Source organism: Jaculus jaculus, chromosome 9 (genome assembly GCF_020740685.1).
Source record: "Jaculus jaculus isolate mJacJac1 chromosome 9, mJacJac1.mat.Y.cur, whole genome shotgun sequence".
NCBI lineage: Eukaryota > Metazoa > Chordata > Mammalia > Rodentia > Dipodidae > Jaculus > Jaculus jaculus.
In genome coordinates, this window is record NC_059110.1 from 32,904,126 (window position 1) to 33,025,653 (window position 121,528).

Sequence of the window (121,528 nt, forward strand, 5' to 3'; positions counted from 1 at the left end):
CTCTCTCCTACGTATTTTAAAGAACAATTATATTTATTTGTTCTTCAAACTATAAATTTTCCTGTTCCAGTCACTCAGATTCTGCCTGAAATACCTTGTTTCAGGTAATTTGTGTCTGCAGTCTTGGTTCCTGCTGTGTGTATGAAGCAAAGCGATGACTGACTACATTTGGTTGCGAAATGTTTATTTTGAGTTACTATTGATTTTGACATAATAAAAAGGTAGTACATTTCCTGGAACTGGGGGTTGGGAGGCTACAGGGGAATTCCCATATTGTTTCCTTCCAGTTTTGTGCAGAAAACCATATGAAGCCAGCACACATTGGAATTTCAACAGGAAATTTAAAATTGGTTTTCTTCTTGTCTTGATCAACCCATCTGTGTTATACACTTTTCCTCTTGCCTTTAGATGCTTTTTCTGTAATGACCTTTTGGCTGACGGCTGTCATTTCAGCGCATAAAGACATGGGGGCTCTGGGGAGAGACATACTCAGATAGTGGAAAAGTTTATTGGAACCAAGGGGCTTTGAATTATAGAATCAAACCATAGGGGAAAAAAGAGACAGATTTCTAAAGTGTATAAATTTCCCTAGACCAGATGAAGATTTGAAAGACTCTCAAAGGCAAGAAATATTATCAATGATGTTATCATCATATCTAAACATTAAAATAAGTTATTTTCATCTTAACCTTATATTCAAACCAGGGATTCAATCTTACAACCAGGCCAAAAAAATGAGTTTATCAAAGCAGAACACATTTCTAGAGCTTAGCATGTCATAAATTCCATATGAGCAGAAGAACTGTAAGGTGGTCTCTTGTCATAATTAACTTGTAAAGATAATACAGCTGTAAATAATAAAATTTTCCAGGTATAGTGGTACAATCCAAGCCCTGGGGAGGTAGAGGCAGGAGGATCTCAAGTTCAAGATCATCCAGGATGGCCTGTTCTGCATGAAACCCTGACTCAACAATAAGCAAACAAAACAAAATACAGAATATAGACATAATGTCAAACTCTTTGTGTTGTACAGAGTCTGTTATATAGAAGTAAGATGGAAGTTGCTTGGGTGTTTTGTTTGTTTTTTAAATTTTTGTTTATTTTTGTTTATTTATTTGAGAGTGACAGACAGACAGTAAAAGAGGCAGAGAGAACGAGAGAGAAACAGAATGGGTGCACCAGGGCCTCCAGCCACTGCAAATGAACTCGAGATGTATGCATCACCTTGTGCATCTGGCTTACATGGGTCCTGGGGAATCAAGTGTTGAACCAGGCTCTTTAGGCTTCACAGGCAAGTGCTTAACTAAGTCATTTCTCTAGCCATCGTTTGTTGTTTGAGGTAGAGTCTTGCTCTGGCCCAGGATGACCTGGAATTGACTATGTAGTCTCAGGCTTGTCCTGAACTTACAGCAATCCTCCTACCTCTGCCTGCTGAGTGCTGGGATTAAAGGTGTGCACTACCATACCTGGATGTTTTTTGTTTTTGTCTCCACAACCCAAGTACTGAGATTACAAGTATATGTAATGAAGTTTTTTGTTGTTGTTGTTGTTTGTTTTTTTCGAGGTATGGTCTTACTCTTGTCCAGGATGACCTGGAATTCACTATGGAGTCTCAGGGTGGCCTCGAACTCACGGCACTCCTCCTACCTCTGCCTCCCGAGGACTGGGATTAAAGGCATGTGCCACCATGCCTGGCTGGTTTTTGTTTTTTAAAACTGTGAAGATACACAAAATAAATTGCATTTAGACACAAGAATGTTCTTAAATATGCATCCCAAGTACTGAGATTACAAGTGTATATAATGAAGTTTTTTTTAAAAAAAACTGTGAAGATACACAAGACAAATTGCATTTAGACACAAGAAAGCGTGTTCTTAAATGTGTAATGTTCAAGCATGGGACCCACTGTTGGGTGGGGCAGTCAGAGGACACCTTCGTCATTCATTCACACCCTGAGCTCATGCCACCTGCCTCTCCATGGTAGGGAGATGACTTGAACTACGAGCAGGGTGCTTCACTGAACCCTCCAGGGATCACGTGCCTGCAATACATGCTCTCTAAATTGTTACTGACAGGGATATTATGGAAGGAAATAGGAGATTTCTTTTCTTTTTTGGTTTTTCAAGGTAGGGTTTCACTCTATTCAGGCTGACCTGGCATTCACTATGTAGCCTCAGGGTGGCCTTGAATTGATGATAATCCTCCTACCTCTGCCTCCCGAGTACTGGGATTAAAAGCGTGCACCGCCACGCCTGGCTGGATGAATAATCTAACACCATGGTTACACCAAACCTCCCATTCTGTCTCTACTGGCACCCCAAACTGGATCATCCTTCAAATTTACTATGCAGAAGCTGAAGGTGCTGGCAATAAGTAACTAAGTCAGGCTCAGCCCTATCTGGACATGGATAGCACCCCTCCAAGGCTGATGGCACATGGCAGGAAAGGTGCTGGAAAGAAGGTCAGAGCATGAAGATGGGGAAGAGGGCTATGGAATACTGTCTTCTGGACACACAGGACATCATTACACTCATGAGCTCACAGCAGCTGTGGTTTCCTGCACAAGACTGAGCCATGAACATGCCGTCATAGATGGGAGTTGGGGGCGGCTCAGGAGACACTGCTCCTTTCAAGGGAGCTATGGCCAGTCTGTGGGGGAGGGGAGCTAACTTCTCCAGTGGTGTGGAGTTGTCAGCAAGTCATCCCTGACCTGTTCTCATGCAAGCAACCCTAATTTACCGCAGTGAGTCTCTCTGTTACACACACACACACACACACACACACACACAACATAAAAGCAGAAAATGGGTTTAGCTGGGAAGAACAGGGGGATGAGTGGAAGTGGGGGAGGAATAAGAGAGGGTGAGGGGTGAATATGATCAAAACACATTATGTACATGCATGAAATTGTCAAAAAGAAAATGAAAGAAAAATACATGCAACATGTGACTGGCATATTTGGCCGGGGGTGGACTCATGTGGTTTGTTCGTCAGCCCCACCCGTGGAGATGAGGTGGCTTCTGAGCCGTGTCAACAGCGGCATGTCACGCTTGAATCAATGCGGCTGCATTTGCTGGCTTTCCGTCTTCTTGCACAAGCTCCTCTCTCAACGCTCTGTTGCATAACGCAGTCATGGAAAAACAAAAGTAGCTGCCTACTGGCAGGGGTTCAGCCTGAATGTCTTCCCCTTGACATAAAAACACAAGAACCCTGGTTAGCTTGTCAGAGAGCACTACGTTTTTGTCATGGTTCCATTACATTTTCCAAAATGTGTGGTGGTTTTTGCCCTCTTTGCCCAGACGATGGCTGTGCTGGACTCGTTCACCGCCGCGGTGTATGAGCACGCTGTCCTCTTACCCAACGCCACCGAGAGCCCTGCTTCCAGGGAAGAGGCCTTGCTCCTGATGAACAGGAACCTGGACGTTTTGGAGAAGGCAACCAAGCTGGCAGCCAGGCAGGTATTGGCTGGGATGGTGGAAAGATTTGCATCTTAACAAGCATGTGAGTGTTTTAAATTTATGAGAAACCTTTTTGCCCCCACTTGTTTTGAGCAGGGTGCTCAAATCATTGTGACCCCAGAAGATGGAATCTATGGTTGGGTCTTCACCAGGGAGAGCATTTACCCTTATCTGGAGGATATACCAGCCCCTGAAGTGAACTGGATTCCATGTAGAGATCCTCAGAGGTAAGATTATATCATTAAACTTAATCCCCTGCAAATGAACTCTAGATGCATGAGACCCTTTCTGACTTATGTGGGTCCTGGGGAATTGAACTAACTGGTGTCCTTAGGCTTCACAGGCAAACACTTTAACTGCTAAGCCATTTCACCAGCCCTTTTACTTTTTGTTTTAAATATTTTACATTGTCGTATTATTATTATTATTATTATTATTATTATTATTATTATTTTGAGGTAGGGTCTCACTCTAGACCAGGCTGACCTGGAATTCAGTATGTAGTCTCAGGGTGGCCTTGAACTCACAGCAATTCTCCTACCTCTGCCTCCCAACATTGACGTACTTTTAACAGAAGAAACAGAGTTTGAGTTTCTTTGAACTATTGTCCTTAAAGAGATTTTGCTAATTATCATGTTTGGATGTGGTGTGTGTTGTGTAATATGTATGATATTAGTGTATGGTGGTGTATGCATGTGTGTGTGTGTGTGTTCACACATGCATACAGGTGTGTGTGCACAGATGCATGTGAACTGTGAGCATGTGCAGTTGGGTCAGAGGAGGATGTTAGGCATGCTCCTCTATTACTTTTCCATCTTACGTCCCTGAGACAGGGACTCACATTGAACCTGGAGCTTCTGTGTTTTTTCTTTTTGTTTGTTTTTGTATTTTTGTTTTTGTTTGACTTACTGACCAACAAGCCCCAGCATTTCTGCTGTCTCTGCCCTGCTCAGCCTTGGATTACAGACACATACGGCTACACTTGGCTTTCTGTGTCAGTGCTAGGGACCAAACTCAGGCCTTCATGCTTGCATAGCAAGCACTCTTAGCCACTGAGCCATCTTGCCAGGCCAATTTTTAGTAATTATCAATAGCTGTGGTCTTGGCATAATTTTTCAAAAGAAATATGAAATACATTAGTTTGGGTATACTTACTTTTAAAAATGGCTCATATGTAATTTCATTCAGTGGACAGAAATTTTATATTTGCATGCATCTGTTTAGAATCATATCTCTTGCTCTTCCAAAGGAGCTTCTCTCATAATGCTGAGTGCATGAAATCAATGAGACAGCCTAGTCCAGTGCGACAGTATGTGAGTACTGCTGTGCGAGTCAGGCTTCTCCCTGAGATTTCTGCCTTTGGAAAAATATTCTCTGCATGCTACATGTCTTCTTTATATAAGCCATGGAACTAACGCTCCATGTTTACTTGCTTAGGACAATTTTCCAAGAGCAGAAAGCAATCATTATTTGTTGTAATTCAAGAGACACTTACTAGAATATACTTTATTTGATTGGGCTATTAAAGATGACTTTGCTAGGGGAAAGATGCTGGTAGTCTGATAATTATCCTCAAGGCAGATGGCTCATGAAAATTTAACATTATTGATATTGTAGACACTAAATGGTAGACATTATACTCTGTGATCCAGAAAAAAAGAGAGAAATCAGGCTTGGAGTGGGGCTCAGCACCATGATCCTAGCACTCAGGAGGCTCAGACTGGGGGAGTTTAGTGAGCTTGAAGTCAGTCGGGACTACAAAGTAAGCTCTATTAAAAAAAAAAAAAAAAGGCTGGGGAGATTGCTCAGTGGTTAAAAATGCTTGCTACGTAAGCCTGCTGACCAGAGTTCAGATCTCCAGAGCCCATGTAAAGCTGTGTATAAGTAGCTCACACACACATGCGTGCACACACACACACACACACACACACACACACATACACACACACACACATCTGTAATGCCTATTCTCCCACAAAGCCAGAAGAACCCTGAAGCTTATTGGCCAATAATACCCTGGTGTATGCAGCAGTGAACAAGAGAGACCCTGTCTCAAAAACAAGGTGGAAATATAATAATAATAATAATAATAATAATAATAATAATAGGGCTGGAGAGATGGCTCAGTGACCAAGGCATTTGCCCGCAAAGCTAAATTCTCTAGGACCCACATAAGGCAGAAGCACAAGGTGGCATATGTGTCTGGAGTTCATTTGCAGTGGCTGGAGGCCCTGGCGTGCCCATTCTCTCTCTGACTCTCTTGAATTAAAAAAAAAAAAAAAAAAGGTGGAAGGCAAGGACTGACACCCTGAGGTTGTCCTTTGACTTCCACATACGTACTGTGAAATGTGTGTACCCATACACTTATACACACACACACACACACACACACACACACACACACACACAAATTTTAAAAAGGAATCACTGTTTTACTTTCCTTTTCATAATTACAGACATCCATAATAGCTGTGAATAAATAAATATTCATTGAGCACTTGCTTGATCTGAGTAACTATATGTGGTGTGCTGTGAATATTCAAAGCATCACTAGTGACTACATGTTATCAATATTTACTTATTAACTGAGAAACAGGGACTCAGAGGTGGGCAGTTAGTAAACTACATTAACTGGAACTAAGATGCTAACTCTGTGTTGTAAGTGAATCCGTTTATTCACGAAGAGCTGTCTTCCTCCATGGCTTCCTTCTGTCTCTGTTCTTCCTTGACATTTATCCTTCATTCATATTCATCTCTCAGGTGAGACAGCATCACCTGTTTGACACCATCTGTCACCTCACTACACTCCCTTATTTATAGGATAAATAATCCCATTGGCAGATGAAGTTGGAATTACTGTAAAGCAGTTCCATGACTTGTATTTTTCTCAGGATTTCCCATGAGATGTCTGTAAGACAGCAAGGAAGCTGAAGGCTATTCTTGAAGGGTGAGGAAACTGAGCCAACACTGTGAAGTGCTTGTTTATATTCACACCACACACTGCTGCACTCATTCTCTTCTCAAGATGAACTCTTTCCTGCCCACTTGGTGCTCGTGTTTGTGAGCACAACTTGCATTAGCGAAGTTGTAAGATCAGGGCTTGGAATATAGATGGTGTCTTTCTTACCGAGTAGTCTGCTAAATTTCAAGCTCTCCACTGACCTTCCTGGTGCACTTTATTTTTCTTAGTACCATTTACTGAAAAGATACATATACTATATAATGTAAAGATAAGTATTTTGTAACATATTAAATGCACATATGTAATATTTATTTCAATCTGTTTATATTAATAGGCATATTACTTTCTCTCTATATATACATACATACACACACACACACATATATATATATACATACATACATACATATATGAGCACACACACAAATACTTGTATCCTGAGTGTCTTAATATATTTTTCTATTGAGGTGGATACAGATATAAAAATACATATTTAGATTTCAATTCAGCTATGAAGATGTAGAATGTAACAATATAGGTTTAAATGGATTTGTCTAAGGATTTAAAATCAAGTAAAATCATTTCTCTGTCATAAAATCTTCAGAGATATCAAAGGAAGATGACCTTATGCTACTGAATCTGGAAGACTTAAATACCTAAATGTATTTATAAGATGTGATCTCATACTTAACAATTTTGCATCCTTATACCCTTGGAATAAACCAAAAAGAACCATGGTTATAGAAATAATCACAAAGTCCTATGCCACAGAGTTGATATGAAATCAAATGAAAGAACATGCTACTAGCATATTTTAAACATTTAGGCACAAGATCATATTGTTACTGTTCTCATAATACACAAAATCCAGCCCCTTGTGTCTGTTCTGGCTTAAGTGTAGCCAATCAAGTCAGGTTTCGTTCATTGTATCTTGGTCCATAAGGATGGCAAGTGCAAGGACCTATACATGTCCATATTGAAATCAGGTCATGCCCAGGTGGCTGGAACCCAAGAGCCTTAGCCTGTGACCCTGCTTCAGGCTTGTGCTCTGGCATGCTTCCTATGAAAGGTCCTCTCTCATCCTGTGTCTGAGGCATGGGGCTTTATTGGGTTAGAATATATATGGTCACAGAAACCATATGTCTTAGGATTTCCCAGAATGCTCCTGACTCAAAACTTGATAAGACAGGCAGAGGCCACCTCAATCCATCACAGGCAGTTTAGGTGTGAGAGCCCAAGTAGTTTCCTGGGAGCACTGTATAAGAGACGGTGGTTTCTCGTCTTCCTTCTCTTCTCTTGTCCATGCTTTAGTCTTGGACAACCTTCTGAGTCCTGCAGGCAGAAGTTACCTGTCATGAAGGTGAACACTATGTTGCATGCAAGCTTTTTAATCTTTGTGCTGATTCTTCTCCCCCCCACCTCCCGAGGTAGAGTCTTGTTCTAGCTTAGGCTGACCTAGAATTCACTATGTAGTCTCAGGGTGGCCTTGAACTCTCAGTGATCCCCCTACCTCCTCCTCCCAAGTGCTGGGATTAAAGGCATGTGCCACCACGCCTGCCCTGATTCCTTTTTAAAAAGGAACTTTTGCTTTATTTTGAGAGAGACGGCACCAAGGTCTTCTGCCACTGCAAACAAACTCCAGACACATGTGCCACTTTGTGCATCTGGCTTTACATGGGTACTGAGGAATTGAACCCGGGCCATCAGGCTTTGAAAGCAAGTACCTTTTAAACTATTGAACCCTCTTCCTGTGGATTCTTTATTTAGAGCTGATCCATCATTGTAGGGATGGGGAAATAAGGGATCACTTTGGTAATGTGGAAATCACTGTGACATCATCAGCTTGAGACAGCTTCTGTTGAATTAGGTTTGGCTACACGCCAGTGCAGGAGAGGCTCAGCTGCCTGGCCAAGGACAATTCTATCTATGTCGTGGCAAATATTGGAGACAAGAAGCCATGCAACTCTAGTGACCCTCTGTGTTCCCCTGATGGCCGTTACCAATATAACACTGATGTGGTATTTGATTCTGAGGGTAGGCTGGTGGCTCGTTACCATAAGGTAAGAATTACTTGTCCTATCACAAAACTTGAGTTAACCTGCTTGTGATGTGCATGTGCTTGTTGTGTGTGTGTGTGTGTGTTGGTTGAATGCTGGGAGCAGCTGTTACACATATGTCTTATAGTACCGTTTCATTTCAAGTTAAGAAAGTGCTTTTTTTTTTTGGTCTTTTGAGGCAGGGTCTCCCTGTGGCCAAGGCTGACCTGGAATTAACTTTGTAGTCTCAGGGTGGCCTTGAACTCATGGTGATCCTCCTACTCTGCGATTATTTTATTTTGAGGTAGAGTCTCACTCTAGCCCAGGCTGACCTGAAATTCACTGTTTCGTCTCAGGCTGGTCTGGAACTCACAGTGATCCTCCTATCTCTGCCTCTCAAGTACTGGAATTAAAGGCATGAGCTACCATGCCTGGCTCTTACTTATATTTTTACTGACAACTCCATAATTATAGACTATAAGCCATGGTAATTTCCTACCCGCCTCCACTTCCCCCTTGCAACTTCACTCTCCAACATACGCCCTCCCCCTTCTCAATCAGTCTCTCTTTTCTTTTGATGTGTGATTTACTTTTTGTTTCCCAAATAAGGATTCTGAGTTTGAATTAGTTATAAAGTAGAATGTGGCAGAACTTTATACCATATATAATAATGGCCTCACAAAGAATGTTAAATTCTATGGAAAGGAAGGATACTGTCCCCTTGAAGGCCATTGCCAACATAACATTTGCAGCTATAATACAGATGAAAAGATAAAATTACTAATTAATGACTTAATAATTGCATAATCTAAACTAATTTTGAACCTACTTCACTTGATTTGTATAAAGTTAGCAGTAGAGAGACATAACAGAGTTTATTTTACTAAGGTGTGCTAGACCTCACACAGGGAATGTTACTGAGTATTATTTTAGAGAATACAGTAGATACAGTGTGAAAATTATATCTCAACAGGGTTGGAGGATTTTTTTTTTAAATTTATTTATTTGAGAGAGACAGACACAGAGAGAAAGACAGATAGAGGGAGAGAGAGAGAATGGGCGCGCCAGGGCTTCCAGCCTCTGCAAACGAACTCCAGACGTGTGCGCCCCCTTGTGCATCTGGCTAACGTGGGACCTGGGGAACCGAGCCTTGAACTGGGGTCCTTAGGCTTCACAGGCAAGCGCTTAACCGCTAAGCCATCTCTCCAGCCCTGGAGGATTTTTTTTTTGAGGCAAACCCAACATAATGGCCTTTTTCTTTTATGCAAGAGTTAAAGAGAGAGAGAGAGAGAGAGAGAGAATTGTCATGCCAGGGCCTCCACAAACTGCTACTTAATTCTAGATGTGTGATCATGTGCGAACTTGCGCCACTGTGCATCTGGCTTACATGGGACCTAGAGAGTCAAACATGAGTCTTTAGGCTTCACAGGCAAGCACCTTAACTGCTAAGCCATCTCTTCAGCCTGGGGTTGGAGTTTTTCTTTTTTTTTTAATTTTTTTGTTTATTTTTATTTAGTTATTTATTTGAGAGCGACAGACAGAGAGAGAAAGAGGGAGAGAGAGAGAGAGAGAGAATGGGCCCGCCAGGGCCTCCAGCCACTGCAAACGAGCTCCAGATGCGTGCACCCCCTTGTGCATCTGGCTAACATGGGTTCTGGGGAATCGAGCCTCGAACTGGGGTCCTTAGGCTTCACAGGCAAGTGCTTAACCACTAAGCCATCTCTCCAGCCCTGGGGTTGGAGTTTTAACTCAGTGGTTAAGCACTAATTTCACAAGTGCAAGCCCTTGAGTTTGATCCCCAGCACTGAAGAAAATAATTATAAGACCCAAGATTTTAGCAGTGATTTTAAGGTAAGTTCATATCTCAGATGTCACTTATAGGCATGATTTCATTCACTGGTCCAGCAAAAGAAAATGTTTTGATTAAATAATGTTTTGACTAACATAAGAAAACTCACAGACTGTATACTGTGTGTGATTTGGGCTAAACTACATGTAAACAGCTTTAATTGTGCAAATTCACACACAAGGATATTGATCATATCTGTTGACAAATTTGCTTTTTTACTAATTTCCCTCTTCTTTGCTTTTTTCCTTTTAACAGTATAATCTTTTTGCACCAGAAATCCAATTTGATTTCCCCAAAGATTCAGAAGTTGTGACTTTTGACACTCCTTTTGGGAAGTTTGGCATCTTTACCTGCTTTGACATTTTCTCTCATGACCCGGCCGTGGTGGTGGTGCAGGACTTTGAAGTTGACAGTGTTCTCTACCCCACAGCGTGGTACAACACCCTGCCCCTCCTTTCAGCTGTCCCATTCCATTCAGCATGGGCCAGAGCCATGAGAGTCAACTTGCTTGCTGCCAATACACACAACACCAGAATGCATATGACAGGTAACTCAAGAACTCCTTATTGATTTTCAAGCCAAACTTTCCCTTAATGCTTTTATTAACTCCATGGTCATATATTAATTATAGCATGGGTTTCTCTCTAATATATTTTTCTATATTTTGCAAGGAGGAAGGGAGAGTGAGAGAGAATGAAAGAGGGAGAGAGAGAGACAGAGGGGGCATGCACATAGGCACACCAGGGTCTTTTGCAGCTGAAACAGACCTCAGGATACATGTGCACGTTGTGCTTCTGGCTTTACATGGGTACTAGGGAATTGATCCTGGTCTGGCAGGCTTTACAAGCAAGTGACTCTAATTGCTAAGCCATCTCCCCATTCCAATATGGGTTTCTGATTAAGACTTTACTCAATCAGTCAGTTTTCATTTTCCAAGGTTGAGAATTCAGTTGTTTTATTTTGGAGATAAGATCTTGCTCTGTAGCCCAAGTAATCCTTGAATTCATGATCCTTCTGTCTCATCTCTGAGTGCAGGAATTCCAGCCTTTGGCACCACACCTGGCTAGTAGCATGGATTTCTCTTTAAGGAACTTTATTCTTATGAGTAAAGGGAGCAAACATCTTTTCAGTATTTCATAAGGGGAATTGCAGTTCAAGAGAGGTCAGGTTATATAAAACAGGTCGAAGCCAGACCTAAGGAAATTTTCAACTACCCTAATAGTATTGAGATAAACCTTGTGATGGTACACTCAATTTAAACTTAATCAGGTTTTTAAGAGGTTGTTCTTATTATTTATTTATTTTGAGACAGGGTCTCAGGTAAGTCAGGCCTTGAACTCATTATATAGCTAAGGATGAACTTGACTTTTTGATCCTCCTGGTGCTGAGATTACAGGTATGTATCACTGCCACAGTTTGTGCTGTGCTGGGGATCGAGCCCAGAGCTTCATGGATGTCAGGACACCCTAGTAACTCATCTGTATTCTGAGCTGCTAGAGTCTATTCTTTTTTTAAAATATTTTTGTTAAATTTTATTTATTTGAGAGTGACAGAGAGAGAGAAAGAGGAAGAGGGAGACGGGGAGGGAGAGGGGGGAGAGAGAGAGAGAGAGAGAAAGAGAGAGAGAGAGAGAGAGAGAGAGAGAGAGAGAGAGAGAGAATATGAGCATGCCAGGGCCTCCAGCCACTGCAAACGAACTCCAGATGCATGGGCCTGTCCCTATGCATCTGGCTAATGTGGGTCCTGGGGAACTGAGCCTGGAACCAGGATCCTTAGGCTTCACAGGCAAGTGCTTAACCACTAAGCTATCTCTCCAGCCCAAGAGTCTATTCTTTATAGATCTATATTAAAAGTACTGATACAGGAACTTGGGGTGTCTTTGAGAATGACAGAGCTTTCCTCAGTTCTTGATGGACTGTAAGTCGGGAACTAGGGTGCTGGATGCTTATGGCCACACAAATCTTCCACTGCGTCATTGACCTCCAGGTTCTTATTTTAGGAATTTTAACAAATCAAATCCACAGACTTTAGCAGATGGAGTTTAGAAAGGTTTCATTATGAAATTTAAGAGAAAGAAGGAAGACAGAGCTTCTGCTGTAAGGCAGGAGGGAGGGGAGTTTCCAGAACTAGCAAAGCCCACCTGGGGACCCTGATTGTGTCTCTTATGGGAATTAACTAGAGGGAGGGTGAGCTGGTCAGTTCAGTTTCCATGTTAGGTGTCCAGATACAGCCAGGTTTCCAGGAAAGGCAGTTATCTCATTTATATTCCTAGGAAAGGGAATCATCCTTTTTGAAAGGGGTTGGTTTCCTCTTCTATGGTTTCCTCTTCTAGGCAAGAGATAGCAAAAACCACTCCCCCCCCCGCCCCCCGTCACCGCTGCTCCTTACGGATTTGGCCTCTAACAAAGTGAAGGCTACAAGACCTCCATGAGGGAAAAATATGAGGGGGGGGGGAAACAGAGTCACCTTACAGACTCTTAAGACATTCCTCACTGTTACTGCCACCCCTAAACTGCTCAGTAACGCCTGCTTCCCTCTTGCTTGCTTTTCACTTTGGCATATGATAAATTTCAAGCATAAATAAGTTAATTAGGTCAGCAAAGAGCTGAAATTCTTCTTCATGCTGGGGGGAATTGTAAAGTTTCCTATTAAGTTAGCTTTAAACACACAACTTTTAAAAGGAAATGAAGGGCTTGAGAGGCTCCACAGTTAAGGCATTTGCTGGCAAACCCTGATGACCTGGGTTGGATTCCTAATACCTACATAGAAACCAGATGCACAAAGTGCCACATGCATTTAGAGTTCATTTGCAGTGGCTAGAAGCCCTGGCATGCCCGTTCAGTCTCTCTTTCTCTCTCTCTCTGCTTGCAAATAATAAAATAAAAATATTTTTAAAAGAAATAAACTATTTCAAATGATCATCTCAGTGGGGAAAGCAGAGTCAAATTGGCATTCACACCAAAATAGTATCTATCTCCTTAACCATCTTAAAATGTGTATGTTTTAATGACGTTAAGTTTAATTCTATTAGCTTGTCACAATGAACAGTTTAGAAGCAATATGTGCCTTTTCTTATGTTGGCCACAGGGAGTGGAATCTATAGCCCAGAAGCTGTCAAGGTGTATCACTATGACATGGAAACGGAGAGCGGCCAGCTGCTTCTCTCCGAGTTGAGGTGTCGGCCCCGCAGCCAGCCCACCTACCCCGCAGCTGTTGACTGGAGTGCTTACGCCAGAAGTGTCAAGCCATTCTTATCTGAGCAGACACATTTTCCAGGCCTCATTTATTTTGATGAATTCACCTTCACCAAGCTTAAGGGAAAGACAGGAAACTACACAGTTTGCCAGAAGGACCTCTGCTGTCACCTGTCTTACAAGATGTCTGAGAAGCGAGTAGACGAGGTCTATGCTCTGGGTGCCTTTGATGGACTGCACACGGTAGAAGGCCAGTATTACTTACAGGTACAAAGTTTGGGCCTATTAGAGTGGACTTATTATTAGTTTTTCTTCTTGGTCATCATTGCTTTTCTTTCAATATATATGCTATTAGCTAGTAAAGAAGTAGATTTCTATATGGATTATTCATACACATTACATTTTGCTGAACCTTCCTGTCATACCCTCTTTCCCTCCGTCTTCTCTCTAGATCATTCCCCACCCACTGCCAGTGTCCTGTCCCTCTAGTTTCATGTTTTCTATACCCTCGCCTTACGTCCTCCTCTCTCCCGCCTCGTCTTGGCCTCTACTGCTGACTTTTATTCCAACTCACATGCAAATCTAAACATTTGAAGCTAAGATTCACATGAGAGAGGACATGCAGTGTTTGACTTTCTGGGCCTGGGTTACCTCACTTAATGTAATCTTTTCCACACCCATCCATTTCCATGCAAATTTCATTTTTCTCTACAGAATAAAATTCCATTCTATAAACATACCACATCTTCATTATCCATTCCCCAGCTGAAGGGTATCTAGTCTGGTTCTACTCCTAGCAATTTTGAATAGAACAGCAATAAACATGGATAAGCAAGTTTCTCTGTAGTAATGAGTAGAGTCCTTAGGGTAAATGCCAAGGAGTGGTATAGCTGAGTCATAGGGTAAATCCATTTTAAGCTGTCTCAGGAACCTCCACACTGATTTTCACAATGGCTGTACCAGTTTACATTCCCCCCAGCAATGGAGAAGGGTTCCTCTTTTTCCACACCCTCCCCAGCATTTATTGTCATTTGTTCTCTTAAATTTTTCAAAAATTTAATTTATGTATTTGACAGATAAAGAAAGAAAGAAAATAAGAGAGGCAAACAGAGACAATGGCATACCAGGACCTCTAGCCGTTGCAAATGAACTTAAAATGCACATGCCACTGTGCATCTGGCTTTATGTGGGTACTGTGGTATCAAACCTGAGTCCTTTGGCTTTGCTGGCAGGTCCTTAACTGCTGAGCCATTTCTACAGCCTTGTTTTTTGTTTTTAATATTTAATTAATTTATTTATTTGAGAGAGGTGGGGGTGGGGGAGAATGGGTGCACCAGGACCTCTAGCAACTGGAGGGAACAAACTTCAGATGCTTGGGCTACCTTGTGCATCTGGCTTTACATGGGTATGGGGGAATAGAACCCAGGTCCTTAGGCTTTGCAAGCAAGCACCAGAACACCTGAGCCACTTTTATAGCCCTCATTTCTTTTCTTTTTTTTTTTTTAAGCTATTTTCTTTATTTATTCATTTATTTGAGAGAAAGAAAGAGGCAGAGAGAAGGATAAAGAATGGATGCACAATGGCCTCCAGCCACTGCAAACTCCAGACACATGTACCACCTTATGCATCTGGTTTACATAGGTCCTAAGGGATTGAACCTGGGTCCTTTGGCTTTGCAGGCAAATGCCTTATCTGCTAAGCCAACTCCCCAGCCCTCATTTGTTTTCTTGTTGATAGCCTTTTAACAGGAGTGAAATGGAATCTCAAAGTAGTTTAAATTTGTGTCCCCTTGATGGCCAAGTATATAAAACATGTTTTTAGGTATACATTTGCCATTTATAGTTCTTCTTTTATGAACTCTGTATTTTAGCTCTATAGCCCTTTTTTTTTTTTTTGGTTTCACTTCTTTTTTAAAAATGTATTTTATTTTTATTTATGTATTTGAGAAAGAGGCAGAGAAAGAGAGATGGAGAGAAAGGGCATGCCAGGGCATCCAGCCACTGCAAATGAACTCCAGATGTATGCGCCCCTGTATGCATCTGGCTGGCGGGTAGGTAGTGCTGAGGAGGACCAGGCCCACTGGTTCCTCCCAAGGGGTTGAGGAGAAGGGTGGACATCGGATGACTCAGAACCTTTCCTAGTTACCGGAGAAAAACCACACTGAGTCAGGAGTCTTGTCGAAGCAGAAACTTGCTTTATTGTTACAAGCAGTTGCCTATATATCGTTGGGAACGAAGGTGGGGATTTAAGGATGGTGGGGGTTGGGGAGGGAGAGGTAAGGGCCAATAGTAAACTGTGACTATTGCAATGATAATTCCAACTCCTGCATGGAAGTAGCAGGCAAGAAGCCATTAGGTGTCTTGCTGAGTCATAGCTGGCCAGAGACAGGTCCCCAAACTTTAGCTAGGCTCAGGAAGTTCCACTAGGCCTCACTCTCAGGCCTCTCAAGCCCAACAGGTCCTGAGAATCAAACAGGGATCTTTGGCTTTGCAGGCAAATGCCTTAACTATTAAGCCATCTTTCCAGCCCTCTATAGCCCATTTTTGATTGGGTTGTTTGATTGATTTCTTATTATTTAGTTTTTTGAGTTCTTTGTAAATCCCAAATATTAATCCTCTGTCAGATGTATAGTTGGAAGAGGATTTCTCCTATTCTGTAGGCTGCCTTTTTGCTCAACAAAATTGTTTTCCTTGGCTTCAAGATTAAAAGACACATAAAGTAAATTGACTAGTTCTCAGCAGGCCAAGTTCAAGTTTAATAGGCTACAAATTCTATGCATTCTCTTGTTCCAACACATTACTTTAGAGTAATAATTTTTCAAACTATCTTCAACTTGAGGCTATCATTTTATTTATTTTTAAATTTTTATTTATTTGTTTGCAAGGTGAGAGAGACAGAGAGAGAGAGAGAGACAGAGAGAGAGAGAGAGAGAGACAATGAGTATGGGCACACCAGGGCCTCTTGCTACTGCAAATAAACTCCAAATGCATGTGTCATTTTGCTCAACTGGCTATACATGTACTGGGGGGGGGGGTCAAGCCTGAGTTTGAAAACAAGTATCTTTAACCACTGAGGCATCTCCCCAGCTAAGATGCTAGCCTTTTAATTGTGACCCAGTATAGCACATGGATTGTTAAAAAAATAAAAAAGATTTTTAAAATTTAGTTTCTTTATTTGAGAGAGGAAGACAGAGAGAGAGAGAGGAAGTGGCAGATATACAGAGAGAATAGGTGTGCCAGGACCTCTAGTACTGCAAACAAACTCTAAACACATTTACCACCTTGTGCATCTGGCTTATATGGGTACTAAGGAATCGAGCCTGGGTTCTTAGCCTTCACTAGAAAAGCCCAGGAAAAAGAGTTAATTGACTTATTAAGAAATAATCCAAATTAAAATTAAAAATATGCAATATGCATTGGCTTTTAAAATTATACTGCATTTGGCTTCCCTGAAAATATAATCTAGGGGCTGGAGAGATGGCTCAGTAGTTAAGGCGCTTGCCTGCCAAACCTAACCACCTGAGTTCAATTCCCTAGTACCCACATAAGCCAGATGCACAGAGTGGTGTATGCATCTGGAGTTCATTTGCAGTGACTGAAGGCCCTAGTGAGCCCACACTCACTCTCTCTCCCCTTCTCTTTTTATATCTGTCTGCTTACAATCATATATATATATATATATATATGTATATGTATATGTATATGTATATGTATATGTATATGTATATATATGTATATGTATATATATATAAAATCAATACACAATCATATATACATATATATATAATCTATATATAACATATATATATATATAAAATCTAGGGCCGGGCATGGTGGCACATGCCTTTAATCCTGGCACTGGGGAGGCAGCAGGTAGGAAGATCCCAGGGGCTTGTCCAGTTCTGTCTAGTAACTTGATGAACTCCAGGCCAATGAGAGACCCTGTCTCAGAAGAAGTGGGAGATAGTTCTGAAGAGCAACATCTGATATTTACTTCTGGCTTCCATATGGATCCCCCCCCCACATACACACACACACACACACACACACACACACACACACACATACACACTCACACAAAGAATGTATTAGTTACTTTCTTACTGTGGTGACCAAATGCCTGACCAGAAGCAACTTAAGGAGGGACAGGTTCATTTTGGCCTACGGCTCTCATTTTCGGAAGGCGTGATGCGGGGAGGGTGAAGCAGAGCAGTTCACACTGGGCCTACAGTCAGGAAACAGAGCAATGATGGCAGCTACTCAGCTGGCTTTCTCCTTAGGGAATGGTGGTGCTACTCTATTTAGGAGAGCCCTCTCCCCTCAATTAACCTAACCTAGAAAATCCTTCACAACTTTCCAGAGATCTGTTTCTATGGTAATTCTAAATTCCATCCATTCAACAGGACTGTCACAAAGTAGGAACTTAAATATTATCCTATACTTTGAGACTGAGTAATGTAGCTGGAATATTTCCAAGTGCTTTTTGACTGCTTTTCTTATTTTGCCCCACACAGATATGCACATTACTAAAGTGTCAAACCACTGATCTGAGAACTTGCGGAGAGCCTGTAGGCTCAGCTTTCACCACGTTTGAAGAATTCTCCCTCAGTGGCACATTTGGAACAAGTTATGTCTTCCCACAGATCATCCTAAGTGGGAGTCAGCTTGCTCCTGAAAGACACTATGAGGTAGGAGGCTTTCAACAGGAAACATTTCTTTCAGCAGGTAAAGTATGCCACTATAATGAAGAACTTTGACATAATGGAACAGCATTGAAACCCGTTCCTTCCCATTCTGTGTGAGACACTTTAAATACTGTGGGAACCATGAGACAGCATAAGCTGTGCTTGCAGGGTGGTGTTAGGCAGTGATAGAGAAGTTGGAGTTCATTTCTCTCTCTCTCTCTCTCTCTCTCTCTTTTATTTTTCCAGGTAGGGTCTCACTCTAGTCCAGGTTGACCTGGAATTTCACTATGAAGTCTCAGGCTGCCTTCAAACTCACAGTGATCCTCCTACTTCTGCCTCCCGAGGGCCAGGATTAAAAGTGTACATCACCACAGTGGCTGGAGCTCACTTTTCTATACAAATGTGATGTTGAGACCCAAGGCAAGAGTGAAATCTCAGAGAAATTAAAATACAAAAGTAACATTCTTTTCCCTTGCATGATGTAGAAAATTCAAGTTAAATAAAATTCATTAACTAATATGTCTAGCTGGACCTGGGGTTACAGGTCTATAATCCCAGCTACTCAGGAGGCTAAACTAAGAGGATCACAAATTCAAGGCCTGCCTAGGCTATATAGAGATATAAAGGCCAGTGTCAGCAACTTTGTGAAGTCTTGTTTGAAAATAAAAAATTGTAAAGGAACCAAGGTAGAGAGTGTACCTAATATATGCCAGGCCCTGGCCCCAGTACCACTGAAAAATAATGTGTATATATAATTTATTTCATCAATGTGGTTTGGTAAAGTTGTTGCTGGGACAAGATCCCTAACAAAATCAGCACAAGAAAGAGGGGTTGATTTCAGCTTGCAGCTCCGGGTTACAGCCCCTCGGAGCCGGGGAGGCGGGGCAGCAGGAGCTTGAGGCAGCTGCCCATGGTCAGTCCGCGCTGTGGAAGCAGTGGTGACTGCTGCTCAGCCAGCCCTCTCCTTTCAGACAGTCCACGGTGGGTGTTCAGCGCACGGAACAGTGCAACCATCGTTAAAGAGGGCCTTTCAACCTTAATTAACTTAACGAAGACAATCTATCACAGGCATACCCAGAGGCTAATCTAATTTAAATAATTCCTCACAGGTGTTTTTAGGGCCTGTCACAGTGGCATGATAAACCATCACAAGCAGAAAAAAAAAAATACATGTATATATATCGTGTTTCATGAGTTTAAATCATACTCTTTTGTATGTCATCTCATTTGGCCAGCTGCAAGAGAAATTATTTCCTGCATTTTCACCCCAAATCCCTCTACAATTAGACTTAAAGCGTAGCGCTGGGCCTTCTGGCATCAAATCCTATGTGGTTTTCACTACTCAGTTTTGCTTCAGGAGTGATGTTGCCATAGGAAACCTCTGGGCTGGAGACCAAGCTCTGCATTGGAATTCATTCTTTGCTTTCTTTCACCAGGTTTCAAGGGATGGACGTCTCCAGAGCCGAGGTGGAGCTCCTTTGCCTGTCTTAGTTATGACCTTATATGGAAGAGTGTTTGAGAAGGACCCTCCACGCTTAGGACAGGGACCTGGGAAGTTACAGGGACCCCCTTGACTATAGGGTATTTCAAAATTAGCCTGTTAAAAGAGTGGGCAATAAAAGAAAGAAAGAGTACCTTCTGTGTCTGATTTGAAGACATACCATAAACTGTTAAAACAGCAAATGAGACCTAAAAGGTAACGTGTGCTCTGGTCTGAGCATTGTTTGTCTCTTCTAAAACTCACAAAGTTAATTTCCTTGGGTTTAAGGGATGGCTTAGCAGTTAAGGTACTTTCCTGTAAAGTCAAAGGACCCATGTTTGATTCCCCTACAGTCACATAAAACCAGCTGCAGAAGGTAGCATATGTGCCTGGAGTTCACTTGCAGTGGCTAGAGGTCCTGGTGGGTCCATTCTTTACCCCACCCCCACCCCGCCTCTCTCTCTCACATAAATAAAATAAAACACTAAAAAACTAATTTCCTCCATGAAGTATTAAGAGGGTGGAACCAGTCTTAAGTATGGCATTTAGAAGTGGGGCTTTTGTACTAGTGGGGAAGCTACTGCCATCGGTTTGCTTAACGGAGACTGCCCATCAGACTGCCCTCTGAGTAATTACGCTTGACCTCATCGATTAGTGCTGCTTTCAGACTTGGTTAGAGAAACCACTTTTTGAGGTGGGCAGCTGTAACTGATCAAAGTGCTGAGAATAAGTGATTTTTTAAAAATTTATTTGAAAGTGACAGAGAGAGAGAGAAAAAAAGAGGCAGATAGACAGAGAGAGAGAGAGAGAGAGAATGGGCGCGCCAGGGCTTACAGCCACTGCAAACGAACTCCAGACGCGTGCGCCCCCTTGTGCATCTGGCTTACGTGGGTCCTGGGGAATTGAGCCTTGAACCGGGGTCCTTAGGCTCCACAGGCAAGCGCTTAACCGCTACACCATCTTTCCAGCCCGAATAAGTGATTTTTAAGTGCTGTGCCATCAAGGTGATATCTACAGAGGATGGAGTGGACTAAAGTGTGATTTTTGTCTTTAGAATATTACATTATCATTGCAATACTTAATCCCACAGCAGATAGATTGTTGGCACAAGACCTGCACAAGATTAGGCTTATCACCATCCTGTCACTGGGAGAACATGAGGTCCCATCCCTTCCTGAGTATCTATAGACTGTTCGAGTTCGCTGGGAGACAGTTGCGTAGCTGCTGGTAAGGAGTCTATACTCCCATAAATAATTTTTCACTTAGGAGTTTGTAATGAAACTCAACAAGTCACCAAAACAGAAATAAAAAGACATGAAAGCAGAAGGAAGGGGATCAGTGGAATGGCAGAAGGACACAAGAGGATAATGCGAGATGAATGTGATGAAACTGCATTACATACATGCATAAAAATTTCATGATGACACCCATTCTTATATATAATTAACATATGCCAATTAAGAAAAAAGAAGCAAGGTCTTTAAGAGGGGATTAGAGTTAAAAGTAGTTAGTATGATGTCCCATAATTGAATCCTGGTGGCTTTATAAGAAGAAGGAAGGAAGACCAGAATACATGTGCCTATGATGTCTATTTGTCTATTTCTTACCGTACTATGATCTACACCACTTGAGGACTTTGGTAAACAAGACCAGTTGTAGGCTCTGTCCTTGAACTAGAACTTTTCTCTCCCTCCCTTTGTTCCTTTTTTGGTTTTTCAACATAGGGTCTCTCTGTAGCCCAGGTTGGTCTGGAATTCACTATGTAGTCTCAGGGTGGCTTTGAACTCATGGTGATCCTCCTACCTCTGCCTCCTGAGTGCTGGGATTAAAGGTGTGTGCCACTACACCTGGCCTCTTCCCTTTTTTTAAAAAAATATTTTATTTATTATAAGTGAGAGAGAGAGAGAGATGCAGATGTAGAGAGAGAATGGGCGCTCTAGGGTCTCCAGCCACTGCAAATGAACTCCAGATGCATGTGTCACCTTGTGCATCTGGCTCATGTGGGTCCTGAGGAATTGAACCTGGGTCCTTAGGCTTTGCAGGCAAGCACCTTTACTATTAAGCCATCTGTCCAGCCCTAGAACTTTTCTTTATAAGTTTTAAGTATATAGCATCGTATTAGCAAAAGAAAATGGAGGGCTGGAGAGATGGCTTAGCGGTTAAGCGCTTGCCTGTGAAGCCTAAGGACCCCGGTTCGAGGCTCGGTTCCCCAGGTCCCACGTTAGCCAGATGCACAAGGGGGTGCACGCGTCTGGAGTTCGTTTGCAGAGGCTGGAAGCCCTGGCGCGCCCATTCTCTCTCTCTCCCTCTACCTGTCTTTCTCTCTGTGTCTGTCACTCTCAAACAAATAAATAAAAAATTTTAAAAAATGGACTAAGACATTTTTGGTATAATATAAATTTATTTATGGGAGCTGCCTTCATTTAGATAAATTTAAATATAGTTAGATAATGTAGAACATATATATATATATATATATATATATATATATATATATATATATATATTTTATTTGTTTGTTTGTTTTTCAAGGTAGGGTCTCACTCTAGCCCAGGCTGACCTGGAATTAACTCTGTCATCTCAGGGTGGCCTTGAACTCATGGCAGTCCTCCTACCTCTGCCTCCCGAGTGCTGGGATTAAAGGCGTGCGCCACCACGCCCGGCTCAAATATTATTTATTTATTTATTTGAGAGGGACAGACACAGAGAGAAAGACAGATAGAGGGAGAGAGAGAGAATGGGCGCGCCAGGGCTTCCAGCCTCTGCAAACGAACTCCAGACGCGTGCGCCCCCTTGTGCATCTGGCTAACGTGGGACCTGGGGAACCGAGCCTCGAAACGGGGATCCTTAGGCTTCACAGGCAAGCACTTAACCGCTAAGCCATCTCTCCAGCCCCATGGAACATATATTAAAGCAGGTAAAGGGCCTAGAAAAATCTTTTGCAATAACTGCTCTAGTGTATGAAAATACAACCTCCATCATGTAATGATTAATTTTATATGCTACTTAGACTGGGCATGGATACTCAGTTGACTAGATAATCATTATTTCTGGATATGTCACGAAGGCATTTTTGGAAGGCAGTAGCATTGGCATTATTGACTGGCTGTGCGTCAGGGAAGTCCCAAAGAGGCAGATGTGGAGAGAGTAATGGTCAGACACTGAGGGGTGAATGGGTGCAGGTAGAGGAAGCTGGCTCAGGCTGGAAAATACTTAAGGAGAAATAGCCCTTCCCTTGGTTGCTGGGAACAGATCTCATCAATTGGCAATAACTCTGGAGTTTGATGGCTCTGAGCTTGAGGCTAGCCAGTAGATTAAATTCTGAAGCCCCCATCTGATATTCGCTGCTGCAAAGCCTCAGAACTCTGAAGCTTCCATGGTATGAATGACACACACACCACCATCCCTCAATCATGGTGATGAATACTCAGAGAGCCATGAACGTATGAAGGCGGGCCCTCTGCCTGTACCAGTGGCAGTATACAAACAACCTTCCACATTTGGGATACACTCAGATGAAATGGCCACCCCAAGGGTACAATCTAGGGAACTTTTGGAGGCTGAATCTGCCCAGCCCACAGAATTCAAAATTAAATGTGGGCAAGAAGATGACCTTGGTATACAAAGAGGTAAAATAACTATTGTAGTTTAGACATCAGGCAGATATAGATTCTGTCTAATACAGACTCAGCAATACTATAAACCAAAAGAAAAGGTTTATAAGTTCAGCTGACCCTTCCTCACAAGTTCAACTGACCTTCATGCATATAACCTTCCAGTCTCCAATTTTTGCAGACCCAGAACGAAGCTGCTCCAACATTTCCACTTTGTACAACAAAGGATGGTGGGAAACTGGATTTTCATGTCTAGGAGAGTGAAAGCAGTTCCATATCTCTTACCCTGCACAAAAAAATCAGTTGAAAGTGGATCAAAGACCACAGTGAAAGCTTGAAACTCTGACACTGCTAGCGGAATAAAGGTAGAGATATAAGCATAAGAAAGCATTTTTCTGAACAAGATTCCAGTAGCACAGAAAACAATTCTAAGAACTGACCAATAGGATGACGTGAAATTAAGGAGTTCCTGTACAGCAAAGGAAACAATTACATATAGAGACCACCCACAGAAAAGAAAAAATCTTTGCTGCCTGTACCAGCAGAGAGGGAATTAACAACCAGCATATGTACAGAACTATAAAAATTAATCACAGAACACCAAAACATCCAGTTAATAAATAGGCTAATGAGATGAATAGATAGGTCTTAAAAGAAATATAAATGACCAAAGAATTTGAAAAAGTGCTCAACAGTTTTAGCAATCAGGGAAATAAAAATTAATTAAAATTCCTTTGAGATTCCATCTCACCCTTCAGAAGGGTTCCCATCAAGAAAACAAACTGGATGTGGTGGCACATACCTTTAATGCCAGTACTTGTTTTTTTTTTTTCTGTTTTGTTTTTTGGGTTTTCTTGGTAGGGTTTCATTCTAGCCCAGGTGACCTGGAATTCACTATGTAGTCTCAGGGTGGCCTCAAACTCACAACAATTCTCCCACCTCTGCCTCCTGAGTGCTGAGACTAAGCCAGGTGTGGTGGCATACACCTTTAATCCCAGCACTCAGGAGACAGAGGTAGAAGGATTGCTGTGAGTTCGAGGCCACCCTGAGACTACATAGTGAATTCCAAGTCAGCCTTAGCAAGAGTGAGACCCTACCTCAAAAAACAAGATAAGTAAATAAAACAATTGATACCACATGCTAGTGAGGATGTGGGGCAAGAGGAACTCTTATTATTGGTAGGAAGGTAAATTTGTACAAGAAATCCATATGGAGGTTTCTAAAAAGAAATTGAAAAGTTAACTACTATATGATCCAGCTGTATTGCTCTAAGTCAACACATCACAGAGACACTTGCACGTTCATGTTTATAGATGCACTATTCACAATAGCCAGGAAATGGAAGAAGCCTAAATGTACAACTAGAGAAGGGTGGATAATGGGTTGGAGAGATTGCTAAGTGGTAAAGATGCTTGTCTTCAAAGCCTAATGACTTGGGTTCAATTCCCCAGTACCCACATAAAGCCAGATGCATGAAGCAGCACATGTCTCTGGAGTCTGGTTGTAGTGACTAGAGGACCTGGCACACCCATTCTCTCTCTCTTTCTTTCCTTGCAAATAAATAAAATAAGAAAGAGAGATGAGTGTATAAGAAATATGTGGCACATGCACAATGGAATTTCATACAAACATAAGGAAAAATAAAATCATGATATATGCAGGAAAATGAATGCAGCTAGAAATCATTATGTTAAGTGAAATAAGCCAGCCTTCAAAAGATAAAGACTGGGTTGAGGAGTTCTTGCTTGCAAAGTCTGCCAGGCCGAGTTCCATTCTCCAGCATCCATATAAAGCTGGACACAAAGTGATCCATGCACCTATGACCCTAATGCTGTTAGGACAATGCAAGGCAGAGCCAGGAGAATCAAGCTTGTAGGCCAACTAGTCTGGTGTTCATTTGCCATGGCAAGAGACCCTGTCTCAGAAAAGGTGGAACACAGACATTTTGAGGTTATCCTCTGACCTCTGCTTACATGCTGTAGCATGTACACACATATACACGTGTGTATAATGAAACTAGAAAGAGATTATGAGAGGGTAGGATGGGATCTTAAGGCAAGTGGGAAATAGGGTAATGGGTTATATGCAAAAGTAAGAGCAGAAGGGAGGACTAACTGGGGAAAGAAAGGGAACTACTATGTGGTGAAGGAAGGGGAAGAGGGTGAGACGTAGGGAGGGGAATGACAGAGAACAAGGCATAATGGCATGTAGGTGTGAAGACACCATGATGAAACCCAATATTTTGTATACTAACATAAAATATTTTTAAAGCAAAAGAAAACACTGAAACAAAATAGCATGGTAGGCTGAAGCCTGGTGTAGTATGAGACTGTAACTTTAGCCCTCAGGAGATAGAGTTAATGGTTAACCTTGGCTACATAGTGGATTTATGGCTAACCATGGCCACATGAGGCCCCGTCTCAAAATAACAAGAAAGGAAAAAGAATAGATGAGCTGAGGAAAGCAAGTAGTCCTCCCATTGTGGATAGATGTGATGGTTTGGATGCGCAGTGTCCCCCACAAGCTCATGTGTTTGAACATTTGGTCCCTACCTGATAGCACTGGTGTCTTTAGAAGGTACGGAGGCAGTAGGGGGTGACCCTTGAGGGTTATAACCTGGCCCCACTTCTTCCTGATCACATGAGATATAACTAAGCGGCCTCATGCTCTGCCTCCACAGACAGGAGCTGGTCCCATCACCACGGCTTACCACCCTAATGGATAGTGCCCTCTAACTGTGAGACAAAATAAATCCTTAAGTAGCTTTTGGGCTGGACAGTGAGTAGAGTGCTTGCCTTGCAAACATGGGTACCTGAGTTCAATCCCTTTAAGTTCTGTGGTCAGGTATTTGGTCCAGCAACAAGAAAAGTAACTCATGCAGTGGACATCACTCACTTGAATGCCTGAACCGAACCAGAAACCAGAGGTAGGTTGAGTTGCTCTTTGCCTGTGTGAGCTGGGTCATAGGCCTGCTTCCCTGTACTCAGAGCTTCAGCTCTGGATTGAAGTCACCATCAGCTCTCCAGCAGCCAGGCTTTGAAACTGCACCGCTGGTGCTCCAGGTCTGCAGCTTGCAGATGGCAGTGCGTGGAACCAGCCAGCTTCCACTGTGTGAAACGTTATTTTGTAATGAATATTTTATCTATATTTCCATCTATTTGTCACTGATTTTGTCTATCTATCATCCATCTGTCTACCTATCCACGAACTATGTCATCTGTCTCCTGTCTGTTTCATTGCTCTCATTTGTAAATATGGAGCGGGCGGGTATTGGGTCTCAGTCCTTGTACAGGACATTAAACAAGGGCATGTCTTAAGGAATGATGAACAACACTGTGGTTGTGTCAAATTGTTCTATGATCTTTTTTTTTTTAAATCATAGTCTGTAAATTAGATATCTGGAATGAAAATAATAAGTGAATTATCCCCTTCCAACCACATCTTATTTTCTTCTGAATGTATTCCAGTCTGAACTCTGCTCACTTCCTGTGAGAAGCCCCTGCAGTTGTCAGTGGGTTGCTGTGGCCTACCCTGAGCCAGGAGCTTCTCTAGGGCCACCCATCGCCTTTGCCCTAGCAACCTTTAGCCCATTTTCCCTGGCTGTAGGAGGCCTTTTCCAGGTTGCTCATTAATGAACTCTGGGAAGAGTTGTGGTTTTTTTTTTTGTTTTTTTTTTTTTTTTAATCAACTGAGAGCAGGTGGGTTCTCTGAAGGCAGCTTAAGTTCACTGAGTTCAGAGACACACATGTCTGCATAAGTGTGATACTGCATTATTAGATTTTCCTAGGATTCATTTCCACCCGGTATAGTTTGCTTCAGTGTCAGGAAGCCAGAGACCATTTTGATAGCTGAATGCGTTTGATCTCCCCAGTCTCATGTTTTTTTTTTTTTTGTTTTGTTTTTGTTTTTTAAGATTCTTTCTCTAGGAGCGATGACCCTCATTTCTTCAGATGACTCCAAACTGAGGCTCCATTCCTCTGTCCATGTGGGACAAGGACATCGTTGAATCGTTGATCCTTATGGCCTCATGCTGGTAGCAGCCAGACTTCTTTCTTCTCTGGGCCCCTTGCCCATGTCCGTCTGGATTCCCATTGCATTTAGCATGACTTGCAAATGGGGAGCCCTGGTAGACCAGCTCCCATTGCTGCGTCTTCCTCACATCGATTCGCAGGAGAACAAAGCCTCTCACAGCTTCAACTAGTATTTCTAGTATTGCAGAGTACAACTCCTTGGATAGATTTTGATTTTCTTTTTGATAAGAGCCAATCAAGCTGTCCAATAAAAATCATAGGACATAATCTGTTTGGACTAAAATTATGCTCGAGGTTCTGACATCACTAAGCTAAAAATCAAAATGGAGTCACAGTGAAATCCAAGTCACCAGGCTGAAACTACACTGTTTGTCTGATTGTTCGTAGAATCTAAATTAGGGAGATGCCACCTCAAAGTCGCAGACAGGCCAGTTTCTGTTGGCATGCCAAAGAAGATAGCTCTGTTTAATGTTTACTCCGAAGAAGTAACCTGAAATAATGAGGTCAACAAAGCTGTTAATTCCTTGCTGGTCTATTTTCCTGTTTCCACCTTAGGAGGAAAGTAACTCTGGAAGGACAAATTTCCTTTCTTTGTTTCTATTTTTATCAGCCTTTCTCAGTCTATAGAAACAGCATTTGTTTTCCTCAGTTCATGGGAAGTTAATTCTGTTTTATTGGGTGAAGCCTGTTGTCCTTTGACAAGAGCACATAATGTTTAGTAGTTACCTTAAGCGGTGCAAACCTCTCTGGGATTGTAGCTCAGTAGTACAGCATTTGCTTTGTAAATGATGATCTGTGTTCCAATGTGATGAAAAGGAAAAGGAATGAGTATATATTCTTTTTAAAATATTTTAGTTATGGGGGCTGAAGGAATGACTTAACAGTTAAGGTACTTGCCAGCAAAGCCAAAGGATCCAGCTTTCCATTATCCACGTTAAAGCTGGATGTACAAGGTGGTGCATACATCTGGAGTATATTTGTGGTGGCTGGAGGCCCTGGCATGCCCATTCTCTCTCCTTCTTTATGTCAAATAAATAAAATATTAAAAATATTTTCTTTATGAGAGAGAGAGAGATAAAGGACATGCTGAAGCCTCCTCCTGCTACAGACAAACTCCAGATACACGCACCACTTTGTGTGCCTTGCTTTACATGGATACTGGGGAACTGAACCAGGCAGTCTGGCTTTTCAAGCAAGTACCCCTAATTGCTGAGCCCCACTAAAATATATATTCTTATAATGTAAGCAATTTTATCAACCACATTAAGGTTAATTAGAAAATTGTCATGAAATTATAGCCAGCATATATATACATACATACATACATACATACACACACACACACATACACATACATACACACATATATGTGTGTGTATATGTATATATATGTATATATATTTGGTTCGTAAATATTTCATTATGACCCAGCAGCCAACTTGGAATCTTTCATCACACCACTGTACACACTGTTCAGAGCACACGAGGCAGTGCTCACCTAACTCAGCCTATGTTCTCACATACTTTCCCTAGTTTGTGGTTCTATCTACTTCTGTGTGACAGGCATAGCTTTTGGGTTTAATTGGGGGCTTGCTGTCCAGTTGGTGTCATCACTGCTCTGTCAGCAAAGGCCAGATGAGTACAGGTCCCTCCCTTTCTCCCTCTACTGCTTCTACTTCCTTCCATCCATTCTGTCTTTTTTTTCTTTTCCGATTGGTTCTTTCCATATAGCCCATACAGGGTAAAACTAATGACAATGGACAAAACCCAGTTCTCACCTCAAAGGAAAGAAAAGTAGTTTATTCTGGACCCAAATATAAGTGACCATGGGCTGGGATGACAGATTAATGTTAACTTAAATTCTGTGTTCCAGTGTGTTAATAATTACATGAAGATTATTTTATCATTTAAAAAAATTTGTATTTATTTATTTGACAGAGAAAGGGTGGGGGAAGGGAGAGACTGGGCATGCCAGGGCCTCCAGCCACTGCAAACAAACTCCAGACACGTGTGCCCTCTTGCGCATCTGGCTAATGTGGATACTGGGGAATCGAACTTGGGTCCTTTGGCTTTGTAGGTAAAGGCCTTAACTACTAAGCCATCCCTTCAGGCCTCATGAAGCTTTTTAGGTACAGAACAAAAGAAGGTCGTATATCCAGGTATTTTTCACATACATTGGTGGAAACATCAAGTAGGCGGGTTACAGTAAAAGCAGGAGGATCTCTAATTCAGGCTTCAGATGCTATCTGGTGACATTCTTTGCTTTTAGGTTGGTTGCTGCTGGAACAACTACATTCCAAAAGGATTTACCTAATAGTCACCAGCTTCCAAGCCACACACAGTAATGATACATGATGGATGACCAGTAAAGGGACATGCCAACTGAAACCTCTCCTGACATTCCAATCAGCTCATCGGCCTTGTGGAATGTTCTGTAGTAGGTGCTGATGCTTTGTGGGAAATTCAGTACACACTTGTGAACCTCTTACCTGTGCCTTCCAATATACCTATTGCCAGTGTGCTGCCTCCCCAAGCCTAGCATGGAGCTTGCCTCCATTCTGGTCAATGGTATGGGACATTTCCCCTCAAGAGACAACGTGCCCCTTCCAAGCATGTTGGCCTAGAGTAGTTTGGAGGTCTCAGTTAAGGTTCTTCTCTGAATTCAGCCATGTTGAAGACACTTCCCCCCAGCTGCTCTGTGAGCAGAAGGGCTGTGTGGGGGAAACTTGGTAAGTAGCTCACCACGCATGACGCTGCAGGCATTCAGGGTCAGGAGACGCGTCTGAGGAGTGATAGTGGAGGAGACAGGAGAAAGCTAGCTTCTTTGAGGCAGTTTTAGTTGGGGACAGGAGCCCAAAGAAAGAACCAGGAGATGTCACCTGGCCTTGTCAAGAACGGAACTAGTGTTTGACTCAGTTTCATCCACAATGGCTGCAGCACCACCTTACTGCCCCACAGTCTAGCACGCTACTAAGGTGGGCTAGCCTTTGGGGTAGCACCCTGGATCTGTGAACCCGAGTCTGACAAAAACAAAATGCATCTTTAAAATTTTTATGTATTTATTTTCAAGCACACACACACACACAGAGAGAGAGGGGGGGGGGGAGGGAGGGAGAGAATAGAGAGAGAATGGGTGCTCTAGGGCCTCTAGCCACTGCAAACAAACTCCAGATGCATGTACCACCTCGTGCATCTGGCTTACATGGGTACTGGGAAATTGAACCTGGGTGCTTTGGCTTTGCAGGCAAGTGCCTTAACCACTAAGCCATCTCTCAAGCCCCAAAATGCTTTTTTTTTTTTTTTTTTTTTTTTTGAGGTAGGGTTTCATTCTAGCTCAGGCTGTTCTGGAATTAACTTGTAGTCTCAGGGGTGGCCTCGAACTCATGGTGATTCTAACTACCTCTGCCTCCAAGTGCTGGGATTAAAGGTGTGCACCACCATTCCTGGCTTACCAAAATGCATTTTTTTAAAAATCTGTTTATTGCAGAGTCTTGCTGTAGCCCAGGCTGACCTGGAATTCATGTAATATTAGGGTGGCCTCAAACTCATGGTGATCCTCCTACCTCCCGGGTGCTGGGATTAAAGGTGTGCACCACCATGCCCAGCTCAAGGTGAACTTTTAAATACTGAATTCTTGACTTAAGAATGGCACCTTCAGGGCTGAAGAGATGGCTTAGCAGTTAAGCACTTGCCTGTGAAGCCTAAGGACCCTGGTTCGAGGCTCGGTTCCCCAGGTCCCACGTTAGCCAGATGCACAAGGGGGCGCACACGTCTGGAGTTTGTTAGCAGAGGCTAGAAGCCCTGGCATGCCCATTCTCTCTCTCTCCCTCTATCTGTCTTTCTCTCTGTGTCTGTCGCTCTCAAACAAATAAAAAATTTAAAAAAAAAAGAATGGCACCTTCAAATGGGGTAATTTCCCTTTAGTCTCTGGTGACATTATTCTAGGTTATTTTCTTCTCAGGAGTCATCCCAAGGTCACTGCCAACTGAAAGGAGAAGTTTCTCTACCAAAAGTGAGAGTAGCATTAATATAAGGGTATGAATATTAAGAGAAGTGCTTAGTGGGCAGTTTGATGAGCATAGTATATACATTTATCCAGACATCAGCAGACATTACACCCCTACGGCTCATGACTACCCCCGTTTTAAGTTTTCAGTGTCAGGGTTGTATTCCCTCCCATGGAGCTGGCCTCCAGTCCAATTAGAGGGCAGTTGTTTTCTACCATGATAGACATGTCACTATTGTACCCGTTGGCTCATTTGGCCTGGCTGGCCAAATATAAGGCTTGCAGTGTCCACTGTTGAGTATCTTCACTGGTGGTATCTCTTTCTCCCATTGAACTGCATGTATAATGGCTTCTTCCAGCTTTCTTTTAGCTGGTCTACATGGAGGAGGTTATCAGCTCAGTTCCAGCAGGATTTTTCAGTGGCCTTCTTCCGCCATTATGGACCTTCTCTTCTATCTGTAAGTTTCAATAACTCCCTTCATCCATAACCATGCCTGCTTTGGAAATTCGTCCCAGCAACCTGAAGTTGCCTGCTACACCTGGGCATAGGGAAAGTCTTCCCTAGTTTTATGAGCCACATCACAACTGCCCCTTCATGAGATTAAAAATACCATTTGAAAGGGAGGAAGGTGGAAGTGTCAGGGCTTTGTTGAGACTCATTAAGGAAAAAAAAAAAAACAAAACTGCCTTCTTCTGGACAGAGGAACAAATTCTGTGTTTTACCTCTGGCCTTGGCCTTGGCCTTAGCTAGAGACATGACAGAAACATGCTATTGTCCTTCCTTAAAAGTTAATCCAAACTGGACAGCTATCACCCCTAAGGAAAGCTGTGAGAAATCAAGTCAAGGCATGCTAAGGAGATAGGAGGAATAATTATCCTCTTAATGAGATAATGTACTTATCTTCCTAGGCCTAGCTAGATAGATTTTTGGCTCCTTTCTTGGCTTCTGGGAGATCTTATTTTCGTTTTGTAAATGTTTGCTTTCCTCACTCCGGGTCCCTGTGCTTAGTTCCTGGAGATAAGGACCTAGAGGTAAGAAAATTTGTAATGGTATCGTTCCTTCTTTCACTACTCCACCACTGAAAGATGTAGGGATATTTTTGTTTGTTTGTTGAGGTAGGGTTTCACTGTAACCCAGGCTGACCTGGAATTTGCTATGTAGTCTCAGGCTAGCCTTGAACTCACAGCAGTCCTCCTACCTTGGCCTCCTAAGTGCTGGGATTAAAGGAGTGCACCACCATGCTCAGCCTCTGTAGGGGATTTTTAATTTGACTTTTGTTTATTTGTCCCTGAGAACCTGGTAGGGATCTTGGAGGGAAAGAGAAGTCTGAGGAGTCATCTCACCCATCCAGGGTTTTCACTCACGCTTGTGCCCGCCTCATGCCTCATTCCCACCACTCAGCAAATACAGGTCACATTGCCACCAGAGTGCTGGCTCCAGCACCAGGCTGTGCTCTCTCAGACTTTGTTCTCCTTTGTCTTTCTCCAGTTTTGAGAGCTACAGCTTGTGCTGTGACCTGATTCTCCAAGATTTTAAGAAAAGTGTTTTGACTTTCTGTGTTGAGTTTTGTCCCCCTCTTTGTGACAAGGTGACTGCCAACAGTTTTATAAGTTCGATAGAAAAATCCATGAGAGATTGCTATTAAATACCTTTAACCCTGGAAAGTTTGCCAAGTAACTCTTTTACCTCTTGGTCATTCATTCTAGTTTGAACTTTCACATCAGAGACTTCACTTATAAACTGTTATGTCACAACTATTTACAATGTCTGTGCAGCATTTTTTTTTCTTCTGTCTCTTAAAAGCCAGCTTTCTGGACACTTGTAGCTGTGAGCATGCAGTGATAGTAGTCTAATGTCACTGTCACCAGTTTCTCCCACAGAGGCATTGACATTCGTGAATCAGAATCTGGGTGTCTTGGACGGAGTGGTCATAGCAGCAGCAAGGCGGCGCTTCCTCTCCCATCTCTCCTTGCATTGTGGAGTTTCCTACCCAGCTGGCCAAGGACACACCACACAGGGGCAATAGCAGACCGAGGGAGCTGAGGCTCACTGGGTCATCTCAAACAGTCACATGGGGACAGTTATAAGACACGACTTCAAAATTGTAATGCTGTTCTTCCAATTACAAAGACTGTTAGGTGTTGAAATTAAAAAGCTTGTTAAGTTTTTTAAAAGTTATGTTGAAAATCAGTATCTCTGACTGTGACCTTATTTGTAAATGGGGTTGTTTAATATGTAATTAGTTAAGATGAGGTCATACTGGGTTGGGGTGGGTACTACATGTAATGCCTGGTGTCCTTACCAAAAGAGAAAATTTGGACACAGCATGCATGGCAGCTTGATACTCAGGAAGAAGACAGCCATCCTCCAGCCAAGGAAGGAAGCCTAGAACACCCTCGCAGCCCTGAGAAGAAACCACTGCTGCCGCCAGAATACAATGCGTCTGCATTAGTCACACTACCCGCCTTGTAGCATTTTGCTAGGCAGCCGCCCAGAGAAACCAACACTGCCTGTTTCCTGACTTGCTGTTCCTGTGCTGTGTCAGTGAGAACACAAGGTCTTTGTGCCCTGAAGACTGTATGAAGGCACAGAGTTCTCTTAAAACCAGTCTGAAAAGTTTAGTTTTCAGATAGTAAGTTCTCGGGACCACGTGACCCATGCTTGCTTTCTATAAAAAGCTAGCCGGGCGGCAGTCTTTGGACTCCAGCATGCTTGCCTCTCGGTGGCTGCTCTGTGTGGTCTCCTCTGCCGTCTGTGTCTTAGAAGCCAGCTCTCTGGACACCTTTGTTGCAGCTGTGTACGAGCATGCAGTGATCCTGCCTAATATCACCCAGTTACCAGTGTCTTCCGAGGAGGCCCTGGCATTAATGAATCAGAATCTTGATGCCTTGGAAAGAGCAGTCACATCCGCAGCAAAGCAGGTATGTCCCCAATCTCTCTGCAGCCCTAGATCCCGAGAAGGACCAGGTCTCAAGGCACAGGGTGATTATCAGCTCAGTTACACTTGTGAGTGGCATCAGTATTAGGAGAGCCAAAGTGTTGTGTTTATATTTACAATCTGTCTTTCATCAAAAAGTTATTATACCACAGACACTATTGCACCCCTCTCTCCAAGAGAAAGTTAGAGAGCAGAGTTAAGCAAGGGACACACTGGTCATGATTCAAGAAGCAGACTTCTGGGCTAGGAGTGGTGGTGCACACCTTTAATCCCAGCATGTGGGAGGCAGAGGTGGGAGGATCATCATGAGTTCGAGGCTACCCTGAGACTACATAGTTAATTCTAGGTCAGCCTGGGCTAGAGTGAAACCCTACCTCGAAAAACAAACAAACAAATAAACAGAAAAACAGCAGCCAACTTTTGAGGAACTGCAGGTGGAAGATTGAGTATAAATAAAGCAGGGCCTGTATTAGTGGCTTTAGTATACCTTTGTGCCCTGAAGTGTTTGCAGGTTTCCAGGTAAGTTAACAATTTGACAATTACAGTGAATTTACAAATTATTTACCAAGAAGTATTCTTGTCATTGTATTTCATTCTCTTTTTAGGACAAAATGATATCTGCTAATAAATAGTATGTCATTGGACGGAATGAAAGGTTAAGTTTAAAGGAAAGTATGTGGTATCAATTGTGGTTTGTATAAATAAGATTTAAATAAGAGATTCATAGAGTAGTTAAAGTCCCAGGATATATAAACTTGATAACAGTAATAAATAAAAACATCCAGCGAGCTGGAGAGATGGTTCAGTGGTTAAAGGTGCCTGCTTGCAGAGTCTGATGGCCCAGTGTGGTAGTCAGCTTCACATTGCTTGGATGAACTTCCAAACCAGGTACTGTTTACAAAAAGAGGAATTTTTCAAGCTTACAGATCCAGGGGAAGTTCCATCAGTGGTGGAAGAGGCTGCTTCCATATATCCAAGCAGAGCAAGACCATCACCAGCCAGCAACACTAAAAGCAACAAATACAAAATGGACCACAAATGGCAGACTCAAAACTCAGACTGCTCTGTATATCTTTTAACTGAAATTCAGGTTCAACCCCAGGGACACCCCCCCCCCAATAGCAGAGATCTGCCTGCTAGGGGCTGAATCTGCAAACTCAATTTTAATAAAACACCTGAAGTTATGGGGGGGGGGGTTATGTTCAAACTACCACATGTGGGTTCCATTTCCCAGTACTCATGTAAAGCCAGATACACAAAGTGGTACATGTGTCTGGAGTTGGTTTGTAGTGGCAAGAGGTCCTGTCGCCCCATTCCTTCTCTCTCTCTCTGCTTGCAGATAAATAAATAAAAATATTTTAAAAGTAATCTATCATATATGTTACACATATATATCATATATGTACACACATAAATTACACATATGTGTATATCAATATATGTTCTTACATATCTTAAAACTAAACAAAAACTTAAAAGGTTATCAGAAGTTTTCATATTCCATTTTACACTTAGTCCAACTGTTTCCTTAAAGGGAGAGCAACTTTCAAAGTGATTCGGGCTAAAGGTGCCTAGGTTAGTCTAGAGAGTACTTCTGGGCTAGTCATAGCCCATGACCTGTATGTGACTCCCCTCCTTTTGAGGTGCACATAACATGTTTGCAGGGCTATGTATAAGGAAATCTTGGAACAGAAGAGGAAGTAAACAGACTTTGGGCTACAAATCAGTCTTGACCTAGTCAGGTACCATGACTTATAGCTCTACTACTGTAATCATTTCCTAAAAATTGTCCTTGAAAGCTGTTATTGTTTAGGAAAACAATGAAAAGATCATATAGAAATGGTGGTTGTCAGGATTAGAAAATTAAAGTCTTTGGGAAGGTTGGGTGGCCTATAATCCCAGCACATGAGAGATGGAAACAGGAAGATTAAGAGTTCAAAGTCATCCTCAAATACATTGTATGTTGAAAAGAACCTGCATATATATTTGGGGAAGGGAGAGATGGCTCAACAGCAATTAAGACATTTGCCCATAAAGCCTCACAACCGAAGTTTGTTTCTCCAGTACCCACATAGAGCCAGATGCACAAAGTGGCACATGCATCTGGAGTTTATTTGCAGTAGCTAGAGGCCCTGGTACATCCATTCTCTCTCTTTCTCTCTCTGTCTCTCTATCTCTCTGCCTGGCTGGTGATGCATGCCTTTAATCTCAGCATCTGGGAGGCAGGATAGGAGGATTGCCTTGAGTTCAAGGTTAGTCTGAGACTACATAGTAAATTCCAGGTTATCCTGGGCTAGAGCAAGAGCACGACTCTACCTAAAAAAAAAATCAGACCAACAAGTAAACAACAACAAAATGCTTAGGAACATCAGTAGACTGTAAAAATATAGAAAACAAAAAGGTAAGATTAAAAGCCCAAATGGCTGTTGTTACTTAATTTCTCTACTGTTCTTTTAGCCCTTCTCCTTGGATTGTTTGCTCATTTGAGAAATGTTTGAACCAGCTCTTTGTCTAACAGGGTGCGCATATTATTGTGACACCAGAAGATGGCATTTATGGTATGCATTTCAGCAGGCAAGCTATCTACCCATACTTGGAGGATATCCCTGACCCTCAAGTAAACTGGATCCCCTGTAATAACCCTGACAGGTAAAGAAACAGAAAATGGCAGGGGTGGGGGATGGATGTCAATGTCTGCTTGTTCCACTTGGAAAAAACTTTGTCAACGACCATTGAGCAGATCCAGTGTTACTCAGCCTTCTGTCACTATGACCAAAAAATCCAAGACAATCCACTTGAAGGGAGGCTAATGGCTGAACAGGATTTTGCTCATGGTCATTTGACTATGTGGTTTTAGGCTTTAGGATTGTACATCGTGATAGGAATACATGACGGATGAGTTGTACTCATGGCAAGGTGGCTTAAGTAAGCAAAAGGAGAAGGGAGAGGAAGAGACTAGAGTCTCAATATTCATTTAAAAACATATCTGCAATGACCCAGCCTCCATGTAATAAATATAACCTAAGATTTTAGTTCCTTTGCTTACAATTTCTTTTTCACTCATTTCATCCTAAGTCTATACTTGGTTTATGCCAGTTAAGTATGTTTCTTGGAGGCATCAAATAACTGGGCCATTTTTTTTTTTTTTTTTTTTTTTTTAGTATTTATTTGCAATTAGAGAGAGAGATAGAGAGAAGAGAGACAGACAGAGAGAATGGACACTCCATGGCTTCCAGCTGTGGCAAATGGACTTCAGATGCATGTGCCACTTTGTGCATCTGGATTTATGTGGATACTGGAGAATTGAACTAAGTTTATTAGCTTTTCAGGCAAGTGCCTTAACTGCTAAGCCATCTCTCTATGTCTTTTAAATGTAAATTGCTGGTTTGTGTGTTTTGATTAGGGATTTGAAGTCATTAACATCTTAATTATTACTCAGACATATGAATTAATTGTGATTTTGTTATTTTTGTAATGTTAAGTATTTTCCTAGTCCTCACTTATTTAACTATTTTTTAAAAGATTTTATCTTTATTTATTTATTATTAGAGACAGAGAGAGAGAGAGAGAGAGAGAGAGAGAGAGAGGGAGAATGGGTGTACCAGGGCCTCTAGGCATTGTAAATGAACTCCAAACACATGTGCCACCATGTGAATCGAACCTTGGTCTTTGGGCTTCACAGGCATACACCTTAACCACTAAGCCATTTCTCCAGCCTCTTATCAACTATTCTAATGTGGTCTTATTTGTTCTTGAGAATTCATGGGTGTATTTATCTCTGTCTTCAATGTGCAAGATTTTTCAAGTATCTTTCTTAATGGTTGCCAAATCCCATTGTTTCTGTTTATAAAAGAAAGTTTTTCTTTCCTTGAATTATGAAGGATAGCTATTGGGTATAGTAAGTCAGTGTTAGCAGTAATGGTCTTTCAAAGTTTGAAGTACATTGCTTCATGCTTTCCTGGTTTTTAGTGTTTCTGTTGAGAAATCTGCCATTATTTGGGTAGGTTTGACTTTATTTGTGACTTGGTATTTATCTCTTCTGACCTTCAAAATTCTTTCTTCATTCTGTATGCTTAGTATTTTAACTATAATATGACAAGAGAAGTTCTTTTCTGATCTTTTCTATTTGGAATTCTAAATGCTTCCTAAATTTGGATGGCCATATATTGCCCTAGGTTTGAAATTTTTTCTGCTATGATATTATAAATATACTTTCTATGATCTTAGCTTGTTCTTGTTTTTCTATGTTCATGATCCATAACTGTTGTCTTTTATTTTTTTAATTACTTAATTTGTCTTGAAGGAGAGATAGAGAGAGAGAGAATAGGTATGCCAGAGTCTCTTGTCACTGCAAACGAACTCCAGATGCATGGTCTACTTTGTGCATCTGGCTTTACATGGGTACTGGAGAATCAAATCTAGGTCATCAGGCTTTGCAAACAAGTACTTTTAACTGCTGAGCCATCTCCCCAGTCCAACTTCCATAAGTTAATTGGATTTTTTTCAGTGGTCTTACCATATTCACGAATTATTCTTTCAAATTCTATATTGACTTCATTATTTTATTCAGCTATTTATTTGCATTTTCTTTGGATTCATTAAAACTTTGTGTCATTTTAATTTTAATTTTATTTATTTATTTGAGAGAGAGAGTGAGGGAGAGAATGAGCATGCCAGAGCCTCTAGTTATTGCAAACGAACTGCAGATGCATGCACCACCTTGTGTATTTGGCTTATGTAGGTATTGGAGAATGAACTTGGGTCCTTAGGCTTCTCAGGCAAGTACCGTAACCACTAAGCTATCTCTCCAGGCCCCTATTTGTGTCTTTTTAAAAAATTCCATTGAACATTCTTTTCATGTGTCTCATGAAATTTACTCTCTTGGAATCCATTACTGAGGGATTGGTGCTTTCTAGAGAAGTAATGTTTTGATTTTTTTTTCATGTTTCTTGATTTTTTTGCATTAGAATTTGCACATCTGGGATTAGGTCATTGATTGGATTTAAAATAATCTATATCCCTTTGGATGAAAGTTCTGTAGTGTTCTAAGGGGACTACCTGTAGTAGGGTTGAGGTACCATTCCTCTCCTCTGTATTTGGGTTGTCGTTCAGTACCTAATCCTTTAGCCCAAATGCTCAGAACACCTGGCACAATCTCTGTTACAACTCCAAGGGGAGAGTATTCACTGCAGAAGCAGCTCCAACTGATGTACAGGCCTGTTGAGCCCTGGAAAATTTCCCCTTACCAGGACTCAGGTTCTCTGCACTACTATCTTAGCTTGAGTTTGTTGCTCCACTGAGTTTCTATCCCAGTCAGTCAGCTCCTGTGGGGTATTCATAAGACTGTTCTGAAGATGCCATCTCAGTGAGTGGAGAGGGGCAATGTGGAGTTTGGACACAGCTCTACACAGCATTTCCAGGAATCTGCTTCACACAGCTTGTTGACCGGTCATTTCCAAATGTTTGTTTTCTCTGATATAGCTTATGGAAATTTCCCTTTTCTCTCTGTTTTTAAGAGTATTTTTATTTATTTATTTGTATGCAGAAAGAATGAGGGGGGAGAGAGAGAGAGTGAGTGAGAGAGTGAATATGGGCGTGCCAGCCACTGCAAATGAACTCCAGATGCATGCAGCACTTTATGCATCTGGCTTTACATGGGTACTGGGGAATCGAACCTACATTGTTAGGTTTTACGAGAAAGTGCCTTAATTGCTAATTCATCTCTTCAGTTCCCCCTTTTCTCTTCTGTTTACTGATCCAGAACAGCAGTAGAGAGGATTTTTACCTTCCCTATTATTATTTTTTTTCTTTTTGAGGTAGGGTCTCACTCTGGCCCAGGCTGACCTGTAATTAACTATGTAGTCTCAGGGTGGCCTCCAAGTCACAGTGATCCTCCTAACCTCTGCCTCCCCAGTGCTGGGATTAAAGGTGTGCGCCACCATACCCGGTTTCCCTTCCCTATTACTTTTTGCAGCTCAAAAAACAAAACAAAACAAAACACAATTCTGTGTGTGTGTGTGTGTGTGTGTGTGTGTGTGTGTGCAGGTGCTCATGCATAGGGGTCAGAAGACAGCTTCAAGTTGTCTCTGTCCCCACTTCCTTTGAGATAGGGCCCCTTACTGCTATAAATGAGCTGCCAGACTGCTAGTGAATGTCAGACTTAGCTGGCTCCTAAGTTTTGGATTCCACTGGTCCCCGCCTCTCATTGTTGTAGGTGCCTTGGGATCACAAATGCATGCACTATTTCGTATCTAGTTTTATGCCGGTGCCACAGAATTGAACCTCAGTCAGCAGGCTTTGCAAACAAGTGTCTAAATATGGATCCATCTCCCCAGCCCCTTCCTTACCACGTTTGTTTTGTGCTCTAGGCTTCATTCTTTTATTTCCTTTACAAATGTAGTGTTCAACATTTCTGCATTTTATTTAGTCTTTCAAAGTCTACTGTTCACTGTGATATTTCCTTGCCTTTTGATATTTCTCATGTCTTTGGGACAGAGTCTTATATATCTCAGGTTGTTTTAAACTCATTATGTAGCCTAAGATGACCATGAACTTGTGACTCTTCTGCTTCTCTATTGCTGGATTACAGGCATGTGCCACCACATCCAGTTTATACAAAGCTAGAATAGGACTCAGGGTTTCATGCATAATGAATAAGCTCTCTACTAATTGAACTTCACCTCTTCTTTAAAAAACCTTCATTAATATAGACAATATATACCATGATCATAATCCCTTCCCACCACCCCCACTTTTCCTTCTCCCAAATTCTGCCTCCTTTTCTTTCCAACTAGTCTTCTAGTTTTGAGGTCATCATTTTCCCCTTTCTATTATGAAGGTCTTGTGTACATAGTTCAGCCACTGTGAGGTCATAACTATCAAGGCCACTTTGTGTCTGGAAGACAGCAATGTGAGCACTCCTCCTTTTTCTTTGGCTGTTACATTCTTGCTGTCTCCTCTTCCACAGTGGTCCCTGAGCCTTGGAGTATATGATAGATATATCTCACTTAGTGCTGCACATTTCACTGCCATTTCTTCTCAGAAGTATGGTGAGTTTTGAGTCACCCCAGTAGACACCATCTGAAAAGAGAAGCTTCTCTAGCCAAGCACAAGAACAGCATTAATATATAGGCATAAACATAAATACTTAGAGGGTAGTTTAGTGAGCACTTAGCCAGTTAATAGAAGTAGTTTTCTCCTAGGGTTTATGACCTCCCAAGACATAGGTTTTTAGTACTAGACAGAGATTTTCTCCTGTGGAGTGGGCCTCCAGTCCAATCAGAGAGTAGCTAGTTTCCCCCATAACAGACATGCCACCATTGCACCTATTGATACACTTAGCCTGGATGACCAGCCATAAAGCTTGCATGATTCACTACTTGTTGACAGCATTAATGATAAATTTTCTCCCCAACAGGCTGCCTAGGTCTTTTCAGCTTCCTGATAGCTTCCATTCATAAGGGAGGAAGCTTCCAGCTCAGGTCCACCTTGTTTTCTCAGTGGCTTACAGCCCAAGCATGCAAGTTTTTCATCAATAAGGTCTTACCATCTAGGTTTGGTGGGCAACCAAGAGCCTTGGCAATGGCCTGTAATATTTTGGGGGCATCAGGGACCTCCTTGGCCAAAAACTCACTGAAAGGTATCTCACACCTGATACTGAATTTTTCTAATAACAATCTATGGCTTCTGGGCACAACATTATTCACCTCCACAGGATACTTCTGCCTAAACCCTTCACCTTTTTTTTTGTTAAGGCAAATACTGATTTTTTTCTGTATTTGTGGGAACATAGTGTTATCAGTTTATTCTTATTCTTATTAATTATTTATTTTTCAAGGTGGCAGAGAGAAAAACAAGAAGAGAGAGAGAGATAGAGATAGATAGGCACCTTGCCACTGCAACCAAATTCCAGATGCATGTGCCACTTTGCGTATCTGTCTTTATGTGGGTATTGGAGAATCAAACCCAGGACATTAGGCTTACAAGCAAGTGTCTCTAACTGCTGGGCAATCTTTCCAGCCCATTGTTCCTGTTTTGAGAGTAATGAAGTTTTTTATTTATTTATTTATTTTTTAATATTTTTTGTGCATTTTTTATTTATTTGAGAGTGACAGACGGAGAGAAAGACAGATAGAGGGAGAGAGAGAGAATGGGTGCGCCAGGGCTTCCAGCCACTGCAAACGAACTCCAGACGCGTGTGCCCCCTTGTGCATCTGGCTAACGTGGGACCTGGGGAACCGAGCCTCGAACCGGGGTCCTTAGGCTTCACAGGCAAGCACTTAACCGCTAAGCCATCTCTCCAGCCCAATGAAGTCTTTTTTGTGTCTAGATAGGCTTAGCTTAAGGGTTAGAGTGCTGGACACACAATGGTCTCTACAACTTCCTCACCTAGTGTGTGGCCCTTCGGTGCTTGTTTTGCTACTTGCAAAGAGTGTCAAGTGCAAGCACAATGGAAGGGTGGGTCTGAAACAAATGTTTATTAAAACAGAAAGCATGCAGTGAAAGAAGGCACAAAGTACAGGTCCTGAGTGAGTAGCCACTGGATGACTTGGATTGGGCCTTTTTATATCCTTGGAAATATAAATGAAGTATCCAGTCAAGTTGGACTGAATTACTTATGTGGAATGTATGTGGAGGCTTCTGAAAGGCTGTTGACTTGATACCCTTGGGAATGTAAGTTAGGCATCAAGTTGGGCTGGGTTGCATTGGTTACTTGGTATGTGAGGGGCTCCTGACAGGTCACTGAGTTAAGAAGAGGATGATAAAGTCCAGTTGACATCCTGGGGAGTAAGCACAATGTAGGGCTTTTGACTTGGTGGAAATCAGTACTTTTTGGACTTTAGTTCCCAGACTCTCCTTTCTGGACCGATTATATAATCTCTGGCCTAGGGCCACCCTGAATGCATCTATAATCTCTGTGTTCCTTGGATCTCTCAGACCTCACAAATACCTGCTTATTCTATTTATTTATTTGCAAGAAGAGAGAGAGAGAGAGAGAGAGAGAGAGAGAGAGAGAGAGAGGGAGAGGATGGAGAGAATGGGCACCCCAGGGCCTCTAGCCACTGCAAACAAACTCCAGACATATACACCATTTTGTGCATCTGGTTTTACGTGAGTCCTGGGGAATTGAACCCAGTATGTTAGGCCGTGCAGGCGAGTACCTTAACCTCTGGACCATCTCTTCAGCCCTGTTTATTCTTTTTGAACTTGTAACCTTGATTAGCTTCCTCCTCTATCATTTTTAGGAATCATAATTCTATATTTGAATTTGTGCTCAAAACCACTACTAACTACTATAAATGCTACCTGAGACACCTTGACTTTGGCAAAATTCAATACCATTAACTTTTTTCTTACTTTATTATGTCATAATCCATTCTCCCTTCCTTCCCTCCTTCCATCACCTCCTTTCCTTTCCTTTCCTTTCCTTTCCCTTCCTTTCCCTTCCTTTCCTTTCCTTTCCCTTCCTTTCCCTTTCCTTTCCCTTCCTTTCCCTTCCTTTCCCTTCCTTTCCCTTCCGTTCCGTTCCGTTCCGTTCCTTTCCTTCCTTTCCCTTCCTTTCCCTTCCTTTCCCTTCCTTTCCCTTCCTTTCCTTCCTTTCCTTCCTTTCCCTTCCTTTCCCTTCCTTTCCCTTCCTTTCCCTTCCTTTCCCTTCCTTTCCCTTCCTTTCCCTTCCTTTCCCTTCCTTTCCCTTCCTTTCCCTTCCTTTCCCTTCCTTTCCCTTCCTTTCCCTTCCTTTCCCTTCCTTTCCCTTCCTTTCCCTTCCTTTCCCTTCCTTTCCCTTCCTTTCCCTTCCTTTCCCTTCCTTTCCCTTCCTTTCCCTTCCTTTCCCTTCCTTTCCCTTCCTTTCCCTTCCTTTCCCTTCCTTTCCCTTCCTTTCCCTTCCTTTCCCTTCCTTTCCCTTCCTTTCCCTTCCTTTCCCTTCCTTTCCCTTCCTTTCCCTTCCTTTCCCTTCCTTTCCCTTCCTTTCCCTTCCTTTCCCTTCCTTTCCCTTCCTTTCCCTTCCTTTCCCTTCCTTTCCCTTCCTTTCCCTTCCTTTCCCTTCCTTTCCCTTCCTTTCCCTTCCTTTCCCTTCCTTTCCCTTCCTTTCCCTTCCTTTCCCTTCCTTTCCCTTCCTTTCCCTTCCTTTCCCTTCCTTTCCCTTCCTTTCCCTTCCTTTCCCTTCCTTTCCCTTCCTTTCCCTTCCCTTCCCTTCCCTTCCCTTCCCTTCCCTTCCCTTCCCTTCCCTTCCCTTCCCTTCCCTTCCCTTCCCTTCCCTTCCCTTCCCTTCCCTTCCCTTCCCTTCCCTTCCCTTCCCTTCCCTTCCCTTCCCTTCCCTTCCCTTCCCTTCCCTTCCCTTCCCTTCCCTTCCCTTCCCTTCCCTTCCCTTCCCTTCCCTTCCCTTCCCTTCCCTTCCCTTCCCTCCCTCCCCTCCCTCCCCTCCCTCCCCTCCCTCCCCTCCCCTCCCCTCCCCTCCCCTCCCCTCCCCTCCCCTCCCCTCCCCTTCCATTCTCCTTTTCTTCCCTTCCATTCTCCTTTTCTTCCCTTCCATTCTCTCTTTTTTCTTTCCTTCATTTCTTCCCTCCTCTTTCTAGGAACTGCCAAAGTGGTTTTAATAGCAACATACATATTTGGAACTTCAAGAATCTAGAGGAGTTCAAATTTCTCCACACCCTCTTAAACATTTGTCATTTTGTTATAGTTTTTCAATCATAGCCATCTTTATGGATGTGATGTAGTATCTCATTGTGGGTTTGATTTGTGTTTTATTTATGGTTAGATGTATCAGTTATCATTTAAGGTGCACACATATTACACATCTGCATCTGGTCTTGGTTTTGGGGATGATTTCTGTTAGTTTTTGTTTTCATTTGACCAGCTTATAGCTTCTCATTTCTTTGCATTTACAAATATATATGATTCTTGGTTGATAGTGGGCATTTGAATATTAAAATGAACCTCCATTTCCCCCCAGGGTTTATTTTACATTCTCCTCTGTCTCAAAAATAATTTTTTTTTCTAAAAAAGAGAAACTGGCCCTTTAAATATTCTGGTAGTTACCTTCATGAGAGAGCACATGTGAAGAGCTTGAAGCAGTGTTGGGTGTGTGCAACAATGACTGCATTCTTCTGTGACTGTTTCTCCATGCTGAGAAGAAGCAGCCAGCAAATGAACACATACCCCAGATACTCAGAGGACAGGGTCCTTAGGGCCCACCTTGCTCCTTATGCTGTCTGAGGAAAACACACACAGCTGCCATTTGCAAGGCTATAAAGCTGAACTTCAACTGAAATTAACTACAGTTTACCTTCTGAGGCTGTGCCTGGAAGCTGCAAGCCTCTGAATATACCACAGAGTTCTGAAATAGTCTGGACAAATTCTGCACTGCCATCGTTGTCTAGGTGGGGAGTGAGAGTCCAGAGCACTTTCTTTCCAGTGTCAAAATGTTAATACTGGGCTGGAGAGATGGCTTGGTGGTTAAAGTGCTTGCCTGCAAAGTCAAAGGACCCAGGTTAAATTCCCCAGAACCCATGTAAGTCAGATGTACAAGGTGGCACAAGCATCTGGAGTTCATTTGCTGTGGCTGGATGCCCTGGCACACCCATTCTCTCTCTCTCTCATTATCAAATAAATAAAATAAAATAGTTAAAAAATGTTAATACTGCCTCTTCTCTAACAGGCCTGAAAAGAATATGTAAGGTTTTGTTCTCTAATATGTACAAGATGCTGTAGACATTCTAAGATGGACTCATAAGTGCATATGTTATTACAGATTGTGATATTTTCTATGAATCAAAAATATATAGTCAGGGCTGGAGAGATGGCTGAGTGGTTAAGGCGATTGCCTGCAAAGCCTAATGACCTGGGTCCAATTCCCCAGTCAGGTAAAGGCAGATGTACACAGTGACACATGCGTCTGGAGTTTGTTTATAGTGGCTAGGGGCCTTGGCGCATCCATTCTTTCTCTTGCTCTGTCTTCCTCTTATTGCAAAAAAAACTTAAAATATTTAAAAATATGTATGGTCAAGAATGGCAGGGGGGGAATGGATCTGCAAGTAAAAACACTTGCCACACAAGCATGGGGACCTAAGAAGGCCCAATTCACCCTGAGTCCAGTTCCCTATGACTCAAGTAAAAAAGTGGGCATGGCCATGCATACCTATAATCCCACTTCTTTGGGGAGCGCAGAGAGCAGAATCACTGGGGTTTACAGTTCAGCCTGTCTGACAGCATAAACAGCAGTTCTGAATTCAGAAGGAAACTCTATCTCAAGGAAGTACATGGATGAGTGATGGAGGAAGACACACAGTATTCTCCTCTGGCTTCTGCATGTGTGTGCATGAGGCAAGCACATCTGTACATACAGTATGCACAACACACACACACACACACACACACACACACCAGACTCGACCTTAGCACAGACTCCTACAGCCAAATTCCCATCAGCATGGTTTCTTTTGAAGTCCCTTATTGCCTTAATCCTTCTTTACTATCTGTTGGTGTTTATAATTTATTTTAAAAATATTTTCATTCACTTGTGAGAAGAGATAGAGAGAGAGAATAAAATGAATAAATATGGGCACTCAAAGTCCTCCTGCCACTGCAAACAAATTCCATATGCATATATCACTTTGTACATCTGGCTCCATGTAGATACTGGGGAATCAAACCTGGGCTGTAGACTTTGCAAAAAGTATCTTTATTTATTTATTTTTTGAACAAACAAAAATGGAGATCAGCATAATGGCACATGCCTGTGATTTCAGCAGAGGCAGAAGGATCATGGGTTCAAGACCAGCTTGTCAAAAAAACAAAACAAAAAAAAAAACAAAAAACAGGCTCGAGGGACGGGCAGAAGAGCCCTTGGGAGAGGGCAGTAGCCAGGGAAGTGGCTTTGTGGATGCTGGTCCCCAAGGCATAAACTAAAGAGCCAGAATGACCTGTGAGTTTGGAAGGCACAGTGACCCAGCTGTGTCTTCAAAGGTGCAAAGTGCAAAGTGGGACTGTCATCACTTTTTAAAATTTTTTTTGGTTTTTCGAAGTAGGGTCTCACTCTAGCCCAGGCTGACCTGGAATTCACTATGGAGTCTCAGGGTGGCCTTGAACTCATGGCGATCCTCCTACCTCTGCCTCCCGAGTGCTGGGATTAAAGGCGTGCACCACCACGCCCGGCTCATCTCCAGCAACAAGTATCTTTAACTACTGAGCAATTTCCCCAGCCCCAGAATTTAATTATAAATAAAACAATAAGTTTAGACAACTATGATTCTGAATTTTGTTAAAAGTCAATCTTGATTTTAAAAAAACACAATCCTTTTCCTCTTCTAATGACTGTACACCAGATTTGGCTACAACCCAGTACAAAAAAGACTCAGCTGCTTGGCCAAGAGCAACTCTATCTATGTTGTGGCAAACATAGGTGACAAGAAGCCATGCCATGCCAGTGACTCTCATTGTCCCCCTGACGGCCGTTACCAATACAACACTAATGTGGTATTTGATTCTCAAGGAAAACTGGTTGCACGCTACCACAAGGTAATATTAATTAATTAAAGTGGGCAAGAGGAAACAATTGCTATTACTTATAACAACAAAGTTATTTTGGAAGGAAAGAAGTGATAAAGTATAGAGCAATATTTAGGTAAGTTCTTGTAAAGAGACAGAGGTGGTCCCTGTGCATTTAGGAATATGGGGGTGTGTTATATGGGGTGTGTGAGAGTTGCCAGGAGCTACCTGCATTGAAGTATATTGTCCCCTTTTGTATTTTGTCTTCAAAAGAATATGCCCAGGCAATGAGTCAAAGAATGAATGGAAAACTTACCTGACAGCCTTGGTCTTGAAGAGAAAGGAGCAGATAGAATTCTCTATTTCACTCCATTACCTTGTCCGATTCAAGACTGTCTGTAGAGATAAGGGTCTCCACATACCCATCTATAATGCGAAGGATGCATAGATTTACTTAACCCGGAGTGGGTGATTTTCTGAGGCACTGCAGTTTTCCTATGAAGATTACGGTCATAGACACAGGGGCACTGCTGCATGGACATGAGCCTCCATTTTAGTGAGGCGCAGTAATAATGTCCAGGCCGGCTTCCCTTCCTTTTCTGTTTATTACAGCAAAACCTCTTCCTGGGTGAGGATCAGTTCGATGCACCCAGGGAACCGGAGTTTGTGACTTTCAACACCTCGTTTGGAAAGTTCGGCATTTTCACATGCTTTGATATACTCTTCCATGACCCTGCCGTGACCCTGGTAAAAGATTTCCATGTGGACACCATCCTCTTCCCCACGGCTTGGATGAATGTTCTTCCACATTTATCAGCCATTGAATTCCACTCAGCATGGGCCATGGGCATGGGGGTCAACTTCCTTGCCTCCAATATACATTACCCCACAAAGAGAATGACAGGTAATATGTGGTCTTTGGGATTTAGTTTTAAAAAAATCATTTTTAAAAATTAACACGTACTTTTGTTTTTTAACGCATTTTTTTTTTTTTTTTTTGAGGTAGGGTCTTGCTCTAGCCCAGGCTTACGTGGAATTCACTATGTAGTCTCAGGGTGGCCTCGAACTTACTGCAATCCTTTTACCTCTGCCTCCCAAGTGCTGGGATTAAAGGTGTGGGCCACCCCACCTGGCTCATAATTCCTAATTTTTGAAGATTTAGCTGGTGATATGCTGTTGAATCAATCTATCTAAACTATATTTAGCTGGGTGCAGCGGTGCATGCCTGTAAGCTTATCTCTGAAGGCTGAGGTAGGAGAATTTAAGTTCAAGGCCAGCCTGGACTAACAATAACTGCCTAAGAAAAAGAAACAAAAATATTGTTTTGTAGATTTATTTTGTTTCATTCAGCATGATATGCTTTTTCTTTCAAAATCCAGCAGTGGTTTTACGTAAAATTCTCCCTTTTGGGTATCTTATTGTCATGCTTGTTGAATTTTCTTTCATCTCTGTCTCCACATATGCATATGTTACTGAAGTGTATTATATAGCTTAGAGGGAATAAAATGAATGTTTTCCAATAACATTAACATGAATAAAATCTCTTCACTTTCTCATCTCCAATGACATTTCCAGGAAGTGGCATCTATGCACCTGAGTCCCCAAAATCATTTCATTATGATATGAGGACAAAGGAGGGGAAACTCCTCTTCGCACAACTGGACTCCCACCCACACCGCCCCGCGGTGAACTGGACTTCTTATGCCAGCAGCATAGAAGCACTTTCAGTGGGAAATAAGGAGTTTAAGAGCATTGCCTTTTTTGATGAGTTCACGTTTGTGGTGCTCAAAGGAATCGCAGGAAATTACACCGTCTGCCAGAATGATCTTTGCTGTCACCTAAGCTACCAGATGTCTGAGAAGCGATCTGATGAGGTTTATGCCCTTGGGGCATTTGATGGATTGCACACCGTTGAGGGGCAGTACCATCTGCAGGTAATGCTGGTGTCAGGAGAACTGCTAAATAAAATGCAGACGCACAGATGCAGTTGAGTGTCAGATAAACAGTGGATGACTGTTTTAGTATGATATGGGTGTACTACACCATAGGAAATATGTGCTAAAGGAATTGTTGCTTATTTTGAAATTAAAGTTGCTCTTGGAAGCCTGGATAACTCTTGTAGTCCTCAGTTCTAAGTCCCATTTTAATGTGGTTGCAGAAAAAAAGGGAGAACAATTTAATATTGCTATTGCAGTATCAATATTAAAATGATTCAAATTACAACTAATATTTCTGGATAATGAAGTCCCTGGGATATATCCTAGCTGGAAAAATTTAAGAATTTTGTTTGTATGTTTATTATTATTATTATTTGTTTTGTTTTTTGAGATAGGGTCTCACTCTAGCTCAGGCTGATGTGGAATTCACTATGTAATCTCAGGGTGGCCTTGAACTCATGGTGATCCTCCTACCTCTGCCTCCCGAGTGCTGGGATTAAAGGCAAGTGCCATAACATGCAGCTGTTTATTATTTTGTAAAAAGGTGTTCTATTTATTTATTTGTATGGAGGGGAGGAGGGAGGAAGGAAGAGAGAGAAAGAGGGAGCATACGGAATGGGCACACTATGGTCTCCTGCCAGTAGAAATGAACTCTAGATGCATGCACTCCTTTGTGCATTTAGCTTTATAAAGATATTGGGGACTCAAACCGAGGCTGTTAAGGCAAGTGACTTTAACCACTGACCCTTCTCTCCAGCTCCATGTCTGTATGTTTACTAATGTCTATCTTGCTTTCTGAAGAGCTTGACACTAAGTGTGCAACAGGGATAGATGGCTCCCTCTGAGGTGTGCAGTAGACTGGTTTTCAGCTGCAGACTCAACATGAAGAAGGCCCTATTCTAGCTTGGTGAGCTGCATTCGGCTCTTCTCGTCTTTGGACTGGCCCTCATCCTGTCTCTTAGGTTATTATAATATGTTCATAATAGGGCTTTTTGTTGACAGTTTCAGTTCTATCTTCTGTATTCCATACATTATAATTAGACCGATCACAAAAAACCTTTTCTGCTTATATCATATGCTTCCTTAAAATTCCTCATTGACTACTAATTAGTAAGCCAAATGCTTATAAATGAATGGCTCACAAAGTCTTCCTGTGTGATCCATTCCTACTTCTACCTTCTCTCACTTGCACTCACACATGCTGTGGGCTTCTGCAATATCAAGCTATTTTTCTTCTTCCAATTTGCTAATATCTGCAGAACCTCTGGATGTATGTGTACAAGGTTTGTTTCCTTTCTCCATGGTGACCACCATCTGCATATCTCTCAAAGCATTTTTCCATTATTACGTTCACCAGAAAGCTGCATGCCATGACCAAAGCCACTTTGCCATCTCCCCAGCTAGATGGGTGCCTCATTTATGTGCTCCAAGAGCACGCTCCCCTTGAATGGGATGAGCCACTGCAAATTCCAGAAATACACTATAGCCTGATGTTAATTGCTCTTAGGTTTTAGTGCCAAATGATTTATAAAAATTATTTTCAGAGTTGTGGAGTTTGGCATTGAGGATAAGGGATTTTGATATTATATGACACTAGCTAACTTTCTTGGTTGAACAATGATGCTAAATTTTTAATAAAATCCTTGTTGGCAGCACTTAGGGGTCTGACTTCTGGAGATGTCTTTGTAGGATATAGTATGTAGGAAATGGCAAAGGAAGATATTTTCAATATTCAGCATGATTCATTCATGCAATCCTCTTCAGCTATATCTTTCATACTTCTGTCTAAATACCATCTGCTTTTCCTCTCTAGAAATCAATTTCTCTGTCTGTTTTTGGAGCAGGGAAGCATAATGGCCAATCTGTGTTGAGGACCTTAGTGTGTACCCTAAGGCATCCTTTATAAGGTTCCATTATTATTTTTTTCTTCCTTACTTTAACTACCATGGCTTTGGTCACAACTTTCAGGTATCTAGTGGTCCCAACAATGGGATCATGAGGGCTCTATAGAGCAGACCAAGCTAACTCTTAGTTTTAACCCCTTCCACCTTAAAATTTCAGCTTCGCAGACTGTACTATGATCTGTCTCTTTCATTCACTATTTCTAATATTTTTATTTATTCACTTGATAGAGACAGAGAGGAAAAGATAGACAGTGAGTATGGATGCACCAGGGCCTCCAGCCACTGCAAATGAACTCCAGACACATGTGCACTGTGCATCTGGTTTCGTGTGGGTGCTGGGGAATCAAACCCAGGCCATCAGGCTTTGCAAACAAACCTTTAACAGCTGAGCCATCTCTCCAGGCCTCTTCTAAAATATTCGTGTTTTAAAAAAATAGGATTTCAAGGGGAAAAAGAAAGAAGCATGTTTTCATTCTTCTTTTGTCTGAAAGGTCTTTCTCATCTAAACACACTTGCCCTGAAGTGCTTGGGGGACTACTTGGGAAGAAGAAGGGGTTCAGCTGGAGAGGGGAGGGTATAAGAGAAGGTGATGGGGGAGCGAATATAACCAAACACATGATTTACATGTAGGAAAGTTGTCAGGAACTAAAATTTAAAAACACAAAACAGGAAGGGAAGCAGAGAGAGTAGATAAACACTGAAGCTTTAAAAATGAGAGAAGAAAGCCGGGCGTGGTGGTGCACGCCTTTAATCCCAGCACTCAGGAGGCAGAGGTAGGAGGATTGCCATGAGTTCGAGGCCTCCCTGAGACTCCATAGTGAATTCCAGGTCAGCCTGGGCTAGAGTGAGACACTACCTCGAAAAACCAAAAAAAAAAAAAAAAAAAAAAAAGAGAGAGAGAGACAAGAAAGCGGGGCGTGTTGGTGCACGCCTTTAATCTCAGCACTCGGGAGGCAGAGGTAGGAGGATCTCCGTGAGTTCGAGGCCACCCTGAGACTACATAGTGAATTCCAGGTCAGCCTGGGATAAAGTGAGACCTTACCTCGAAAAGCCAAAAGATAAAAAAAAAAAGATAAAAATGAGACAAGAGATGATGATGCCCAGATGTGGACAAATGAGCACAGACCTGCTTTTGGGAGCTTCCCTGGTGAGATGGATGTCTTGGGCCCTTGGATTTTATTTTGACGTAGCTAAAGCTTAGTTGACTTTTTTTTTTTTTTTCTCTACCTCAGATTAAAGGGATGGGACCTTCCAAATCAAGGGCTGCCTCTAGATCAAGGGTGGGGATCATTGTAGTTATAAAGTGTTGTGTGTGTGTGTGTGTGTGTGTGTGTGTGTGTGTGTGTGTAATAGGCAATAAGACAGATACTACCTTAGCATCTAGATTAAGCATTTTATAAAGGTGGAACACTCTGTTCTTCAGATTGAGACTACAGCCTTGGGATGCTAGGCATGCGCTCTACCACTGAGCTGCATCCCCAGCCCTAATAAGGAGCACATTTGACAATTTAAAACATTACTTAGCCAAGCATGGGTCACACTTCTGTAACCCCAGCAATCAGGAGGCTAAAGCATGAGGACTGCCACAAGCCTGGGCTGCACAGTAAGTTCCGGGTCAGCCTGGGCTATAGTGAGACCCTGCTTCAGTGAAGCAAAACAGCAATAACCTCCTCTCCCGAAGGCCTTACTAACTTGAGGACAATGAAGGTATTGTTCATCAGCCTAATTATCTATGAAGCCATTCCTATTAACAGTGAATTGCAGGCAGTACCAGAGACTATAAAGTCCTTTATTTTTATTCCTAATATACCAGTGGTATATCAGCAGCACACCAGATAATTCTAATGAGAAAGTAACATTATTTTACTAGTGAGAGATGCATCACTATTTTTCTCTGAACAAAGTAATTAACTTCCTTCCTTCCTCCCTTCCAAACATTAATTATTATATTATTATCATTCTAGTATTTTGTTGAGAGAAGCTCCTCAAACTCTTAGTTCTCCTGCCTCAGCCTCGCGAGTGCTGAAATTACAGAATGTTCCAGGATGCCCAGTTTATCAGCTGACTTTTTTTTTTTTTTCTGAGTCGGGTGCATTAAATTCATGAATTAACTTGAAAACCTTCCCACAGCTTTATTAGAGTATAATTAACAAATGAAAATTTTATAGTGTGCATTATGGCACAACCATTGTGGAATGATTAGATTAAGCTAAATCTGCACACATCATCATGACTGTCTGTCATAACTTCCCGATTTGCATTTCTTAGATTTGTACTCTGCTGAAATGTAGAACCATGGACCTAAGCACCTGTGGCAGTTCAGTTGATACAGCTTCAACCAGGTTTGAAATGTTTTCCCTCAGTGGCACTTTTGGAACCCAGTATGTCTTCCCTGAGGTGTTGTTGAGTGAAATCAAGCTTGCCCCGGGAGAATTTCAGGTATAAATCATTGTTTGATATAACTGGTTAATTTCATGTAAGCGGAGGTACTTTTTGATATCAGAACCCATCCAAGTGCTTCTGTCCAGCCATGTTTCTTTCACTGGTTTTCTGAGCAAGCCCCCTTTCCTGGCAGAAATAGCTGCTGGCCTTGAGGGAGGCTGGTAGGAGGGTAGGAGATGGGGGAGTCAGTGATAAGGTGATAGGAAGTTCAAAGTCACCTTGGCAATCACTTCTGGTCATTTGGAGCAGTCTTTATTTGTCTGAGAGCCTAGATATCTCTCTTACATATGACCACTTCCTTTATGTTGTTTCATGTTCATTAACTCATGGGATATTTCTGATAGTTAAATGATAAGATACTGATTACAGGCATTTAGATAATAAATATTTTAGTGTCATTTCCATAGCTTCAATTTCCATTATACTCTTTTTGTAAAGTTTTCCCCTTACTTCCTTTTTCTTTCCATTTCTTGCTTTCTTTATTTTCCTTCTTTCCTTCCTTCCTTCCTTCCTTCCTTCCTTCCTTCCTTCCTTCCTTCCTTCCTTCCTTTCTCTTCTCCTCCCTCCCTCCCTCCTTTCTTTCTTCTTTCTTTCTTCCTTTCTTCCTTTCTTTCTTTCCTTCTCTGATTCCAATGGAATCTGGTGTCTACTATAGCATGCTCTATGCCTGAGCCATATCCCTAACTCTTCAAATATTTATAAAACAACAAAAATTGTCCAGTACTTAAAATTGCTTCTTTATCCAGTTATGTCAAATATTAAAAGTGCTGTAGGATTGTATATTTCTGAAGTAGACCTTATCTGTTTTCTTCTATTTTAAACAGGTGTCAAGTGATGGGCGCTTGTTGAGCTTAAAGCCAACCTCTGAACCTGTCTTAACAGTCACCTTGTTTGGGAGGCTATATGAGAAGGATTCAGCATCAGGCATCAGAGTACATTCACTAATAATAGTGTTGATGGGTTTGATATCTATTATATATGCCTTATGTTGGTAGAAATATTTAAATTTTTGCCTGGTGTGGTGGCGCACGCCTTTAACCTCAGCACTTGGGAGGCAGAGGTAGGAGGATCACCACTAATTCAAGGCCACCCTGAGACTACATAATGAATTCCAGGTTAGCCTGAGCTAGAGTGAGACCCTACCTCAGAAAACCAAAAAAGAAAAAAATAGAGGGAGAAATATTTACATTTTCTCTTTTATTCAGGATAATTTAAAATGATAAAGAAAAAAATGATCTGGGCTTGTTAATCATGGCCTCTGGCAGAAATTAATAATAAAAATACATTTTTCTTTATTTAGACACACATACACACCAGATAATATAAGTTTAATGTAATACCTCCCAAGGAAATTATTTAAAACTATGTTTGATCATTGATCTTTTTGTAGCCAAGCCCTTTGTCAATAAAATTATAGTTAAAAGGCACACCAAAATTATCATTAAAAAGTCTGATTCTATTACCACTCTATTATGACATAAATCCTACTCACTCATACTTATGATATCCATTGTGTTTGCTCTGTTAATTATTTGCCTAAGTCATACATTTTGATTCTCTTATGGGTGGAATGCTTTCCCCTTACTTTTATAAATTGAAGTCCTAACACCCAGTACCTCAGACTATGACCGTTTCTTTGGGGATAGAGTATTTAAATAAGTGAAATGGGATCATAAGGTGGACCTTGATATGCACACAAGAGATTAGGATGGTCATGCACTAAATTAAGTCTCTATAAATACAGAGATGGTCATCTATAAGCCAAGGACAGATGTGTCAGGAGATGGCAAACCTGCCCACATAGTGATCTTGACCTTCTAGCCCCCAGAATCATGAGACAATAAATTTATGTTATTTAAGTCATCCAGTCTGTGGTGCTTTGTTATGGAAGTCCTAGAAACCTAACAAAGCTTTCTCTTTTTGTCCCCCGACCATCCCATTTTCAACTATAATCTGAAGCTTGGGATGTAATGGTTCACTTACAGGGTAAGAATGTTCAGCTAGTCTGAGTTCCCAGAACTTCAACAGTCTTTTGGAGAAGATGGCTCATGCTCTGATGATAAAACCTGTTGAATCTCCTCTAGAAGTAGGAATCCAGAAAGCCTTACTTGTGAAAATATATATTTAATCTAGTATTAAATGTTCATTTTCAATAATAGCAAAATCTTTTGACATTATGCAACTTCATGAAATAAAGAACAACGTTTTTCTATTTTTGATTTATTTTTATCAGTTATGGGCATATTTAGTATGTAAACAGCACACGTTGGTACCATCCTTTCCCTCATCTCTGCCCCTTTTCTGGAGGAGCCCTCCTCGTTGGGGACACAGATTATCCCCATGGGCATTCCCTGAGGAACTTAGGAACAGAAACCCTCAAGGAGCCTGGGTTCTGACATCATTTCAACTTAAAGCAGAAAGCATGATGATGTGTAAGTGGTGCATTTGAAATACTAAGTAAATGAAAAAAATCCCAGAAGCTTCTTTTCTAGCTAGCTATATTAGTTATCCATTTTGGCAAGAAAAATACCCTCAAAATTATCCCAACATCATTATTAATACTGAGGCTCAGTCAAGACCTGGGAATGGCTCAGCTGGGACGTTCTAGGCAGGGTTGCTCTGGAAGTTCAGTCAACCCAAGGCTAGGGTTGCTGTGATCTTAAGGCTCTGCTGGGGTTGGAGCACCTGCCATTAGCCTTTCTTCATGATTGTTAGCAGCCTCATTCATTGCTAGTGTTGTCTAAAGGCCTATGTTCCTCTCATCAACATGGACTTCAATGTGGGAGGCTGGAAAGATTTTACAAAATGACCACTGCTTTCTCCCAGAGTGATCGTACTGAGACCAATAGAGATAGATAGATAGATAGATAGATAGATAGATAGATAGATAGATAGATAGATAGATGATAGATAGATAGATGACAGATGGAATAATAGACAGAGTCTGGAGTGGAAGCCAACATCTTTTACAACCTGATCACAGTAGTGACATCCATTCTGACAACTATGGTGGAATGTGTGAGGAAGTCAAACAAAGATGAAGCTGTAAGAGGTGATGATCTTTGGGGACCATCATGGATACTGGCTACTACAGTGAATGTGTTTATTCATTCTAACTGCCATGGAAAAAGTTTTGTCTGTTAAGATGGGACCCAAGCTGTTGATGGGTCCATAGGAGCACGATCTTCTGTTCTCCTTTAAGCACAGCTTTGCAATGATAGATGGACATCAAAACAATGCACCAGAAAGTTAGGAAGAATCAAGAGGGCAGAGGAGGTAAATGTGGGATTCTGATTATGATATTTTCTTTACTTTAATTCACTTAGTTTTACTTAATAAACTTTATGCTTTCCAAAATGTTGCTGTGGTCTTTTTCCTTCTCCCCACCCCCCAAAGGTATTTATTTTCAAGTTGATGGAGAAAACAGGAAAGGGAAAAAGTGTTTTGTACCACCATAAATAAGTCAATATAAAAATTAAGAAGTTAGGAGGCCGGGCATGGTGGCGCACTCCTTTAATCCCAGCACTCGGGAGGCAGAGGTAGGAGGATCGCCGGAAGTTCGAGGCCAGCCTGAGACTACATAGTGAATTCCAGGTCAGCCTGAGCTAGAGTGAGACCCTACCTCAAAAATAAAAAAAAATAAAAAAAAAAATTAAGAAGTTAGGGGTGGTTCAGTGGTTAATAGCAGTTCTCGTGCAAGCATGAGGGCCTGAGGAGACCTATCTCGTTCAATCTTCAGGACCCATATCAACAGCTGGTGTGTCCATATACATTACAACCTTAGTCCCATAAGGAAGCTGAGAACTGAGAATGACTGGGATTAATGAAAACAATAACAAAACAAGAAACAAACAGACTGCAAGCTCAGGGATCTGTAAGAGGCTCTGGCTGCAAAATGAACAAAGAGGATGGGCTAGAGAAATGGCTTAGTGGTTAAGGAGCATGCCTGTGAAGTCTCAGGACCTAGGTTTGATTCCCCAGGTCCCACCTGTAAGCCAGATGTGCATGGTAGCACATGCATCTGGAGTACGTTTGCCGTGGCTAAAGGCCCATTCTCTCTGTGTGTCTCCCTCTCTCTGTCTTAAATAAAGAAATGAATAAATGCATAAATGCTTAAATAAATAAAAAAGAATGAACAGAGGAGCAATAGAGGGGACCACCTGATGTTTCCCCCTGGCTGTGACAGGCGAGAGCACGGGATGTCACGTGGGCACATACATGTGCAAGCACCACACGTGTCATACCATGCACACACACACATGATTCAGAAGACAACACCACAAATTCTAGGTTTTAATAGTCCTTGGAGAGGATTCCACATACTAATGCCTACTGGCTGCAATGATTCTCCTAACTGTTTAGAAGAACCTTTGGGAATTCCAAAATATCCAAAATTGTAATGAAGAAAGGCACAAATTAAACAATTATAAAACACATAAATCCCCTTGAAGAATTCTATGGCTCCTTTTCCCTAACATCTGGAAGCCAAAACACCTTGTATTTGGTGGTGATCTGATCCAGACTTATTGTGTTTATTTTTATTTTATTTTATTTTATTTTTTTGGTTTTTCAATGTAGGGTCTCACTCTAGCCCAGGCTGACCTGGAATTCACTATGTAGTCTCAGGGTGGCCTTGAACTCACTGTGATACTCCTACCTCCCAAGTGCTTGGATTAAAGGCATGCACCACCACGCCCGGCTTTATTTTTAAATTTCAAGTGTACTATATTGATGAATTAATAATATTGCTGTTAATAATAACACAAATAATAAGACATTTCTACCTAGTTAAGCTTTTCTCAAACAAAACAGTCTTCTTAAGCAAGAATTATTAATTATTATTATTATTATTATTTGGTTTTTCGGGGTAGGGTCTCAGTTTAGCCTAGGATGACCTGGAATTCACTATGGAGTCTAAGGGTGACCTTGAACTCATGGCAATCCTCTTACCTCTGCCTCCCGAGTGCTGGGATTAAAGGCATGTGCCACCACTCCCATCCTTAATTAATTTTTTGTAAATTGAGAGTTTAAAAATATTGTATTTATTTATTTAAGAGACAGAGAGAGAAAGAGAGAGAGAATGGGCATACCAGGGCTTGTACACACAACAAACAAACTCCAGAAGCATGTGCCACCTTGTACATCTAGTTAATGTGGGTACTGGGGAATCGAACCTGGGTCCTGAGGTTTCACAGGCAAGTACCTCACCTGCTAAGCCATTTCTTCAGCCCAAGAATTATTTTCAAAAGAATAATACTGATGCTTAGAGAAGCTGAGTGGTATCTTCCAGTTAGCAGTTACACAGGGGTAAAATGCCCAGCTTCTGTCTCAACTATGTGCACTTCTTCACTGTGCCATACTTTGTTTTTATAACATGTCCTAGTCACTATCAGCTAGGAGATGATGCAATAACAAGTAATACCAACAATCTCATGGTTTAATTTAACAGAGATGTCTGGGCCAGTTGACCTTTATGTCATATGTTAATTATAAGTCCAAGGTCAAGTTGGTATATTATTTATTTGCAAGCAAAGAGAAATAGAGTGAAGAGTGACATAGAGGCCTCCAGCCAATGCAAAGAACTCTAGACACAGGTGCCTCTTTGGGCATTTGGCTTTATGGGAATATTGGGGAATTGAACCTGGGTTGTTAGGTTTGGTAGGCAGGACTCTTGTCTGCTGCTAAGCCATCTCTCCAGCCCTATTTATTTATTTGGAGGGAGAGAGAAAGAGAATGATAATGAGTGCATAGGCAGTCCAGGGCCTCCTGCTGCTATAAAGGAACTTCAGACTCATGTACCACTTTCTGCATCTGGTTTTTTGTAGGTACTGGGCAATTGAACCTGGGCCATCAGGGTATCCTCACCTTTCTTTATAAGAGAGATAAAACACTTTCATCATAGCCAGTTTTGTAACTTTCACAGTTGCAGACTTTGACAGAAGGCAGAGTGAGGGCTTGAGTGAAAGTATGTGATTCCTATTAAACATACGTATGTCCTGGAACAAAGATCAAGGTGTTGACATATAGAGAATAGGGTGGTATAGCCATAGACAGGTGCAGAGAATAGAATTTCTTCTGATTTTAAGAGAAAGCTGTCATAGAGAATCGGGTTCAGAGGCTGGCAAGATGCTGTTAGTAAAGTGCTTGCTGCGCAGGTATGGGGGCTTGAGTTTGCATTCCCCAGCACCCATGTAAAAGCCAGGTACAGTGGCAATCCCAGCATTGGTGAGATTGAGGCAGGAGGATCCGTGGGGCTTCCTGGCTAACTAGTCTATCTGGACAAGATCCAAAATCAGTAGAAGACCCTTTCTCAAAATATAAGCTAGAGGGCTAAGAGGATGGATCAGTGGATAAAATGCTTTATCATCCAACTCTGAGAATTGGAGTTTGGATCTCTAGGTCACACATACAATCCAGAAACTGTAGCAAGCTGCTGTTTCTATGGTGAGAAGGGAGGCAGAGGCAGGAGGATTTCTCATAAGCTCATAAGCAATTGAAGAGCAAAGAGACACTGCCTCAAATTAGGTGGAAGGCCAGGACCAACCTGAAGGATGTCCTCTGACCTCCATACATGAGCCATGACACACAAGTGTCAGTAAACACACACACACTAAAATCAATAAGGTAGAAAGTAATTGAGGAAGATACTAGACATCGATCCCTGGCCTACACACACACACACACATGCACACACACACACGTGCATTTGAATGTGCACTTGCACACACACATGTACCCACACACACAGGGACACACATGCACACACAGAAATAATGGCAATGGTTCAGACTTGAGAGATAAGTGTGGGGGATCAATGAGCAGGAGTGTGAGTGCTTTTAATTTTCTATTTTGTACATGACAGTAATAAAGCCACGGAAGTACAGCAAAATCTCTTATCAGCATGAACAACAACACTTTCTATAAACCTGGGCATCATGCCAAAGCAAAGAGAGCCCACCTGTCCCCATGGTAGTAAGTTATCTGGTAAATAGTTAATATTTGGGCAGTATGCATTGTAGACATGTTCATTGGATCAACTTTGGATTGAGTTATGAAAATATTAGTATAACAGAATGCCATTTTAACAGCTTAGGGTGTTCATTCAGTGAAATTGGTTATGAACCTGTTGGCTTCTTTCTTCCTATCTAGGCTAAGATGAAATTATCTTACTCTGCCAAAACAATTAACTGAGGGTTTATTTGCTGTGGCAATATAGGTGAAAATGAATTGAAAATCCCACTGTTATATGTACTTTCTACTAAGAAAATTGCTGCTTATAGAGATTTTAAAATATACTCTTAAAATATTCTATTTGTATTTATTAGATAAACATACACACACACACACACACACAGAGAGAGAGAGAGAGAGAGAGAGAGAGAGAGACAGAGAGAGAGACAGAGAGAGAGACAGAGAGAGAGCGAGCAAGCGAGCATGGGTATATCAGTGCCTCTAGTCACTGCAAACAAACTCCGAATACATGAGCCACCTTTTGCATCTGGCTTACATGGGTACTGGGGAATCAAACATGGGTCCTTAGGCTTCGCCGGTAAGCACCTTAACTGCTAAGCAATTTCTCTAGCTCAGAGATTTTTTAAAATAAATATTTGACTTTTAAAAATTTATTTATTTATTCATTTGACAGAGAGAGAGAAAGGAAGAGAGAGAGAGAGAAAGGAAGAGAGAGAGAGAGAGAACGAGACAGAAGGAATGGGCACACTAGGGCCTCCAGCCACTGCAAACAAACTCCACACTCAGGAGCCACCCTGTGTATCTGGCATATGTGGGTACTGGGGAATTGACCTTGGGTCCTTAGGCTTCATAGGCAAGTACTTTAGCTGTGAAGCCCTTTCCATCACCCAGAGATTTTTTTTTTTTAATAAAAGCTCCATACCAAGAAAATAAAATCTGAGAGCTTTAAAATAGCTTCTTAAGCATACTTGTGACAAAGAAAGAGAATGCAGGAGTTGTTTTAGAGCCTGCTGCTAAAATATCATACTTTAATGATCAAGGAAATTACACATATTGTTTTGGAAGTGTTTAAAATTATAACTATGACAATATCTCATTAGCTTAGCATGTAGTTAATAAGATTCACCATCTACCTAGCTATAGCAGGGTGTGAGAAAAGTTCTTATTAATACAGTAATAACAGTTTTCCCTGTCCAGATATTTGGATAATCTGTAAGAGGAGTCAATTGTAGGAAAGAGAAAACCTTATGATAGTCCCTTCACCAAAATTCTTGTTAGGGATTTGGAGCTGGAAATTAGAAGAAGCAAGACAAACCTGGAATGAAATTCTTTTGCTGCCCCATAGTGGTAACTTAGTTTATGTAATTTTCAGCTTCTTCCTTTATAATGTAATGGTGAAAAAACAGTGTCTATTATTTAAAGTCATGAGGACAAACTTGAGATTTTTTTAAATGTCCTTGGCTCAGGGACAGGTACAGAGCCACTAAAAGTTCATCTTTCCCTTCCTTCCTCTTCTGTCTTTAAAAAAATTTTTTTTTAAATTTATTTATTTGCAAGGAAAGAGAGAGAAAGAGAGAGAGAATGAGTTACAAACAAACTCCATATGCATGCACCACTTTTTGCATCTGGCTTTACATGGGTACTGGGGAATCAAACCCAGGTCATTAGGCTTTGCAAGCAAATGCCTTAACTGCTTGGCCATCTTTTTTTTTATGGCCTTCTAATCTTTTTTTTTTTTAAATGTAATTTATTAGTTTTCTTTTCAGTAAATACAGGCAGTTTGGTACCATTATTTAGGCTCATCTGTGATCTACCCCCTCCCATTAGACCCTCCTTGTTAATGAAAATGGGTTGTGCATTGTGGAGTTAGCCCCCAGTTATTGGTATGATAAATGTCTCTGCAAATCATGACCCAACATGTGACTCTGACATTCTTTCCGCCCCCTCTTCCGCAAGATTTCCCTGAGCCATGTTGGGTTCATTTTTGGTCTGCTTCAGTGCTGAGGTGTTGGGGGCCTCTGAGGCTCTGGCTCTCTGATATGGTAGGAGTTGATTTTTCTCTGCGTTGATCTCCTTCCCCTTTGTGCTGGTATCCGGTTCACAGGAAAACATCACCTTTGCTTATTTCGCCAGTTGTCCTTAGTTTCAGATGGGCCCCTTTTGAGGTATGTTGGGGCACTCTCTTCTTAGGATCTGCATCTATCTGGAAAAGAGAAGCAGATTCTCCAACGGAGAGTAAGTTAGCACCTGGAAAATTAAGATAACACTTACTTTTTTGATAGACAGTATGATAGGTTTAGGCCCTCTTATACCCCGTGATTGATGGTAGCTTGATATTGTAGAGTGGGATTGTGTTTGGGTATGGTTCTGACTTGTTTCCCAGCTCCAGCTATGGGTCTAGTACTACTGAATGGATCAGTTAGCCAAATCAAGAGCAATTGATTCTTCACCATGGCTGTGTACCACTATTGCACTTGTGTGGGCATCACATCCGGTTATTTGTTGCTAATTAGGTTAAACAATGTGTTGCTTGGACAGATCTTGATCATTTCCCCCAGTCGCCTATGTAGCGCCTTCTGGCACTAGACATGCTGACTGTCTGGGGACTGACTCTCTCCTGGCTTCCAGCCATGCCATTCGATTTTGCATATTAGCTGCATATGGAGTCTTCAGCAATAGGGTTTTACCACTGGCTTTTGGTGGGTCATCAAGTACTCTGACAGAAGTCTGTCATTGTTTTGGGAAACCTTGTAGGTTTCTCTGATCAAAAGCTCATTGTGGATGGTAGCCCCAAGCTGGTAGTGGGGGTTACAGGTCAGTGCCCACTAAGAAATTGAGGAAAAACATTACTAATATAGAAGAGCTAGAGAGGAGAGAGAGAGAGGGGAGAGAGGGGCAGAGGGAGGGAGGGAAGTTGTAGAAGATTTAGGTTAGTCTTGATCCTACTCTCTCCAGTACCTTATGGTTCAGGTGTTTCCTGTAAGGGTCTAGTGAAGGTTCAGCCATTTGGTCTGTCTTTTAGGAAGAATTTTATGGTACCACTGCCGTGTGGGTCCAGATTACTGTTTTCCACCCTTTGATGCCCTCCCCGCCCTCCCCATCCATCCTATTGTCAAGTCCATGAGGTGCTTGCTGGTTTGTAGAAAATCTCACCAGTAGGATGGATGAAGGAGAGGACAGAATATCTAAGCTAGAAGACCAGGTGGCAGATCTAATACAGTCCAACAAAGAGAAAGACAAACTTATAGAAAAGTATGAGTGGGAATTTCAAGATATTCGGGACACTATGAAAAGATCAAACATAAGAATTTTACCAGGCCTTTAAGGAAGAGCTAACACCATTGCTTCTTAAGCTTTTCCAGGAAATAGAAAAAGAAGGAATTCTACCAAACTCCTTCTATGAGGCCAGCATCACCCTGATACCAAAACCAGGCAAAGATAGAACAAAAAAAGAAAATTACAGACCAATCTCCCTCATAAACATAGATGCAAAAATTCTCAATAAAATATTGGCAAACAGAATACAAGAGTATATCAAAAAGATCATTCCCCCTGACCAAGAAGGCTTTATTGCAGAGATGCAGGGATGGTTCAATATATGCAAATCTATAAATGTAATACATTATATAAATGGGTTGAAAGACAAAAATCACATGATCATCTCATTGGATGCAGAGAAAGCATTTGACAAAATCCAACATCCCTTCATGATAAAATCCTACAAAGACTGGGAATAGAAGGAACATATCTCAATATAATAAAAGCTATTTATGACAAGCCTACAGCCAACATATTACTAAATGGGGAAAAACTGGAAGCTTTTCCACTAAAATCAGGAGCAAGACAAGGGTGTCCACTGTCCCCACTTTTATTTAATATAGTTTTGGAAGTCTTAGCCATAGCAATAAGGCAAGAGACACACATAAAAGAAATACAAATTGGAAAGGAAGAGATCAAGTTATCATTATTTGCAGATGACATGGTTCTATACATAAAGAACCCTAAAGACTCTACTAGCAAACTGTTAGAGCTGATCAAAACCTACAGCCATGTAGCAGGATACAAAATAAATACACAGAAATCAGTAGCCTTCATATATGCTAACAACAAACACACAGAGGATGAAATCAGAGAATCACTCCCATTCACAATTGCATCAAAAAAAAAAGTACCTTAGAATAAACCTAACCAAGAAGTAAAGAATCTCTACAATGAGAACTTTAAAACACTCAAGCAAGAAATTGCAGAAGACACTAGAAAGTGGAGAAACATCCCTTGTTCCTGGATTGGAAGAATCAATATTGTGAAAATGGCAATCTTACCAAAAGCAATCTACACACTTAATGCAATCCCTATGAAGATTCCAAAGGCATTCTTCATGGAAATATAAAAAACAATCCAAAAATTCATTTGGAATCACAAAAAAACCTCGAATATCTAAAATAATACTAAGCAACAAAAATAAGGCTGGTGGTATCACCATACCTGATTTTAACCTATACTACTGAGCCACAGTAACAAAAACAGTGTGGTACTGGCACAAAAACAGACATGTAGATCAGTGGAACAGAATAGAGGACCCAGATGTAAGCCCAAGTAGCTATAGCCTCCTGATATTCAATAAAAATGCCAAAAATACTCATTGGAGAAAAGACAGCCTCTTCAGCAAATGGTGTTGGGAAACCTGGATATATATCTGCAGAAGGATGAAAATAGATTCTTCTCTCTCGCCATGCATAAGAATTAAGTCCAAATGGATTAAAGACCTTAACATCAGACCTGAAACTCTGAAACTGCTAGAGGAAAAAGTAGGGGAAACCTTTCAACATATTGGTCTTGGCAAAGACTTTCTGAATACAACCCCAATTGCTCGGGCAATAAAACCACAGATTAATCACTGGGACCTCATGAAATTACAAAGATTTTGCACTGCAAAGGACACAGTGAAAAAAGCAAAGAGGCAACCCACAGAATGGGAAAAAAATCTTTGCCAGCTATATATCTGATAGAGGATTAATATCTAGGATATACAAAGAACTCAAAAATTTAAATAATAAGGAATCAAACAAGCCAATCAAAAAATGGGCTATGGAGCTAAATAGAGCATTCTTAAAGGAAGAAATACAAATGGCATATAAGCATCTAAAAAATGTTCTACATCACTAGTCATCAGGGAAATGCAGATTAAAACTACACTGAGATTCCATCTCACTCCTGTCAGATTGGCCACCATCATGAAAACAAATGAACATAAATGTTGGTGGGGATGTGGAAGAAGAGGAACCCTTCTACACTGCTGGTGGGAATGCAATCTGGTCCAGCCATTGTGGAAAACAGTGTGGAGATTCCTAAAATAGCTAAAGATTGATCTACCATATGACCCAGCTATAGCACTCCTAGGCATATATCCTAAGGAATCATCTCATTTCCTTAGAAGTATGTGCTCAACCATGTTTATTGCTGCTCAATTTATAATAGCTGGGAAATGGAACCAGCCTAGATGTCCCTCAACTGATGAGTGGATAATGAAGATGTGGCACATTTATTATACAATGGAGTTCTACTCAGCGGTAAAGAAAAATGAGGTTATGAAATTTGCAGAAAAATGGATGGACCTGGAAAGGATTACACTGAGGTAACCCAGGCCCAGAAAGCCAAGCGCCATATGTTCTCTCTCATATGTGGATCCTAGCTACAGATGATTGGGCTTCTGCGTGAGAATGAAAATACTTAGTAGCAGAGGCCAGTAAGTTAAAAAGGAGACATAAAGGTAAGAGAAAGGAAGGGAGGAGGGTACTTAATAGGTTGATATTGTATATATGTAAGTACAATGATTGAGTTGGGGAGGTAATATGATGGAGAATGGAATTTCAAAGGGGAAAGTGGAGGGGGGAGGGAGGGAATTACCATGGGATATTCGTTATAATCATGGAAAATGTTAATAAAAATTTTTTTAAAAAGAGAGAGAGAAAAAAATAAAATATTAAAAAAAATCTCATGGCATTGCTTGTATAGTCTACTTCTGCAGTGGAAAACCATTTGCTATAAAGAAAGTTTTTATTTGAACACAGCTACAAACATTCATTTACTATTGACTGTGTCTTTTTGCATGTTTCCATGGCAAAGTTGAGTAGCTAACACAGACATATACTCCAAAAAGTTTGTGATGATATTTACAGAAACAATTTGGTGGCCCATAATTTGTTTGATAAAGACAATCTGTGAATATAAGAACAAACACTGGAATCCTTGTTTATGCATTTCTCAATCTGTCACCATCAGAAGGATTCATTTTGCTTTCAGTGCTGGCTGGAGATGGTCCATTCTTCCCTTACATTGGAAAACTGTCAATATCTGTGCCAGGTACACTCTTCTCTGTGCATTTGCTCTCAGCAACAATTTATTTGTTCTGGGGGTGTGTGAGTTCAAGTGAGTGAGAGCAGGTGCATGTGTTCTGAGCACCTGTAGAGGTCAGAGGCCATCCTTTGGGAGCAGCCCCTTGCTTTCCACCTCATTTGAGGCAGGACTCTGGTAGTCCACTGATCCATTTGCCAGCCTGTGAGCTTCTGGTAGATTCTCTCTTGTCTTTGCCTTCCTTCCTTCCTTTATTTATTATTATTTTTTTTAAAAAAAACCTTCTTATTGAACACAACATAACACAATCATAGTCTCCTCTTACCCCTGCCTTCCCCCCCCTCAACTAAGTCCCCCTTCCAATGAATCCCTGCTTCTTTCCAAATAGTCTTGCTTCTATTTTGAGGTCATTTTTTCCCCTTGTATTTTGCAGGTGTTGTTCAGGTAACATCAGCTACTGCGAAGTTGTGAGTATCAACAAAATTTTGTATATGGAAGACAATATTGTAAGCACGCTTCCCCTTCCTTTGCCTCTTATATTTCTTCCTACCACCTCTCCTGCAGCAGTCTCTGAGCCTTGTAAAATGTAATAGAGGTGTCTGAGTGCTGAGCACTCCACTGTCACTTCTCAGCACTTCAGTGAGCTTTGATTCATCCCAGTTCGTCACTGTCATCTGAAAAGAGAAGCTTCTCTAACCAAAAATGAGAGCAGCATTAATATACATATACAAACGTAAGTATTTAGAGGGCACTTTGGAGGGCATAATAGATCCATTTAGCTAGACAACTACCTAGGTTTTATAACCTCCCAAGTCATAGGCTTTTGATTAGCTTTTCAGTACCAAGCAGGAATTCTCTCCTGTGGAGCAGGCCTCAAGTCCAATCACAGAGCACTTGGTTTCCCCCAAAAGACATGCCACTATTGTCCAGTGGGTACATTTGGCCTGGCTAGCCTGCCATAAACCTTGCAAGGACCACTGATGATTAAGACTGTTGATGAGTTTTCTCCCCCACAGGCTGCATAGTTCTTTCCAGCATCCTGACAGCTGGTCAATAGGGAGGAGGCTTCCAGCTCAGTTCCAGCTTTATTTCTCAGTGACCTGTAGCCCCAGCATGTGATGTCTTTAACAGTTGGGTCTTGCCATCTGGTTCTGGAGGGCAACCGAAAGCCCTGGCAATAGCCTGTAATGTTTGTAATGTTGGTCTCCTTGGCCAATAAATTGCTGAAGTGCATCCCACCCCGGCTGCCTTTTCTTTTGCTATAGATATGCTGGGATTATGACACCCACTACAGTGTCTGGCTTTGCCTGAGTTCCGGAGATCTGAACTCAGCTACTCATGCTTGTGTAACAAATATTTATGAACTAGGCCCCCTCCTTAGCCCTTGACACCAGTGTAAGAGTTCACATTGTTTTAAATATACTGTGCCCATGCCACACCCACAATGGCACGCTCATCTTCATGTACAGCATACCAAACTCTACATTTATTTTAAATATTTCTCCCACCCATATAGTATTATTGCCCAGAAGTTCAGTGCTCATAAACTAACTTGTGCTGAAATGTCTACTGATCAGGTATAACCAACAGGTTTCTATTTTATTCATTGTCTTACATTGAAGGCACTATGGGGAATGTGGAATGAAGGTGTAGTCCCAATCAAGTATATGACAAGGTATATAGAAGGGGCCAATGGGGAGGGAGTAGGTAACGGATGAGCCTAATGGTACCAAACTGCCTGTATTTGTTGAATACTAATAAAATATAAACATATATGGAAGGAACACCTTGATCCAAAAATGCTACTTCAGGTACTATTGACCATTATTGAGTCTAGGTGTTTAGGGAGGATGGGGGTATAGTTTGATGGCTATGTTTAAATCAATCATGATTCCTGCTCTTAAGAAATGATTTGGGCCGGGTGTGGTGGCGCACGCCTTTAATCCCAGCACTCGGGAGGCAGAGGTAGGAGGATCGCCATGAGTTCGAGGCCACCCTGAGACTACATAGTTAATTCCAGGTCAGCCTGAGCTAGAGTGAGACTCTACCTTGAAAAACCAAAAAAAAAAAAAAAAAAAAGAAATGATTTGGGGTTAGAGAGATGACTCAGAAGTTAAGGCACTTGCCTGCAAAGCCTAATGACCTGAGCTTAATTCTCCAGTACCCACGGAAACTAGATGGTCATGGGCAGTGTGAAGCAGGTTTACTGGATGCCTGCATGGAGACCTCATGGAGCCATGAGGATAAACTGTGGCTTGCAGTGGAGACCCAGTGGAGATGCCAGGACCAGGAGATGGCTGCTAAGGAGGGCTGCTGGCCTGAAGAAGTTTTCCAGGACTGTGAGTAGCCTAGCTGGAGGGGTGGAATTGGAATTCCAGAGACTGTTTGCTGGTTAGAATTATCGGACTTGGAGGTTGGTCACTGGCTAGAGTTGTTGGACTTGAAGCTACAGAATTTCATCTTTGTCCTAGTTGTTTTAAATCTCGTGTTGGTTGAATTTTTCTTTGTTATGCCCAATGCCATCTTTTGGAGTGTGAATGTTTATTCTGTGCCATTATGGTTTTGGGGGGGATTTTTTTGTATTATGGCTCAGTTCAAAGTTCTTGGATTGTGGGGATGTATGAATATCATTGGGATTGATAAAAACTATGGGGACTTTTTAAGTTGGACTGAATCCATTGTATTTTACAACATGTATGGATATCAGTTTATAAGGGCCAGGGGTGGCTTGATTCAGGTGTCCCCATAAACTTAGGTGTTCTGAATGCTAGGTTCCCAGCTGATGGAAATTTGGGAATTAATGCCTCCTGGAGACAGTGTATTATTGGGGGTGGGTTTATGGGTGTTATATATATATAGCCAGTTTCCCCATGCCAGTGTTTGGTACATTCTCCTGTTGCTATTGTCCATCTTATGTTGGCCAGGGGGTGATGTCCACCCTCTGCACATGCCATCGTTTTCCCTGCCATCGTGGAGCTTCCCCTTAAGCCTGTAAGCCAAAATAAACTCTTTTTCCCAGAAGCTACTCTTGGTTGGGTGATTTCTATTAGCAATGTGAACTGGACTGCAACATCATCTTTATAGAGAAGCTTCTTTAGCTAGCAGTGGGCAGTTTTTCATAGAAGCACTGCTTTTGTTGTGAATGCATACCTTCAGGATAGAAAGTTTTTCTTCCTATAAACTCTAGGATTATTAACTTTGAAAGCCAATGCTTTTAAGTATTACATTTTAAAAATATTTATTTTTTTATTTGACAGAGAAAGAGGGAGAGGGAGAGAGAGAGAATGGGTGCACCAGGGCCTCTAGCCACTGCAAACAAACTCCAGACATGTGCGCCCCCCTTGTGTGTCTGGCTAACGTGGGTGTTGGGGAATTAAACCTGGATCCTTTGGCTTTGCAGGCAAATGCCTTAACTGGCAAGTCATCCCTCCTGCCCAAGTGTTGCATTAAAATTTTTTATTCCTTTACTTTATTTGCAAGTATGTGGGGGTGGGGTGGGGGAAGAGACAGGGGTGAGAGAGAGAGAGAATGAATAGCCACACCAGACCTCTTCCCACTGTAAATGAATTCCAAATGCATATGGTCCTTTGTGCAGCTGACTTTAGGTGGGTATTGGGGAATTGAATCATGGACAGCATCATTTTGCAAGCAAGTGCCTTTAAGCAAGAGCCATCTCCTCAGGCCCAAACTTTTGCTTTTAATTGACACATGAGAACTGTAAAATGTATGGTATAGTACTTTATAACCATAAGATGTTTGGGGTTTAAGCACATTCTAACTAAAAAATATGTTTACCAGGTATACATCATCTGCTTTACCACTGAACTGGTTTTTCGGTGCTGACTTTTCTTTCTACAGATGTCTAATAGAGGAGTACTTTCTTTCGAATCAATCAACACCTGAGGCAGGTATAATGGGCATGTGTTTTTGTTTACGCACTGTTCACACTCCTGGCTGTTATGATGGGTGGCCCAGCCCTGGAGTTATTTTTAAAGTAATGGTAATGTTTACTCTCTCTGTTTAGCTTGCTCAGAGCTAGCTTCCTGATGGTGGTTTAGAATAGAAGCACCTCCCTGTAATATTGGTTGCATAGTGCTAATTTGTTTCAAAAAGACTTATTATCTATCAGCTTATCTCTTTCTGATTTTAGTATTTGTGCCATTCTGTGTGTGTTAACCATCCATCACCTGTCATCAAGCAGCAGCAGGGCTCCGGCCAGCAGCAGGTGTACTGGAGGCAGATGCAGGCAGGCTGCTCCCAAGAGCAGCGTTTCTGCTGGTGGCTCTTCCTCAGGTTCTGTCAGCTCTTTACAGACAAGGGAGGTCTCCAGACAGCCGGCAACTGCAGCGGACTCTAGAGACCCCTCCAGAGGCCTGGAGCAGTCTTGTATTTATGGAGAGAATGCTAAAGGTAACGAGACCCATCAATGGTTTCATACTTTACACAAATTAAAACTTAGAATGATTTAGCTCAAAATGATAACAAAGCTTAGTCTGTAATTTAGGTATAAAATAACTGCTTTAGTAAACCTTAAGAAAAATTTTATAAGTTATATTTTTAAGTAAGTTGTTTCATATGTGACTTTTCATCTAAGAAAAGCAAGGAAACTTGAAAAATTTAAATATATTTTTAAATCTTATAAATATGTAAGGGTAGTCTATGTTACATGCATGTCTAGATTTTAGTTCTAAGGTGATTTTATGGGGAATTTTTGAAGTTTTAAAATTAAAAATAGATCTTATTGTTAATATATACTAAGTTACAGAACTATAGTCTTATTTGTACAAACATTATTTGGTGGGAAAATTGTTGACCCATTTCCAGATGGTGATGATGATGTCTGTGTGTATACATGCTCTTTGTTAGGGTAATAACTTAAGAATCTTTATGCTATCTTAGTGATTACATAAATCCCATTCATGTTACCTTTTGCCTGGTAGGCTGGAAGAACTGCTCCTGCTCAAAGTCTAGTTACCCTAACATTGTTGGAGATTGTTTTTCATTTACCTGTTTATCTGTGCTGATGTGATATCAAACAAGTGAATTTGTATTTCCCATTTTAGTATAATGGGAATGTTTGCTTCTGGGAATGTTCCATCTCAAGAATTATGACTTCATCATTTAAAAGGATACTTGCCTTATGCCTGCCTCTTTCCCCATGTAAGACTTAGTAGCGTTTTAAAAGCACTTTTAGTATTTTAATAAAAGATACTAGAGGAATCACAGAGCTGCAAATTATTTTTAGAATAAAAAATTCTATGTTCATTTCTAACTCTATTTCCAATTTGTATATTGGAAAACAAGACATGAGTTCAGAACTTTAGCAAGAGTATGATTTTAATATGACAGTAAAATGGCTAAAAATTTCATGAAAAATAAGTAAGTAGGCAAAAGAAACAGAAATGATATGAGCTTCTTTGTAATTATTCAGTAGCTTTTAAAGAAATGAAACTGAATTCATAGACAACATATTTAATATTATTGAATACTTTTAATGGTTATGATAATAAAACATCCTCACGAAGAAAACATGGTATATGTAGATGGATGAATATGGAGGAACTGACCTGCTGTTTGACCATCCAGGAAAACCTAATGTTAAAATTTGGCGTTATTTATCATTTTTTTTATCTATTTATTTATTCATTCAGTCAATCAATTTTAATTTCACAATCTCTGAGAAAGCAATGCTGAGAACTTAGAGTATACCATTCAATATCTATTCTTATACTTATGCAAAACATATTAAATATGCATATATAAAATAACAGGAAAACATGTCCCCTATATGTTGTTTTAAAAAATTGCTAATTCTAAGTACTTGAAAAAAATTCTAAGTACTTAGTGTTTTTTACTTGTAAGGCATCAATAACAACTTTCTGTAATTATATATAAAAGAACCAAATTATTCTATTTAACATCTTTTAAAAAAATATGTTTTATTTATTTATTTATTTATTTATTTATTTGAGAGAGAGAAAAATAGAGAGAGAGAGAGAGAGAGAGAGAGAGAGAGAGAGAGAGAGAGAGAGAGAGAGAATGGACACACCAGGGCTTCTAGCCACTGCAAATGAACTCCAAATGCATACACCCCTTGTGCTTACATCAGTCCTGGAGAGTCAAACCAGGATCCTTTGGGTTTTCAGGCAAATGCCTTAACCACTAAGCTATCTTTCCAGCCCCCTACTCAATTAACATCTTATTGAATGTACACCATATATCTAATCCATATATATATCTGAAACTAAAATTAAACCAGGTGCATAGTTATTTCTGATTGCCATTCAGAGTCAGGTTGAGGTTCAACCAGGAGTTTCCTGTTTACCATCTTGAGTCAGAATGAAGTTGCTTCCTAGTCTCACCAGGGCAGGTGGCATCTCTGTTCTTTTGGGCCTGTGTCCCTAACTCACCACCTACAAAAGAAGACTACCTTGGCCTTGCTCCTTATCCCTGTCACGGGGATTATAGATACGAACCACTGCACCTGGCTTAATTTTTAGTTTTAACTTAACTTTAATAGATTAATAGTGCTATCTGAAATTTTGCATTATGTGGCACCAGCAAAATTCCCACAAAAGAAAAAGAGCGACATTTGTGCATGTATACACAAACACACACACACACACACACACTTCCAAACAAGCCAATGAAGTATTGAAATTCTAGTTTCTATCTGGATCAAGGACAGTTGTGTGCTCTTGGTTTCCTCTAAGGTGCCATGTAGGCCTTACATTGAATTCCCCAGAAGTCCGGCTCCTCCCTGTTTTCTCAGAGACTGCTTCAGTGACTTTATTGGTTTTTGCATCAGGTAAGGACACACTGGTACTTATATATAAAGTAGGTGTTGCACAAGTGAAACTCTAGGCCCTGTCCTGTGACTTCCCTGAAGGGCAGCCAGTTTCCTCGGAGAACAAGGGATCTTGCTCTTATCCTAAATCTGTTTTGGAAGCTAACTTACTTCTGTAGGACTTGGATGTGTTGAATTCTTCTCTAAGCCTGTCCACTCCATACTCCACCCAGGCTCTGTGTACTTCAACACTGATGATTGCATCTTGTTCTTCAGAAGGCTCCCACTCTACCATGCATGACCCTCATTCTATGAATGGCTCTTTTCGGAGACACTGGGGACCTCCTTTCATTTCACCTTATGATGAATTTTCCCACCCAATTACCAAGGCAACAAATTGCTCCACTGCTCCATGTTGTCTGCTGATCATATTCCCAACACCTTCTGTGGAATCCGTTCATAGTCTTCACCATTTGTGAAAGAGTAGTGAGAAGAAAGCCAACTCACTCCCTCTTAGCTTAGATGCTATGTGATTGTATCAAGAATGCAAAATAAACCAAAATGGAAGTGAGGAAAAACTAAGCAAATTCAGTTTGTTAAATGTACAACCTCATGAAACGCTTTCCTTTTACCTCAGGTGTCTGGCATATCCATCACTTCGTGGTTTTCAGTAAAGCTAAACTTATTTTCATAGAACCTGTACCTGGAACATAATGAAAATGTTTCCTAAGGAGATTATGATCAGGACATGTGTGTATATTTATGAAGGTTATCAATAAAAACTTTAAAAAATAGTCACCTAGGGGGCTGGATAGATGGCTCAGGAGCTTGCTTGCAAAGTCTAAATGCCTGAGTTTGGTTCCTCAGTACCCATGGAAAGCCCGATGCACAGAGTGGTGCATGCAGAGGCAAGTTCTCATTCTCTTTCTCTCTCTCTTCCTCCCTCCCTCCCTTCCTCCTTGCAAATAAAAATCTTTAAAAAAAAAATAGTCACCTAGCTAACATAAATCATAGAACTAGAGGTTTGTAACTCTCTTTCTTGACTAGCAGTGACAGCTCATTCGTGTTAAAATAGTTACTGAAGGTTGAAAAAATGTCCCTTTCTGACTCTATAAATAGGTGATCGATGAGCACGATGTAAACACACACACACACACACACACACACACACACACACACACACACTGTAGAATGAGGTGGGTCAGGACATCACTATGAAACTGTAGGATGAGCAGGGATAGAACATTACTGTGAAACTTCCACGGTTCTCTAACTAGTGAGAAGGGTCCATATCTGCGTGGGTCACAATCTTGTCTCTAGGAATATATTTTGTACTATTACCTTGCTATATTATATCACTATTCTGGGAGCATATACATTGAAAATACAAAATACATGTTCTCTTATGATCACTTGGGCTGCTGAGTTGAGCATTCTCTTTGCAGTAGGAAACCAGCTATTAGAATACTCTGGCAGTTACTGGTGGCTTGCATGGGAATGGTTACAACAGACATGATAAGACGTGATCTGAGTCTAGATACATTTTCAATGGAGTGTTAAGATACATTACTTATGGATTAGGTGTATTGAATGTGAGAGAAAAGAATTACTTCAAGGTATTAGACTGGGGACTTCCAAGATGGTGTCACAGTATTTTTAAATATATTTGAGAGGGATAAAGAGAGAGAGAGAGAGAGAGAGAGGGAAGGAATGAGAATGGGTACACCAGGGCCTCTAGCCACTGCAAACGAACTCCAGATGCATGTTTCCCCTTTGTGCATCTGGCTTGCATGGGTAATGGAGAATTGAACCGAGATCCTTTGGCTTTACAGGCAAACACCTTAACCACTAAGCCATCTCTCCAGCCCCATTTTTTTTGAAGTATGAGGATTTACCCCTAAGTTTGGCAATTTAATAAGCTGGTTAAGAACTGTTTTGGTAGAATGTTGATGGCAGAAGTCCAATTAGAATGGATTCAGGTAGATATTAAAATCTGGGACAATTGTATTTGCCCTTTGGAATATATGTCTCACTCCATATGGACAGACTTTACATTGACTAAAACTTATAATAAATGGCATCCTTCTCTACAAGGTGAGTTCGGGACACCTTCACCTACAGAGTGGGACCTGAACTCAAAATATATGTGTGTGTATATATATATATATACAATCATCACCATTGGATTTTCTCTGACGTATTAATGTGATAATTTCATTTTAATGTTTATATTTTAGCATAAGGCCCAGTTCCAAATAGAGATTAAGCATGTTGAAGTATTAAAGTTAACTTGTAGATAAACTCTTTTGAAATAATTCTTCGATAAGAATGGGTAAATGTAAGAGAGGAATTGGTTGCTGCTCATTTAATCAATTTTCTTCTTTTTTTTTTTTTTTCTCCCTGGTTTGGGGGACAGGTATGCTCATATAAAAAAATAAAAGAAGGAACTGTGTGACCCGGCTATGGAATTAGGAGATGGAATTTTCAACATACCAATGGGAAAATAAGCCTGTAGGTCTCTGAAATGATGGCCCCTTGCCACAGTATAATTAATATTTCCTGTGGCAACAGCAGCTGGCCAAGTGATGTCCGTGCCTCCCTGTACAGTTTAATGGCTCTCATAATTCTAACCACTCTGGTTGGCAATCTGATGGTTATAATTTCCATAGCTCACTTCAAGCAACTTCACACTCCCACAAATTGTCTCATCCATTCCATGGCCACTGTGGACTTTCTGCTGGGGTGTCTGGTCATGCCTTACAGCATGGTAAGATCCGTGGAGAACTGCTGGTATTTTGGAGAAATCTTCTGCAAGGTTCACTCCAGCACTGACATTATGCTGAGCTCAGCATCCATTTTCCACTTGTCCTTCATTTCCATTGACCGCTACTATGCTGTGTGTGACCCTTTGAGATACAAAACCAGGATCAACATCCTGGCTATTTTTGTAATGATCTTCATTAGTTGGAGTGTCCCTGTTGTTTTTGCATTTGGAATGATCTTCTTGGAGCTGAACTACAAAGGAGTTGAAGAGATGTATCATAAACATGTTCACTGTCTAGGCGGCTGCTCTATCTTCTTCAACAAAGTATCTGGGGGACTGGCCTTCATGATTTCTTTCTACATTCCCGGATCTATTATGTTATTTGTATATTATAGAATATATTTCATAGCAAAAAGACAGGCAAGATCAATTAATGGGACAAACCAGAAGCTTCAAGTTGGATTGGAGGAGAAAAATGGAGTGCCCCAAAGTAAAGACGGGAAAGCTGCGAAGACCTTAGGCATTGTGGTGGGCGTCTTCCTCGCATGCTGGTGCCCTTTCTTTGTGTGCATGGCCATGGATCCCTTCCTGGACTACACCGTCCCTCCTGCCTTCACTGATGCGTTGATTTGGCTTGGGTACCTGAACTCTGCCTTTAACCCAATGATCTACGCATTTTTCTATCCCTGGTTCAGAAGAGCACTGAAAATAATTCTATTTGGTAAAATTTTCCAGAAAAATTCATCGAGGCGTAAGTTGTTTTTAGAATGCAACCCATAAAATCACTGCACATTACTGTTTTCAAAGAGCTGGCGATTCTATTTATGCAAAGAATGCATCCAACCACATGTACCATCTACATGGGCTTTTGAATGTTATTAGGTACAAAGTATATATGGTGAGTTAAATTATGATGTTTCTATAACAGAACAGCTCTTACTTGGGATGTAAGAGATGTGATATTTGCTAGTTTTTCTGTATTTATTGACATTTGGAATTCTGGTGTTAAGGGCCTTCATTTAAAAGAACTTTCCCTGTGCTTAAATGACCTATGGTGAGTAGCAATTCAATGGTTGAAATCACAGAGTGCATTTAGGAATGCAAATTAGAATGACCTTGACATATACATATGTATGAGTTGGTCATATATGCACTGATTGCTCTTTTGGGTTTGGCAATTGTGGATTCAAGTAATTGGAACTCAGATAACATTGGAAAATTAAAAAAAAAATAGCATGTACAGACCATTTTTTCCTTGTCATTGCTCTTAAACAAGTCAATCTAACAACTAGTCACATAACATTTATATTATATGAGGTATTATAAGTAATATGGAGATGATTCAAGGTTGATGGGGAATATGCATAGGTTATAAGCCAATACCATAATATTAAATTGAGCATTTGTAAGTTTTTGCTCTCTGCAGGGTCAAAGAGCATTTTGGAGCTGAACCCTAAGGATACTGAAAGACAATTGTTTGTCTTTTTATAAAGTCAGCATTGTTATTACTCATTAATTATACATATTTGTTATTTATGTCCTTATTAATGTATATTTCAATCTTTGAACTTCTTGTTCTTCATTTTTTCAAAACATGTTTTTCTGATTTCATGCTTACAATATATTTGGAAAATAAAGAAAACTATAAAAACAAAATATATCAAATCAGAAAAAAAGCTTAAAATGTATTACTTATAGCATACTTCCTGGAAAGAATTCAACCTTAAAAATATCATTTTTGTTGCCTTTGTATTGTTACTTTGTATGGCTATGCAAGCATTTTTGTATAAAGAACTACTTTAGCTGTTTCAATTTATTTTTTTAATAATAGAAATCAATTACATTTTCTGCCTTTTACCAGTTAGGATTTCATCTCTTAAGCTTGGATCTTACATGGTGAACTAAGAATATAAGTTATCTGAAATAGAGCAAATTGCCTTGCTGGGCTCCAGTGTACACAGAAGGAGAGACAGTTACACATTAAAACAGCTAAACATGGCAGGAACTGGAGGTAGAATCAGAGCAGATATCATGCCTGCTAAGATAGCACCTTCAAAAAGCAAAAGAGGGAGTTCCTATGGTCTTCTTCATTCACTCTCTGACAAATTCCTCTAAGATTACTTCTAGATGTGGAATAAATCTTTTTAAAGACCATTGTACTAAGCCTCCAGAAATGAAAGCCCAAAGATCCAGGGAGGACTGTCTGGTTTTCTGCATAGTTGTAAAGAATTGTGACTAGAGGACAATAGGGTGTATGCTAATTGTCATAAACTGGGTATACCTTAAAAATTACACACACACACACACACACACACACACACACACACACATATATATATATATATATATATATATATATATGTTTTTTGGTTTTGGTTTTTTGGTTTTTCAAGGTAGGGTCTCACTCTGGTCCAGGCTGACCTGGAATTAACTTTGTAGTCTCAGGGTGGCCTTGAACTCATGGTGATCCTCCTACCTCTGCCTCCTGAGTGCTAGGATTAAAGGTGTGTGCCACCACGCCCAGCTAAAAATGATATTTTTAATGTAACCATTATTGCTGCTGTGCTATAAAGTTTATATTAACTTTTCAAGTGATTTGTCTCAGTTTTCATAATAGACAATCATACTATCCTCAATGCTTAATTTTATCTCCATTCTAATAGTTATGACTCATATATATTCCTCACTGTACTTAATTAGCATTGGAGAAATGTTGATATGAAGAGTCATCCTTGCCTTATACCTATTTCAAGTTACTACTCAGGTTTTAATATTGCTTTTTCATGTTTCTTGGGACAAGTTCATGACTCAGGTCATTGTCCATTTTCCAGTCTGTCCAGAAGCTGGTGAAGTTTATCTTTCTTTGTTGACTCTCTTAAGTGCTCATAAGAGTTAGCCAAAGATTTCAGCAAGACAGGAGGAAAGGCTTGCTTTGTCTTTCATATTATTAGTTTCTTGTAGCAGACAGCTTCAGGTTCACTGAGATGAACTTCCAGACCAGACACAGTTATGGAGGACGGGATATTTATTGAAGCCTGCAGATCCAGGGGAAGTTCCATAATGGCAGAAGAAGTAGGCCTGCCTTCACAGGACCAAACAGAGAGAGAGAAGTACAAGCCTAAAGGTCAAAATCCACAGCACACTTCAGGAACTCCAGCTAGGCACACTTTGCATATCTTTAGATTAAAATCTGAAACCCACCACCACACCTTAAGAGCTACCCAGTGACATTGCCTCCAGCCAGGTGACTGCAGACGCAATTTACAAATAAATAAACAACTGAATATATTACAGGGCCATGTGTTCTATTCAAACCACCATGTTTTTCAATAGCTTATGTGTTTTCTTTTTAAAAATATTTTTGTTTATGTGTGTATGTGAGAAAGGGAGCAAGCAAGTGAGGAAGCGAGTGAGAGAGAAAATATGTGTACAGGCATGCAAACACCTATTGCTACTGAATATGAACTCCAGATGCATTTGCCACATTGTTCATCTGGCTTTATGTGTTTATGTGGATACTGGGTAATTGAACCACAAGAGGGCAGGATTTGCAGGAAAATACTTATTTTTTTATTTTATTTTATTTTTTTTTACCGAGCCATCTTCACTGTCCCAGCTTGCATGTTTTCACTCTGAAGATACTGTCTTTTGATTACCCACAGTTCATTTCTCAACTAGAATATAGTTAGTTTTCAAGGATTTCCCCTTCTAATTGGATAGAGCCCATTTTGTCATGAGGAGACTGGTTGCTTTTAACTAAGCAGATGAATTCATGAAATAAGCTAAACATTTTCAATGGTCTTTCTCCATAATTTGAATCTGCGATGGGACACAGACAGTGATCTTTCACAGAATCCTTTGCAGTAAACAGCCAAAGGTGTGGCTTTCTAATCCCTCCAAGTGGTAAGGTCATGGTCAGACTGCTCATGGCATCATGCAAGGTTTCACTTCCCCAACTTCAGAGCTAGCTACATGTCTGTCCATTTCCTAAGTCAGTTTCATTTATCCCACTTCTCATGGAGTCTGTAAGTTGCAGACAGCTTCTATGAACAGGTTTTCATTACATCCATGGAAAGGACCTTATTATACAAGAATATTGTAATTCCAACAATATATAAGACTTTCGAAGTCTTGTCTTTTGCAGGATACAAGACTTGTATGCAATGATACAAGACTTTCAGTGTAGGACAACTTTCAATCAAAATAATCTCTTATTTTCACATTTCTCTAAAAAAAACCCATTCATATAAAATTTCTTTCTATATCAGACAAAAATGTATAAGCACTTTGTTATTGGACAGAGCTAAAGCGTAAGACCCTATTGCTGAAGACACCATAGGCTGTTGTACCAGAACACCAAGGGACAACATGGGAACTAAGAGGACAAAAGTCCTCTCCTGGCAAAGCCCCATGGTGCGAGAGCTACTGGGTGACAATGGTCACCAACTACATGAACAATCAGGAGACCCTGCAAGCCATGCAATCCACAAGCCAGACAAGAAGTACACACTTGTGCAATAGTGGCATACAACCTCTGTGGGTAACCAATTGCCTTCTGATTGGACCGGCTCAGTGGGAGAGAACTCAAAACTGGTTCTGGGAATCAAGTCAGCACCGCATGGTCAGGACAGTCACATTACTCAGAGAGAAGTTCCCAGTGCTTCCTGGACAATTAGAGTGTAGCCTCATCAAAATGTGTCTCAAGGACTGGACAGATGACTTAGTGGTTAAAGAGCTTGCCTGCAAAGCCAAAGGACCCAGGTTCAATTTCCCAAGGTCCATGTAAACCAGATGCACAAAGTGGCATATGAGTCTGGAGACTATTTGCAGTGGCTGAAGGCCCTGGTGTGCCCACTCACCCTCTCTCTCTCTCTCTTTCTCTTTCTCTGAAATAAATAAATAAAAGGATAAGAGAGGAAATGAGAGAAGAGCTTAAAAACAACAACAACAAAAAAAACAACTCCCTCAAGATCATAGGCATATTCATTTTAATCAAAGCTACTCTCATCCTTGGTTGGAGAATCTGTTTTATCTTACAAATGGCAGACAATACTAGAACTGGCCAAGATCCATCAACACAAGACGAGAGCTGCATGCTCACATCGTACTGAGCCACCTCTACCACATCTTCCAGGGTCCAGAAGAAATTGCAGAGGAAGCAGTGACATGAGTATTGTTCCAAGTGCTTGCCTAATATCCACAATGTTGCTAGGAAAATAGCAACAAACACTGTGGTAAACCAAAACACATCGTAACAGAATTACAGAGGCTGAAGAGAAGTCAACACTAACCGATAACACACCCACCAAGGCTCAGGGACTGTTGTGGAAGAGGAGGTGGAAAGATTGGAAGAGCCACGAGGCAGGTAGAAACACCCTGAAACACAGCTCTCCTCAGAGACAGAAGTCCTAATTACCCCACAGTGAATACCGATAACCCTACTGAAGAGGGTCTACGGGGAAATGGGGATGGGGAGAGGGAAAGGAGGACATGTAATACAAATTACTTTTAAAAAATTAATTAATTAATTAGATGTGTTAGAAAATGAGTTTGTTGAAAATGGTTTGATAAACATTGACAGTATTATCATAAGAGCTCAACGAGCTGAGAAGTTCCATCATGCTTTAAAACTGATTCTTAAAATCAATAATCCAAAACTGGGCATAGTGGTGCATGGCTTTAATCCCAGCACTCGGGAAGCAGAGGTAGGAGAATCACCATGAGTTGGAGGCCACCCTGAGACTAATAGTGAATTCCAGGTCAGCCTGGACTAGAATGAAAATAAAAAATAAAAATAAAATAAAATAAAATAAGTCCGTAATCCTATCTTGGGAAAGTCATATACAGTTGCCAGAGAGGTAGGACAAAGTGGATAATCTCCAACCCACTGTGGATTCTGGTAAATGAGAGTTCTGTTTAGTTGCACATTGTCATTGATGGCTTTCACATTAAATACGGAAACATACCTGAGGAATGACTCATGTCTTGAAATCTAGAAGATTACAAAGTCTAATTTTTTAGTAGTTGAAATAGGCGCTCAAGTAATATACAGATGTAAGAGTCAGAGTGAAGCTTTATCTTTGCATTTCTTGTTATCGATTTACATATTCATTCCTGTGGTACTGGGGATCGAACCTGGGACGTGGCACATACTAGACAAATGCTGACCATTGGGCTATACCCCTAGTCAATCTTTTTTTTTTTTCACTTTTAGAAGATTTAAGGAGCACAAACCCTTTCTAGAGTGTTTGAACATATCTAGTTGAATGTATGCACAGCTGTAAGAGAACTCAAAGACCACAAATTTGTCTTTGATGAGTCTTCACTATTCCCTCATCCCTTTCCTACTTTGAGGCACTACGCTGCCACTGAACTTGACTACTCGAGCATGCCATCCATGCTGTGCCATCGAGGCTGGTGCTACTGTTAGTCACATCAGCCTCGGAGATCTAGTTGGTTCTGGTTTTGGTTTTTCTCAGGAAGAGGGCATCACCAAGTCATTTACATTTTAAAGTTCTCATTAAATTCACAAATCCAAGTGACAAAGAAGCCAAAGTTATGCCACTCTGCTAATGCTAAGCACCCCTCTTCATTAACTGTACAAGTCAGTTAAGCAAAAACTAAAATAGTACATTCTAAAACTTGTGGGTCAACGATTTTACAATGTGATATGGCCAAGCAGTGTTTTTGAACCTTGGCTGTCCTCGGGGCACTTTAAAGTGTCGTGGGCACTGAGGTTCACAAAGAAAATCCCTTTGTATGAGTTATTTTTCTCATTGCTGTGACAAAATGACTAACAAAACAACGTACGGGCTGTTGGGGGGCGGATGGCTCAGCGGATAAAGTCCTTGCTGTGCAAGCATGCAGATCTGAGTCTGGATGCCCAGAACCCACATACAGCCGGACACAGCAGCACGAGAGTCCATAACCTCACCACTCCGATCAACAGCAAGATGGGAGGCAGAGACAGGAGAAGCTCGTGGGCCAGCGTGCCTGGCCAATGTGGTGGCAAACAAGAGACCCTGCCTCAAATAGGGTGGAAGGTAAGGACTAACACCCGAGGTTGTCCTCTGGCCTCCATACACAAGGCATGTACATGCCTACTCACTCACACAAGCATGCGTGTAAGCAACTCAAGGAAGGGAGTATTTATTTTGGCTCATGGTTGACACTATCATCAGCTGTGGTGGAGAAGGCAGGAGTCAGCTGGTCACATTGTATCTGTGGTCAGGAAGCAGGAAGGGAGATGAAAGCTGGTATTCAGCTAGCGTTTTTTCTTTTTGCTGTTTAAAAATAATGTTTATTTATTTGAGAGAGACAGAGAGAGGAGGAGGGAGGGAGGATATGGCATACTAGGGCCTCCTGTCACTGTACATGAACTCCAGATGCATGTGCCACTCACTTTGTGCCACTGGTTTTGCATCGAGACATAGGGACATAGGGACCCAGGACTCCAGGCTTTGGAAAAAAGTGCCTTTAACTGCTGAGCAATCTGTCCAGCACTCTTCTCTGATAGATTGTAGAGCTTGTTATCGCTATTAAAAGAATTTATACAAAATGTATACATACACATGCACATATAAAATAGTTTATATAAATAACTAAATACATTTCAAATTATGGAAATTATAAATTTATATATTGATATCTGTCTATGAAACAACTGGTCACTGTCTATCATTCTAATGAGATGGAAAGAACACTAGGTCGCATCTTTTTAAAAATTTTAAAAAATATTTTATTTTTATTTATTTATACATACATACATACATACATACATACATACATACATACATAGATACATGCATACATATTAGCCCTGAGGTCAGACATATCTCTTTCTCTGCACGCTCAACATATACATACACACTTTGTCAACATACTTACTGGTTATGCTACAGTGCCCACTGCCCTCTGGATGTGAACTGCAGAAGGGGTTCCATTTGTTATGCCTCAGAACAAGGGACTGAGCAAAGACACACCGTTTCAAGAGTAAAAGGGGAAGTTGATGAGAAAAGCCACACTTCTGGCAGGAAGCAGTCTTGAGCAAAGAGAAAGCCTGGCCGCTCCACAGTGCTGCCGTACAAAGCACGGGGCGTTCGCGTCGGAGCACAGGCGTTACGTCACAGAACATGTACCTTGTGCCTCGAACGTGGGCTTCGATGTGCACACTCTGTCACACTTAGTTTTACTTGTAATTTTACGGATCGCATGTCTCCTTAGCACCTTATATCTCCTCCCCGGGTATGCATTTAGTATTATAATGAGCCATAAATGACTCATAAAAATTCTGGAGTGAATTTACATCTCCACTAGTCAGGAAGATGTAATCAATCTCATCCTGGGTATTTCTACTTTCCAAGTTGCCAACTTATTTTCTTTAAGTTTTAATTAATTAAATTTATTTATTTATTTATTATTTATTTATGAGAGAGAGAGAGAGAGAATGGGGCCTCCAGGGCCTCAGCACTGCAAATGAACTCCAGACACATGTGCCACCATGTGCATCTGGCTTATGTGGGACCTGGAGAATCGAACCTTGGTCCTTAGGGTAAGCAAGTGCCTTAACAGCTAAGCCATCTCTCTAGCCCTGACTTTTTTTTTTGTTTGTTTTGTTTTTACTTGAAAATTGGTTTTATTTTAGGTACAATGGGCAAACGTTCCATCCATAATTCAGAGAAAGAACTGGGAGACGAGCGCGGGGCGAACGTGACCGGCCCTGAGCTTCTCCCGCGTCTGCGGCACCGCAGGCCCGGGACTCCGCAGTGACGCTCACGCTGCCCGAGCCCGCGGCTCAGACGTGACCACGGTCACTCACACTCACGCCCCTCCAACACCCACTCTGCCCCTCAGAACAGCCCACACAGTCAGCTCCTCTAAGAAGCCAACAAACAGAATAAAACAGGAAATAATGCAATCGAAAGAAAAGACAGTGAGGCTGTCAGGTCAACCGTGGCTTGCTACGGCCCCTCCCCACACCGTGACCCTACTAAAGGAGTATTCTCCTGCAGGGGAGATCATGACGTTTTGTCATCAGTAATTACATAAATGCTACCTGGTCACTCTCCCAATGGCATGAGCATGTTCTGTGACAACTGATGAGTGATCTACATAAGCACAGCTCTCAGCGAGACTGGGGCGCAGAGGTGCAGCTGAGAGCCGGGTGGTCTGAAGTTCTGAGAGAGCAGGGTGAGAGTAGAATGTCACCTTTCACCTGAGGGACCTCACAGTAATCAATAACCTAGAGTCTACGTCTCCAAAGGAGATCTTCAAATGTACTGGCAGACAATGGCTACAGTGAGTTTTAAGACACATCCTCCAAGTCCACATCCTGCTCTAACTGCTGGACCATTTTTTCTTCCAGCTGCTTTCCTTTGCCTGCAAGCGGGGCCCAGATCAGATGGATGTTCTGCTTGACTTCCCTGACGTCCTGGACTTTCTGTAGTTCCTTATTCTTCTTCAGTCTGTTCATTACAAATTTGGCTTGACGTTTCTGCTTGATTTCTTCAACTCTCTTCATTGTGTCAATAGTTTTATTCCAAAGCTCTCGCTGGTATTTCACAGATTCATTTCTATGTTTTTCAAATTCAAATGAGTTGTCCACTGTGAGCTCTTTACCAGCTGCCTTCCGGAAGGCTTTGGTCCACCTGACCTTGCGGGGATTACGCTTCTTTTTAAAGTTCTTATGACATTTGGATTTACAGAATCTGAACACCTTGCAGCCGTTGGGGACGAACATCATGCCGTGACCCGGGTAGATGGGCCGGGAGCAGAAGTAACCCTTCTCGATCCTCACGTTGAACTTGAACCCACGTGGGACCTCTCCCACCAGGCCCTGAGCAACTAGCCCTGACTTTTTATATGCTAATTTTATAAGGCTTTCTACAAGATTGTTTGGACCTTACTATACCCTATTTTCTTCCCTCACTTGTACTTAGGATCATGCTTGATAGAAAGAAATCATAAACACATGTTTTTTATAACCAAATAAGGAGTCATAAGGAGTCCAAGGTTATTCTATAGCAAATAAAAGTTAGAGACAAGATTGGCCACAAGTTTGTCAGTCTACAACTCCACCCACGTTCCTATGTCAAACAGTAGGGTTAAGGGCTGGGGAGATAGCTCAGCCCTTAAGGTGCTTGCTTGCTTGCAAAATCTAACAACCCTTGTTTGATTCCCCAGTACCCATGTAAAGGCAGCTGCCCAAAGGCACATGCATCTGAAGTTTGTTTGCACTGGTTAGAGGCCCTGGCATGCCTATTCTCTCTCTCTCTCTCTCTGCTTTTATCTCTCTCTGCCTGTATCTCTCTGCTTGCAAAAATACACACACACACAAATTTATTTTTTTAAGTAGGGTTAACTGTAGAAAAGCCAAAGGGAATCCATAACAGTGTCCCTAGACAGATATGCCTACATGGGTTTGATTTTTGGCAATAATGTATATTCTTTATTAGTAGAAAAAGAATTTAAAAGCTAAATTATTAAAATTTCTTGGCCTGGGAGTAAAGTTCAGTGATAGATGCCTAGCATGCATGATGCCTTGGTTCAATCCTCAGCACCACAAAGTAATGACAACAGTGGCCACACCAACCAACCAAATAAACAAACACCAAAAACTAAGAAGACAAAACCCAGGTCCATATATTCCAAAGCTCACTGCTAGATTCAGCTTGTGGCCTGCTGCCTAGGCCTCTTTGAAAGCCTATGTGGAATTATTTGGGATAATTGAGTTGAAACTCAGAAATCTGCAATTTCAGCCAGTGATGTAGGTGCTTCAGGTTTTTTGGAATGAGTACATATCTTCTAGGAACTATTAACAGTACCTCAGAAGAGGAAGTCTGTCCTAGCACTCAGGAGCAGAGGAAAAGACGATTTTAACTTCAAGACTAAACTAGGCTACTTAGCAAATCCCAGGCCAAGATAGGCTACTTACTAAGACCCTGTCTCAAACAATTCTTGCCTTGTCAGTGTAGACAGTGCGATGAAAAGTCAGAGACTTTTGAAGACGACAACATGGGTGCAAATGCACTGGGAAGACCCGGCTGTGAGCTCCAGAGAGCAGGCCTCTGCCACAGAGCCTTACCAAGCAGCTTCTCATTAAAGGTTTGCTCAAGTTAGCGAGAGAGGAACAACAACAACATGTTAGAAGAAAACACTTCTGAGCCAGCAGGAGAATGACTCTTTCTGCAGTTATTTCTTGAAATTTAGATGTTCTAATATTTCTTTTATAAAATTGAATTTTATTTATTTATTTGCAAGCAGAGAGAGAGAATGGGAGAGAGAGAGAATACAAGATGGATGGGCCTGTTTTGTGCATCTGGCTTTACTGGTACTTGGGAATCGAACTCCTGTCATTAGATTTTACAGGCAAATGTCTTAACCACTGAGCCATCTCTCCAGCCATGTTTTAATATTTTGTAAAACCAATGTCACCTTGACAGTTTACCTCAAGAATTCCCAGTTCCTCCCAGTTATGTTAATGTTGCCTGTGACAAATATTCTAATAGTTCACTATAAGGAGAGAAAATCAAAATAATGTAGTGGCTTTTCAAAGTTGGACACCTTCTTCAACTGAATAGACTTTTTGTCTGAAACTATGACCTGGGCAATATGCTGTTTTAAGAAGCTGGAGTAATTATACACCAACGATGTTATTTGACAGATCGGTTTGCTTCCCATTAAAACAAATTTATGAAGTCCCCAAATCCACTACTTTATCCAGTTAATTACTGTCCTACCATGAAAAGGGCTTTTAGTACTGACTCATGGGTGAGTGTGAAACCTACCCTGAAGGTATCTGGTCAGAGAGACAAGTAATTCTCACCACCCAGGAAGACACACAGCCAAGACAGCAGCCAGACACAGCAAAACAATGCTTCCTCCTAAGGGAAGAACTTCCATAGGACCTGGGAAGGAGTTCAGAGGAGCAGAGGTGGGGGAGGGGCAAAGAAGGTATTGGGAAAAGATTATGATCATAATATACAATGTACATATAAGAAACTTGTCAGTAACTAAGTTAAAATAAAGCTGCCTTGTACTGGACCACTGTCGTTTTTAATAGAACTTAATTAACTGGGTGTTGGCCATTTACTTAAAAATTTTAAATTTCAAACAATTTATCAGGAAACAAACAAAAAGAACATTTAGTGAGTTTTCTCCTATCAGGGCTGAAGTGTGACATGAATTGAATGACTTCTAGAGACTCCAGGAAGACATTGGCTGTGCTCTGCCCATGATGCCAGCTCTGTGACTGTGTTGACACCACATGAGGCCATGGAAACACAAGTTTCTGTTTTTGCTTCATTTGCATCAGCTGAAGTTCTTCCCCCCCACCCCCTCAGATTTTCACTTGGACTTTGCTTAATAGTTTGAGCATTCCCTCCAGCATTTGCTTCCTCCTGTGACTTCAGTACATGCAGTGTTTGCCATCATGATCATCACCAAACAGCAGAGGTGCTAATGGCCCCCTCTGGCCTCTGTTTACTCAAACATTTAGCAAAGGAGAACAGAGTTCTCCTCAGAGGAGTCTCTTTGGACCAGGGGCTCCAGTGAAGCAAAGTGCAGCTTCAAACGTGAGCAGTGCGGGCGCCTTGGCCAGCAGCTAATCAACACATTTAATGAGTCTCATTAGCAAACTTCTGAGGGTTACTTTCAACAAACAGGAGGCTCTGCAAGGCTGACATCACATGTTTAAGAGGTCTTAATCACTTGTGAAGTTTAAAAGTTTGCATTTTGTCTGTGGATTCACCCAAGTAGAAAAAAGTATGGGAAGTTTGGGGAATAAGAAGATACAGATAAATCATAAATTGGTCTTTCTTCCACGGTTCATTTGACTAAGAACAACAAAATAAGACATAAGGAAACAATACTAGGGAAAACAACATAGTCACACCTAATTTTACCACCATGTGCCAGCTCAAGGCAGAATTGGCACAGTGTTAGAATACTGGCAGTCAGGTTGGCTCTGCATCAAACTGCTGGCTTTCTCCTGGACCCCATGAGTTGTCCATAGTCAGTACTATTTGAGAAGGCCCCAAACAATGTAAGGTAGAATCAACGCTTGTCATATACTCTGAAAACACCAGTTTGTCTTCAACAGTAGAAAGCAATTTATGTCTTTAAATTCCACTTTTCTCACTTACACAGTGCTCTGGAAATGAAATGAGAGTATAGTGGCCAAGTGTTTGAAATATGTACAACACATGGTTCACAACATATGCAACCAATTAGATTCATTATTCTAGTTCAAATTCTAATTATTTAGATAATAAATTTGCTTTAGTATTTATTATTAACCTGGTTCATACTGGCAGAAATAGTTTTTAAAAATATATGTTTGGGGGCACTGGGGAGATGGCTCAGCAGTTAAAGGCACTGGCTTGTAAAGCCTGATGGTCCAAGTTTAATTCCCCAATGCACACATAAAGGCAGACTCACAAAGTGATACATGCATCTGGAGTTTGTTTGCAGTGGCAAGAGGTCTTGGTATGCCCAATACATTCTCTCTCTCCCTTTCTCTCTCTTAAATCAATCAATCAATAAATGCTTGACTATGACAATCTGACTAAATCTGAGTTTAGATCCTAGCATTACAAGTCACCCTTTCTACTTAATTCATATGATCAGATATAATCTGTTTAATTGATAATCCCAAAGGACATTGTTGTGATAATTTTTTAAAAATTTGTTGATTGTGAACTTTTCTGTATGAACATGTTGGTCATAATATTTCCATCTGGCTATACTCTTTTTTAAAAAGTTATTTATTTATTTAACAGAGAGAAATATGGGGAGAGAGAGGGAAAAGAGAGAGAGAGAGATAGAGAGAGAAGAAAGAAAGAGAGAGAATGAGCATGCCAAGGCCTCTGGCCACTGCAAACAAACTCCAGATGCATATACCACCTTGTGCATCTGGCTAACATGGGTCCTGGGGAATCGAACCTGGGTCCTTTGGCTTTGCAGGCAAACACTTTAACCGCTAAGCCATCCCTCCAGCCCCACATGGTTATATTCTTATGATCCCTCTCTCCTCCCCAATCCACTGAGGGCCCTCCTCATGTGATTATTGGTATTCACTGTGGGGTGATGAATGCACCAGTTACTCTCTGTGGAGGTGGAGGAGATGATGCCTGAGGACATCTGAGAATACTCCTTCCCACCCTGTGGCTCTTACAATCTTTCCCCCCTTATTCCTCAATGTTCCCTGAACCATGGAGGGTGGGTTATAAGGCTTCTTTAGTGTGGAGCTCTCTCCGTCTTCTGATTTTCTACTTTGATGAGTTTTAGGTTTCCTTAATGTCTAGTGTCATCTCCATGGAGGAGGATCTCAGGTCAGAATGAGAGCAGCACTCATGTTTAGTCACCTCTTCCTCTGTGATGGAACCTAACAATGTCATAGAGCTGGCTCATCTCATGATAGGCAGTTGGCTTTCTTTTCTTGTCCTACTGACGGGTATTGGGTCTCCCCACTATTTGCTACCATCTGTACAAAGTAGATTCTCCATCCAAGAGTGAGAGAAGTATTTGGTCACAGGGAATAAGAAAGTCATTAAAAAAAAAAACATTTTTCAATGAGCATACCCTCTCATCTTACAACAGTGGAGCCTCCCTTTAGAGTCTACACCCTCCCCATCCATAGGCTTCGGACTTGGTTCTCAGTAGAAGGTATGAATTCCTTCCCACTGAGAGGACCTCATATCCAGTCAGAGAACAGTTGATTACCTGTAACCTGTGTGCCACGATTGCCCAAGTGTGTTCATCTTGTTGAGCTGGTTGATTTCATAGTTTGCAGGATTTCTTACTTGTTCATGCTGCATTATCCCCTAGCTGCTCCAAGAGCACTTTCCAGCACTATGAGGGCTAGCCAGAGGGGAGCTGGCTTCATTCTCAGTTTTAGCATGATTTCCCAGTGTCCTGTAATCACATCCTGTTGTAACTTCAGCAACAGGGTCTCACCATATAGATCTGGTGGTTAACCAACTGCTTTGGCAATGGCTGGCATTGTTTTGGGGACCTCATGGAAAACAGTTCACTATAGGAGGTAACATACTTCTAGCACTGGTATTCACCAGCAGGAGCCAGTGTTTGGGGGTAGGGTTTCTTTACCCACTGCAGGGCAAGTCTGCCCAGACAAATACCCCTGATTAGCTGATTAGCTGGAGTATTTTTATGCACCACACCATGATGGCACCTCATTACCCAGCTCTCACTTCCTGTGTTCTACATGGAATGACACCACTATCCATGCAATTGACCAAGTTAGAAATCTGGGGTCGATTCATGACTCCTTGCTCCCTAAAGCCAGTCAAGTGTGATGTTATATTTTATTACAAGTTCCCACTTTTCCTCCCATGAGCTTTGGATACATTCCATAACTAGTTTTTATTTAAAAAAAGTCTTGATCCCTCTAGTTCATTCTCTACCAGATAGTCACAGATTTATCTGAAAAGCAAATGTGACTTTATCACTCTACTGTTCAAAATGTTAAATATTACTTTTTTGTATTATGCCTTCATTTCCACATTTCTTGGTAAATATGATAGTTCTTTGGTGACTTGTTTTGCCCACTTTTCTACCTGTATCCCTTGTCCTTTATTCATATTACATTTTAGGCATACCAGATTACCTAAATTATACCTTTTTAGAACTCCCAGTCTTTGAAAAAACAGTTCCTACTCTAGATTATTATTGCTTGCTTGTTCTAGAAGCCTCAAGCATCCCTTTTTCTAGACCTGCCTGAACCTTCCCTGTGCCTCATTCTCTCACCTCCAGAAGCAGTACAGGCTTAGTCTATGGTTGCACATGATGGATGATGGCAATGTGGAAACTTGACTTTAAAAAAGATGTAGTTTTCACTATTCAAATTTTTATTTTTATTTGGGTCATTTGTTTTCTTGTCACCAAGTTTCTTATATATTTTGGATATTAATCTCTTATTCAAACAAAACAGGTATTTTTTTTTTGTCCTCACTCTGTAGGCTATCTTTGCACTCTGTTGACTGAAGCTTGATAACATGGTACAATCCCATTTTCCCAATTCTGCCTTTGCTACTGGTGCTTTTGAGGTTGTAGATCCACAATGTAATTGCTCAGGGCCAAAGTCATAAGCTTTCCCCATTATGTTTTCTTATTTGCTTTTATAGATGTTCTTAATCTTGTTAAAGAAATTGTTTCTTTTCATAATTTGTTAAGAGGTTTTCTATAAAAACATAAATAGATTTGAATTTTGATAATCTATTGAAATAATCAAATGACTGTTCATCATAATCTGATATTGTGATGTTACTTTAAGTAATGATTTAATATAGAAATATTAAACATACATGTCCCTGAGATAAGGCAACAAAGGCAAAACTAATAATGTTTTCACAAATAATTCATGAGTCTAGATGCATTTGCACTTATGATTTGAATAAAATTAAACTAAAATTCTATTTTGTTGCTGCTTGTCAAGTTTGTATTAAGTTTATGCTCTCTTCATAAAATCATTTGGAAAATTAGACCATTTTTCTGCACCCGAAGTAATTTGTTTTTGCACATTCACTAGACCTTTCCATCCATGCCATCTGGTTGTGTCATGCGACTTCCTTACATGAACAACTGAAATGATAAATTCACTTGAAATTGATAGCTCCCGGCACCCTGCAAAGCCTCCCATTTTCCAACCATCAGGGCCTTGAACATCCAAAGAACTCATTCAACCTAGGCTGCCCAGCACCAAGAGGGATCAAGGTGGACACTCAGCATTGACGAGATTGGAAACCATCCCAAAAGGTAATAGGGCCTAAGTACACAAAGCCAGATATGCAGGCCTCACTGGAATTGCTAATTTCTCTTTCCATGTCAGGAAAGGCGATGTATTACAATTGAATGATATATTCTTAGTTGCCTTTGCCCTTCTCAAACAAGCTGTGTTTTGGTGTTGACTATTGTTGCCTTTGATATTTCCTGACTTTTAGGGCCTTTGTCTGTTTCTTCTATCATTATTGGGGACAGGGACTAACTGGCCACAGGCTGACCTGGAACCCATTTCAGACTAGAAATCTCAGCCTTCTAGTTGAAAGGATTAAGGGCGTGGGGCAGCACCCACCCTTAGGGACTTTGGCTTTACTAGATTATCTGTTTTGTTTAGTCCCCATGCTTATATAAATATTCTGTGCTGGTTTTCATTGAATGTCTATATTGCTCAGTTGAATTTTAGAATTTGCCAGTAATTTTCTCTACCCAGTCTATTACAATACTTGAATAGTAGACAAATGCAACACCTCAGGTCACTCTGGTATTTCTTTTGGGTATAAGAGCTACACCTTGCACCTTAAACTACTACACTGAAGATATATAAATCAGATTTACATGGCTAAGAACACCGCAGATGATTAGAAAACCCAACCATCAAATTAACTCAAGATTCAAAACTCTCTATATTATAATATAAGAAACACAAAAATTCAAGACAATAGAATCACACCAAAAACTATAAATTCATCAGAAATGACCTCAAGGGAGACGGCTTAAGATGAAATGCCTGAAAAAGATTTTAAAGAAATGATTATATCTATGTTCAAAGAAATCAAAGGAACATTGTAAGGAGTCCTACCCTTCCTTTGGCTCTTACATTCTTTCTGCCACCTCTTCCACATTAGACCCTGAGCCTTGGAAGGTGGGATCAAGATATTACTCAGTAATCCAGTCACTTCTTTCCAGCACTATGATACCTTCTGAGTCGTCCCAAGGTCACTGCCATCTGAAAAGATTCTCTACCCAAAGTGAGAGTAGCATTAATATAAGGGTATGAATATTAAGAGAAGTGCTTACTGGGCAGTTTGATAAGCACAGTATATACATTTATCCAGACATTAGCAGATGTTGCACCTCTAGGGCTCATGACTACCCCTGTATTAAGTTTTCAGTATCAGGGATGTATTGCCTCCCATGGAGTGGGCCTCCAGTCCAATTAGAGGGCAGTTGGTTTCCACCATGATAGACATGCCACTATTGTACCTGTTGGCTCACTTGGCCTGGCTGGCCAATTATAAGGTTTGAAGTGTCCACTGTTGAGTATCTTCACTGGTGATATCTCTTTCTCCCATTGAACTGCATGTAGAATTGCTTCTTCCAGCTTTATGCAGCTGGTAAACATGGAGGAGGTTATCAGCTCAGTTCTAGCAGGATTTCTCAGTGGCCTTGCAGCCCAAGTATGTGGAGTCCTCAACAATAGGGTCTTACCATCTATTCCTGGTGGAAAACCAAGGGCCTTGGTACTGGCCTATAATGTTTTGGGGGCATCATGGACCTCCCTGGCCAACAACTCACTGGAATGCATCCCATCCATGGCACTGGATCTCTGGTTTGATAGGAGTTGAGTGTCCTCAGTGTCTATCTCCTTCACCCTTCACCCTTGTGTTGATATCAGTTTCACTGAGAAAATAGCTCTCTTGCTCATTCCCAGTTCCTCTATGGCTTCAACTGGGGCTCTGGTGTAGTGCCGTGGGTTATTTCTCTCTTTAGTTCCTGCTTCCATCTGAAAAAGAGAAGCAGTTTCTCCAATGGAGAGAACATGTTTTAACCTATACTACAGAGCCATAGTAACAAAAACAGCATGGTACTGGCACAAAAGCAGACATGTAGATCAATGGAACAGAATAGAGGACCCAGATGTAAGTCCAGGTAACTATAACCACCTGATATTTGATAAAAATGCCAAAAATATTCATTGGAGAAAAGACAGCATCTTCAGCAAATGGTGCTGGGAAAACTGTGTATGTATCGGTAGAAGGATGAAAATAGATTCTTCTCTCTCTCCATGCACAAGAATTAAGTCCAAATGGATTAAAGACCTTAACATCAGACCTGAAACTCTGAAACTGATAGAGGAAAAAGTAGGGGAAACCAGTCAACATATTGGTCTTGGAAAAGACTTTCTGAATACAACCCACTTGCTCAGGCAATAAAACCAGATTAGCCACTGGGATCTCATGAAATTACAAAGAGTTTGTACTGCAAAGGACATTGCCAATAAAGCAAAGAGGCAACCTACAGAATGGGAAAAAATTTTTGCCAGCTATATAGCTGATAGAGGATTAATATATAGGATATGCAAAGAACGCAAAAAATTAAATAAGAAGAAATGAAACAAGCTAATTAAAAATGGGCTATGGTGCTAAATAGAGAGTTCTCAAAAGAAGAAATATGGATGGCATATAAGTATCTAAAAAATGTTCTACATCCCTAGTCATCAGGGAGATAAAGATTAAAACTACATTGAGATTCCATCTCACTCCTGTCAGTTTGGCCACCATCATGAAAACAAATGATCATAAATGCTGGTGGGGATGTGGAAAAAGAGGAACCCTTCTACACTGTTGGTGGGAATGCAATCTGGTCTAGCCATTGTGGAAATCAGTGTGGAGGTCCATAAGACAGCTAAAAATTGGTCTACCATACGACCCAGCTATAGCACTCCTAGGCATATATCCTAAGGACTCATCTCATTTCCTTAGAAGTACTTGCTCAACCATGTTTATTGCCGCTCAATTTGCAATAGCTGGGAAATAGAACCAGCCTAGATGTCCCTCAACTGATGAATGGATAATGAAGATATGGCACGTTTATACAATGGAGTTCTACTCAACATTAAAGAAAAATGAAGTTATGAGATTTGCAGGAAAATGGATGGATCTGGAAAGGATTATACTAAATGAGGTGACCCAGGGATTATTTTTAATCGTTTAACATGATTTCTAAAAATGAAAAGCAAAGGAAAAATGTGAAACTGAGTTTTTGGTTTTTTTTTTTTTTTTTTGAGGTAGGGTTTCCTTCTGGCCCAGGCTGACCTGCAATCACTATCTAATCTCAGGCTGGACTCAAACACTCAGTGATCCTCCTACACCTGGCAAAATGTGAAAATGAAATGCCAAGCTTTCACAGAAGGAGGGACAAGAGTAAACATCATGTGACCAAAGGTTCAACCTCACTGATAACCAGGGAAATGTGAATAAACACTAAAGAACTTTTCACTTGTTCGGTTATCAAACATTCAGCAGTGAAAATTCATTGGGTTTAAAGTGTGCTAACAGTGATTCTATGTACTGACTGTGAGGTTGTCATTTAGCACAGACATCTGGAGTTCTATGTGCTTTTGTCTTGTGAAAATGAGTATGCATATCCTTTCTGACTCTATAATTATTTTTTTCACGAATATTTATAAGGAAACCTCTGAAATATGTACTCCAGAAGACTTGTAATAGAGTTGTCAATGCAGTATTATTCATGACAGTGAAAGAACTGGAAATAATTCAAATAACAATTGACCAAAGAAAAGTTAAATACATTGCAACTACATAAATTTGATAGAAAAATATAAAAGCAAAACAAATTTTGAAAGGCAACAAAGAGAATGTTATTCATTTTATGAAAAGTACTAAAAAACAACTCAAAATGTAATTTGACTTATACGAGTGTACCTATTTTTATCCATTTGTTAAATGGATAAAAATAAGGAAGTGTCTTTAATCACACATCTATCTATTCAACCCATAAAGGGATAAAAATAATCAATATAAATTGAAGGTGCCATCTGCTGAAGTGATAGGCACAAAAATGGCTGTGTGTAAACCAGTGTTAATCTAGTTCACTGTCACGGGTGCTCATTATGTTGCAAAGATAAAGCAAACAAGACATGTGTTGTGACTAATTGAGATTAATTCAAATTCTATACATCTCTATCCCACTAAACGTGAGCATTTATGTAATGAAATCACTTTTTTCAAGCTTTAGATGAAAGGCTTTGATGCATTTGCCTTTATACTTTCAAGCTTTAGATGCAAAGCTTTGCAGCAGTAGTTTCTGTATTTTCCACTTTTGGTTATAGTCTCTGGGCATGGTAATCAAAGAGTCAGTTCTCCAAAGCTGCCACAAGGGGTCAGTGTTGAAAATCGGCAGTCACCCAGTGCAGCTACAATGTGACTATGCACAGACTGGGGCTGTGCGCTATGAGGGGAAGGTCCAGTTTCTAGAAAGAGCGAGCTGGCTGTCCATTACTCTCAAATCTTCCCCAAAGATCAGAGAGGCTGATTTGGAAGAGTTTCCCTGGATTAAACTTGTATATTGTTAGGGTCTCTGGTCTGAATCACCAATCCTCCTTATGCCTAGCCTAAGCCCATCACACAACAGGTCTAGCCTCCTTTCTAGCCAAATGGGCTGACATTTAGAAGTTCCTCTGGCTTCACGGTAGATACATTACAAGCCCTCAATGGATGATTAAAACTAGATAGCACTAAACCCTGTGTATAATGTTTTTTTTTTCTCATACATGCACACCTGGGATAAAATCAATAAAGTCTAACTTCTAAATTATGCATGATAAGAAATTAATAATAAGGGCTGGAGAGATGGCTTAGCGGTTAAGCGCTTGCCTGTGAAGCCTAAGGACCCCGGTTCAAGGCTCGGTTCCCCAGGTCCCACGTTAGCCAGATGCACAAGGGGGCGCACGCGTCTGGAGTTCGTTTGCGAGGCTGGAGGACCTGGAGCGCCCATTCTCTCTCTCTCCCTCTATCTGTCTTTCTCTCTCTGTGTCTGTCGCTCTCAAATAAATAAATAAATAAAACTTAAAAAAAAGAAATTAATAATAAAGTAGAACAACTTTACTGCAGCAAAAGTTATGTCAATATGGTTTCTCTCAAAGTAGTTTATTGTCCAATCCTCATAGGCTTGTAGTATAGTATTGGGCTACTACACGATCACAAGGGTTTCTTTTGAACAAAAGCACAGCCCTTCAGTGTTGAGGTGAGCGAGGCGGCTGCTCAGTGACTAGCAGGTGAGTGGTAGACACAGTGTGGATTCATCGACTCAACACTCACAAGGTGGGACTTCGACATCTTCCTTAAAAGAGGAATTAAACTTTGTAAATCATGTTCTTGTGAAAATTTTCATTGGACATTTTTTAAACAAAGGGAAACAGAAAACACAAGCAAAAAAAGCCATGGATAAGGGAACATTACCATATTTCAGTGTCATAGATGCATTTTAATAGTGGTGGACTTAAAAAAAGAAGAAGAAATTGAAGGTCTTTAAAAACACAGTCAGGAGTCTGGGGAGATGACTCAGCAGGTAAGGACTCTTGCCACATAAGCTTGAAAGAGTTGAGAGGGGGCCTGATTCGGCCTGAGTTCAGCACCTCAGCACCCATGAAAACAGTTTGGCATGGCCACACATGCCTGTAATCCTATTCATGTGAATGTGTGGGGTGAGCACGCACGTGCGCGCGCACACACACACACACACACACGGAGAGAGAGAGAGAGAGAGAGAGAGAGAGAGAGAGAGAGAACAATTACTTCTAACTTATTTTGCTATTTGTCTTCCATATCTATACAACTAGGGGTGCTTTATTTGCAGGACTGGGACTTGAACCTAGAGTCTAATGCATGACAGCCAGGGGCTCCACCCCTGAGCTGTATCTTCAGCCCTGAGAATGCTTAAGTAAATCTTTACAGCACCAGGAAAGGTTGCCAAGGATGACTCACTGTCTCTTGCAGAAGAGAGGGAAGGTCCTGGCAATTTTCGAGTACTAATGCTTTTCAGACAAACATCTCTGCTAACATTTGTGCAGGTTTCTTTAAGGATAAACCTTTTCTCATTGTGCTTTAACGTACTTGGCTTGCTCGAATTCCAAAAGGTTTTAATGCTGTTCTTTATCTTCCTTGGGAGGTACTAAAAGAGGGTAAGACATAACTACTTATACATTTTGTGGCAACCCAGTGTAAGATGAAAATGAACAGTCCTTGCTGAAATGCCATTGAGAACTTCCAGAGGAAGTCTACGGCCATACCACCCTGAACGCACCCGATCTTGTCTGATCTTGGAAGCTAAGCAGGGTCGGGTCTGGAAGTACTTGCCTGGAAGAACTTCCAGAGGGAGAAAGGAGAGAAGGAAGCCAGATGTAAGCTCAGTTCCCCATGTAACTATCCACGCTGCATACTCCCATAGCAATTTCCTAAAGAGCTAAGGTCACGAAAAATAGCTGTAATTTAAATTCAAGCAGGACCCTGTTTTTTTTGGGGGGGGTTGTTTGTTTGTTTTTTGGGGTGGGATCTCATTCTAGCCCATGCTGATCTGGAATTCACTAGTCTCAGGGTGGCCTTAAACTCAGTGATCCTCCTACTACTGCCTCCCAAGTGCTGGGATTAAAGGTATATGCCACCCCGCCCGGCTCTGACCGTGGTTTATATGACCATTGTTATGTTTCTCCTGCATCTGAAGGGTCTTACCTCTCAAAGCTATCCCAGTAATAAAAAAATGAATTTTTTCATTTCAAAAGAAGCCAAACAAAAATAGAGACACTTAAATAACAAAAAAATTAAAAAATAGAGACACTTGTGAACAGATCTGAGAAGATTTAAGCATAGTTGTGGGAGTTACTTAAAGAGATAATGACTATTTCTAACTCCTCCAGACCTCAAACCATTGACAAGATGGATTATTTCACGGTCAGACTTTTGTAAAGGAAAGAAAGGAAAACAATAATTCTACTTTTCCGCAATAGGGATCAAACCCAAGACCTTCCACATGTTAAGTGCTCTACCCCTGAGCTCCATCCTCAGTTCAAGACAGGAGAAACAGACAATGGAGAGGAAAGCCTCCTCAGGGGGCATGTGATACAAAGCATGAACTGTGACTGTCTCAGTTCATCGTCCAGTGACAGAGGACACACACATGCCCGTTTCCTTCCTGGAGCCCCAGATCGCAACCTCGTGTGGCTGGGATTATGTTCCCCGCCTGTGCCTCAGTGGTTCTGACGCATTCCACAACCTTGCTGTGATGGAAGCAGAAGTAGAACCTGCACAAAGTTATCGGTGGCAGAAACTTAAGTAAGCAGCGACCTCTCCAGGGATGCAGGAGCAGGTTAGGACCATTCATCCTGCTAAACTGCAGACTGCTAAACTATGCCCCTCCCCCCGCCCCATCCAATTCCCTTGGGATTAATTGTCAAATTATGAAACCACACAGTTAACCTAGTTCAGGTCTTTCAGTTCTATATAAGCATTCACAGTAGAGAAGAGATGGCATTTCTTCCACGAGAGGTTAACAATGACATCTTTCCCAGCACAGCAGGTATGTTATGAAGGAAGGATATATAGTAGAATTTTCCTTTCAAGAAGTAAAATGTTACCCTAGCAGTGCAGTAGCAGTAATTTTTCTGTTTTCCTTGTGGTCTTGTGCAGACAGAATGAGCGTGCAGGAGGTGGTATGAATTTTTGGCAGAAGGCAGATCCTTGTAAAGAGCGCACAGGGCAGGCAGTGCCTTCTCACAGTGTAAACATTCCGGGGAAGAAGACTTAGAATCTGCATAAGGAACCAAATAATTTCTTTCTTTTCTTTCTTTGAAGGGGGGGGGCGTATGGTCTTACTCGAGCCCAGGATGAACTCACAGCAATCCTCCTACCTCTGCCTCCCAAGCGCTGTGATTAAAGACGTGCAGCACTGTGCCCGGCCGAGTAATTTTTTTTATTACAGGCATTCATATAAGTAAAACAGAGTGCTAAGGAGTTACCTAGGCTATCTGTCTATGTATCTATATAAGGTTTTCTTTTCTTTTAAAGTATTATTTTATTTTATTTTTACTTATTTATTGAAAGAGAGAATGCTCACACCAGGGCCTCCAGGTTTTGCAAACAAACTCTTGACACATACTCCACCATGTGCACCCGCCTTATGTGGGTTCTGGGAGTCAAACCTGGGTCCTTAGGCTTCACAGGCAAACCCCTTGGCTGTTAAGCCGTCTCTCCAGCCCCTCTTTTCTCTTCTTTCTTTCTTTCTTTCTTTCTTTCTTTCTTTCTTTCTTTCTTTCTTTCTTTCTTTCTCTCTCTCTCCTTTCTCTCTCTCTCTCTCTCTCTCTCTCTCTCTCTCTCTCTCTCTCTCTCTTTCTTTCTTTCTTTCTGTTTGAGGCATATAGCCTAGACTAGCCTTGGTCACATGCTCCTTCTGTCTCAGACTCCTAAGGATTATGCTAGGATTATAAGGACTGTACCACCCACACCCAGTTTACTTCAGCTTTTTACATATAATACCATCCTTTTACTTTTTTAGGAAAATATTTTTTGGTTAGAGGCACTTGTAAAAAAAAAGTATGCTGCTTATTTCAAGTAATGAAGAAGTAAGGCAGGGATGGAAGGAAGAAAGCAAGGAAAGAAGTCAGTTTTCAATAATGTTCATTATATGTCAGATATTGTGTTAACATATGTAGTAAAATTCATTAACAATAGAGTTTCAATTGAAACAAATTAGCTTGTGTAAAGGCAAGTTAACTCAGGGAAAATAAAAAGAATGACACAGCAAAGCCAATTTAAAAGTCTTAAAAGGTTATTACAACAGCACAAAAATATTTAAAAATTAAATATTAGTGAAATTTAAATGCAGGGTAGGGCTGGGGTCTAGCTCAGTGACAAAGAGCTTACCTAGCATATAGATGATCTTGGGTTAGAACCCCAGAACCACAAAGACAAGATAAAAAGAAAAGGAGATGATAGTTTTTATCTGAGCTTCTTGTAGAAATAGAAGAGAAATGGAGAAGTGGTCCCTTATTACATTTAATTCTATTTTAATTTTCCTACACCTGCTTATAAGTAATAGTTTTAAGAAACATGATTACACATCCAAGAATTATACAAAATATACCATGGAGAAGGCTGAAGACCCCATCACATAGTTATCTAATACAGTGCACTTTCCTGGTCTGTGATAGGTGTATAGGAAATACTTATGATCATTTTGACATCATGTTCTAAGAATTCAAGAATTTCATTTTAGGGCTGGAGAGATGGCTTAGTGGTTAAGCGCTTGCCTGTGAAGCCTAAGGACCCCGGTTCCCCAGATCCCACGTTAGCCAGATGCACAAGGGGGTGCACACATCTGGAGTTCATTTGCAGTGGCTGGAAGTCCTGGTGCACCCATTCTCTCTCTCTCCCTCCTTCTATCTGTCACTCTAAAATAAATAAATAAAAATAAACAAACAAAAAAATTTAAAAAAAGAATTTCATTCAAGCACTTAGTGTTGCTTAGCTGAAGTTTCTGAATGCTAACACAAATGAGGCACACTTGGTACCCTATGACTTGAGATTTAGATCAATATGACTTCTACCAAGTTGAAATGTTAGGATGAGGATTAATACCAAATTCACTGAACCAGGGCCACAAAGAAGTTTGAAGTTACATCTTAAAATGTCCTATTGTTGTGGAAGTTTCTCTTAGTACAGGAATATTATATGCATGTCATTTTTATGAAAATGAATTGATTTAGTACTTCCATCTACTTTCTTTAAAATTAACTTTTTAAAAACATGAGCCAGGTGTGGTGTCACACAGCTTTATTCCCAGCACTTGGGAGGCAGAGGTAGGTGGATTGCTGTGAGTTCAAGGCCAAGCTGTGACTACATAGTGAATTCTAGGTCAAAGTGGAATAGAACAAGATACTACCTCAAAAAAACAAAAAACAAAAAGAAATTCTGAGCATTGAATGAAGATGGAGAATACAAGAAAAGCACACACAGTAATGAGCTTCATTATGGCATTTTCATATGTACTTTGTTCTTGTTACTGTTTTTCTATCACTCCTCTTCCCTGTCCTCTTGTTCCTCCCTCCTGGTGAACCACTTTCTTCCCTTCTTTTATGTGACATATGTTCTCTTGCCTTCTTCCCCCTTGCCTTCCCTCTCTTTAAGATTTCTTTCCCCTTTCAATTCATGCCCACTTTCCAGTATGTATGTATGCATGTATGTATGTATGTGTATATGTGTATGTATATATATATTAAAGTCTAGGGTCCATATATGAGAGAAAACATGCACTATTAATCTCTGAGTCTGACTTATTTTGCTTAACATAATAATTGCTAGTTCCATCAATTTCTCTGCTAATATTGTAACTTAATTGATCTTTATGGCTGAATAAACTTACATTGTGTAATTTTTTTAATCTTTTTATTTTCAAGGTAGGGTCTTGTTCTAGCCTGGGCTGATCTGGAATTCACTCTGTAGTCTCATGGCAATCCTCTTACCTTGGCCTATTGTTGATGGACATATATGCTGGCTCCATTTCCTTGCTATTGAGAATAGAGCAGTAATGCATATGGATAATGCACATATCTCTGTGGTAGGACTTGGAGTCTTTTTGATATATGCTAACAAAATTTACTTTGGGTTTCCTATGCATCTCTCTCTTTCTCTCTCTCTCTCCCTCTTTCCCTTCTCTCTTTTCATCAGATAAGTGCCTTCACTTCTGAGCAACCTCTCCAGCCCCATCTTCTCTCTCCTTTTCAGTTGGGAATTAACACCAGAGCCTTAGCCTTGTCCCTGGAGCACATAGAACTCCATGCTACTACTGAGCTCCATCCCAATCTCTTCCCATATTTTTAAATGAATGAAATAAATCCCTGTTTTGTTGGTAAATAAATGTAATTAGACAATACTTTAGAAATTTTTGTATTCAAATGATTTGATGAAACTTTCTTGCAGGTTGGGCCAGGTGGTACATGCCTGTAATCTCAGCATTTGGGAGGTAGAGGCAGGAGGATCAAGAGTTTGAGGTCAGTCTTCACTACCCGAGACACTGGGTCAATAAATTAAATACCAAACTTAAAACAAACAATAACAACAACAACAAAAAAAACCCTGTCTTCCAAGCTGGGCGTGGTGGTGCACGCCTTTAATCCCAGCACTCGGGAGGCAGAGGTAGGAGGATCACCATGAGTTTGAGGCCACCCTGAGACTACATAGTGAATTCCAGGTCAGCCTGGACTAGTGTGAGACCCTATATCGAAACAAAGAAACAAACAAAATCCCTGTCTTCCAGGAACACATCTATTTTATTCTTTCTGTGAATAGTCTTTAGGGCTTCAATTGACTGAGATCTTAGCTGTAATTTGACTGTGCTCTGTTTCACGGCTTCTGAACGCCAGGCTCCTTCGTCCATTGGTTACTCCAGTGCTCAATGGCCTCCATCACACAGACAGGCCAGAACTTCTCTGCAGGAGACCCTGGGGCTGCAGGGTAGGGAGGGAAAGCATGAAAAATTGCTTTAGATCCATTCCTTGGTATCAGCTGGAGAAAGCTTTCATTCTGCACTCTCTGTAGATAACTGCTTTAATTCCAAAACTCGCTATTCAAGTTCAAGAACAAAGTGGCCGGTATCCTTTGTTTATGTATTGATTACCCTTACTGGCTTGGAGAACGACAATGACAGGAATTTTTGAGGCTGTCTCTATGGTGCAATGTGTATCACACAGGGCTTTGAGGTGACACACTGGGGACAATGTCACACTTCCTTTTGACAAAGAAGTAAGTTCAGTTTTGGTTTCCACTGACCTCTGATGTAGCTATTCTGTAAGATGCTTGACAAAACTTCTGGGATTTGCTGAAGGGGATGATTACTAGATCATTGGGAGCAGATGTGATTCTTCTTCCTTAAAATAGCCTTAATGAGAAAAAAGAAGCATAAAAGTATAGAGACAAAGCAATGTAATACTATTATTAATAACAGAAATTGTTTTCACCCAATAACCTTCTAAACGGACAAGGCATTTGAGCCTAACCAAAACAGGTCTCAGTGTGTACTGCAGAATCACTTGAGGTAAGTGCGTGGATAGCCTAATCGACGTTCATTCTCCCTATTCAGCCAGCGAAGTTCAATTATACTTACTTCAGTAGCAAATTGTTTTGCTTCTGACCTCCTCCTGTTTTTATTTTTCTTTCTCTTCCTTCTTTCCCTTCCTCCCTCCTTCCCTTCTCTTTCCTCCACTTATCCTCCTCTTCCTTCTTTTACTTTTTCATATTAGGGATACTAATAAAGTGGAGTATAAGTGGATGGTCTAATTTCTGAAGGAAAATGTAAGTAATGCTAATTTAAATTTATTGGGCTAGCATTCTATACCTCACAAATGAAGGTTAAGATAAATGGGGAAAAAACATAGGTTGTACCTCAGCATATTTATGTCCCTTGAGTGTTTCTTGAGTTCATCTATGAAAGCATATATAATTTTGTCTATCTTTCTAATGTAATTCCATGTATTCTTGCTTTTACAAAGGAGATCATTGACTGTTCTGGATACGGAAATGGATCTTGCCTGGAAACGGACAGGTCACTGGGCGTTCGCGCTGCCATGTACTCCTTCATGGCCGCGGCCATATTCCTCACCGTCTTTGGCAATCTGGCCATGATCATTTCCATTTCCTACTTCAGGCAGCTCCACACACCAACCAACTTCCTCATCCTCTCCATGGCAGTCACAGATTTCCTCCTAGGACTCATCATCATGCCGTACAGCATGATCAGATCCGTGGAGAACTGCTGGTACTTTGGACTCACGTTTTGCAAGATCCACTATAGTTTCGACCTGATGCTTAGCATAACGTCCATCTTCCACCTTTGCTCAGTGGCCATTGATAGATTTTACGCTATCTGTTACCCTTTACATTATGCCACCACCATGACGGTTCCAGTTATTAAACGGTTGCTGCTGGTCTGCTGGTCAGTCCCTGGAGCGTTTGCCTTTGGGGTGGTTTTTTCTGAGGCTTATGCTGATGGAATTGAAGGCTATGACATCTTAGTTGCATGTTCCAGTTCCTGTCCGGTCATGTTCAACAAACTGTGGGGAACCACTTTGTTTATGGCAGGTTTCTTTACCCCTAGCTCTATGATGGTGGGGATTTATGGAAAAATTTTTGCAGTGTCCAGAAAACATGCTCATACAATCAATAACTTGCCAGAAAATCAAAACAGTCAAATGAGAAAAGACAAAAAAGCAGCCAAAACATTAGGCATAGTGATGGGTGTTTTCTTGGTATGCTGGTTTCCCTGTTTCTTCACAATTCTATTAGATCCCTTTATGAACTTCTCCACACCTGTAATTCTGTTTGATGCCTTAACGTGGTTTGGCTATTTTAATTCTACATGTAATCCCTGGATTTATGGTTTCTTCTATCCCTGGTTTCGTAGAGCACTTAAGTACATTTTGGCAGGAAAAATTTTCAGCTCACATTTCTATAATACTAATTTGTTTACTCAAAAAGAAACCGAATAGACTTATTCTGTATGAGTGAATTGAAGGAAAAGGATTGGAATAAAGTCATTACAGTGAAATGTGTTACTTTAGATGCTAGTAGAATGATGTAAGTAAATGGTACCAAATAGTCCAAGTGGAAGGATTACTTCCTGTTCCTTAGCACAGTAGAATAACTCCAGGTTCAACATTCTGTATTTAAAAATGTCTAGAAAGAAAGAGTACAAAATTCCAAACACACGAGAATAATTACCAGAGATGGAAATGTTTATTATACTGCTTTGATGTGTAAAATTACCATACTGTATACCTTAAAGATGTGAAAATATGTCTCAGTGAAAATAGCAAATAAAGTTGTTAAAAGTCTGTGTGTGTGTGTGTGTGTGTGTGTGTGTGTGCCTGTGATTTTGGCTGGCATCAAAGGCTCTTTGCTCCTAAGGCTTAAAAAGAATCCTCTCGTTGGATCCAGACTCCCTCCAATTGTTTATATATCACTATGTTCTGATAAGGAGAAAAGAAGGACAATTACATGAGTAAATAGGAAATGGTATAAAGTCAGAAAGTAAAAAGGATGCTTTCTTTCCCTTCTTTTGTTTCTTCTTCTTCTTCTCCTCCTTCTCCTTCTCCTCCTTCTTCTTTCTTACTATCCAAAAGGGGCCAGAGAGTAGAGCTGAGGATTGTGTGTTCCTGTCTTGACCACACATTTTTTTGTCATATTTACATCTAATGTTTCTTCCTCAGTCTAAGAGTATTTTGATACATTAACAGTTAAAGTTATTGGTAAGTAAATATGGAAATGACAATGTTAAAATCCCATATTTCAACAGAAAGAAGTAATTTAGTTAAACTTTGACTAAATTTTACCGTTGTAAGATTAAACATTGTGTGTGCAGTATGCATATCTGTGTGTGCATGTTCATATGCGTATGGGAACACATGTATGTGCATGTGGGTTCACGCACAATTGTGTGAACTTATGCACAGAGGACAGAGGTTGAATTGTTCCCTTAGTTTTTGAGACAAGATCTCACACTGAACCCTAAGCTTACTGACTTGGCTAGACTTGCTAGCCAGTAGTGCTAGGGACCTTCCTGTGTTGGCCTCCCTAGCACTAGAGTTCCAGATGTGCACCGCTATGCCAGGCTTTTAGGTATTGGGAATCTGACCTCGGGTCCTCATTCTGGGATGACAAGCACTTTACTGACTGAGCATCTCTCCAGCCCTAAACACTTTTTTTTTCCCCAAATAAAGAAGTGACAAACCCTAACTGAGGCCACAGAGTCCTTGAAATTCTGCATTGGTGTGCCACCTAATCATAGCAGTTGGCAACTTTCCATCTTGCTCACAATAGAATTCTTTTTAGATCTTTCTTTCTGCCTTGGATTCCTGCACAGTGTGTGTTACTCTTGGACATGCTTATGTTTAGTAAATGCAACTACCAAAAGGTTGTGTTTTGAATACATCATTCTTACTGTTTAATATCTATGTCTATAGTTTTGAGTAATAAAGGAAGAGGAGGAAAAGCAAGGAAGAAAACTAGCGTTTACTCAGAGGCTCAGATACTAAACTTTATATTTGGGGTTTGCTATCTTTTTGACTGTTTGTTGTGACTCCATGCCTGGTGGGCTGCAATCAGTAACGTGCTGGAAAATGCACCTGTCTCTCAATGAAAACAGCCCTGATTCTTTGACAATTTCTATGGCATACAAACAACAATAACAATCTCCTTATATCTAACTTTGAGACATGAAAATCATGTCAAAATTGAAGTAAACCTTCAATACCTCAGTATAGCCATGGCTGTTCATAAAATTCTTATTGTAAAGAAAATGAGACAAAGTAACATTAGATTCTATCATTCGTACTGGGGGTATTACCTTATGAAATTTTAAGTATCTGTGTGTATATGTTTGTATACGTGCAAATATGCACACTTATGCTTTTATATATATAAGTGATTCATGCTTCACTGAAAATTTTTTTAATTTGTTCATTTACATTTTAGCTATATAAGCTCAACATTATGAATAATTACCAACAAGTTTGCATTGATCTTAGCTCATTACACAGATAAAAGTTAAACAGTGGCTAATCTGTAGTCAGCTTAAATTTTCATTTTGCCCAAATGAAGCTACCTACAGGTGGGCCTGCAACCCAGTCTCCTTTTGAAAAAAAAATATTTATTTGAGAGAGAGAAAGATACACACACACACACACACACACACACACACACACACACACACACAGAGAGAGAGAGAGAGAGAGAGAGAGAGAGAGAGAGAGAGAGAGAGAGAGAACAGACACATCAGGGTCTCTAGACACTGCAAACGAACTCCGGATGTATGTGCTACCTTGCGCACCTGGCTTATATTGGTTCCTGGGGAATCAAACCTAGGTCATTTGGTTTTACAAGCAAGAGTCTTAAGTGCTAAGCCATCTCTACAGCCCCTGTCACCCATTTACTAAACCTCCTGATGCCTCTTCCTCCTCACTGGGTTAGTCTAGCACAACCTGTATGGAGGAAGTGAAATAAGGCAGCTTCTTGAATATGGCTAGAGAGTCTGCAAGCATGAAATAAGAACGGAAAAAGTGATCTTTCAAGAAGAAAGGACTTAAGCCAGGCAGAGTTATGTAAGCTAATAGTGCGTATTATTAGACACTGTTGAAATGATGATGTTTAGACTCTTTTGGTATTCAAACACATGTACACCCCCCTCCACATACCCCCCTAACCTCCCACAAAAAAATCTGCCTTTGTTTTACATGACCAATTGCTAAAAATAGGCTTTAGCTTTCCATTAAGATAGAAGCATAGTGCTTTTTGAATTATTATTTATTGAACTAACATATCAATTTATCAATACATGAGAAAACACAAATATCTCAGCCTTGTTTGGTAGTGCAAGCCAATAATTCCAGCATGCAGGAGGTGAAGGCTGGAAGGTCCAGAGTTCAAGGACAGTGTAACACAGTGAGTTCAAAGCCAATAGGCTGTCAATATAGCTTAGTAGTTAAGGCACTTGCTGGAAAAGCCTACATAAGACCCAGTCCCCCAAATATTCTTTGTGGAGAAATTGAAAGAGTGATGGAGAGTGGATTTGTGAAGGGGAAAGTGGGGCAACTGATCATGGTTCTTTGTCTATAATTATGGAAGTTTTCAATAAAAAAGAGTTTTAGTAAAGACCTTTTTGTGGTAGGAAGTTACCTGCTGTCATGTGTTATATGGGAGTGTGGGACTGACCTATGGAATGAAGTTTATGACAGTGTTTTATGTTTATGTTAGAGTTCATAGACAAAAAATATTTAGTAATGTTGTGTAGGCTATAAGTTTTCTTACGATGTTTATCTTCTCCTCCTGTTAAAAGTCCATTTGTATTTTTTATTTTAGTTTAGTTTTGCTGGTGGTAGAGATTGACACAGAGCCTTGGGCATACGAGGGGGGCATGGTACCACTGAGTAACGTCCTCATTCCCCCATTTTTGTTGTGCAGCATTTTCACAGCCCTCTGGACAGTTTGCTTGGTTATCCATGCTTTATGCCCTTTTCTCCATTTCTTCCCACTGCAGTTTTCAGATGGAAAATGTGGTTATAGTACCCAGCCTGCAGGTGGAACAAGCTAAGCTCTAACCTTTGGTGTGTTTACTGCCTTCCAGCATTCATCTTGCTTCCATTTCTCAAGGTCACTCACCAATACTCACTCTATACAAAGCTTCACAAGCAGTTACAGATGAGAAACTGGATCCCAGAAGATCAGGCCATTTAACCTAGACAATCACGTGGCATATAGAAGCAGGACTAGAACTCAGTTTTCTTAACTTATTTACTGTTTATTCTTATAAAATTAGTCCTTAACAATACATGTGACACATTATCTGATCTCTCCTTTCTTAATTTCTTCCTTCCTTCCTCCTTCCCATTCTTTCTTGCTAAGTATTTTAGTTAAACTGATACCAATCCCTGAAGTATAAATTAACACTTCCCTCCTACTCAAATATCTTCTCATTCAAAGTGAAGACCCAAACCTCTTATGACTCAAATGGTTATTCCCCTTTTTGTATCAGCTAATATAGACAACTATTCCCCTTTTGTATTTTTCCAGAACGAAGCTCAAATGATCATGAAGTCACATATGAAATTATTGTCTTTCATTTGGAAAAAAAAACTGAAAATTGCCTGGGACATGAAAATAAACAGAATATTTCAATATACACCCCCCCCGGGAAGAAAGTTAAATGAATTATTTCATTAGGGATTTGTAGTTAGTGCCTCTCTCAGTATTCCTAGATTTGACCTCTCCTGTGCAGTTCTCTGGGGACCAGAAGCAAAACTATATGATCAGGTCTGTTCCTCCTCTGCTCTGGGCTTTCCAGAACTTCCTGCACCACCAATAAGTCATCTGAAGTGACTCGACGAGTCACAAATAACTTTGCAAGAAACAAAAGGTACTGGGTCAATACAAAAAGAATTGGAACTGTGTTAACATTTTTTCCTTAATCCAAATTTATTGAATAGTGATAAACATATTTTTTTTCAGAAATTAAAATACATTACAAATATGCAACAATAAAGAAGGCAGAGCTTTTCCAAACTGGAAAATAATTGTTGCAATATTCCTGTGAAAGGCCTTAAAATTTCCATCAAAATTTGTTTGACAAGGTTTATAAATTTCTATGCAATGGCATTTAAGAATGTCTTTGCAAAATTCAAAAACTATGCAAGATGGGATTCAGTAATCATGAGGTATTTTAGCAATAATAAGATACCATTTCTTCTTTTGTATTACATGTTAATAACAAAATAACCAGTGTATAGTATTTAAATGACTGCTGAGTGGCATGTTTCATTTTTATTTCTTTTTGTTTGTTTTTTGAGGTAGGGTCTGCATCTAGCCCAGGTGGATCTGGAATTCACTATGTAGTCTCAGGGTGGTCTCAAACTCATGATGTTCCTCCAACCTCTGCCTCCCAAGTGCTGGGATTAACGGCGTGCACCACCACATCCAGTTTTATTTTAAAATATTTTCCTCTGCAAGCAGCATTTGTTCTTGCTCTTCAAAACTCCAACACAAAGGGTGCTCACACTAATAATGTAATTTCTTTTTCTAGAACAGTTCTCAAATCCAGGGGCAGATAAGTAATAAGAATATCTTGTGAAGATACAGTTTTGGAGTTGGATGTGATTTTTTTCAGGAGATGGTCCACAGACTATGTGATTAGTAAGGGCAGAAATAATAGATATTTCTGTTGTCTAAATTGATCTGAAATGCACTGTAATGGAAAGAAGTGGAGGGGAATTTTCTGAAATAGGAGGCACAAGACCTGTAATTTAATACTATTCTCAGCATTTAGTAATGGTGGTTACTTTAAGACCTAGGATATTTCATACATAGAGAGCAGCTGAGAGGATGCAGTAAGGTTTTTGGCATAGTGGATATGGTGTTTTATGGTGTTTTTTGTTTATGTTTTATTCGAGAAACTTGGAAGTTGGGTTAGAAAGAATGACATGAATTTGAGGCCAGCCTGAGGTACAGAATGAGAGTTTGTCTCAAAAATAAAAAAAAAAAAAGCCTGAAATGTTAGTGGCAACATTTTAGAACCTTTCACATACCCAGGTTTTTTTTTTTTAATTATTGTTACTGAGTTTAATTTATAATTTTTTGTTGGGGCAAAGTGAAGGTTTATTAGCTATTTTCTGAACAGTATTTGCCATTTTCCAACTATTTTAATAATTTCTAAGCCTGATTAAAGAATACCATGAGACAGAATACATTATTAACTAGATTGAAGTGATACGGTAGAACTAATGATGTATTTAATTCAACAAGCTACTGCTGGTAAGATGCTCTGCTCATGGCTCTGTGTTAAGTGTCATAAGGATTAACAGATTAATGCAATGTTACCTCAGTTCTCAACAAGCTTCCAGTTAAGACATGGCAGTGTGCTGAGTAAAAGAAGCCAGGGGGGCTGGAGAGATGGCTTAGCAGTTAAGCGCTTGTCTGTGAAGCCTAAGGACCCCGGTTCGAGGCTCGGTTCCCCAGGTCCCACGTTAGCCAGATGCACAAGGGGGCGCACGCGTCTGGAGTTCGTTTGCAGTGGCTGGAAGCCCTGGCGCGCCCATTCTCTCTCTTTCCCTCTATGTGTCTTTCTCTCTATATCTGTCGCTCTCAAATAAATAAATTAAAAATGAACCAAAAAAAAAAAAAAAAAGAAGCCAGGGTATGGGAAACAGTTGTAAGATGAAGAAAGGGAACCAGCTCTCTCCATGTTCTTGGTCAACCTAGCAATTTTATGGATTAAATTCAGAAAACGTGCTTCGGGAAGACAGTCCTAAGTGGACAGAGATGAAGCAACTGGCAGTTAGATAGAAGAAAAGGAATTATCTGAAATAAATCAGGTCGGCATTTGCAGGGCAATATAGAGAATGCTGGGTTTAAAAGCGGCTGTGGTATGGGAGACTGATGGAGGCGAGCCTACATCAGGGTTTTCTTGGAAACATATTTCCATGGAAATATGCAGTTGGTTTGCATGGAGGCCGTCCTCTGGTCTCCAACTCAAGGTATGTCACTTAGACCCTCTCTTTTCTCTACCACAAAAAAGTAAATGCTGTCCTGATAAGAGATGCATTTCAATCAATTGCTTTTGCCCTCTCTTCCATGTCTAAGACCCTCTCTGACACTCAGCCTTTATGTGTGTGTGTGGAATGCGACAATGGTGGTGGTAGTAATGTGTGGTGCATGCATGTGTAGTGGCCCATGCAGCAGCCCACGTACTTGCCTGCAGTGGGTTGTACTCAACTGTGGAGGCCAGAGCTGAATGTGGATACCCTGCTCCATTGCTCTTTGTCTGTTATTATTTGAGCCTGAGTCCATTACTGAACCCAGAGCTTATGTTTTTTTCAAGAGATCTAGCAATTCTTGGGTCTCTGCCCTCTTCATGAGTGGGTTTACAGACACATCTGGCAACTATCTCTACTTTATATGAGTCTGGGGACTGAACTTGAGCTATCTCTCAGGTTTCCTCAGGACCTCATGTTTGCACAGGAAATGCTCTTAACCATTGAGCCATCTCTCCAGTCCTGACAATTTTAGAAGAGATTTTTCACTTTTGCTAGTTTTCAAGCAAAGCTGTGGTTTTAAGTGAACTATGGCAAAGACACTTTAGTCTTCATTCTCATGCACCTGTCTGCCACTTCTCTGATATGAATTTCTCTGCTTGTTCTGTGATGGTATTTATCACCACGGAAATGTTTTCCCTATTCCTAGCTGCTTTTCAGAAGGTAATTCTTCCAACACATCATCCCTGCCCATTGCCAATTTACAGGGCTTATTTGTAAACTGTAAATTGGATAAGTCTGCCACTAATGTTAACTTTTAGTTGAGGAAAAGAGAAAGAGAGGATGAATCGGCATGCCAGGGTCTCCTGCCACTGCAAATGAACTCTAGGCCCATGTGCCATTTTGTGTGCCTGGCTTTATATGTGAATTCAGAAATCAATCCCTGGCTTGTGGGTTTTTCAAGCAGCACCTTTAACCAGTGAGTCATCTCCTCAGGCCCTCTAATTTAAATTTTTGATGTCTAAAAGCATACTGCATTATACTTAGTTATAAATAATTCCTTCCTTTCTGATCACCGCCATTTTCATTGTGACACTTGAATACAATCTACTTCTTATAAACCCTGAAGCGCTTTTGAAACAGCCTTTGCTACTGGAATCTTGAAGTGACCATTATGGTATAAATTAGATATTACAGAGTAAAAGAGAAAACATCCAGTATCATGAACTAAATAAATTTCAAAACAGTGCATTTTCTACTATATTCAATGTTATTTATACTTTTATAACAAAATGCTAACATAAATTATGAAATTACTTATAAATATTCTATTACCCTTTTGTTTTTATTTTAACATGTTTAACAGAAATGAACACAAACCTACTTTTTGGGTGAAAAATCTGCTTAGACAAAGAGTGATTTTGTATCTTTAAAACTGGGATGTAATTCAAGAGTTTATATTTTAAGATCTTTCTGTTTGCTTGCTTGCTTATTTATGAGATGGGCTGTCACTGTGTAGTCTAAGCTGTCTTCAAATTTGTGGTGATCTTCTTGTGTTGGCATCCCAAATGCTGAGAATAAGCAGAAAATACTACTCCAAGCTTTGAGATCAAGGGTTATTTTTCTTCCTGTGTGTTTGTGTGTGTGTGTGTGTGTGTGTGTGTGGGTATGTGTGCTTATGGTTCATGTGTGCATGGGCACATGCATGTATGTGAATGTTTGTTTATTTGTGTAGATGTGAAGGCTGCAGTGTGATTTTGGGTGTCATTCCTCAGTTGTAATCCATACTTTTTTTTTGATGCCAGGTTTCTCACTGGCCAGAAGCTTGCATGCAGGTTATACCAGCGACCAGTGAGCTCCAGGGATTCTTCTGTTTCTGCTTCCTCAGCACTGAGATTGCAAACGTCTCCAGGCTCTGCTATTTTATGTGAGTTCTGGGAATCAAACTCAGGTCCTCATGCTTAAGAGGCAAACACTTTACTAACTGAGACATCACCCTTTAAAATAAATTTATAAAATATTATATAAGTGTGGCATTATTTTCTAATCTGTGGCCCTAGAGGTGATGGGATGATCATTGTTTAGTGTTAGTTCTTGGTACTATAATTGGTGCTAGTTTGTTAAGAAAAGGTGATATTTGCATTGTTCATTGTTCAGTGACTAACTCGTAGCATGCATAAGTACTTGTCTTCTCTGTTACAAGAATGGGTCACAGATTTTCATTTTCAAGTACAGTTTATATTACATTCATATTTTAAGGCCACGAAGCTTAGATTGTTTAGAGTTCACTGTGAAGTCACTTCTGCCTCCTACTGAAATGAGTATGCCCAGTTAATTTTCGGTAAGCTTTAAATCCTCGGTATAATCTTGAATTGCATATCTGATTTTTATAAGTGTTATGTGCCTGCAGATATGCAACCTTAGCATAGGTTTGAATCTAAAACTTGAAAGGGATTTTTACAGTTACCATTTCATTTCTGGGACAAACACCCAACACACCACAGGCATATACAAAATATTACAGTGAGAAATTGTCTGAAATTACTAGTTTTTGAACATTTTAAAAGTTACAAAGTGACAATTTCATAGTGGTTATCTTGTTCAACATAGTAGATGAAATAGAAGACTATTGCAATAAACAACACTAAAGGGCATGCTATAATTCTTATTAAAGAAAGCATGGAAGAGGGTAGGAATGATGCTATTGGCCTCAGATATTTATAAAAGCCACTTCTGAGCTTGTAAACAAATTAGAAAACAGAAGTTTGTTTGCCAATCATTCATTTAGAAATCAGAAAATGGTTTTTCAAAACAACATTGCTAGCTTGTGAAAGTTGGTTAGTATGGACTTCATATGGTGCTTACTGGGTGAGTGCCATGTTTGTTCATATTATCTGTGATCTCCAAACTAAATGTGTAGAGTCTATTCTCTTAATCTTGTAAGTAAGCAAACAGAGACCACATAAATTGAAAATCTTGCCTAAAGTATTATGAATAAAAGGTGGTGGAACCAATCATCTAACACAATTCTGTCTAAATTTCCAAGCCAAAGATTAACAAGACAGCAAGGTATGTGGAAATTGTAGCCTGTAATAGATTTTTGTAAATATCTGATTGTAAATATGTCAAGTTGGTCTTCCACAGTTTTGAAAGGATATCATTTTCTCTATATAACTAGTGGGTACACATCATACAAGATTTGACTCCATATTGGAACACCTCATATCTAATTTGTTGTAAAAAGAAAATGGAGCAGTTACTTGGATGCAATGCCTAGTGAGGTTGTTGCATTGTGATGGCTGTGGTCATTAAGACCTCATGGGCTGCTGGGGTGTGACAGAAACTCCTGGGCGGGCATATACTTTCACTCTGTATGTATCCCTAGTTTAATTGTAAGTCTTGATTCTCCAGTATAATATATATATATAATGTATGTACAGTCATGAGAATGAATTTCAGTTAAAAGAAAATCTCTATTTCATATTAATAGTAGCAGAAACAGTAAGGGTCATTAAAACCCTATCTAACTACATCGGGATAATGAGGGGAAAACTTGTCATCACACCACCATCTCCTATGTATTTTAAGTAGAAACACTTAACCAATAGTTTTTTGTTTGTTTGTTTTTTCTTCTACTAACACCTTTACATCTCTGTCCAGGCTCAGCATCTTTTTTTAAAAATCTTTTTTTATTTATTTGCTAGAGAGAAAGAGAGAGAGAGAGAGAGAGAGAGAAATAATGGGCATGTCAGGGCCTTCAGCCACTGCAAACAAACTCCAGATGCATGTGCCACCTTGTGCATTTGGCTTACATGGGCCCTGGAGAATCGAACTGGGATTCTTTGGCTCTGCAGACAAACACCTTAACTGCTAAGCCATCTCTTCAACCCCAGGCTCAGCATCTTTAGTTCTTATCTCACTGGCTTAAGTGATTAGCAAACTATGTCTATGCCACACCTCTATGTTCTGTCTTTCTAAAATGTTCTTGAGTGGAGGATTATTTTGCAGCAGTCGCAGAAACAAGATAATCCTAGAAAATATATTCATGGAGTATGCTGCTTGAACAAATCTGCTCATTATAGCAAAGTTTTAAGCACATGGAAATAATTTCTATTAAAATAATGTGAGATTGGAGCTCTGGTAGAGATTAAATCTCCTAAAGATGCAAGAAACCCCTAGGCTTGTGAACACCAAACTTTGGTGGATCCTTGTCCATATTATCAAAGAATTGCAAAAGGCAGACACAGAAGGATACATGATGAGAATTTATTAAAAATAGTGTGGAAACAGAAGAGCAGGAAAGAAGAATTCCTCCCCTCCCAGCAATGCTGGAAGAGGAGAAAAGCCCAGGAAAGAACTTACCCTCACAAGATTCTGGAGCTTAGCAACAGAAGCTTTCCAGTAGCTGTGGGCTGTGGAGAGTGAGGAGGGTAATCTTCAGAGAGAATGAGAATTCTGGGTGTCAGAGCAAGCAGACAAGGTTTTGACTGGTGTCCAGAAAAGGGAAATAGAGAAGAAAGAGACAAGGTTGTTGTTTCTGAGTTCTTAGCTTTGGGGGTCAGTAAGCAGCTGTGTAGGGAAAGGAGTTTCTGTGATCTGGAAGTAGGTATCCCATCAAGGGTGTTTATTCCTCCCGTCTTCTTATCATGGCTCCAGCTGTCTCATGATTTCCTTCCCCCCTGGCTTAAACCTATCCTCTCCAGGTTGTACGACTGGATTTTTCTCGTATTTCAGAAGACCTTGGCCTTGTCTGGGCATGGGAAGCAGCTGCTGTCCACAACCAGACTAGTGTGGAGATTGTCAAAGGGGGCTGCTGACCATCAGCCATGCTGTTTACGTCAGAGGCTGTGCCTGCATTGGTGGTCATGTGTCTTGAAGGCTCCCTAGACGTTGTCACCACCCACAGCCCGCGACAGAAACAATCCTTTAGTCCATGGATCATTCATTTTCACCAGAAGCCGCTGACCTAGCTACATGCTATGACTCAAATACTACCTGAGAAGTCACTAGCTGCAAATTGCCCTCTTATTCCCTTTCTCCCTGCCCAAGATCCTTTGTTAACTGAATGCCAAGAACCTTTTTTAATGACCATCATAGAGGAACTATGCTGCCAGAGCCCTTCTACCCACTGCCCACACCAGCACTCCGTAAGGCATGACAGTATCCAAAGCAATGGAGGGAGTTTCTAACCCTTGAGACCAGAAAGTTAGCTTATGTTCTTTCCTAGAATCCTGCAAGGACGATTAAATTGAATCTATCTTAACAGATGAACTTGCTAAACATGATCTGCAGATGACACTGGTTTGGGAGAATCTGACATAGGTTTGACAGGCGATACACAGTAGGGATGAGAAATGGAATTGAAAGGCCTTTTGCAGGGCTGGAGAGATGGCTTAGAGGTTAAGGCACTTGTCTCCAGAACCTAAGGACCCAGGTTTGATTATCCAGGACCTATACAAGCCTGATGCACAAGGTTGCACATGTCTCTGGAGTTCGCTTGCAGTGGCTAGAGGTCCTGGCATGCCCATTCTCACTTGTTTTCTCTTTCTCTCTCCCTGTCCTTCTCTGTCTCAAATTAAAATAAATAAATAAATAAATAATAAATGGCATTTGCAGCCCTCTGCTGACAAATCCCAGAAGCACCTTTCTTGAGGAAGTGGCTTATGGACTCTCACTGCTAAGTCTGCCTGCATCCTGGGTTCTTAGAGTATAACCATTTGTTTTTCTCTCTTTCCATTTCCTTTTTGCAAATACTGCCTTTGAATCTCTTATCAAACCAAAATCAGACATTCTCCTTTTTTTCTCTTTCATTTTCTCCCAGCAGCCCCTGAGCTTGCCAGCTTGCTCACCCTGTTATTTTCCTTTCTCTCAAACTCCAATAAAAGTGACCTCCAGCCTTCTTCTCAATTTGATTTGATTTGATTTTTTTTTTTAATGTTCAAGACCAAGAAACCTGCTGAAAGTTCCCTGTGTATTCTAGTGATGGAGTGCTGCCTGCGTTTCATGAACTCAAACCCAGTCATACTTTTCTATCACACCTTGTGCATCTGGCTTACGTGGGTCCTGGGAAACTGAACCTGGGTCCTCTTTGTCTTTGCAGGCAAGCACCTTAACTGATAAGCCATCTCTCTACCCAAAATAATTTGCTATTTCTAAAGCTTTTTTTTTTTTTAAGTATCTTGTTTATTTATTTGAGAGAGAAAGACAGAGCAAGTATGGGTATTCTGGGGCCTCCAGTCACTGCAAACAAATTCCAGACTTATGTGCCACCTTGTGCATCTGGCTTTCCATGTATACTGGGAAACTGAGTCTGGGTCATTAGGCGTTGCGAGCAATTGCCTTTAACCACAAAGGCATCTCTCCAGCTCTAGCACATGAAGACTTTAAATTAGTAAAAGAACACAGCAGAAAGCATTGTATCTTCACTTAGATCTTATATATTAAGTATTTTTATGGTGACAGAAGTGTGAGGTTATGGTAGCTCAACAAGTTCTTGGCAAGTGGATACTCAGGGTAAAAGCTAACCAAGATCTCTTGAAAGTCCAATTCATCACAGGAATAGAGTAATCAATAGATCAGCCATGTTGAATGAAGAATGGATGAACCAGAACTTAATGGAATAACACAGGAAAAAAGAATCAGTTGATTTATTTCATTTTTCTTTCTTAAATGTTTTACTGACAACTTCCATAATTATAGACAATATACCATGACCATAATTCCCTCTGACCACCCCCTTTTGCCCCTCCCAAATGACCTCTCTACTGAATCCCTCCTTCATTTTTAAATGCTTTGTTTTCAACTTCTATAAGCATAGACAATTAAACCATGATAATTCCCTCCCACCACTCCCATTGTCCCCTACTAAATCCACCTTCCTTTGAATCACTTCTTCCCAATTGGCCTTTCTGCTGTTGTGGTACCATCATTTTCTCCCTCCTATTATGAAGGTCTTGTGCAAGTAGTGTCAGTCACTATGATGTCATGAATATCAAGACCATTTTTTTGTGCAGAAAACAGCATCTAAGCAGCCCTACTCTTTCTTTGGCTCTTACATTTTTTTCTGCCACCTCTTCCACAATAGACCCTTTGGAGGGTATAATAGAGATGTCTCAGTGCAGAACATTCCACTGTCACTTCTCAGCGCTTTGGTGAGTTTGGAGTTACCCCAGGGGTCACCACCATCTGAAAAGAGAAGCTTCTCTAACCAAAAGAGAGAGTAGCATTAATATATGGGCATAAACATAAGTGTTTAGAGGGCAGTTTGGTGGGCATAATATAGCCATTTACCCAGACAACAATAATAGTTACTCTCCTAGGGCTTACAACCTACTCAGCCATAGGATTTTTTTTTTTTTGGTCATTATTTATTTATTTATTTGAGAGTGACAGACACAGAGAGAAAGACAGATAGAGGGAGAGAGAGAGAATGGGCGTGCCAGGGCTTCCAGCCACTGCAAACGAACTCCAGATGCGTGCGCCCCCTTGTGCATCTGGCTAACATGGGACCTGGGGAACCGAACCTTGAACCAGGGTCCTTAGGCTTCACAGGCACGCGTTTAACCGCTAAGCCATCTCTCCAGCCCAGCCATAGGATTTTTTAAAAACAATATTTATTTATTTATGAGAGAGAAAGGGGGAGGGAAGGAGGGAGAGAGAGAAAGAGACAGAATGGGTGTGCCAGGGCCTCCAGGTTCTACATACAAATTCCAGACACATGGACCACCTGTGTATCTGGCTTATGTGGGTACTGGGGAATTGAACCTTGGTCCTTTGGTTTTGCAGGCAAGTGCCTTAACCACTAAGCAATCTCTCCAACCCAGCCATAGTCTTTTGACCAGGATTTCACTACCAGGTGTGTATTCTTTCCTGTGGAGCAGCTTCCAATCAGAGATCAGTTCATTTCTCCATTAACAGACTTGCCACCATTGTACCAGTAGATACGTTTGGCCTGCCTGGCCAACCATAAGGCTTACAGTAGTCACTGCTGGTCACTGTTGGTGACTTCTCTGTCCCAGAGGCT

General features: G+C 40.8%; 5 protein-coding genes across 6 annotated transcripts; 4 read left to right on the forward strand and 1 right to left on the reverse strand.

Annotated features, from left to right (window-relative positions):
* The first annotated feature begins 3,108 nt into the window (after positions 1–3,108).
* LOC101604316 (vascular non-inflammatory molecule 3) lies at positions 3,109–19,817 on the forward strand. Its single transcript, XM_004651331.3, has 7 exons — positions 3,109–3,458; positions 3,555–3,685; positions 8,288–8,480; positions 10,561–10,852; positions 13,393–13,766; positions 18,013–18,186; positions 19,620–19,817. The coding sequence occupies exons 1-7, from the start codon at positions 3,246–3,248 to the stop codon at positions 19,755–19,757; spliced, it is 1,515 nt and encodes a 504-aa protein (XP_004651388.2). The 5' UTR covers positions 3,109–3,245; the 3' UTR covers positions 19,758–19,817.
* Positions 19,818–33,615: 13,798 nt separating this feature from the next.
* On the forward strand, positions 33,616–55,143 carry LOC101604605 (pantetheinase). The gene is made up of 7 exons (XM_012951424.2): positions 33,616–34,236; positions 36,772–36,902; positions 47,579–47,771; positions 48,354–48,645; positions 49,317–49,675; positions 53,851–54,021; positions 54,849–55,143. The coding sequence occupies exons 1-7, from the start codon at positions 33,973–33,975 to the stop codon at positions 55,017–55,019; spliced, it is 1,581 nt and encodes a 526-aa protein (XP_012806878.2). The 5' UTR covers positions 33,616–33,972; the 3' UTR covers positions 55,020–55,143.
* A 21,518-nt stretch (positions 55,144–76,661) lies between these two features.
* LOC101604893 (trace amine-associated receptor 1) lies at positions 76,662–77,681 on the forward strand. Its single transcript, XM_004651333.2, has one exon. The coding sequence runs from the start codon at positions 76,662–76,664 to the stop codon at positions 77,679–77,681; it is 1,020 nt and encodes a 339-aa protein (XP_004651390.1).
* Positions 77,682–86,205: 8,524 nt separating this feature from the next.
* LOC101605180 (probable ribosome biogenesis protein RLP24) lies at positions 86,206–91,717 on the reverse strand. The gene is made up of 2 exons (XM_045159495.1): positions 91,630–91,717; positions 86,206–86,765 (listed from the first exon to the last, which is right to left on the reverse strand). The coding sequence occupies exons 1-2, from the start codon at positions 91,715–91,717 to the stop codon at positions 86,206–86,208; spliced, it is 648 nt and encodes a 215-aa protein (XP_045015430.1).
* An 8,457-nt stretch (positions 91,718–100,174) lies between these two features.
* Positions 100,175–106,974, forward strand: Taar2 (trace amine associated receptor 2). 2 transcript variants are annotated; one of them, XM_004651193.2, is made up of 2 exons: positions 100,175–100,230; positions 105,975–106,974. In XM_004651193.2, exon 2 carries the CDS (start codon positions 106,054–106,056, stop codon positions 106,972–106,974), a length of 921 nt encoding a protein of 306 aa, XP_004651250.2. In that variant the 5' UTR covers positions 100,175–100,230; positions 105,975–106,053. The 2 variants fall into 2 exon arrangements, with proteins under 2 accessions (XP_004651250.2, XP_012807054.2); XM_012951600.2 differs by lacking the exon at positions 100,175–100,230 and adding an exon at positions 100,989–101,012 and having other exon boundaries at positions 105,979–106,974.
* The last annotated feature ends 14,554 nt before the right edge of the window (positions 106,975–121,528 follow it).

Bases quoted from the DNA above. Each gene is read 5' to 3' on its own strand.
- LOC101604605 (XM_012951424.2), top strand. From the start codon at position 33,973: ATGCTTGCTTTCTATAAAAAGCTAGCCGGGCGGCAGTCTTTGGACTCC. The intron at 48,646-49,316 runs GTAATATGTGGT...TGACATTTCCAG, and splicing joins CCCCACAAAGAGAATGACAG to GAAGTGGCATCTATGCACCT. The intron at 49,676-53,850 runs GTAATGCTGGTG...TGCATTTCTTAG, and splicing joins AGGGGCAGTACCATCTGCAG to ATTTGTACTCTGCTGAAATG.
- LOC101604316 (XM_004651331.3), top strand. From the start codon at position 3,246: ATGGTTCCATTACATTTTCCAAAATGTGTGGTGGTTTTTGCCCTCTTT. The intron at 3,686-8,287 runs GTAAGATTATAT...CTGTTGAATTAG, and splicing joins CCATGTAGAGATCCTCAGAG to GTTTGGCTACACGCCAGTGC. The intron at 18,187-19,619 runs GTAGGAGGCTTT...TTCTTTCACCAG, and splicing joins CTCCTGAAAGACACTATGAG to GTTTCAAGGGATGGACGTCT.
- LOC101604893 (XM_004651333.2), top strand. From the start codon at position 76,662: ATGATGGCCCCTTGCCACAGTATAATTAATATTTCCTGTGGCAACAGC.
- LOC101605180 (XM_045159495.1), bottom strand. From the start codon at position 91,717: ATGCAGCATGAACAAGTAAGAAATCCTGCAAACTATGAAATCAACCAG. The intron at 86,766-91,629 runs GTTACAGGTAAT...TTATAAAATTAG, and splicing joins TGGGCAATCGTGGCACACAG to CATATAAAAAGTCAGGGCTA.
- Taar2 (XM_012951600.2), top strand. From the start codon at position 100,989: ATGACATCTTTCCCAGCACAGCAG. The intron at 101,013-105,978 runs GTATGTTATGAA...GCTTTTACAAAG, and splicing joins CATCTTTCCCAGCACAGCAG to GAGATCATTGACTGTTCTGG.